The following is a 134,560-nucleotide window of genomic DNA, read 5'->3' on the forward strand; positions in this document are numbered from 1 at the left end:
TAATATATCCTGCTATTTATTCCTTTAATTAAACGGATAAAAATAAAAAAGTAAAAATTGGAGTGGAGATTGAGATAAAAGAGGGCATAACAGCAAAACAGCGCAGATCAAAACATAACCATTTAAGCAGAATAGTGTTTCACCACCAGATAATCCCGACCCAAAAGTAGTTACCATATTGTTTCTTTCCTTGAAATCCTTGAGTACAACTTCGTATACTGTAGCATTAAGTATATCAAAACAATGTAAAACCATTTAAGAGAATGACAGCATTACAGAGTATTTAGAATCGACTAACAGAAAATGAACAATGGTTTCTGTATAATCTCCTTGTCTTTAAAAGGTTTTTGCTTATTCTATCATACATAATAAAATCCAATAAGATACAACCTATTTAGACCATTGGAGACAGAAGAACAAAAGCTAGATGAGACTTCAAAACAAGATGATACTAAATCAGTATTACCTATTAAGATGTCATTTTCTCCAAAATAGCTATTCCTATCATCCAATCTTCTCTGCCTCATTTCTGTTAAGCTCTTTTTCTGTCATTAGCTGTCTGTTTGTCTTCTTCATTTTGTTCTCTGCTCCATTCGTTGTGGCCTCCCTGCCACTATTTCTGGATTCTTTGTATTTTTCTCTTTTTAGAATATCCTGCAATACTCTCTGTAGAGTTGAATTGGTGGTTGCAAATTCCCCTAGTTCCTCTTTATCCTGGAAGCACCTTGTTTTTCCATCAATTCCCAGGGACAGTTGTGCAGCATATCTCAATCTTGGCTGGAGATTATTATCTTTCAAAGCTTGAATTATTTCCCCCCATGCTCTTCATGATGTGATGGTTTGTACAGAGAAATCTGCTGTAATTCTGATGGGTGTTCCCTTGTAAGTGGTCTGTTTCTTGTCTCTGACAGCTTTTAATATTCTGTTCTTGTATTGAATTTCTGGGATTTTTATTATTATATGCCTGGGTGTTGCTCTGTTTGGGTTGTAGGTAGCTGGGGTCCTGTATGCCTCATACATCTGAGTATCTTTACCTTTTGCTAAATTAGGAAAATTCTCCTGGATTATTTCTGTGAGTAGCTTTTGTAGTTCACTTGTTTGTGTCCCTACTTCTTCTTTTATGTTCTTAATCCTTAAGTTATGGATCCTCTTATCATCTTCTTGTCTTTGTATTATTGCTGTTTGTTTCTTTGTTATTTTAAAGAAGTTTTTCATTTCATTCTCCCATATTACAAGTCTGTCCTCCAGTTCAGATAGTGTGTCCTTAGTTTCTTTCAAGCTGTTATGCCAGTCTTTGATAGACTTCTTAGTTTCTTGGTAGTCCCTCTGAACCTGCTTCTTATTCTATGCTTTCTCTGTTTTCTCCATCAAACAATTCTCCCCTCTTTTTCTGTTCTTCTATTCCACCATCTGTTTTTTCTTGGGTGGTGCTTAGCATTTCTCTAACTATTCTGCATACTTCTAACTTCAGGTCGTTGATAACTTCATTCCTGAATTGGTCTATGAGGCTCTCTATATGGCACTTTATGTCTATTGGTGCGGTGTCCGCTATTGCCTGTTTCTCAGAACTGGGGGCCGAGGAGACTTTCTTGTTGCTGCCTCTTCCCATATTCTCTGTTCCTTATATATGCAAGCTTATATAGGAGACCCAGCTTCTCTCCCTGTCAGCCACAGCCTGATTGAATTGCGCTGGTTAGGTGTTCCTGCCCACCGCAGCGCACCAGGGAGTTACGGACCAGGCAGCCTACGTGGGTGTTGCCCCTCCCGGCCACTGTCAGGCTCTGGGATCTGGGTTGGGCTAGCCTACCGGGTCCGACAGCAGCGTCACGCAGGCCAGGCACTTTTCACCAATCCCGCCCGAGAGGGGGATGTGTGGCTGGAGTCGCCACCACGCCCTGCTCCCGCAGGACTGCCAGGGCCCAGAAAGTCCTCCGCTGGAGTCAACCTGTGGTAGAGTGTCAGTTTCTTTCACTTACCTCACCACAAGACAGTGCACGCCTCCCTGCCCATCTTGTTTTCAACTCCATTCACAGACTCCCATTCTCAGAGCTTCCGCGCGTCTCTCTCCTTGCCGAGCTGCTGTAGAGGCAGTCGCCACGCAGCGGGAAACCCAAATCACGGCTTCCAATGGTGCAGGGTCCAGCCTCCACACTGAGGCTTTTCTATTCCTGTTTTAGCACCAGGACTGCATTCCAAGTTGGTTTCTCTCAGCCCAGTTCGTTCCTGAGTCAGCAGAGCATATCTCCACCTGCTTATGTCTCCTTAGTCCGCACCGTTCCTGGCTTCTGAGCCGAGTCTTTCAGAGAGCCTCCGGTAGTTGCTGTTATCTGTCTGCCATGTTCTCCTGGAAGCAATTTTCCATTGTTGATTTAGGCAAGTAAAAACCGGTGGCCCAGAGAAAAGGCCATTGTCACTGATTCTGTGGTGCCATGCGGCGGGACTAAGGTTCCAAAATTCGTATATTTCAGTTGTTACTGAGAAATGTACGAGTGGAGTTTGTACAGGTCAGTAGCAGCTTTGCCAACGAAAGCACGAGGCTTTTAAGGAAAGTGAGGTATTTTTCATGTGGGCTGTCCAAAAACTTCTGCTTTAGGCTATAAGAACCCAAAGAACATGAGAAATTTTAGTGTGGACACAGGCTAGCCCAGAAAAAAACCTGCTCAGGTCTGTCTTAGGGACGTGAAAACGCAAACGGGGGAGACCAGTCCACTGGGGCCTGGCCCAGTGCCATGAGTCTTCCGGAGCATGCTCACCTGAAATCAATCTGGTTGGTGGTGTGTGGTGACGGCCGGCGAGAGGTGAAATGCATCTCGGCAGAAGGAAAAGTGCAGAATCAAACCAGGATGTTACCGGTTCATGAATTGGCCGGGGACCCAACTGGGCACGTGTGTCCCAAGAGTCAATCACCTGCCGATTGAGTCACACAGCACCAAATGATAGGATTATTTCCAGAAGATGAAAAATATTCCCAAAAGATGAGGAGTATAAATCAAAAGAGGCCTTTATTCTGGGAACACAGAGAGAGGACTGGCACGCTGGCCACTGAAATCTGGTGATCTCTCTCACATGGACATGTGGCGTGGGGGAAAAGTAGCCTAAGCTTATGGCAGTGCCCTAAGGCCATTAGAGATGCACAGGTATTTCATTGGCACACGTTTTTGCCAGGGGCAGATTCCGAAAGACTGGGGGCGGGGGGATAGGGTTACAGGTAAATCTCTAAGGGCTGGGGAGACAGGAGCTCTCTAATTCCGGCTGAGGCTTGATGGCTAGTGTCTGGTCTGAGTCAACAACACTTTCAACCTCAAGATAGGGCCCCTTGGTTCCGCCTTCTAGCCTCCCACTGCTGTGGGGTCCCATTCAGGCCAAAATCCTTTCATTCCCATCTTTTTATTATTAAGAAAAAGGAAGAAGTGTTTCTTTCTTTTACTGTTTCCTGCTGAAAGTTGGCACTGTACTGGGGTTTAGGAGGGTCGACAGGATGACAATTGATCCCCAAGTAGAAGCTGGTGCCAGGTGTTTTATCCAGGACAACTTTATCATTGATGAATGCTCACACATTAGACTGGAAAAACAAAGAGACAGGTGTTATGAAGAGGTGGGCCACTATCATTTTTAAGGAACCAGGTGAAGTAGAAGGAAAGGTTCCTTTGATTTAGATATATCATTTTATCAGGACCATGTTGAGGTAGAATCATTGCCACAATGAGGTAGAATTCTGAAAATTAAGTGTGGGGTTAGGAGGAGGGAAGTTATGAGAGGTAATTATTCCCCCATCTGAAAGGGTAAAAATTAAGATGGTAGGTAGGTAAGACTTGTCTCTGGTATGCATGATGTGGGAGTCTTTAGGAAAGACTGTTGAGAGTCCTGCTGTAAAAAAGATAATTAATAGAATGTAAGAAATTGGAATCAAATTGGATAACAAAATATGACAGCCTGAGAGTTATGGCTGTGAGGCCTTGGTGAGGCGGAGATGAGTGGGAAAAAGAATGGTTAGGTATAGGGCTGGGAGGGCACCACTTAGTATGAGTGATGTGAAACCAGGATGGCAGTCTAGCAGCTTTGACTGCTGTTAGGTTGCCAAGAAGACCAGGTATTGGCTGCTCTACCTTGGTTGTAGTCCTTGCAATGATTTCATGTAGCAAGATGTTAGTAAGTATATCAGCAGTCTCCCTGGTTGTGGGAAAGGATTTTATTCATCCTGAAAAAGTACAAACAAAGGTGAGAATATATTTGAGAGTTTTGTGGCAAGGCATATGTTTAAAATTTATCTGTCAGTCTTGATCAGGTGTGTGTCTGAGAAATTAGTGAATAGGAAAGGAAGGGGGTGATATGTATTACTAAGGAGAGGTTTTACTAGAGAGATAACAGGTGTAAGCTGTTGAGACCTCAGTGTATGGGTCAGTCTGCATAAACATAAAGGAATAAAAAGGCATTTTTAAGATCTAGGATTGTAAAGTGAGTGGTGGAGGAAGGGATATGAGAGAGCATGGTATAAGGGTTTGGCACCACTGGGTGGGTTGGGGTAACAGAACTATTGAGTATCCTAGGGTCTTGCACTAGAGGGTAAGACCCATCCAGCTTGAGTACCAGGAGAATGAGAGTATTTTACGGTGAATGAGTAGGTTTAAGAAAACCATTGTCTAAAAGGTGCTTAATTATAGGTTTAAGACCCTGTAAATGTTTGGAAGATATAGGATATTGGGGAACACAAGGAAAAATGGAGGGATCCTGAGATTACTTAAAATAGGCATGGCATGGTCAGCACAGGTGGGATTAGAGATATCTCAAACAATGGGATATATCAGAGAAGAAGCAAGTCTGGAACCTGCATGAAATAGGCCCTGTCTGTAAATGCTGCATAGGTTGACCATCAATACCCCTATAGAGACTGAGGACTTAATATAGTGGCCTGAAAACTCAGGAAGAACCCTACACATGGCCTTTGTGTCCACAAGTATAGAGAATGTCTTACCTGAGACCTCTAGTGGGACTTGGGGCTCTGAGAAGAACACCTTAATGGAGGCTATGGACCTCGAGCCCCACCAGACTTCAGCAGCAAGTCCAAGCAGATATGTCAGCAATGAATCTGGCAATGTTGGCATTTCCTGTGAGGCTAGAAGTTAGGAGGATGGCTTACCCACTCTCTGGTGGCTAGGACAGTCCAGTAGCCCTGGGGCAAGACCCCAAAGGAATCCCAGGATGGCGCACTGTCTTGCAGTGTCCTTCTGCTGCATCTGAAGCATGGTCCAGGACGGGCTCAGGCAGCTCCACCTTGTGTCAGTTTACCTGTCTCAGAGATCCAAGTGTCACTGCTAAATGATCAAATTGTTATTTTATCTCTATTGTTGAAAACATGAAAAGCCATATTAAGAAAGTCTCACTGTGGAGTTTGAGGGCCAAGTTTAGCCTTTTGTCTTGGGATCTGGTCCACAGTTGAAGGTATCTGTAGAATCAATTAGGTATGCAGGAGTCAAATAATACAATCAACAGGGTATTTGTGATTATAACTTTTGTAATGGCTTCCCTTAAGGAGGATAAGGTCCAGAGAATTTTAGGGACTGGCATGTCATTTATTTGTCATATGTAAGTATCTATTTATGTTATTAGAGTGTCTAATGCCTTCTGATTTTTGGAGGATGGCCTGTTTTATTAATTTTATCTTTTTATTTAGGAGAGATATCAGCTATGATGTCATTTAATGCCAGTTGAGTATAGTTAATAATGGCTCTGTGGAGGGCAGAGCCAGGGCAGGCAGATGGGCTGGTAAAGGCTCAAACCTGGCCTCTGCCCCAGTGCTGGTATTGTGTTTTGCATGCATCATATAACTTTTTTTCTTTTGGAAAAGATCTGATGGATCCCAGTAAAAGGAATTTATAATTATCTCTTAATTTTAGTTGTTGAACATCCAGAAGATTGATAAAAGTACAGTGCAGTATGGGCAGTAAGCTTAACATAGAACAATAAATGGTTATTAACTATGAGTGTTTTAACATTTGAACACTGAAGAAATTTGTGAAGCATCTCTAAGCATATGTCTGGATCTGAAAGAAAACACTTGTCATCATAAATTATATAATTTAAAAAAATTTATTTGACTGGTTTCCTAATGTTGGTCTGATTTGTATCTCAGGTAAAATTATAATACCCTGAAAAAGAAATTGAAGAAGACCTCAGAAAATGGAAACACACCCCTTGTTCATGGATAAGAAGAACAAACATTGTGAAAATGGCCATTCTCCCAAAATTGTTATAAAGATTTAATGCAATACCAATCAAAATGCCACTAGCATATCTCACAGATCTAGAGAAATCACTCCAATAATTCATGTGGACCCAAAAGAGACTTAGAATAGCAAAGACAATTCTAAGCAACAAAGGCAAGGCAGGAGACATCACAATACCTGACCTGATGTTATACTACAAAGCTACCTAATAAAATCAGTATGGTACTGGAATAAAAAAAGACATAAAGATCAATGGAATAGCATAAAGTGAAATATATAGGACAGTTGTGATTATTTTACTCATTTTCCAGATGAAATAATCTTTTCTAGGAAATGGCACACTTGTTACTAGAGCCAAACTATTTCTCTTTCATTATATATGCTTCCTATTTATCCCTAAGTTGAAGGGATCCTGAGGACAGTGCAAAGAATGAGCACATAAGTAAGTGTGACAGGCAGACATGAGGAGCAAAATAATATCCTATAGTTTTTATGTATCTCAAGGTGATAATATAAAGTACTTTAAGAAAGTAACAATTGCTGTGAGTGTTGAAGGCATATGTCTTGGTTACTTTTCACTCATTGCTGAGACAAAATACTTGAAGCCGAAATCTGGGAAAGGAAAGATTTATTTCTTACAGTTTTTGGAGGTTTCAGTCCATACTCATTTGGCCCCAAGGCAGGCTGGCATGGCTGGGCTGCAGTTCATGGCAGCTGCAAACAGCAAGGCAGAAGAGACACACCTTTTCCTGACATTACATCACATCCTGGCTCCACCCCTATGTGGGTGTAGCACTGACATCATCAATCCAAGCACTAGACAATGAACCAATCACAAATGCAAACGCATGAGGCCTGGGGGCCACAGAAATAAACCATGACAGCATGAAATAATAAAATGGCTTAATGTGTAGATAATTTTGTTTTACTTCATTATACATCACCATGATTTTTGTGGGTATAAATAAATACACTTTCCACTGCAACTATGTTTATTTCAGACCAAAATTAAGTGTTTTCATAGCAATTTCTAACTTGTCTTTGACAGTTGGAAGAGGCAAAGCATAAAATACAGATTATAAATAGTTTTAGAGATAACCCACAAGACTATGAACTCTACCTTATAAGTGCCTTTGATTCTTCTGCTCTCTTTGACCTCTCTAGACACTCATTCCTTCATAATCAAGCATAAGCATTATATAATCTTTCTTTTCTCAACTATCAACACTTTTTCCCTTGCAATTTCCCTTTCTCATCTGTACCTGCACCTTCTTACCTGTAAGCAATCATCTCCCAGTGAGAAAGTTTAGTACTGTTCTAGTCTCTTGCCAGAGAATACAGGGACAGTGTCCAAATCTTAGCTCCTTCATGAGATGTTTCACTGTAACCCTCCCTCATATCCAACTGTGGGATGAGGCTTACTTATTTTCAAACAAGTTGAAGAATTTTATTTTACTTTCTCTGAAAAGCAGTTTCTCAGGAAATTTGGACTGCTTTTCCCATGTTCTTTCCACCTTCCAAAATATAAGATCTTAAAAAGTTCTGTTTGTTATGTCTAAGGCATTGTCAAAACAATATCAATAGTGTACTTCCTTCACCAAGGAATTAAATTTCTTGAGTCTTTAAGATCATTTTACAATAAAGGCTGACTATATATATCCCAGAACTAAAGGTAACAGAGCATATCAAAGGGAAAAGTAGACTATAACTCAAAATTGGAAGCTAATTTTTGTTGTCCTTGGGAGTAGGGGAAACCCATGATATTTTTAACATATAACATGCAGAAAATCTGATTTTGTAAAGCTTATATAACCTTTTCATGACTAGACTACAAATTGTGTTCAAAACAGTTATTAAATACAAGAATTTTGTATGACAATTTTGAAGGTGATAAGAATCATAAATTCCAAAAGAAATCTTTCCTAACCAAATACTGATTTAATTAACTGGCTAAGGATTTACTTGGTGAATAATCAGCAGTATAGTATGGCCGCCAAAATCTCTCTATACTTCTGGCATATTCTAAAGGAATGTGTGAAAGAGAATTAAGATACCATGCCTTTCCCCAATTCACGTTAGAACATGTCCTTAAATCTGTTTCTGTAAAATTTAATTTGCAATGTAGACCCATTGACAAAAGAAGTTCCGGACTTTCCAAAGACAAAAAGAAATAAGGAGGTGGATAAAATACGTAATTTTTATACCAAGAATTTTTTTTGTTTTTTGTAGTGAAAATTACGAGAAAAGGAAAAGTATCAAACCATTTACAATAGTTTCCTACCGTGTGCCTTTTATATACAGCTCCAAAACCAACTCACTTTCATTATTCTTCCAAAAGGCAATCTTCACATTGTTGTTGGAAGCATATTTTGGTTTTCACTCAAATGAGGTGTAAATAGACACTGTAAAAATCTCGATTATATGGGTCTGTACTTTTAATTTTATCGCTGCTTGTTTAGTGACCTTCGAGAAGTCTGTGTCTTCTGAATTTGAGTTTTCCCAGCTGCAAAGTGAGGGAGGGCTATGAGTTTGTGTCAACTCCGACTGTTGGCACTAGAGTTCTGGGACACATGTTGTGAAGCCAGGTCAAATGTGCTGTGATCGCAACTCCCAACCTTGAAATTGCAACGGGAGTCTTCCTCTCTAGCAGTGTAGAGATATTGTCTGATTATAACCATCACTTATTTTTCCTCAGCTTTAGAGGTTTGATTCTGCTTAGGAGAACCCAGGGGATTCCTCTCATCTTCCATCAGAGGGAGCAGAAAACTTTCTTATTCAGCTTTGTAGTTTATTCTCATTATAGTTCTTTTGTGTGTTGTGTAACTTATAAAACTCTTCTGGAAATCTCTGAAGATTGGTAGAAGAGGCCCTCTGTTACTCTCTATGTTTTGTTTGGTCAGGAAAGCAGAATTTAAGTCTCAATCTCCGGGATCATTCATTCTCTCATTGACAGATTGTTTCCTTGAAAGAATCTGACTGGTTTTGTGTGTGATGTCAAAGAAACCTCAAAATAAAACAATCCTTAAATTATATCACAGAATAACTCCACTCCTGCTTTTCTATGTCTCCTTCCCATTTATGCTTTGACCATGGACTTAGTATACCTGTTAATCAGTTTAGGGGCATTTTCCTGCCCTCTATATCTGATCACCTCAATGTCTAATAAATTCTTTTTTCACCACTGTCTTCCAAGTAATACCTATGTTGATCTGTCTTCTATAGGAACTATGTTAGCTCAGTATAGCAAGAATTCCTCCCAACCCTCACTCTTTCCTCTAAGCTACTTTTTATCCTAGAAACCACCCCCTCATGCACATGTACACACACACACAAACTTCCTGTTTCATGGCTATAAATTCATGACTATAAATTCCTACCCTGTTCAAATGTGAAACTACTGCTAAATTGAAATTTCCTTTCTTCTGTGACATTTTGTGAGTAAATGTCTATTTTGCTACTTTAAGTATTGTATAACTTTGATTTTTCTTTGACATCTCACACAAAACAAATCAGTCTTTCTGTCTAAACACAGACTTTGCCTGAGTATTTAAGAAGTGTCTACATTGTGCTAAAATTGCACTAGGCAAGGTGGTAGAAGACATAAGCACACAAAAAAATGGTGTCTTACAATAACTGTATGTTTCTATGGAGGCGGAAAAGATTATGGATGAAAATTGAAATATACAGCATCATAGTATGTCTAAAAATTTACCTAGATGAGGTGGGGGGAAAACCAGACCAAGCAGGTAGTGTGGAGCAGGAGTTTAGGTGAGGGTTTGTGAAGTAAGCAGGACTGGAAATGCGGATTCTATAATGTTGTAATATTTATAGCACCACAGTTCCTCCAATCACACAATGACTACCTAAAAGAGACATATTAATAACACTTAAAAAGTGTCAGTCAGATATGTGTTATCATAACACAATTGAAAAGCATAGATGAACAATAAATAACGTCTTGAAAATATGCTGTGCATGATCATTTTTGAGGAAATACAAGTTCAAAATACAATGCAATTCTACTACACAATCATTTGAATGCCAGGAAATATTTACTATAGTAACTTTGATGAGAATTTGAAAATTTGTAAATGATTTATTGCTCTGGGGTACTCTATAGACTAAGTTATTTGAAATTTAAAAAAATAGTTTGTCAGTCTTTTGAAAAGTTTAATGTATTCAGGTTTCTGGGAAAATTGGTATATGTTGACACTTCCCTGTTCCTCCCCTCTAAATACAGCTATAGGATCTAGAATGAATTCAAGCACCATCACAAGATATTCCAAAAGTTGAAAAAGAAAGTTATGATATACTGGACCAGGAATCTCAGAAAGTGAAGGAAACCCTGGTGAACTGTTGGGACTGGCAGGTACATGGGGTGTCCTGCACCCCACCACCTAGAACTGTTACAGGCACAGGCAAAACAAAGGCAGATACCTTGTCTGTCATGGCATTGTCACCAGGAAGGCAGAATTGGGCAATCTATTCCCTGTCTTACATAGCTAGTGCCAGGATGGAGAGCACTACCAACTCCCAGGAGGACTAGCCTCTCTCTTGTCTTTGGTGCTGAGAGATGATGGGCTCCTTCTTCACACACCCCACAATCTTGGTCTTTATCTCAGATTTAGAATTATGCTCTAAATCTAACTAAGGTCATCCTTTCTAAGCCTGGGTAACTTAACAACTTCAAGTGTCCTAACATGATGTCAAAAATATTCAAGATACATTGCAACCAGAAAAGTCCCAAGTGGGAAAAGATGATCATTTGATTCCAGTATCAAGTAAGGGAAGAGTACAATACTCTGCAAAACATTTCAAAGTGATTACCATAATGTGTGTGTGTGTGTGTGTGTGTGTGTGTGTGTGTGTGTGTGTGTATATATATATATATATATATATATATTACTTTTATTAGTACACGTTTGCAGTACATAATGGTTACATTCACTGTAAAGGATTGGTACATGTACATAAGTATTTCAATTTTTATTTTTCCTTTCTTTTATCAAACTGCATTTTTCCAACCTCAGATTCATTTATTGATAAGACCTCACAAAATAAATCATTATATATAGAGACTACCATACTATTGATCCAGTAATTTCAAATTCCAATGAAATGTTTGAGAAACCTCATCAAAAAATTATAGAATTACAAGAAAATTAAAAATCACTGAATTAAAAATGCAATAATCAAAATAGATTCTTGGTAGACATGTTCCAGTTGAGTGGTTATAACAGATGATTGAACCAGTGAAAATGAAAACATATTAGAATATAATCAGAACAGATAACACTGAAACCATATACTGAGAAACAGCAATCTTGAGGGACTTGTGGGATGTTAACAGAAGATCTAGTGTTTGAATCAAAAGCCTTTCAGTTGGAAATGTCAGAGACTATGACGTTAGGAAAATACTCAAAGAATGAAAAGAGAAATAAAATTTAAATTTGACAGCTGTATAGGTGGTGCATGCCTGTAATCCCAGTTCTAAACTGAGGCAGGAGGGTCACCACACATTCAAAGCCAGCATGGGCTACACAGTGAGTTCAAGGTTAGCCTAAGTTACATAGCAGGAATATTTCAAGGAGGAAAGAAAGAAATAGAGAAAGAGAGAGAGAGAGAGAGAGAGAGAGAGAGAGAGAGAGAGAGAGACAGAGAGAGACAGAGAGAGACAGAGAAAGAGAGACAGAGAGACAGAGAGAAAGAAACAAAGAAAGAAAGAGACCAAATCTGACAAAAATATCAGCCTAATATTTCAAGAAATTATCTAGTCCTAAATGTTGTAATCACAAAAATTTAACTCCAGTGATTTTTAAATTTCCAAAAGTCAACTACTAAGAAAACTGAAGAAAAACAAAACATATGAGACATAGTGGGTCTCTTATAAGGACTATCAATGTGAGTGAATCAGTTTAATCACTTGAAACTACTCATATCAGAAGGAGGGGCCACATTGTTTTTGCAAGTGTTTGAGGAAAACAGCTGGCAGAATTCAGAAAAAAGGTCACTCATGAATAAGTGAGAAAACAGCTATGTTCTCATACGAACTGAAACTAAGGAACTCTTGCAGTAATTAAAAGCTTGTCTGCAAAAAATTAACTGAAAATACAATGTTTATACTAGTAACCGGGGTAAAAGTTTTGATTGTTAGCAATAATTAAAAAGCCAAAGCATCTATATTAATATCAGTTAAGGCAGACCTAATTGTAAGAACAGGAATGACACTGTTAATTTTGTTCTTGCATGCTGCTCACCAATGAGTTTTGAAACTTTTAGTTTTCATAGTTTGATTTGTTAATTTCTTATTTTTTTATATTTTGCTAAGAAAATTCTAACCTCAGATAATAAAGACATTCTCCTGTGTTTTACCTCAATTGCTCTATATTGGTTTTGCATTTAGATTTGTTTCCCACTGTATATAATTTATATATACAGAATGAAATGGTGATTAAGCTTAAATTGGTTCAATATAAGTTTTTATTTCTTTTCTTTTTTTCTTCCTACAGTAGAATGTAGTTATTTTAGTATGATTGGCTGGCAAGATTCTCCTTTCTTCATTGAATTGCATATGAACCTCTGTGGAAGTTAAATTTACTCTATATCAAAGTTTCTATTTCTAAACTTTATTTTCCTTTAATCTGTTTTTCTGCCTTTTGCCAATGACATATTATTTATATTACTGTTGCTTTGTACTAATTTTGAAAACAGGAGCTAAATCCTGTGAGTTTCTTTGGTCAAGATTTCTTAGGTCTTTGCATTTCACACCACATACAGTGCTATCAACAAAGCCTCATGAAATTTTGATACAGGATAATTCTGTATGTAGTAGTACACACTGTAGGTAGTTTTTTAGAATTTACATATTGACAGTAGTGAGTCTTTTCATTCATAAATATTACATGTGTTTGTGTATCTACATAGTGTTCTGATTAAATCACAATAATCTCTACATTCATTTCTATGTCATTATCATTACTTTATAGCTGGAGTCCTTTCATTTTCTGTTTTCTCCATCTTCATAAAATATATAATACACTGTTGCAAACTGTAGTCACACTACTGTTCTGTAGAGAGTAGAACTACTTCTCTCTTACTCTGTTCTGATATCCATTACCCAACCTCATTCTCTCCCCATTCTCTCTACCTTTCCCATCTCACTTGAATCACTATCCTGCCATTTCTTCTTTGAGGTCAACTTTTGTAATTTTTCCATGAGAGTAATACCCCCTAATATTTGTCTTTCTGTTTATTTCACATTGATAGAAATCATGAAAAACATTTACATTGTTCCATTTACAGCACAGCATTTCAGCTGAATAGTTTTTGCTATAAGATCTTTCTGATTTGTATAACTGAACCAAGTCTATAGTTCTTCAAAGTAAAGCATAATGACTTAGTAAATCATTGTTTGAAATTTTTAAATCCAGAAATAAACATATGGCTTCACTAAAAACATCCTATGACTTTAGTCTATTACTAATTACTTCTATGACCAACTAGCACCATAAACGTGCATTCTTAACATTGTTTTGGTAAGTTGAAATACAGCAGAAAAATTAACATAGTTCAGAAATACTAAGCATACATTTTGCTACATTTTAAACTGTATGGTAACTATACTGTATTTATAGAGTTCTGATTAAACTTTATTACCCATATTTTCAAATAGTTTGTATTATTAATCTGAAATTTTGACTATTTAAAATCAAATGATTGCCATTTTTGTGTTTGTACCAAAGACTAATTTTTAAAAATAATTTGAAGTAAAAATTTCAAGTAAGATCCCTGGAGGATAAAAATAAAACAATTTTATTTAATGGATCATTCATTTTCTACAGTAGTTGGTTTCAAACATATGTATGGAAAAAGTAAACTTAGCATAACAAAGAGGCCTGATTATTTTAGAAATCAGTTTTTGAAAACAGTCTTAAATATTTCTGTACATAGCAAAATATGATCTAATTATCCATTCAGTTGCTTATAGAAAATAATGTTTTATTATCAGAACTGAAGATTCTAAATAAGTCTAAATTTTAACTACAAGTATAATGATTTGAAATATATAATGTAAGAAGTTTAAGTAATGTTTGGTTTCCTTTAAAGTGTATCTAGATTTTAAATATAATACATCTGTAATTCAGAATATCACACTACAGTACATACTGACAGTAAGATATCAATGGCAGGGAGGCAATATATTTAGTCTGCTATGAAAAAATGAAGAAAGAAAACATTTTTTCCTTGAAAAGATAAAATGTAGAATAATATCAATGAAAAGAAAAATGTGGTCCCTCCAATAAAGGGACCATTAAATGAAGAGAGCAATGTTACTCTTTACAGACAAAAGTATTTACCCCTATTGTCAAGAATAATGTAATATCTAATTCTTACATATTACAGTTATTATTTATAACAAACACTTGTACAAAACTACAGACACTGCATGGTGACTAATTATTTTTGGAATAAATCTGTTTTGCACAGTCATAATGTGCATAAATCATTTATATCACAACTGTTCATTTTACCTGAATAAATTTTCATTAGTGTACTGGTAATTGCCATACGATGTAATAAAATATTCTAGTTGCAACTATTAATTATCTTGCTGAATTATATTTAAGAAAAAGAATCTGGCTGCCTCAGCTATTCTAATACTAGTATATTACACATTATACAGATGTGATCCAGAAACTTAAAAGATCATAAATTTACTACAAAGAAACATTATTTATTATGTATCATTGATGTGTACTTACAAAACATTGTAACGCTGTGTCTTACTTTTTACTCATTGCTGAGATAAAATACCTGATGACCAAATTTGGGAAAGGAAAGGTTTATTTCTTATAGTTTTTGGAGGTTTCAGTCCATACTCAGCTGACTCCAAGGCAGGCTGGCATGGTGGGGCCACAGTTCATGGTGGCTGCAAACAGCAAGGCAGAAACCTGCAAAAGAGCGAGACAAACCATCTTCCCGCCATTACATTACTTCCTGGCTCCACCCCTAGGCCAGTATGGCACTCACACTCCCAATCCAAGCACTAGACAATGAACCAATCACAAATGCACATTACAAATGCATTAGGCCTAGGGGCCACCAACAAAAACCATGACACATTGCAAACATTAGAAGTTTTAAGACTGGGCCTGGGAAAAAGTTTATACTCTACTATAATGTTGCTGGTGTACTTCTCCACAAGTGACATCAATCAATTGGAGGTAGGAGTTTATCAATGAATCTCTTGACATCCATCATTTCTTCATGAACTATGCATTATGCAGCATAGGTTTTGCAGGTTAGGTGGGCTGAATTTAACAACATTTTAGTTTTAGTTTTCAGCACTAAGGGAATCAAACATCAGGGGAGCTAAAGTGCCGCACTCTCCGTGGCACAGGAGAATAGGAATACCTTTGTTAACACCACTGATAGTACCCTGTGGAAATGAAGCTCAAAGTGGAAGCCAGGAATTAATTAAGTGCGGTGACATCCACGAGTTTCTGCTGAGTGGTTAGAGCAGTGTACAAAGATAAAGCTCCGGACTTCCGGGAGAACATGGCAGACAGATAAGAGCAGCTACAGAGGCTCTCTGAAAGACTCGGCTCAGAAGTCAGGAATGGTGCGGAGTAAGGAGACATAAGCCAGGGGAGATATGCTCTTCTGACTCAGGAACGAACTGGGCTGGGAGAAACCAACTTGGAATGCAGTCCTGGTGCTAGAACAGGAATAGAAAAGCCTCAGTGTGGAGGCTGGAGCCCGTGCCATTGGAAGCCGCGATTTGGGTTTCCTGCCGCGTGGCGGCTGCGTCTACATCTGCTCGGCAGGGAGAGAGACGCATGAAAGCTCTGAGAACGGAAATCTGGGAATGGAGTCGAAAACAGGACGGGCAGGGAGGCGTGCACTGACTTGTGGAGAGGTGAGTGAGAGAAACTGACACTCTACCACAGTTTGATTCCAGCAGAGGACATTCTGGGACTGGGCAGACTTGAGGGAGCAGGGCGTGGTGGCCACTTCAGCCACACATCCCCCTCTCAGGCGGGATTGGTGAGAAATGCCTAGCCTATGTGACGCTGCTGGTGGACCCAGTACGCTAGCCCAACCCAGACCCCAGAGCCTGAGGGTGGCCTGGAGGGGTGGCCCCACGTAGGCTGCCTGATCTGCAACTTCCTGGTGTGCTGCGGTGGACGGGAACACATAACCAGCGCAATTCGTTCAGGCTGTGGCTGACAGGAAGGGAAGCTGGGCCTCTTATATAAGCTTGCATATATAAGGAACAAAGAATATGGGAAGAGGCAGCAACAAGAAAGGCTCCTCGGCCCCCAATCCTGAGAAACAGGTAATAGCGGACACTGCACCAATAGACATAAAGCGCCATCTAGAGAACCTCATAGATCAGTTCAGGAATGAAGTTATCAATGACCTGAAGCTAGAAGTAAGCAGAATAGTTAGAGAAATGCTAAGCATCACCCAAGAAAAAACAGATGGTGGAATGGAAGAACAGAAAAAGGGGGGGAGAATTGTTTGATGGAGAAAATAGAGAAAGAATAGAATACGTGAAGCAGGTTCAAAGGGACTACCAGGAAACTAAAAAGTCTATTGAAAACTGGCATAACAGCTTGAAAGAAACTAAGGACAGACTATCTGAACTGGAGGGCAGATTTGTAATATGGGAGAATGAAATGAAAATCTTCTTAAAAATAACAAAGAAACAAACAGCAATAATACAAAGACAAGAAGATGATAAGAGGATCCATAACTTAAGAATTAAGAACATAAAAGAAGAAGTAGGGACACAAACAAATGAACTTCAAAAGCTACTCACAGAAAAAATCCAGGAGAATTTTCCTAATTTAGCAAAAGGTAAAGATACTCAGATGTATGAGGCATACAGGACCCCAGCCACCTACAACCCAAACAGAGCAACACCCAGGCATATAATAATAAAAATTCCAGAAATTCAATACAAGAAGAGAATATTAAAAGCTGTCAGAGACAAGAAACAGACCACTTACAAGGGAACACCCATCAGAATTACAGCAGATTTCTCTGCACAAACCATCAAATCACGAAGAGCGTGGGGGAAAATAATTCAAGCTTTGAAAGATAATAATCTCCAGCCAAGATTGAGATATCCTGCACAACTGTCCCTGGAAATTGATGGAAAAACAAGGTGCTTCCAGGATAAAGAGGAACTGGGGGAATTTGCAACCACCAATTCAACTCTACAGAGAGTATTGCAGGATATTCTAAAAAAAGAAAAATACAAAGAATCCAGAAATAGTGGCAGGGAGGCCACAACGAATGGAGCAGAGAACAAAATCAAGAAGACAAACTGACAGCTAATGACAGAAAAAGAGCTCAACAGAATTGAGGCAGAGAAGATTGGATGATAGGAACAGCTATTTTGGAGAAAATGACATCTTAATAGGTAATACTGATTTAGTAACATCTTGTTTTGAAGTCTCATCAAGCTTTTTTTCTTCTGTCTCTGTTGGTCTAAACAGGTTGTATCTTATTGGATTTTATTATGTACGATAGTATAAGCAAAAACTTTTAAAGACAAGGAGATTATACAGAAACCATTGTTCATTTTCTGTTAGTCGATTCTAAATACCCTGTAATGCTGTCATTCTCTTAAATGGTTTTACATTGTTTTGATATATTTAATGTTACAGTATACAAAGTTGTACTCAAGGATTTCAAGGAAAGAGACAATATGGTAACTACTTTTATGTCAGGATTACCTTGTGGTGAAACACTATTCTGCTTAAATGGTTATGTTTTGATCTGCGCTGTTTTGCTGTTATGCCTCTTTTATCTCAATCTCCACTCCATTATTTACTTTTTTATTTTTATCCTTTTAATTAAGGGAAAAATAAATAAAAATAGCAGGATATATTATAGTAACCCACTTTGACTTTCCATTATCTTGATTTGAAGCCCTGTATTACTCTCACCATCTTGTTTTTGACTGATGTCCCCCTATTCTGTTTTGCTGGATAGTACCAGGTTCGAAAGTTTAGGCAACAGCTGTGAAGATAGTGAGATTCATTATGACGCCCATTCTCAATGACTTTTATCTACTTTTGAAGACCTACAATGTCTCCAATGTTTTGGTTTTGTCGGTTTTGTTCTTTACTGTTTTGCTCAATTTTATTATAACTGATGGTATAGGCAATCCTATTAGAAATAGTGGGAGGCATTATGGTAATCATTGTTGATCACCTTGTATTATGTTTTTACATTATCTATTATGTCCACCCTTTTGATTTGACCGACTCTGTTCTGTTATGTCACATTTGGTTTTACTCTCTTCCAAAAAAGTAATAAGAACTGTGGGAGCAATGAAACCCAAAATGTGTAATAGTCATTGTACAAAAGAGAGGAAAAGAAAGCACTCTAAATGATATAACTGCATGTATATTTAAGTGTATAAGATAGAAAATGATATCAGTGAGTTTTATTGGATCATTGAACAGAACTGTTTGCAGTATCATTGTTGGAATGTCCACTTTACAAGCTTTAATTTTGTGACTTGAACAATTATTTCTAAGATGACAATATTTAATCCATTAACTAGTGATTTCCTACTGTTTATATTTTTCTGTAAATCTGTATAACTTGTACCCTTTCTCTGCTTTTTTTCTCCTTAAATAAAATTAAAAAAGGAAAAAAAAAAAAACAAAGATAAAGCTCCTCCCTGAAAAAACCCTCCCAAAATAATTCTGTCAGAAGGAATGCTATCCTGCATCTCTTGATCTTTTAAAGATTTTACATCCACCATCTCTGTGGACAGCACATAGAAGCAGAGAGGAGAGCAGGCGCTCAGCTCCTGCCCAAGGACCTGTGCAGTGAGTCCAGGCCGGCACACTGGGATGTGTCTGGATAATTTCTATCAACGTACTGTCTCCCTGTGGTTCCATTTGTCAAAAGTTGCATCAGTAATTGAGCCACGTTCCAGAATCTGGCCAGACAGTCAAATAGCAAACAGATAAACAAAATTTAGCACATGATAGCATTCAGTCATAAGAAAGAATGAAATATGGTCACTGGTGGCCAAATGGATGGATGCATTTCTTGGGAATTCTGTTGATGGAGGTTGATTTGTTAAAACAAATGTTGAACTATTCATTTTTTGTTTATTTTCGCCACATTTGTTTTTCAGTATATACTCTACTTGCATGTAGAATCTGGCAATAAATATTTCCTCTTTTAATTCTGTTATTTTTTATAATTACTTTCTCTTTATTTCTGATCAGTTCTGTTAAGGATCTGTCAATTTCCTACGAACATGAAAGTCACAGATTTTGGTACTGCCGATTCTCTTTTATCTCTGTTTTTACTACTCTTAGCTTCATTATTTTCTTTCTTCTTCTTCTTGCATTTGGGTTAATTTGGCTTTTTCTCTTGCATTCTTATCCACAGATCATGGTTTTGTCATCAGCCAGTTGAGGGTTCTTTGTTTGATTCAGCGAGAAGTCATTAACTGGAAAAGTGCAGCTCTGCTAGCTACCCTGATGCCCCTGGCCCAGGCTACTTAGTGACTCATGTCATTGCTTAATGGTCAGATTCTGCTGCTGATCTCCACCACCTGCTGGTTGTGGAGCTCTTTCAGGCTAATAGTCCCTGGAGTTTATAGTTTTTTCTTTTTTTTTTCCTTTAAAGCAACTGCTCTGTCCACAGGACTCAAAATTCAAGTTTTGAATAGATTCATAAATCATCCAGGCCTATGTCATCCAAGCCATTATCCATGAAATAAATTCCAAGCAGGTTTATAAAACCATAGGAGTAAGATTCATTTGATTGAAGTCTGTGCTACATCACAGACATTTCAGAGCTATCTAAGAAATATGAAGGAAATGTTCAAATAGCAAGGGTGGGATTGTGATTGGTTCACATTTGGGCCTGCTGATTTGTACAAACTGATCTAAACTAAAGCCTTCTGATAAAAATCTAATTGACCTAAGTTCAATTGTACTGTTTAGGTCAAATTCAAACCAGAAAACTACCTCTCTGAGTGTGTTCCAGGTGTCCCAGATAGTCACAGTTGTCATGGTACTGTTCCACAAATGTTGCAGAGATGTGAGTTGCTTCATTGAAAGCTGTCAAACTTTGACCATGAGCCATGTGTGGTGGTGCACTTTTGTAATCTCAGCACTCAGGAGGCTGAGGCTCAGGAGAACCCTTGCAAATTCAAGGCCAGACTGGGCTACAAAGTGAGCTGGAGACCAGCCTGTACTTCATAACAAGATCCTGTCTCACAGAAGAAAACAATAACCAAAACAAACAAACAAACAAACTTCACCATAAATGGCCATAGGCTATTGAATGGGGCTAGCTATATTAATCACAGCTCATTAAGGTTTGGGAGGGTCATAATGGGCCTATATTATTCCCTCTGTAGTCTGAACTATATTAAGATGGTTTCTTCACAGCTTTTTAAAAGAGGCATCTGTAGCCTCTGGGCACCAATAAGGGTGGGAGGAATCTTAGCTGAGCTACAATACCTTTTACCACAGTGTCCCAGAGCAGAGTGGTCACTAAGTAACCAAGGAAGACACCTAGGCAAGTTGTTCCAGTCCATTATTGGGTTGGGAGTGAAGGAGACAAAGGGAAAAATAGGGAAGGGCATTGCAGACATTGACCAAACCATCTTTCTCCAGTGTCATAGTAGAAAAGGAGGGGAGACACTTCTCATTTATCTCTTATTCAGTATTTTCTTCTTTTATTGCATAACAATTAAAAATGATAACTGTGTCATTAATAATCTAATAAATATTAGCGCTTTTTATTTTTCTTACTGAGGTAGATATAGTGTCTTATTGAGTTTATTACCCTAGTTTTGGAAAAGACAAAGAGACATTTGTTGGTCTGACTTTATTCATCTACATTCCATTAGTTCCAACTAAAGATATGCAGTACAGGTCTGCTCTCTGATTGGCCTAGTTAATAACACATCTTGGAATTAAGAATGAGTTGAGTGGGGAAGATATTTTGTAACAATCTCTCCAACCCCATAAGCGACCAGACTGTGATGATGGCTATTGAGATAAAATGCAGTTGGATGCCTGTGGTGCTTTAGTGTTTCTCTTTTTCATTTACCTTTCCTGGATCAGTGTTCTCAGGATTGGGGACTGAGGACCCTTTCTTGTTGCTCCCTTTCCCATACTTTTTGTTCCTTCCATACAACTGCCTGTAGGAGGCCCTTTTTTTTTTTTTTTTTTTTTTTTTTTTTTTTTTTTCTCTTTGTCTGTTACAGTTTGTTTGAATCTGTGGGCTAGGTGTTCCTGCCCACTGCAGTGTACTAGGGAGACACAGATCTGGGCAGCCTCTGCTTGGCCCATCCCTCCAGATCAACCTAGTGAAGGCTTCACTGCTAGGGTGCATCGCCAGGCGCAGGGACCTGATTTGGGCTAGCCTACTGGATCTTAGTCCACTGCGTCACCAGGCCAAGCGCTCCCCACCAATCCCACTTGAGAGGGGAATATGCATTGCTGGTCTGTGGCCAGTGGTCTGATCAGAGGTCCAGAGGATATCAGTGCACAGTGTAGCATCTAGGTGGATCTTCTTATGAGAATTGTAGCCATTGTTGATTCCCTATGGTCTTGTTTTCAGGTTCTATATTGTTTCTACTTTTTTGTTGGATGGATTTTATTCTCTTTTATTTTGTTTGATTATGCTAAATCTTATGGTAGGAGCAGGTATTTCAAAGATAGCAAGAAATATTATTGCATCATTTTTGGATTTACTATGAGCTTGTTTTGAAATTCTTTATTACATCCATTGTTTTGTTTTTATTGTTTCTATTCTATTCTGTTCAGTTTAATATTTACTATGTCCAAAGTTATCTGCAGCTATTTTGAAGACATCAAAAGGCATTATGGTAACCATTGTTGGTTTCACAATGTTTTGAAGTCCTGTATCTTTTACACTGGTTTGTTTTAATTGATTTTATTCTGTTTTATCATCTTTAAAATTAAAAAAAAAATAGAAAATAGAAGTCAGGCAAAATTAAGAGGGTGATAGTCTAGCAGTTAAGCTACATGGCACTGGGGTAGTTTCCCAACTCAGAGTGCAAAGGTGAGCAAATCAGTCTCCCTGTGTCTGTTTCCTCAAGTGCAAAAGCCAGCCGATAACAATGGTATTCATCATGTAAGTTGATTACCAAGTACTCGAAACTATCTATGCCCAGAGTGGGCAACCAATGAACAGTAATTGCCATTACTTTACCTTCTTTCCAGTTTCCATCCAAACATTCAAGTTTAGTAATTTTATAGAATTTTTTAAAAACCTACAATGGTCTGATTCATTTCACTTATGAGTATAGTTTCAAGTTGCCTCAATTCACTTATAAAAGCTGCACGATTAGCCTTTGTTATAGCTGAGCAATATTCCATTTTATAAAAATACCACATCTGTTTTATTCATTCTGTGATTGATGGGCATTTTGGTTGTTTCCAAAGTTTAACTATTACAAATTGTACTGTCTCCCCAGTGTAAAAAATAAATAATAATAAAAAAACTGAAAAAGTAATAAGATGCAAAATATACAATAGATATTGTAATAATGAAAGGGAAATAAAGTGTTCAGAAGGAAAGAATTACTGAGATAAGACAAAGGAGAAATGGAAGAAAGGAAAAGATTTATGTATGTAGGTACACATATAATATTATGTATGTATATGTGTGCAAGATAGACAACTATACTACTAATTCTGTTAGTTCATGAAAAGAACAGTTTGTGTTGCTATTGTTTCACTGTTTGATCAGTTTTATGCCTAGATCTTGTAACTTGAGCATCTATTTCTAGGACAACAATATGCAATATATTAATTTGTGTTGATTTCTTGCTGTTTTTTTTTAAATTCTATATGATTTCTTTTCTATGTTTTGCTTTTTTGAGATAAAAAAATTAAAAAATGAGATTTCACCAATAAAGGGTGCTGTTTATGCTGAGCATAAAATCTGTTAAAGTGGTGTGAAGAGACCGAGAGTCTCCTTCCAAAGGTAAAACATCATTAAACATGGACAAAAACCCTCAAGTCACTGGGAAATAATCAAAGGAATTAAGAAATGTGAGAAGCAGTTAATTATAAAATATTACCATTTTTTGCACCAAATAAGAGCTGTAAATTTGAAGATTTCTTGTCCAGAAGTCCTCAGCATACTCCACCCAGCCTACAGTGGAAAAACAGTAGCATTCAGAGCAAAAGCAAAATTGCAAGTTTGAAAGGGAAATGCAAATGAAAGGTAGAGAAGAACTACAATATCAAATCTATGACAATCTTGTTTAAATTCCTGACTTTCAAAATGCACTTCAGTATAGTGGGGAAGGGAGAAAAAGAGTAGGAGAAGAAGGGAGAAGAACAAAAAGAAGAGAAGGAGGAAGAAGGAGAGAAGCAGGGGGAAGGGAGGGGAAAATGGAACTGGATAAAAAAGAAAAGAACTGATTGGAAACACAAAATTTAAAAGTGTAACAGCTGAATTGGAAAATTCAGAAACGGCCTCAACAAAGGTTGGAAATAGTAGAAGAAAGAGAAGTGATTTTGAGGCTATTATCTGATCTGAAAAAACAGAGACAGAAGTCAAGATGAAGTGGATAAATTTAGAGTTTTAGAGAGTAGGAAGATGTTTAACACAGGTACCATTAAAATCTAAGAAATGAAAAAGAAAAAAAAATGAAGAAGCAATGCAAAGTCCACCAAAAATGTATACACATTTCAGGAAAGAAAAATGGTATGCTGCTTTTTCAACAGATAAGCTTATGTTTTTATGAGGGGCCCAAAAGGAGGTTGTACATCACACAAAACACACTGCACTGCTGGCTCTTAGAGAAAAAACTGAAATGTGTCCTCAGCAATCTCAGTGACCAGGGTTGCCATAGCAGCAGTTCGCTGTACCAACAAATATCTGGAAGCTGGAGGCCAACACTTTGAGCATCTCTTGTAATTGTGAGATTGAAGGTTACCTGTATTCTTTCATGATGTTGCAATAAATTTAGTATTATATATTTATAGGAGTTTTTCTTTTCCTGAATTGTGTATATATTTTTTGTTGACTCTAACTGAAAACTTTCCACTTTTGATGGAAAACATGCTATTTATAACTTATCATATTCAACAAACCAAAATAAGACAAAGATGTAAGTACACCAAATATTTTATGGTCAAATTACCTTATGGGCATTATGTTGAAATGCATGTTGTAAATCTTAGACTAAAGAGAAAGTGTTCAAAGAAGAGAAAAATTTAGTAACTTGGCTATACTTAAAAGAATGAAGAACGCTGGAAATAATAAATATAAAAAGGTTATGCATACCCAGAAATCCTTTCTTTTATTTTTCATTCATTTTTAATGTGTTATACATGTTAGGGATATATAATGAGTATGCACTTTTCTTATGAATATTTTGTACCTGTACATAATACACCGTATTTAATTTTATGGATCCTTCATCCTTCCTCACCACCTCCCACCATCTCTTGGCCTTCTTTCCATTCGCAGTAGATCTATCTTCTTATTTCATAGCCCTATTATTTTGCTTTTATTTAATATGAAAGAAGGCATTCAACTTTATCTCACTTAACATTATGTTTATAATGTGCATGATTTTATTACAACCCATATGAATATTCCCTTCTTTATGGCAAAGAAGTAAAAAATATGTTAAGCGTATAATAGATACACAAATTACAGCTTGGGTCACAATCTTTCTCTGTGCACATTCCCTTTTCTTGTTTCCCCAAAAGGATATTCCCAACTAATGACAAGAAGCACGATTAAATATGCTTCCAATGGGACAGGGAGTCCTCAGAGAGACATTGTTTGGATAGAAGCAGATGGGATTCATCGCTTGGGACTAGGGCTTTTTGAAAGACACTTCTTGGTTTCATTTGAAGTCCATTACTCAGAATAGGAGTTTCTGATGTACATGTCAGGTCTCTCACCTGCTGGAAGACAGCAAGGGGCTAAAGGGTGGATTTAACTCTGACTGTGGGCTTCTTGGGATGAGTAGAGAAAATTCCCTTGCCTGATTTCTCCCACAGTCTGGTTTTTCCTTCATAGCAAATTTTTCGTGGGTGCAGCAGAATGTAACAGCTGACCTTTGGGCTAAATGACACCTGATAGAAGACCCCTCTGGAGCCCCGTTATTTATCAGTGCTCAGCCTGGTTGCACATGAGTTACAGCCCTCAAGGAATTAGGAAAGGGTAAAATGGCTTATGAAGAGTTGTGTAGATAAAAATGATTAATGTTGAACAAGATGTTCCTTAATCTATCTTCGTAGGGGTCAGTTTATTGTAGGATCTAAGACCAGTAATCGCAGTATGGGTAAAATAATGTTAGCTTAGAACTTGCCATTCTTTTCTCCAGTGATGCTTCTGTGTGATTTCAAGAATGATATTTTACCTTTCTTGGTTTTTGTTACCTGACTGATAGAATTATGATCATCAAAGCCCTCAGACTCAACTGAAGATTCTAATAGAAAATGTGTATGTGTCTAACTGTATATTCTTATGTGGCAGTACATGTATAGTAAATAGGAAATTGTATGTGGAATCTGCAGATTATCTGAGTATCTATGTATCTTATGTAAAGACATGAGTTTTATATTTATAGATATATTATTAATAGTCAATGTGCAGTGCATAATTTCAAATGTGTGAAATATGTATAAATTGACTGTATACATTTTCTATGTGCCTTGTATATATATATATGTGTGTGCGTGTGTGTGTGTGTGTGTGTGTGTGTGTGTGTGTGTGTGTGTGTTATTGTGAGTATGGGCGCATGAATATATATGATGATTATGTTGTACATGCTCTGTGTACATGAGCATGTACAAACCTGACTCTAAATCAAATCAGATCTTCCTCATTTGTTTACAACAGGCACAAAGAAGAGTCTCCCCTGCCTGTTAAAGAAGCCAGACATCTACTGGTATGGTGAAAGGAATCAGCAGGCCTGTCAGCAATGTCATTCAGCATGGTACAGCAAAATGTAACGAGCTGGAGTGGCTTTGTCTTTGTAGGATTCTCCAGCTTTGGGGAGATGCAACGTTTTCTTTTTGCCTTGTTCTTCTCTCTGTATCTCATTACGCTGACCAGCAATGTCTTCATTATTGTAGTCATCAGGCTGGATAGCCACCTGCACACCCCCATGTATCTTTTTCTTTCCTTCTTGTCTTTCTCTGAGACATGCTACACTTTGGGTATCATCCCTAAGATGCTCTGTGGCCTGGTTATGGGTAGCCATGCTATCTCCTACACAGGCTGTGCTGCCCAGATGTTCTTTTCTGCCTCGTGGGCCTGCTCAAACTGTTTCCTTCTGGCTGTTATGGGCTTTGACAGATATGTGGCCATCTGTGCTCCACTGCACTATGCCAGCCATCTGAATCCCACCTTCTGTTCCCAGCTAGTCTTTGCCTCCTTTCTGAGTGGATACCTGTTTGGCCTGGGAATGACACTGGTCATTTTCCGCCTCTCCTTTTGCAGCTCCCATAAGATCCAGCACTTTTTTTGTGACACACCTCCAATGCTGAGCCTTGCCTGTGGGGACACAGCACTAAGTGAGCTGGGGATCCTCATCCTCAGTTTGGTGGTCCTCTTGATCTCTTTTGTCTTCATCACTATCTCCTATATTTGCATCCTGGCTGCTATCTTGAGGATCCCCTCTACTGAGGGGCGCAAGAAGGCTTTTTCCACCTGTGCCTCTCACTTCATAGTGGTCATTTTTCACTATGGCTGTGCCTCTTTCATGTATTTGAGGCCGAAATCTAGCTACTCTCTTGAGCGGGATCAACTTATTGCTGTCACCTACACTGTGGTAACCCCTCTCCTCAATCCCATTGTTTATAGTCTAAGAAATCGGGCTGTGCAGACAGCTTTGAAAAATGTTTTCTGGGGAAGTTTACTGAGTAAGGGATGAAAGATAGCCCAAAGGAACACTGGCCTCTGCGCAGTCTGGTCAAAGACTGGGAACCTAAGCTGATGGGCCAGGTAGTCCAAGCCTCAGGCCAAAGTTGCACTTCCTGCCAGGGCCTGAAGAGCCCACTCCGCCTCTGCCTGCTCTTCTTCCCAGCTGCTTGGTATGCAGAGACTGGACTCCCATCTACCTGTGGTGATCACAGCAGGCACAAAAATTTATTTTCCTTTAAGCCTCATAGATGGCACCACTCATTACTAAAGCTCATAATGTAGTAAGACTTTGCTTAATTTACTAAGATCATTACAAATTTTCTAATCAAGTGAACAAATGAGAGGATGCTGAAAAGTCCACACTCAGGGCTGGCAGGAGCTCTATCATAAACACTGGAGAGATTTCTACTATCATTACACAATTAGTGTATGCAACCTATAATGTTTCTCAAAATCTAGAATTCAGTGTGTGACAATCTGAGTGAGAGATTCATTTAATGCCTTGCTAATGGAGAGATGGGCTATTCTTTCTCTCCTACTGAGTGCTTTTTCTTCTTCTTCTTCTTTTTTTTCCGGTACCAGGTATCGAACTCATGACTCCCTGCTTGCTAAGCAGGTGGTTATGTCATTGAGCTAAATCCCCAGCCTTAGCCCCCATGCTTTTCATGTTATACAGTTGATCTCTCTATCTATGATTTATTATTATTTCTTCTTCTTTACTTTATTTTATTACCTAAAATGAGAAGATTGTATTTAAGCAATTGCATTTCTTTTCTTTATTAGTTGCTGGTGGTCCCTGGTGTCAATGACACTTTTCCGTCCTCAAGTGGTGCATTCTATTCTAAATCTGTTGTAGAATTTGCTGTTCTATCTAATCTGCTTTTCACCTACAATGATTCATGCATGGTTCACACATTGTCCATGATAAGTAAAAGTATAGTGAATTCTAGCAGCTGTCAGGGAGGAGATTGAATGCAAGGTCTACAGTTTAGCAGCTTTGCAACCCTGAGTAATTTGCTTCATTTTTTCAGCTTTCATATTCTCCAGTGTGTTTAGTTTCATAATTTTCATTAACAATTAAACGTTGTATAAGGAATGTCAGACAATGCCAGGGCCATAGTGTTCTTCCACTGAATTTTAATTGCTGCCAGTAGTGCAGCAAGGAAAATAATAATTGCTTTCAGTTTAGGGAACATTTATTCTAGAAGAAGGATCAGAGAAAGCTACATGTCTAAGCTGGTACTTGTTTTTGTTCCCAAGGAATGAGTCTCAAGTGTGCCGACTGGAGATAGTCAGGAGAGACAACAGAATAAACAAAGCTGGGTGGTAAGAAATATACCCTGTTTCTGAGCTCAGAGAATTGTTCAGACAGTTTGGGAATGCCTCACAAATTCTCTTGAAAAGTTTTCTTGAGTGAGAATTTTGGTGGTGGTGGGCAGCAGGTAAATATTTTGGTCCAGATATGAACTTTTGTGCGTGGGAGACAGGACACAGTAAACATTTGAGCAGAAATTTAAGAAGCATCCCAGAACAGACTTAAGGAAATGGATCAATTAGCAGAGAGGACAACGAATTTCAGCAGGGGCAAAACAGAAACAAAGAGAAAGTCAGAAATTTAGTGCCGTCATTCTAAAGAGAGACAGAAAATAAGGGTAATAATAGAAACAGAAAGACATTACAACACATTTAAAACAGTAGGATCCAAACCCACAGTATTTGTGAATGAGACAGAAGATGGGAGTGACTTACAAGACTAAGGAGGGATTAGACACCGATGATATTTTTCAGATAGGAAACAATATTTTTTATATTCTGAGAAAAGAAATATATTTTCTACTTAGAATTTGATGAAAAATAAATTTGAGAGGAACTAAACTAAATCTCAGAGAAGAAAGTAGGCCAGAGAAAGGCAGGTGAGTCAGTTAGATGGCAGGAAGTTTCAATGTCAAAGGAGAAAGATCTTTTGCCACGGGGTCTTTTTTACTATAAGTTGGATGTCTTTGCCCATTGAACTGAATGTGTTTGAGCAAATTAATTTTCACATTCTAGTCTAGTCTATTCACTCAGTGTAACAGTGCCCAAATGCACATTGACTGAGGCAGATAAGAATGTTTCAAATAGTGCTAACTATTGATCAAAATTCTATCTAGCTTCCAAACATGATAGTCTTACATGCAGAAAGATATAACACTCCTTGGAGGCATTTTTGAAGTAAAAATTCCTGGAATTCATCTCTGTTTATTTCCATAACTGATCTGGAGTGGGAGCAACAGAAACAGTATATAAAACTTCCCTTCATGATCTCTTAATTAAGGAGCTGAACATGTACAGGATTTAGTTTAGTGGTGTAAGCACCTGCCTGACAAGCACAAGGTCATCAGTTCAATAACTGGTACAAGAAAAAAAGACAAATTATTCTAGTAGTTGTGACAGATATACTTCTGATGAGACAATAATCTCTTATACAATGCTCTTTTAAAGGAGCTATGTTTTAAGTGTGGATATTATTAATTTTTTATATGTAATCTACCAAAAGTGTCTTAAACATGCTGTGTTTGGATTTTTTCAATTGGCAAATAGAATGATAATAATATCTGTTAGATAGTATTGTTTTGGTGAAGATTAATGTAAAGATTTTAGGACAAAACCTGCTAAATATTAAGTACAAAATACAATCAATTTTTGAAATGTCTAGACTGTATCACTTTGCGGGTGTTTTGCCTACCTGATGCTGGTGGAAATCAGAGAATGGAGTGTGGATTATTTTATATTCTATGTTATATCTGGGGAAAGAAGGTGGGAGGAGAGGCCAGGAAGGAGGATCTAGATTCCAGAAACCTGAAAGTATTAAACAGCAGAAATTAGATCATATCTATGAATCAGGCATGAAATGGATGGCATTAGTTCCTTAAGACGTAAATCTGTTAGAGGTGAAATAATTTTAGAGAGCCAGACAAGGAATAGAAATCAAGAAAGAAAAACAAAGTTGTCACCATAAGCTGGGCTCAGGGACAGAGAGTAATCTTTGAATTATAGAGAAGAAAATTAGCAAAAATTTAAAAACAGGATTCTAGTTCAAAGTGAGTAGGCAGTAGTCAATAGATGGGATTCAGTTAGGAAAAAATTAACACCAGAATCAAAAACTTCCAATTGTTACAATATTATACTTTACATACTTATAATCTCTTATATAAAATATGTATGCTGTTTCTAAAACCATTATTTTTGCTTGATGTGTAGGTGCTAAGAATCTAATGTCAGAAGGAATTGCATGCAATTGTGATACTTCCAAATGTTTTTCAGATACTGTCTAGTCTTTATATTATTCAATCTCTGGTATAAAATGTTATAGAACACTTTGCTTTAAAGTTTTTTAATCCATCAAATACCTACTACTCTAATTTGGCCTTGATAATTGTTGGTAACAGTGAAACTAGGGAGAAATGACTCATAAGACCCCTTTGCGTTGATTATTTCTAGCACACATTTTATTGGATATTCCCCTATTTGGTAACTGGGATATTAAATAACACTTATTATCAATTGCTTATTGGGCTGAATAATTTCATATGTAAAGTATCAGGTTATTTGTAATCAGATAGTGTAGTCTTCATTTTCAAACATGAGAACTGAAATACATTTTAAAGTGAAACAGAAATTTGTGAATAATAACTTTAGGATAGTTTCTGATTGTCATTTTCCATAGGATTTGGTTGCTTATGTAAAAATAAAGTGCTTATATATTACTAATGACAAAGAGTTTCTGAGTTTTAAACAAATTTGTATTAAGTAGTTCTTCTAGTAGAATTTCCTCCTACAATAATGAGAGTTACTTTTGTGTGGAGACAGGATTTAGTCTCAAAATGCCAGTCACGTGACAGTACTCATGGACTGGATAATGTTGGTTGTTTTTGCATGACACTAGCAATTATACACAAGGCCAAAAAAAGACTTGGGAACTCTCACCAGAAAAACAGACCATTTTCTTAAATAGATCAAATCAGACTGTCCCTATTAAATCTGTTTAGATCAAAATTGTCCGGAAAATTCCTAGAGATAGCATTACTTATTCTTGTTTTTCCCTTTATTTGTAATTTTATAAACAATTCTATTCTCTTATTTCAATACTTGATGAATGTAAATAAACCCAGCTGTCCTTTTTAGCACATTAAACCGTAAGGGGGAATTAGGAAAATAGAGGATGATAGGGGCCCACGCTATGCTGGAATTTTATTGTTCTGAAAATAATAACATATAAATTCAGTGTTTGGGTGTAAGAAAAGGACAAGTCCAGCCACATGTGGTATTGCATGCCTGTAATCTCAGCACTGAGGAAGCTAAGGCAGAAAGATTGTGTGCCTGAGGCTAGCTTGGGCTTTATAAGAGTTCCAGTCCAGTATTATTATGCATTGAAAACTCGTCTCAAACGGAAAAGAAAAGAGAATGGAAAAAAACAGAAAGAGAAGAAAAGAGAGCAAGTTAAGAAGAAAACAGATTCTCAATTTATTTCTGTGCAGTTGAAGTTCATAGACTAAAATATTACACCCTCCCCAGATAAACATCTTCATTTTCAATATAAGAATTTAAATATATTTTACAATAAAAAGGAACTATAAATCAATTGGGTTATGTCTCTTCTGCAATGGTTTCTTTTACAATATAATTAGCTGTTCAAAATGAGATAATAGTAAAGAAATACAGAAGCTCAGTTGGATAAGAAATAGTTTATTTTATTTTTAAAAAATAAACACTTTCTTCTATACTCACAGCACAAAAAATTGATAAAGATAAGCAGAACACAAGAAAACAGTTAAAGAGTAAAAACATTCACGCTTCCAAATTTTGACTATTTGCTTATGAAATAACTCCCTGGCCTTTACACCTCCAACGTGATTAACATCTATCCATTCCAAGTTTGATTATTCTTTTTGGATCTTGAAACAACTGTAATACACACACACAACCAATCTTTACACTCCCACATGTGTCTGCCTCCCCATCCCCCAGTACTTTGCAACCAGGAGAATTTTCCACAATCCTGAAGATTCTATTTATCAGTTACCAAAGTAGGAATTGGTGAAGCCAACATAATCATAGCCAGCAGGCTGGCTTCGACCCCGTGGGTCCACATACTGCTGCATATGTATGGTACAGAATGACACTTGCTCTGGGGTTAGCGCCTGAAAAGCATAAAAAAAGAAAGACATAGTAGAGAGGCAGAAAATACTTCTAGAGGATGATAGCCCACGCTATGCTGGAATTTTATTGTTCTGAAAATAATAACATATAAATTCAGAAATCCTTGGGATTTCTCTTATACCCTAAATGCAGAAGTTAGAGCCAGATTTCAGAAGGATGGGGAAGCCCGATTTCCATCATACTCTTTTCTCTAAAATGTATGATTTCTAATCCATAAGATCAATTCAAACTTCTAGCTTATCTCTTTTCTGAAAAAAAGATCTAATTCCTATATTTCTCATTCTCTAAATTTTGCTGAGTAAGTAAAAGGAATAAAATAAAAAGTTAAAAATAAAAATTAAAAACCTGTCAAATGTTTTGAACCGACTTTGATAGTCAAGGAAGAGTTACTATAGGTTTCTGAGCAGGATCCAAACAAAAAAGATTAATCAAAACATATGACATCCTGGAAAGAGAAAGTCTCAAAAAGAGAAAAATAGGGAAGTGGGTGAGAGGTTTCAAAACAGACAAACAAAAGTGAGCTGACCCAGATCAAGATTATGAGAGCATAGCAACTAGAATCTTACCTGCTTCAGATCATCTTTGGTAATATAAGACTTTCCCTCTGCCAGGGCCTGGAAAGCACTCTCTATGTCATCACTGGTCTTGATATTTTCTGACTCCTTGTCAATCAAGAATGATGTGTAGTCTTCCAGGGAGACATAGCCCTTCCTGTGTGAGAAATACAGAAGCTGTGCTTTCCAAAGACAAGAAGAAATCCCATCCCCATCTTATACAGTGTTTTAGAGGCTGAGGGGTGATGGATTCCCTGTGGTCTCTTTTAAATAATCTCTTTGAGACTGTGGGTTACACCTGCATTCCGACTTATCCTCTCTGTTTTACACCCAAATAAACCCTTATTCTCAAAATTCATATTCAGCTTCCAGTTTGGTTCTTTTAAGAGTTTTGGAATTTCTCATCAACCTAAGTCCCCAGACACCTAAATTACTAGCATTCTTGTGTCTGGTGTTAGAAAAGAATTTGTACCTGAACATCAATTTGATCTTTCTAAAACTCTTTCACACCCCCCACAAACACAAACAACACCACCCTCAACATAATGGCTTTTTTGTTGTCCATATCTACTTAAAATCCCACATCTATGAACAGATTTCTTCTCTCAATTTTTATTTTCAGAACCAGCTAAAATCCATAGATCAAAGATACATCATGAATGCATCAACTATTATAACTGTGCTAAGAATCTGTTTTGAAATTGGCTTTATTGTTACATTTATATTTTTGTCTTTAAAATTAAAAAAAAAAGATAAAGTATGAATTGGATAGCTTTTAGGGTTAGGTCCAGTTACAGTTAGTGCCATTTACTTCTGAAATAAGCTTGAAAACATACTAAGAGCTTGCCAATTCACTTATGACTGTATTGACATATTTTTCAATTCAGTGAGTTTCTTCTTTTATGGACCACTATACACTTTAGCATTCTCGCTCCAAGCCCCTATCTTCTGTTGGTCTGGCTTTTGGTCTTCTTACCTCCCTGGATCCACAGCATCCAAGAACCTCTGGAATCTAGGTTCAGGTTCATCTTCCTCTACCATGGGCAAATAGTAATTGAGTCCTCTCAGGCAGGACCGGAATTCTTTGTGTGTCAAACGCCCTGTCAAATTCTCATCAAAATGTCTAAGAATAAAACATGTTATTAATCTCAAGAAAGAATCAAAGTATAATAGAAATAAGTAAGCCTTATTGTATCAACTAGAAGTTTAGTAACACATAATAATATCAGAGAGCTGAGAAGTGACCTTGTCTGTATCTCTGTATCTTCTGAAATTTTTAAATAATGGATAGAAAAAAACACAATTACTAACCACTGAAAGATATACATTTTTAAACTTCAACAATTTCATAGGAATTATATTAATATATTTCATAGGAATTATATTAATGTATTTTAATATATTTTTATATTATAATTACATTAATATATTATTGAAATACTATGATGTAATTTGTAATTATAATAAATTATAACTAAAGCTAGTTCACATATGTAGATTTTAAGAACCCATAAGGTGGAGTTAGCATTATTCACAGACTGCAGGTGAGGAGAACAAGAAGTCAACAAGAAGCTAAGACTTCCTGTGAGACAGTGCCATGTTCAGGCTGACTAGGGGAGAGTGAGGGGCCAGACTCTTCTGGCACATGGGTAGGGAGACAAGAAGAGCTAACATCTCCACTGCCATAAAGTGATGGAGAGAAACACAGGCTGTGATGACAGCTAACGAGGGAAAATACAGCTTCAGGTTTGTAATGTTTAGTGAAGTGTTTCACTGACTTTGCAAGCCAAAATCCAGTAGTCTAACTATCTATTAAGAGGATAGCAATATGCAGTGCAGCATATATAGGGGATCTCCTTTTGAAAGTGGTAGCCATTGTTAACTCTCTATTACCTTGTTTTGAAATCCTGTATCATTCCCATTGTTTTGTTTGGTTGTGTTTTATTGTTTTATCTAGTTTGATTTTATTATATCTGACATCATGGGTGGCTATTTCAAAAAAATAAGATATACTATGCCAGCCACTTTGGATTCACTATTACCTTGTTTTGAAGTCTTGTATTGTATTCATTATTTTGTTTTTATTGGTTTGATTCTGTTCTGTTTCATTTGATTTGACTATGTCTGAAGGTATGGACAGCTATTTTAGACAAAAGGCATTATGGTAATTGTTACTTTCCTACTATCTTGCTTTGAAATCCTGTGTCTCTGACACTGTCTTGTTTTGATTGGTTTTATTCTGGTTGGTTTTATTCTCTTTGAAATAAAGTTTTAAAAAGAGAAAAATATTCCATTAAATCAAACATAGGAAAAAAAGTATTTGGTGCGTACAGACTTATTCTGAAAGGCCTAGAAAATGGAGTACCAATTAACTATGAAGTTATACTCACTTATAGGTGGTGCTAAACTCCTTCAGTGTGTCCTCACTGACACCTATGGTATCCCTGAAAGGAAAAACATGAATTACCCATGAGATGAAACAGCAGACTACCAAAAGATATGCATGGGAATGACAGGGACCATCTAGACAGCTAATATGCTACTTGATCATCTTGTTCAGAAGTTGACAACCTATACACTATTGCTCGCATCCAACTTGTAATCTGTTACTATGTAGCTCATGAATCGAAAATGGCTATTAACTGTTTAATTTTGTTAAAAATAATCAAAAGGAGACTGTTAAGAAGTGTAAGAATAACGTTCAAATTTTAACATCGACAAGTTGTTTTTATCATAGCAGCCATGCTTATCCACTTACAAATTATTTATGGCTTGTTTTTCCATTGTCAGCAGAAATGAAAAGTCAGAATAAGTCTTATGACTCATGACGAATAAATTATTTAAGATAAGGCACTTTATAGACAAAAGTCCCGATTCCTGATCTAGATAAAAAATACTGCCTCAAGCTTGTTGAAATCTAAAGCTGCTTTGCTACAATTAACTTAGCTAGGAAAAATTAATTTCTGCTTTTTTTTGTCTGTTAAGCCATATTTTTTTCCATTCTAGATATGATATCCTTAATGGAATTTTACGCATAAGAGGTCTATTCTGAAAAGACCACACAAAGTGGTAAAACAAGTCTGAGAACTACATAGCGGAACCTGCTGTTCAGACTGATGATGAACAGAATCACAGAAAGACACCTCTCTTATCTCATTACAGACCTCAGTACAAAGAGCAATAGTTCCTCTTTAGAGTAATGAAGGGAGAAAAAGTTGGCTTTGGAGGTAAGTATATGATCTCTCTAGCATCCCTCTAATCTAGTACCCCATGTACTAGCTCTTAGTTATGTTCCAGCTGCCCCCATCACCCTTCCCACCCTGGCTGTGGACCCTCAGTACTTGGCTTGGATCTGCTGTTCCAGATTGTGTTGCATTCGCATTCCCAGCTCATGGAGCTGGTCCCACTGCTGGGCCAGTCCAATGGTGCTGTATTTTATGTCAAGGATCAGAGCCTCCTCCATGCTATCCCCTAGGTCAACAATCTTGTCTAGCTGACGCTTCATTGCTTGGATCTCCTTCTGCTTCCTCTGGCAAAAGACAGAGAAGAGGGTCAAACATTCAGGCCACTTGTCCCAACTGTAGAGATTAGAGAGAAGAACAAAAGCTGATGAGTTTGAGTTTCCTTTTCAGTTCTCTTTGGAGGTCTTCTTGTTCTCTATGAGAAATGGAAAACAAGAAAACCATTTCATTTATGTTTTCTTCACTTATAAAACAGTGAGAGATTTAGGTGCAAGGATCCCTGAAATTCTCATATGTTTTGCAAAATTAATTCTGATGAAAAGATGAAGAACAGTAGAGCTCTGGAGTCTCATGAATCATTATGTTTTATTAGTTTTCTATGATCTGCACTATGAATTATCTGCATCATCAATAGTGCCTGAGTTCTAAGGTTCATCTAAGTGCTCCAGTGTTCACTCATGGGACTCCTTTGTACATTCAGGCATATATGTATAGTCTGCTTCTGCCAATCAAGCACACTGTATACAAAATTTCTTCATTCTGTCTATGAGGTCTCGCCAGGAGATATTGTTTCCCAAGGATATCAGGGGTAAATTGGTGCTCTGACAGAAAGATACAGGTATGTGTGAAAAAGCTAAAATGTTATAAAACTTGCGACCCTCCAAAGATCAACTTTACCTGGTATAATGTGGAAATTAATTTTAATTAGTTATTTTTTTTCTTTGGAAAGGAGGTAATATTGAAAACATGATTGAGAAACACTGTTAAGTAAACTGCCACACTAAACTGCTGGGAGAGAATCTAGATTTTATGGTATCATCTTATTATTGCAGATAAAAAATCATTGATGTTTCTCACTGCTGCCTAGAAACTTTTGTATCTGCTGTCTTACAAAATTAATGCAGCAGTTCTGTAATATGATTTATCTCTATTTTGTGCAGAAATAGAAGTTCAGAAATTTTAAATAAATGGATAAAGTTCACATTCATGAAGTGATGTGTGGTGCAGCATGCAAATGGATGCAGGTTAGCACTACAGCCTCAGCTTTTTAACTGCAGCTGATATTGACCTAAGGACATCACCAAGTTGCCCCAAGTAGTTTTTCTTGAATTTTCTGTAATTCTAGCAATGTATTTAGCTAATGAGCAAACTTTACTTACTTTATTGGCCTCCAGTTGAGATTCCAGGGTTCCTGTTTCTTTGAGCAAAGATCTAATTAAGAAACAAAATGAAACATTATTCCTAATATTGGAGGTCATTGTGTCATACATATATGCCAAATGAAAACTCCTACTTTTGTTTCTACAAGTACTATGGTCTTCAGTTTTATTATTTTAACTTATTAGCACACTTGTATAATATAGAATGTTTACTTTCCTGTGGGAAGCTGGTCCATGCTCATGGCACATCTTAATTCCTTAATTCCCTTCTCCCTGTCCTTCCTTCCTTCCTTCTTTTGTTTGTTTGTTTGTTTCTTTCTTTCTTGGCACACATTTGTAGTATATAATGCTTACATTCATTATGTGGAGTTCTCAAAGAGGGAAGAGGATAAAGCTCTGGATGGAGGAGGGAGGGAAGGATAAGAGACTCCAAATTGGACCTGGGATGTGTTATGTAGATGGTCTTTATGAAATGTTATTTCAGAATGACAAATTTCTAGAATCAAACCTTTCGTCTTCAGCATCTTTCTAGATTTACAAAAGGGAAGTAAAACCTGTTCCATTCTTTTTCTGTCTAGAAGATGGCTTGTAGGTCTCTTGAAACTCTACTGTCCATAGTAGTCCTACTTAGAATCTATGGTTGAATTGCTCTATTAATCTTGCAAATACCAAAATAGAGGATACTCAAGTTCCTTATATAAAATGACATAGTATTTGCATAAAACCTATACACATTCCCTGTATATTTATAATAATTTCAAGGTTACTTATCTATAATATCTAATACAATGTAAATGGTAAATAAATCCTTGTCATGTATTTTTTACAATGTAAATGGTAAATAAATCCTTGTCATGTATTTTTTTAGAAAATAAAATAAATTTGTAGCGTTCCAATGCAGACATTTTTCTGAATATTCTCAATCTGTTTCTGATGGAATTCAAAGATTCAGATGCCATGGTAGCAAAAGGACAACTCTCCACACATAAGTGATGCAGGCAAACTTCCACTGACTGGAGCTTAAGGACAGACATAAATGTAACTTTCTTCTGGCAGTATCATATCGAAATGGCATAAAGATACCTCAGTAATAAGACCTCATTAACTTACGATTCTATAAAAATATAAGAAAATGAAATAATGATAGAATACTGACCCATCCAGAAAATAAGACCTGGACATGGAGAACAGGAACATGAATCAGGAAAGAGAAAAAAAAATAATTCATTAACATGGAATACTTCAATGGACCTTCCTTCATCAGATTTAAGCCCTCTGTAGTCATAAAACCATGTCCACAAATCTCAAAGTCTCACCTGCTCTGAGAAGCTCAGAGCCTTCCATGAAGCTTCAGAGAAAAGAGCATAGACTGCAAAGGATGTGTTCTTCACTAGGGGCTCCAGGACAGATATGATAAAAAGCCCACAACCACAGGCAGAAGAAGACATATTATTTATGATAATATGTTCTTTAGTTCTTTTAAAGACAAGATGCAAGGTTTCTTTTTATTCAGTCTTGCTTCTCATTAACAATGAGTTCACAACAAGAAAATATATCATGGATCATGCAGTAACCTCTATTATACTTAAAATGCCACAATTCTGATCAACTCAATGGATACACAGTCTGTTCAGCTTCTGCATCTGTCCTAATGCTTACTGTGTTCCTCCCTATATTCTTTTCCAGATCATGTACCAGTTGATGTGACAAAGGTTACCTTCGTGTACAGAATATTGTGCACCTAATAAAAGAAAATGACCTACATTATCTCACTTGATTTTTACTACAGCTTCCCTAGGTAGACTACATAATCACTTCATGTTAATTGTTGCCAGTATTTTCTGTTTCTGTAAACACATATGTGAGCAACTCAATTTATCTTCTGTTTTTTTCTGCATTTGGATGCAGAGGAAATAAGATCTGTTCTGTGCAATTTTCAGGGTTTTTCTCTGAAAATAATAAAATGAGTATGGAAGTGCTTTTGAAGTGCAATGTAGCATCAAACATAAAGGTTATTATAATTTTGAATTATAATCATAGGCAACAGAAGAAAAATTGAGAATGTGGTAAAATGGATAACAGGATGAAATTTCCACTTCCTGACTGTGGAAAGATTGATTCAGATAGACGTCTGGTCCAAATGTAAAGCACAATAAAGGTGTGGTGGATTGGAGACAGAGAATAAGCTGTGAAAGTCTCTCCACTCCCCTTCAGATATGTATGTCATTCCTGTGTCAAATGGTGCCTATGGCACAAGAGTCATGGCAGTGGAGGGTACTCAGCAAACCTGGTCTCCTGGACCCACTGAAGAAAGGCACCGGCATTCTGTTCAAACTCTTGGCACATCTCAAAATTCTTGACTTGCCTTTCCTCTTCCTTTTGCAGCTCCTGCTCTCGTTCCTAAAACCCCAAAACCACAGGGAATAAGACTCACAATGAAGGCTCTTCTTTGTCATCATGAAATTAACCTGTAGTCTCAGCTAAAAACCTTCTTAGATATGTCTTGTATTCATCATGCATGTGTCTAAGTGTTCATATTTCTTCTAGCACATCAATTCTTACTTCACAGTTGTGAGGACAGCCATGTCAACACCTGTAAGTACTTATGGGAGTATCTGAGGCCAAGTACAGAAACAAATAAACTGGTAATAAAAGAAAACATCTATTTTCTCAAGCTTGTTCCTCTGATTGGAGGAGAGGGTAGCATTTAACCTAAATGAACACATAAGCTGACCTAAGGGGAAAAGTAGTAATAATAAGGTTTGTTTTAAAAAATGGCAATATTCCAAGTTTTTTTTTATTTTTATCCTTTCACTAATCTTTGCGGGATGTTTCAAGTTTTAAATATTTAATCTGGTAGAAAGAAATTAAAGATAAACTCATAAAAGGAACTTGGGAGGAGCATCCAAAGCAACAAACATCTTGGATGGAGAGATAGACAGGGTTTGTGAATTTTTTTGTCATTACTGAACCCACGTAGTGAGCTTTTATTTAGTTCCTTGAACCATAGAAATATGGTCCTATCTACTCTGTGGGGAATGAGGTGTACATATTGACAGAGGATTATGCAGTTTTCAGTTTTTCCTAGAGAGTGTCATTTTATGACTATTTTTTGTCACAGTATAATTATGAATAGTTTTCCTTTCTATCTTAAAAGTTCCCCAACTTGGACAATGAATTAAATAGTCAGACAGCTTTAGACCACAGTCTCTGTTGCACCCACACTAATTACCTGGATGACCTCAGACAAGTGTTTCCAGACCCTTTCCAGCACCTCTACAGTTAGCCAGGTATAAGGGCTCGAAGGCACATTTAAAGCCTTAATCTTCTTGTCAAGCTGTAGCAAATATTTAAAGTCTTCTTGGCGCCTAACCATGGAGGCCACAAAGACTTCGTGGTCCTTCTGCAGCTGCCGAATCTCATTGAGGGAGACGCAGTGCACAGGCTCTGACAAGTCCTCCTCAGCATTCTCACACCAGTTGTTGAAAGCCGATGCCTTGTGTGCAAACTCCATGAACAGCTCCTCAGCCTTGAGAGAAAATAAGAAAGCATTGTTATTTTTTCTGGTAAAGCCACTCAGTAGAAGAAAAGCTTGAGCATAAAATCATAATTATATTGAAATATTTGGATGGTTAGCATTCTAAAGTGGTACAGCTAAAACCTGTGGGGACCATGGATGGACCTTAAAGTTAGAGGTACAGTTCCAATCTTAGCATTTCCTCATTATGTGAAATTAGCAAAGGATCCCATGATTCACAAAAGAAATGAGTCACTGATTTCAAAATTTATTTTGCCTGTAAGTTCTAAGAGTCTCAGGGGTTCTTTTCAATTATGTAATGTGTTATTCTAAAGTCTTCCCTCCAGTTCTATGTTGCTTATAATAAGCACGCAGAAATAGGTTTGATTATGATGTGCATCCAAAATGATTCCCACAAGACTCGTAGGTTCAGAGGTGTGGAATTTGGAAGGTGATTGGCTCATGAGGTGATGTACTGATCTGTGGATTAATCCATAGATGCTTGCAAAGCTAACTGCGCTCTTAGGAGGTGGGCTTGTCTGAAGGTTGGTCACAGGGACAAAACCTACAAGGATGTATCCTCCTCCTCAGTGTCTCCATTCTCTCTATGATTCCTGCCTGCCATGGCATAAGTATCTTTATTCTGTCAGGCCTTTATTCTGTCAGGCACTGTGTCTGTATTGGAACTAGCCAATCAGATACTATAACCATGAGTCAAAATAACATTCTCATTCTTTAATTTGTGGGTGTCCCATGTTTTTCCCTGAGACAAGAAAGTCATTAAGACAGGTATTCAATAAATACATGGAAAATGATTGAGTAAACTAGTGAGGTAGGTCTGTTTTATCCTTAATTCACTTCTTCTTTCTCTTGTCCAAATTTCTGCAGACCAAAGCCTGCTGGCATCTCTTGAGCTACACTATGTTATTTTCCTGACTTCCTTTTGAATCTTGTTCAGATCTCATTTTATGCCTGAAGCTTTTCAAACCACTCCTTTAATCTGTTTCCTTCATGATTACAACATCCATAGCATGAATCCACGTAACTCTCACTGCCTGGACCTATCCACACACTCTGAAGCACTCTACTGTGTCTACTGCAAGAGAGTAAAATCTTGGGTCATTTCAGATAACCAGAAAATGTTTTAGATTAAAAATTTATCATAGATTTTGGATCAGCAGATTGAATTTTTAGGAAGATTTGTTTGGAAAGAATTAAATAAAGGATTTTCTTCTTCCCATCAAAGGGAGATGAAAAGAAAAAAAATATTATCTACATGAAAGGAGAGTAACAAAGCTTCACAATATTATCCCTCACCTTAAGCTAATTTCACTGATATGTATGTTAAAATAAACAAATACAGAGAAAATTAACATGGTCCTCCCTTACACAGGAAGAATACAAAAGCCTACAAATAATTTCATATTACTTTCATAATATTATGGATTGATTGAATTTTTACAAATATTTTATAATCAAAAAACAAAATAACACAACCCCTTAGTAGTTTAAAAACTAAGGAAATATATAGAAAATAGAAGCAAGTTCCTCTATAGAACATAAGCATGTGTAGGTCAACTTGCCATTTTGATGGTTTTATTTTTGTTTTAAGATTTAGATTGGCACTTTATTAAAGATCCAGAATGACTGACATTTACTTGTTCATTTGTTTGTTTTCAGAATTCTCTAACTCCCTGCTTTAGCATACTACCAAAAGTTCCTTCTGCTCTGGTGTGTTCAGTAAATTCACAGGAATCCTGATTTCTTTTAACTGTTAATGTACTCTGACCAACATCCAGTACCTTAGCAGCCATCCTTAAAAAGAATATTTGATTCACCTATGTCTACATAGAACTTAGTTATTTATACTGCAATTTTAGAAGTTAATTGTTTATACTACAAACAGTTTTAGATCCATTATCTTTTAATATCAATAACACAAAAAAGCAGGTGAATGTGGCAATACTGTTCTACTTCTTAAATAGAAGCAAGGTTCAACGTTCTAAGTGACACACGCAAGGTTCCTCACCCAGGAAAGTCAATCCAAGGAAATATTAAACCAAACTTTCTGGTTATCTGTAGAGGTCTCCTTTTATGTTGCTTAGATTTAAGTACAAGACAGAATTAAACCCTTCCCGCCCTCACTGTGTCATATGCAAGGGCCTTTGACTGTCTTGTTCCATCCCCCTTTTCCACAAACATGTCTTGAATGTATTTCAATTTTTTAAAAAATTCTTCCTAACCAGACGTAGTGTTGAATCCCTGTGATCCCAGGTATTTGGGAGGGAAGTCTGAGGAGAATATTTCAAGTTTAAGACCAGCCTGGGCAAGTTATCTCTTTTAAATTAAAAAAAAAATAATAATAATAAGGTTGTGAATGAAATTTATTTGTAGAGTGGTTATTCAGCACATATAAAATCCTAATTTCAAAAGTCAAATAGTGCAAATATCAAACAAAAGAAACCTTATGAACATAAAACACATGAACTGCTTTTTGCCCAATGAGAACGCTGTCTTGACTCTTTTCAATGTCCCAGACTATCTGTAGACTTTCCGCCAAAGTTTCTAGCATCTATCTCTAAATTCCATGTCTAATATCTAGAAAACAGAGGCCACATTGTGTCTCATCATTTTCTTTCTTTCTTTCTTTCTTTTTTTCTTTCTTTCTTTCTACCTGCTGTAGAGGCAGCTGCTTCTCCAGCAGTTTCTGTCTGTGGGCTTCAGCAGCTTCCAGTAACTGCTCCCAGCGCTTCATCAGGGCAGCATGGCGCTCCTCAATGGCCTTGGCCTGGCTGTGTTGACCAGCTACCAGTTGGTCCTTGAGGTCAGTGATCTTAGAAAGTTGTTCTTGCTGGAATCTCTGAAGACTGGCATCTAGCGTGTCCTAAAAAAACAAAACAAACGGGTACAAACAAACAAACAAACAAACAAAAAAAAAACACAGAGTCTATGAACAGCAAACTAGTACAGGTCTTAAGAGTTTATTCCTAACCAGAATATGGTTCCACCATGTTTCTATCATGGGCAAGATAATGGCTAGATAAGAATTAGGATGACAACTGAGGGAAAAAAATGTAACTAAGAGACATAAGTGACTATTTGGAGTTGAATTATGCTTACTTTCTATTTTATGCATATTTTGCAACTGCAGCTTAAATTACATAGAAAATTTATATTATGGGAATATTAGAGCATGATATAATGTTCCAAAGTTTCTCAATCAAAAATGAGCTACTGTAGTAGCTCCCTTGTAGTGTAATACTTCATAAGACTTTCTTTTTTTTTACTATTCTTCATTCTAACTAGTACAGTTGCACTATTAGTATACAAAATAACAAGAACTCCTACCCACTAAAGATACTCAAATACAGTCTTTGTAAAAAAAAAAAATCAATACCATAATCACAAAACTGAGGAAGTTCCACTTAACAGTTTTAGTAGATAGGATGAATTATTCCTTTGAGATTTACTTTGACAGCTGCATAAAAGTACAAATAGAAAGTAAGAAAGGTTTGAAAGGAATCAGAATGCAACTCTAGCAGGGTTAACATTTGTGGCTTGTGTGATGCTGAGATTAAGGGTATATGATTATTTCATCAATTCGCTGATTCTTGTCAGTGTCCTAAACACAGCAATCTGAATAAGATAAAAGGGCAGAAAGATGCTGTTGAATTCACTTGTGGCTTTTGCTGTCTCTGCTGCCATGAAGGGTTTCCCGTCTGCCATGTGCTAGCCCACCTTTGAGCCAATTGATTACAGACTGAAGGCTTCATATTGTGTGAGCTAAATAAATCTTCCTGTCCTTAACTCGTGAGTTTTGATGTTTTGTCTCAGCAACAAAAGAAAAGTAACTAAGACAGGAAGCTGAAGAGCCCAAAATTTCAGGGTGTGGGACCCCGCAAGAGCCTCATTCTCTCTGCTTTTCCCATGGAAGTAAAAGCTGTGCAGGGTAAGTGGCAGAAAAGAATGTGTCCATCAGAGTCTGAGAATCCCATGGAGTTAAAGAAATAAAAATAGGCACAGTAGAGTGCTGGAGAAGCCAGTAGACACCATAAAAGGGAAATGTGAAACTTTAGGTTCAATACTGTTTTGTCTTTTCCCCTTAAGGAATTTTAGATTCCTAAACAGCCTAGGCCACAATTCTAGGAAGATATAGCAGCTGAGATTCTAAAATGCTAAGTTGGCTTTTGGTGACATCAGAGTGGCAACTTCAACTCTCATCAAATTGAAACAGCTCTGGTTGCAAGGCTATAGCTAAACCTCAGAGAGCTTTGGGGAGTATGAATAAACTTATTGCACACAAGTACATAAACAAAACAAAACAAAGTAAAATGAGCCTGAAACTGTCTTGGGTCATTGCAATCTCTGCACAGAAAGTAGGCGAGGAGAAGAGGGAAACAGGGTTAAATATAGCTTTAAAATTAAATTCATACATTAATTTCTTTTAATATTAATGGACTCATGTTTTTCCAGTAAAAATCACTAAAATAGAAAAATAAATACCCAATTTTATACACTACACAATATTTACATAAGACACATCTAACTTAAATACACAAAAGTGTAGAAATAAATCCTAAGGCATGAAATAGATATACACTACAACTATTAAAAACAAATGTTGATATGTTAATATCTGAAAAAGCAGAATTCCATGATGCAATGTTATTAGAGAAAACGAGAAACATTCTCTAAGTAAGGATATCAACTCTCAAGATGATGCTATAGATTGAAACATTTTAGACTATATCAAACTATTTAAAAATAACTATATATTTTTAAAAACATAGTTAACAAAATTTGATCAATATAAATTAGTGATAAATACATATTCTTTTAAGATGCATGCTGAATATTTATGAGAGCATATTTTCAAATCACAGAGGAATTAAACCAAATAAAACTGTGAAAAAATGAGAAAACTTTTATGTCTTTGTCAAATAGTTAACAGACTAAAAGAAATTAAACTAGGAATGTCAGAAAAAGTTAGATTAAAAATTTTATAACAAGCAGCTGCATCTTCATTTGGATGGAAACATAATTAATGTTTACATCCTTGTATATATAAGAATCACTGAATTTTGATAATTTTTCATCTTTAAAATATTAAAGACAAAAAGTAAGAACAAGTTAGTCTCAAAAGAGTAAAAGAATGAAAAAGACACAGAAATATATTGCTGTGCTTTGAATATGAGTTAAAGGTGCGCTCCAAAGATTCATGCATTTTTGTCCTCAGCATGGTGATGATGGGATGGAATCTTTAAGCTGTTAGGTCTAAGGGAAGCTCTTTGGTCCATTAGGAGATGCCCATTAGGAGAGACCAGAATCTGAGTCTCTCTCTGACTTCCTACTTGTTCTCTTCCTTCTATCCTAGTTCCTGCTATTTTCTATGGAGCCCTCATCATGCTCTAGACTTCCACCTTCAACATGTGAGCTAAATAAATATCTTTTCTTTACAAAATTGACTTCCGTCTGGTATCTGATTATTAAAAAATGGACCAACACAGACATTAATGGAACACAAATATAAACAGAAAAACCAAAAAGCAAATATTGCTTTTTAAAAACAGGAAAGCCCTTGGGGATGGAGGAAATGGGGTGGGAAAGGGGAGCAAAAAGGATCAAGATATAGCATACACTTGTACCAAATCCCTATGATGGATATATCCACTATGCATGTCAAGCACATACAGCACTATTAAAAAGACAAAAAAGGTTGGTTCTCCAAGGAAATAACAAACACTTAACAGCAATACTCATGTGAGGACACACACACACACACACACACACACACACACACACACACAGAAAGAGAGAGAGAGAGAGAGAGAGAGAGAGAGAGAGAGAGAGAAAGAGAGAGAGAGAGAGAGAGAGAGAGAGAGAGAGAGAGAGAGATGGATGGAGAGACGGAATTATAAATACTGAGAAGGGAAAAATACTAAAGACGCTTCAGGCAATAAAATCACAAAATTTAAAATGAAACAATCCTAGGGAGACCCAACATCCTTGTCTGGCACCTGAGCCATCGCAGCCTGCTCTCACCTGTTTTGCCAATGGCATGAGAAAGGCAGTGAGGTCTGCACCATTGGCTTTGGGCTTCAAACCTGCTTCTTTGTCACCTAAAAAGCAAAGAAGAGTAATGAACAGAGGAAGATACCTGGGCTTATGGGCCATGATAAATGGTAATTTACATTAGACAATTTAAAAGCCTCCTGATTCTCTCAGACTGAGAAGTAAGTGTTAGAGGCAATTCATTGGAACATGGAAGCATGCAGAAACACTGGATTGATTTTGTATCCTTATACAGGATAGAACTGACAGAAACAGATTTAGAGCCAAGACAATTTTTCACTCCATTAAAAAACAAAAGGAAAATTTCATATCAAACATAAACTGTGAGTAAATCACACACTGTAAGTTAATTCTTAGAATGATTTGTGATAGTTTTACCTTTGCAAATATTTTGCTAAATCATCAGTTCCCCCCTTCCAACATGTGTTCTGTGGAATCAGGACACTGCTAGTTCCTCTAGCAGATATTTGTGTGTGTGTGTGTGTGTGTGTGAGAGAGAGAGAGAGAGAGAGAGAGAGAGAGAGAGAGAGAGACAGAGAGACAGAGAGAGAGAGAGAGAGACAGAGAGAGAGACAGAGAGAGAGAGAGAGAGAGAGAGAGAGAGAGAGCAATTGTGTGCAGAAGGATAAGAGTAGGGAGAGTGGTTAGTAAAGAGAAAACATCTTCTCCCACTGTAAGAGAAAAAGCCTCGGGGAATGTTTTGTAAATGCAATTTGTTTACATTTCTTAATTTCAATGGCTGCTGGTCCTGACATATCTTACCTATCCAGGACTCTGCCACATCAGCTTTCCAGTTGAATTCCTGGAAGGCAAGTTCATCTTGTAATTGCAACTTCCAAGAGACTAGTGCTTTGTCCAGAGAAGGAGTCATTTCATTTAGAGTTGCAATCTTAGCAGAAATTCTCTCCTTGTTCTGACTTTCCTCCTGGAATGCCCATATTGAGGGGGAAGAAAAAAGGTAAATATACTAATGGATGCATATCCAGAGCTAGAAATCTTAATTTCCTAAGTACCATTAAGAAACTATCATCTCTTTGATCTTAAATATATAATTATTTTCTCTAGCTCTAGTGTAATTATTCTATTATCCATTCATCTCTAAAGATGTGATTTCTGTTCGAGCATTTAAAGGATCTTATGTTTGTCACATAAATGGGATTTTAGTTGGTGTAAGCTTTTCACATTTATGGTGCTACCTCTGCTTAGGAGTTTTTGTATAGCACCCAGATAAATGAGACTTTATAAGAATAACATTTAAGCAAAATAATGATTCTCAAGTCACAATAAGATTGCTCTGGAGTCTTACTTCTTGAAGACTTATGAAGAAATTTCTTCAGATTCTGATACTTCAATTTTTTTTTTTTTTTTTTTTTGGTACTGAGAATCAAACTCAAAACTTCATGCTTGCAGGTAGGCCCTGTGCTGCTGAGCTGGCTCAGATTCTTAGAATATTTCACTCCACTTTTTTTTTCCAAAGTCAGTGATAAGATATATGGCAACAAAGATGTAGACAAAGGATTTAAGGAAATTTAAATGCAACATGTTTAGAACTTTAAAAAATATACTTTCTATCAATGAACAGTTGTGTAGATATTGCATTCCTGGCAACAACAGCAACAATAAGATGCGATTTAGAAGAGCTTGTTGAAGCTCTGTATATGGTTTTAGCAGTACTCAAGAACACGACACAATATTTCAACTATGATTTTCTTTTTAATCTTTGAGCCACTGCTTTTGAAATGGAAGTGTGACCAGAAGGCCTGATGAGCTCACCTTATTCAGGATGTCTTCTCCCTGTTCACACACAGTTTGCACTCGAGTCTTGTGTACAGCAAAGTCACTAGCCAAAGCTTCGTGCTTCTTTAGTAGGTTCTGCAAAAATGAGTCAGTAAAAATCAGAAAGTCCAAGGCTGAAAACTCTGTTTCTACCCACATTCAAGCTCACTGTGATGTTATTCATAAGGGTTAGATCAGCTAAATTGGCAGACCACACGAATGTCCACTTCTTCTAGAATTTTACTAACTTCATCTCCCAAAGCTCCCTCCTTATTAAAGAGGATAACCTTACTGGAAAGAAAAAAAAAAAGGTCAAAAGATTTAAAATATGGCTATATTTAAATTACTACGTGATCTTAAGTTTTTTTTTTCAACTTTGGAAGGACAATGCTGATCCAATGGATATAAAATATTTTAAAATATAGACATTTATGTGGTTCTACATAAATCCAACATGTATTATAGTAATATGTATCAAACACATCCTAAACTAATAAGGAAGAGGAGGTAAAATGGAGCAAGAGATAAGGGGAGGGTGGAGCTGGTTTTAAATATCACTCCACATCTTATTTGCTTTTGACTACTGTCAGGAAGCACGGTGTTTGCATCAGAAAGATTGGAAAGAGAATAATGAAGCATGAGGTGCAGAGCTTCTCCATCCTTTGCTGCATGTTCTGCACAGATTTCTACAGGTGCCCTCACTGCCATCCTTATCCACTGTTGACTTTAGGCCTCTCTCTTTTCATGCAGGTGTCTCACTAATGTTTCTCCCTTATAATTTAGAAACCCAGTCTAAAGAAAGAAACAGAATTTCTGTGACTAACACACCTTTTCAAAATCACTACTTGTAAATAAAAGAATTTGTGATACATGATGCTTGGGGCATTAAGATATGACAATTACTTCTTTTAAAGCAAGATAGACTACATTATATTTAATGTTCCATTATCTTTCATACAATATAAATGGAGATTAGAAAAGTAAACTACATTAAAAGAATGAATACATGAATTAACTGTGTTTTGGGGCAGATGGCCTACACTCAATAATTTTTTTTTAATATTTTCACCTTTATCTTCTGTTTCCAAATAATATAATATGTATTACTTGCAATATAATTTTGTATTATAAGTATTGAAATATATTACATAATAATTGCAAATACTGTGTAGTATATAGCATATATTAAGAAGTAAAAGAAGAGACATTAAACTGATGCTACAAAAATAAGATCGTAAGAAAAGTATCACAACATGTATATGGCAACAAAATAAATAAACTAGAAAAATGTACAAATTCCTATGAACATGCAACCTACAAAAAAATAAGTCAAGAAAAATGTCCAAATATTTCGATAAATTGTAGATAGAACTGGAAAAAAAATCCCTCTCAATAAAGAATCCCTCAGGATCAGATGGCTTCACCAATGAAATCAAACATATATTTAAGGATTAATACGAGTTCTCATGAAACTATTTCAAAGCATTTAAAGGAAGGAACACTGCTCTATTTCATTTACAGGATTGTATTAACAATACCAAAAAAGGGAAAATCAAGGCAAGTATCCTTGATAAATATAAATGCAAAAATCCTCAACAAAATACCAACAAACGGCTTCCAATATCTTACTAAAATAAAATATAACATGATAAAAGGAGATTCATTCCTAGGATACAAGGATAGTTCAACATATACAAATCAATAAATGTGATATACTGTATTAACAGAACAAAAGACAAAACAAGTCACACATTCAACTCAACTGCTAGAAAGAAAGTGAGAAACTTTAGCTCCCTTTTGTGATAAAATATTCCTAACAAATTAGAAAGCAGATAATACCCAGTATGATGCAGTACACTGTGTATTAAAAATGAATAATTAACATCACACTCAACCGTAAAAAATTGAAAGCTTTTCCTTTATGGTAAAAATAAGGTAAAAGTATGTACCCTTCTACTTCTATTCAACGTTGTACTGGAAACCTTAGCCAGAGCAATAAATAATCTAAATCATGAAGGAAGAAATGAAATTCTTCCTATTTTCAAGTGATGTGATATTTTCCTATGAAAAATAGAACTAGTACACCAATCAGGAAAGTTATAGACAAAAATCAATTCAAAGAAGTCAACTGCATTTCTATACTACTTGAAATATTTGAAGAGGAAATTAAGAAAAGTTATTTTTATAGTTGGATTTATAATACTTGAAAATAGGCTTTTCCAGGGAGGTTAAAACTTGTACACTAACAACCACATAGCATTGATGTAAGAAATTAAAGATACAAACAAACAGAAAGATGTCTTGCATTCATGGATTAGAAGAATCAATATTATTAAAACATCCATATGACAAAAGTTCTAGATTCAATACAATCATAAAAATTCTGATGACATTTTTAACGTCTTTAATTTCATAATTTTTTTTTAAATTTTAAAATAAAAAGAATGAAAACAATTATATAGAATTACAAAACAGAGTAATAGGAGACTGATAATAGTTATTATATTGTACAATGTTATCTTTGAAGTAGTTGCTCTGATCATGAATTATATTTAGGAAAATGATCAAAGTAAGCACAAACTTCTTTTTTGATGAACTAACAGAACTAGTAATACAATACATAGTATAGATTATACTACTAATACCTAATCTTCTTCTCACCTTCCACCTATCCCAGTTGTTCTTTCTTTTTGAGTAGTTTCTTCCCCTTTCACTTTCACAACAGCTTTTGGAAATTTTGGATCTCATTTACTCTTTCACCTTGTTATACTAGGGAGACAATATGCTGCTTACACTTGTGAATCTGATTAACTTCACTTATAAGTATGGTTTCAAGTTGCATCCATTTACCCGTCAAGTTTAACACTGTCAAGTTTATTCCTTATTATAGCTGAATAATATTTCCTTCCTTTTTATCACATCCTTTTTTATCCTTTCCACAGTTGATGGGCATTTGGGTTTTTTCCAAGAGTTAGCTACTACAAATTATGCTGCTGTAAACATGGGAGCATATATATCGCTATAGTATGTAGTTTCAATTCTTCTGGAAAAACACCCAGATGGGAAATATTGTATTAAATGGGACTTCCAATCCTATTTTTTTGGCCAAATCTTTACAGTGATTTCCACAGTGATGGTACCAGTAGACAGTTTCACTAACAGGGGAAGTGCTCCTTTTTCCCCACAACCAACCAGTATTTGTTACTGTTTGATTTGTTGATAATAACCATTCTCTGGGATGAGACAGAATCTTGGTGTGGAATTAATTTGCATTTCTCAAATGTTCAGTGACGTTGAACAGTTTTTCATATATTTATTGGCCATTTGTGTTTCTTCAACTGAGAAGTGCTTATTCATCTCAGATGTCCTGTTTTGGATTTGGTCTTTGAATTTGGGGGCCTAATGTTTTTTAATGCTTTATATACTTCATATAAAAGGGGCAACTGAATAAAAATTTTCCCACTCTCTGGGTTGTCTGTTCACTCTGTTGATGATTTCTTTTGATGTGCAATCTTTTTTAATAAGATGAGATTCCAGTTGTTGATTCTTTGATGTACTTCCTGTGCAGCTTGGATTTTGTTCATTAACTTTCTGCCAATTCCTATGCATTGAAGATTTCCATCGAGCTTGTCTTCCAGTAAATTTAGTGTTTCTGTTTTAATATTTAAATCTTCGATCCATTTTGACTTTAGTTTAGTTCATGATGATAGACATGGGTCTAGCTTTAGTATTCATCATGTGAAGAGTCAAATTTTTCCAGCACCATTTATTAATCTTTCTTCCAGTGAACATGTTTGGCCCTTTTGTCAAACATAAGGTGACTGAAAGTCTTTGTAGTTGTGTCTGTTCCATTGATTTGCAGGCCTATTTTTTTTTTTTTTTTTTGCCAGTGCCATGCTTTCTTTATACAGTAGCTTTGCAGTATAATTTCCATTGAGGGATTCTGATACTTCCTTCCTTGCCTTCATTGCCATGGTCTGTCTTTGTTTTTCTATGTCTCTTCTACTACCAAGTGAGTTGTAGGAATATTTTCTCTATATCTGTGAGGTTTGCTAATGATAATATAATAAGTATTGCTTTAAATCTGTATAACAGTGTCAGTTTCTCTTAACCAAGAACAAAAGATATCCTTCCATTTTCAGAAGTACTCTTCAATCTCCTTTTTTAGGATACAATAGTTTTCAATATATAGATCATTTATTCCCTTTGTTAGATTGATTCCTTAATATTACTTTATTTGATACTATTATGAAAGGTGTTACTTCCCTAATTTCTCTCTCAGTGAGTTTGTTGTTTGTGTATAGTAATATTATTAATTTTTGAGTGCTGACTTTGTATTCAGCTATACTGCTAAATTTACTTATCAATTCTAGTAATCTTCAGGGAGTTTTGGGGGTATTCTATGTAGCATATAATGTCATCTGCAAATAATGATAATTTAACTTCTCTTCCTATATTCATTCCTTTTATTTCGCTCTCTTGTCTAATTCTTCTGTATCACATTTCCAGAACTATACTGAAGAGGAATGGTGATAGTCCACATCCTTGTCTTGTTCTTGATTGGAGTGAAAGCTTTCAGTTTTTGTCCATTTTGTTATAAAATTGGCTGTTTGTCACAGATGGCTGATCGAGATAAAGAGCATCTCTTCTGATTTTCTGTGGAGTTTTTATAATGAATGACTTGGATTTCATTAAAAGCTTTTTCTACATTAGATGATCGTGTGATTTTCTTCGGCTTTGTTGATAATGTGTACTCGGTTTATTTTTTTGCATATGTTGAATCATCTCTTCTTCCTGGAATGAATCCCATTTGGTCATGGTGTATTGTTTTCTTAATGATTTGCTGAATTCTGTTTGCTAGTAACTTATTGGGAATTTTTTCATCAATGTTCATTCGGGAGACTGTCCTGTAGTTCTTTACTTGGTTGCGTCTTTCTGTGGTTTCAATATCAGAGTAATACTTGCCTCCAGAAACAAGTCAGGGAGAATTGCTTCCCTTAACAGATACAGAAAAATCAGTTTCAAAATCCAAATAGGGTGACTGAGGTGAGTCAAAATGGAAGCTGTACTGACAGGCTGGTCGGCTGGGCAGAGAACAGCCCCTCCCTGCACTGTGAGCTGCCAGCTAAGGCCAAAGAACTCTATCGTTTGATTGACTTTGCAAGCCTTAGCGGAGTGGCTATGTAGAAGCCAACAGCAGGCAATGTAGTAACTATTCTAGATTTCCTCCTGTCTTATCACTATTTTGATTCATTTTATTGCTTTGTTTTATTCCCTTTAAAATTACAGAGAAAAAAATGAAAAAGTTAGTGGGATCCAAAATGTTCAATCAATATTGTGAAGGTCAAAAAGAAGAAAAATGTCTAAAAAGGGAAGTCATTCTTCACTTCTTATTACCTTGTTTTGAAGTCCTGTATCATTTTCATTTTTTGGTTTGGTTCAGTTTAATTCTGCTTTGTTTTGTTAGACTGTATTATATCTGATGTTATAGGCAGTTGTTTTGAAGATAAAATGAGCCATTATGATAGCCATTGTTGATTTTCTATTATCTTGTCTTCAAATCCTGTATAATTTTCATTGTTTTATTTTGATTCACTTTACTTTGTTTCATTTTGTTTGCTTTTATCCTCTTTAAAATAGAATTTAAAAAAGTAAAATCTATATGGATCCAGAAAATACTATGAATAGCCAAATTGATCCTGATAATACTAAACAAAGCAGGAAGAATCCAATCTCATGATTTAAAAACATATTGAAAAGTTGCAGCAATAAAAACAATACAGGATAGCCATAAAGATATACCACCTATTGAGCAGAAGAAATAGCTCATAAGTAAAACCATGCATATACATTCAACTAATCTTTTGAAAGTGTTAAAAATAACTAATGAAAAAAGGACAATCTCTCTAACAAACAGCTCTTTGAAAATTAAATTTTCTCTTATAAGAGAATGAAGTTGGACTCTTGTTATGGTTTAAGAACTGGTGGTAACTTAATGCTAGCTGCATTACATCAGTATGGCATTGAGTGAAGATGCTCCACCTGAGGAAAGTTGCCAGGATAAATAGGTGGAGAAGGGAGGTGTTAGAGGGTTGAGGCGTTAAGGAGGTATTGTGGGTTCTCCTACGAGTTGCTGTCTGAGCTGTTCGTTCTCCTGGAGAAGCTTGGGTCCTCACATCGAGCATTGCTTCCTGGCTCCGGAGGGGAAGACATGTACTTCTTGGTATCCAGAATGAACTCGTCACCCTGATTTCTGCCATGTACCCGACTGTGCTTGTTGTCAGAGGATTTTTCCAAATAAGAGAAGTTGGTAATTTGAAACATATGCCATTTGCATATTAAGCTTTCATTCACAAATTTAAGTCTTTCCTTGTGTCATCAAATAAAAGTAAATTAATAGCCATAGGAGTTCATGGTAACTGCTCAGCTTTTCAGGCTCTTTTACACAGTTCGGAAATTCTTAAGAACATTTTTTTTTTTTGTAGTCACACTTTCAAAAGTTGTCAAAATCTGTATTAACTCAAGATCATACTACAAACTTGTTCATTTCTTTAATGGGAAATCCAATACTCTTTTAAAAGAGTGAGACACACTAAAATTATTCTTCTTCTACGAAAGTTATACTCTGGAAACAACTGCAATCAGTGTTTATATATAAGAGGCCTCTTTCTCAAATAAATATATTATTGGGATTGGAGCAAATTTAGAAAATCTATATCCTATAAAGACTCTAGTTCCTAAGAAAAGAATTAAACCATCCTGTCTTCGGTTTATGAGACATAGATCATGAATTAAGATTTAAGTTTTGCCTTGCTTTCTGATTGTTCCTATGACTTTGTGCAAGTCAGTTATATTGCCAGACTTTGGGTTTTTTACTTTAAATATTGGCAAAATTGTCCGTATTGCATTTGTCTCTTTTTCCTACCCAGGAGAGTTATAATTTTACAGGTAAATATATTAACTGCTTAGGAAAAGATTCAAATTAAAGAGAGAAAAATGGACCCCTCCTTGCTGTACTTCACCTGAGTAGCGGTCAATGTGTCTCCAGAATCCCCTCGGGCAGCCACAGCTTCCTTTTCCCTGATCCACACTTCCTCTTCCTCCGCATCCTCCATGAACTGCAGGTATTGCTGAGATTCTTCCAGTCGAAGGCCTCTTCAGGAGGGTGGTTAGACAGGCAAGGTTAAGAAGGTGCTTATACGCAGTGGGGCTATAGCAGGACGGTTCGGTCCAAACCAAGCCCCCAATCGTTCTCACAAGGCAGCCACAGATGAACTGGGTCAGAGAATAATCTGTTATGTGCCTACTGCTGGTCAGTGATACAGATCTCCTGTGAAGCAGTTGAGATTCCTATCTTAGGAATTCAATTTGGAGCATCACTTACTCACTAAGAAATTCAATTTGGAGTATCATTTACTCACTAAGATCTCAGAGTTGGAGATTATTTGCAGTGATGTCACATGGTGTCTACATAGAGCACTGCCTTCCTTATTATATGATAAAGGTAACACAAAGCTAAAGGCGTTTTTTTTTGTTTGTTTGTTTGTTTTTTTTTTTGTTTTTTTTTTGGTACTGGAAATTGAACTCATGACCTCAAGCTTGCCAGGCAGGCGCTTGTGCTACTGAGCTAAATCCCCAGCTCCTAAAGGTTCTTTTTTCTCCCCAGGAAGAATTATCTTCCTCCTTCCAACAGATGTGGGATTCTAGAGACAAATTATCTTATATGCCATATGGATGTGTGTTTCAAATTATCCTTGTGGCTGCAAGAAAGAACAGTATGCCTCCAACTGTTTCATTACAAAGAGGTGCGTGTAACATAAAAACTGGGGCAATGGCAAAAAACCATCAGTGGATGATAATCTGGTACGCAGGACAACACATGTAAGATATAATGGTGAAAGACAGCTGCAGTTAAATGCAGGAGAAAAGCATTTCAGAATAGAGGCTGTAATCATGTCTGCCTAAGAAAAATGGGAAGCGTCATGGAGGTTTAAGTTTTGAAGCAGGGATGTGTAAGATTCAGAGGCACTTGGGGAAGGCAGATAATGCTGAAGCAGTCTCAGAAGTATCCTCCCAACAGTGGACAATCCAAAACCCAGGAAGATAACGGGGCCTTTTATCCCCTACTCACCGAGCCTTAGCCAACTCTTTAAGCTTCTCCCAGTGTTCAACAAACCGATCCATTCGCTCCTGGATCTCCTCTTGTCCCACACTGACTTTGTCTTTCAAGTTTTCTGCCATATCCAGAACATTCTGAAGAACAAATGCCCTTTGTGTCTCATTACTCCACTCTCTCTCCCCATTCAACTACAGTGCCTGGCACAGTATCTAGTGTTCCCTACTCTTTAGATCATGTCCATGGAACTTTAGATCATGTCCAGGAAACTCTGAGAGGAGAAAGAAAACGGCAGCAAGATCTATCATGCTAAACTCTCCCAGGTATGTTGGCAAATATCTCTGCACCTATATACTAGGTTATCCTTCATGATCTACTTTATAAATTACTCATGATCACATTGGGACTGCTGGTGGATCAGACTGAGACACACTTTCACCCCACAAGGCTAATACAGCTTTCTCAGTTATCCCATCCCACATTCCAATCATTACTGACTGTCCAGTCATATTAGAAGTGCTCCTTCCAGGGATAGCATGGTTTCCTGTCTAGAACCTCCTATTTAGAGCATAAAAAACAAAATATGATCAATGAACACGTGAGGTTGTGGGTAGTTCAGTCTACTTGACATGCTACTTTTCCCAATTTGTGGCGTCATCTATTTAACTAAAATACAAGGAATTTCTACTGGGTTATTTATATCTCCTCAAATCCGATATTTTATTTCTACCTGAACAGCAGGTTCATGTGCCACCAGCTCCCCCTCTAGGCGTTTGTGCTTCCTTGTTAAGTTCCGAACATTCTGGAGATCCTTGCCATAATCCTGGGAGCTCACTCTTAACAACTTCTCCCTGGAACCAAGAGGAAAAAAAAAGAGGAGACTTGGAGTCTAGACATTCGAGATCATTAGAAAGCAGCAATATTCTAAGGATATATATATATATATATATATATATATATATATATATATATGGAGAGATAGTAAGTTCTGGAACACTGTTGGCAAAACTAGAAATATAAATAGTGGCATAAACTTTCAGAAAAAAGTTCTATATTCTGCTAGTATAAGTGAAAATAACAAGCTTTTATCTACCACTGTGAAACTGTAACCATGTTCCCATTAATCCGTATAACCTATATATCTTATCTTCTTTGCTCAAGAACACAGAAATACACAGGAATTTCAAGGAATGTGAAAATTAAATGACTTCATGGCTTTTATTATTTTGTCTATTAAAATCAATAATGTCCAGCTAGAACAGATTGGAATTACTGTCATTGGAGTCATGGCAGCTTGGATGGCTCCAAGTATACAATGTTTGAATAGGGCTGAGGATTTAGCTCAGCAGCTCAGCACATGCCTGGCAAGTGCAATATCCTCAGTTCGATTTCCAGAGCAAAAAAAGAAAAAATAATAAAAATATTTGAATATTACTAAGAAGACAAAAACCAAAGAGACAATGTTTTGCTATTTTATGACTTCTGGGGACCTGAAAATGTCCTGAGTATTGCTATCTCAACTATGATTCCCTCTAACCTCCCTCATTGCTCGTAAAAATCAGTTTATTCGTAGAAGAGAAATGTGACGAGTCAGGTTAAATGAGAAGTGGGAAAACATTTTGATGTGCTAAAATTTTCCCATATTTTTGCAACAAAATAGGATTTACATAAAAACATGAGTGACACTGTAAAACATTTTCTATCTGGTGTCCACATCAGTGTCATATCAGATACACTGGAGATGGCAATAATGACAATATTCCTGACATCTGGGTAAGCTATGAGTGCCGAGCTGTCTCTGTATCACACATTCCATGAATAATGTAGGCCAGACATCTACAGCTTCTCTCCGGCAGGAGTGTGAATTGCTCCCTAGTCCATACACACTTGTCTTCCTCTTTACATCCAGTGAGGAAATTTGAAAACAAAACATTTTTTTCTTTAGACCGAGCCAAGTATAATTTAAAAGTTATATGAACTTCAAGAGATGACATTTCATTTTAGCATATATTGAAACACACCTGATTTATTTTATCTAATCTCTTGGATTATCCATTTATTGTAAGTGGGTGATACATACTCTATCCACGACTCCTCATCATCTAGGTCCCGGAAAAACTGAAACAAAGCGTAGTCCACTTTCAGTTTCTCATGGTGTGCAGCTGCCAACTCTTGGACATCCAGGAAGCGCTCATTGACATTCTTTTTTTCCTCTTCTATCTTGTCAATGTTGAAAGTTCCACTGGAGACCAGATCTTGAGCCAAATTATTCAGGGCCTCAAGTTCATCCTAGAAAGATACAGCATTCTTAGTGTATCATATACTATAAGTAATACACAAACACAAGACTTTAATCACTACTGGTTTATGTTCAAAACTCAGGCCAGGTAGATTGTTTCTGAAGATACTGAATGTGAAGATATATAGTGTTATGTGTTTATGCAGTATAATGTGTTCAGACTGGGTTAAAAATAGTAAGCAAGTTAGAGAGCATGAATACACTATTCAAACCATACATTAGTCTTATGTTTTTACCTGTATTTTCTTGATGAGCAATCAAGTTCCCAAAAAAGACAGCCTTGCTTCATGGTACTGAATTTTATAGTCACTGAATGATCAAAGTATTCAACAAGAACTATTCTATTCATACAATTTCTAGGCTGACCACTAAAAACACCCAGCCTCTTCTATGCCTATTTGCATTCAAAGCAGCCCTCCCACCTCAGTTATGTAACAGGAAGTAGCACCAAGTCATGAGGCCTTATACCTAGAAACCTTTGACTTCTTACCCTTTTGCATGTAACTGTAATAGCAAATAAAAATAGACTCTATACAAGTATGCAGTATGAATTTAACACCCAATGATATTTTTGTCATTGATCCCAAGATAAACTTTTGGTAGACATTTGGTTTCAACTGGCCCTTCAGAGATTTTCCAGAATGCATATTTACGTATTACACATATCCCAAGATAAATTTATTTTTTCCTCTAATTTTTTAAAATTAAACTTCTATTTTCTTCAAGATGCCATATCAAATATAAGCTTTGGAAAATAGTAAGTTCATAAAAGAGTAAACTTATATACATGTATCAGTAAAAAGATAAACAAGATAGCTTTCAGGGTGAACTCACCTTTCGAGTCAACATTTCTTTTTCCAGCAGCTGGTGCTTCCTGAGAAGATTTTCTGCTGAAGCCAAATCCTTGGCCTGATCTTTCATGGCCAGCAATGTCTCTGCCTGGAGATAGAGAAAGGCAATAAAATTGATAGACGAGACAATATACAGGGAGAATTACATTCAACAGCTATGACCCCAGTGATTCTCCATGACAGGTCAAGGAAATCACTCATGGATAAATTCATTTATTTTATAAGTATCTCTAAAATCCTGTGCTCCCGCCATTTCTTGGTAAACTTACCTCTGAGAGCCAGAATTGGAAGTCCTGGATGGCTGAGGTGAACCTCTGCTGGCGACTCGCTTCTTCAAGCTTCTTCCCTTTATCATCTGTTGTCTCCCGGAGAAATTTCCAGTCTTTCTCTAGGTGATCCAACTGATTCTAATTTTAAAGAAATTAGTCTCATTATGATCTTTGGGATCCTAAAATCTGTGGATAACTTAAGAAGATAATGTAAGAAATTTCTGCATATAGAAATTATGCAACCTTTCTGATATGAGGTGTGATCACAAATATGACATATATATATATATATATATATATATATATATTAAAATAATTATTGTGGTAAAAGGCACATTGCCATTACTCTTCCTCAAAATATTCTCCTTCACTTCAAATACACTTAACCCATCCTTCTAGTCAGTTTCCAAAGCAGTTCTGGAAGCCCTCTTTCATAAAGATTTTAAATTGTACAATTATATTTTAATGTTGTAAATTCATTCGAATCATTTACCTTTTAGGGTAATTTTTACTTTGGGGAAGAGACAGAAGTCCCATGGCCTAATGAATAAGGTGGATGAGGATACATTGTAATATTTTTACAAGCCACTTTTATATTGGATGGTACTCTGCAGAAGCATTCACTATGTATTTTTTAAATCACAGCTTATAAAGATACTTAACAATGAGTACTCCCAGAGCTGCTTCAGAAAGTAGCAAGTATGATAGGCAATGCGTCATTTACTGTAGCGAGCACTTAAATTGAAATATTTATCATATTTTACATTTGGAATCAGTTACATTTAATCTAGGAAGATACACAAATTTTGGATTAAAGGGAAATTTCAAAAAATTTCTGAGTGAATTACAAATTCTGTAACAAAGAACTAGGTGTGGTGGCACATGCTTGTAATCCCAGCACCCAGGAGGCTAAGACTGGTGTATTGTTGCAAGTTCGAGACCAGTGTGGGCTACAAAGTGAATTTAAGGCCAGCCTGAACTGCATAGTGAGACTCTGTCTCAAAAAGACAAAAAAAAAAAAATTTCTGGTATATAAATGCCAAAAGATTCCTAACAGAAGTAAAACAAGCAGGAGAAGCCTTGGAAATGAAGGTGACAGCTTGGGTGAAGCTCCAGAACCTCATTACCAGGGCTGTTATGTGATCTGAGCACCTTTGCTTTCTTTCTCCTTTATGAAACAACTATGGAGAAGGCTATGGACCACAGAGCATTGCTATGTTGCCTTATGACCCGTAAAGGATTTCACTTCATGCACCTTAAAATATAAACTCATTCTGAGCAGAACCTTTACCTGTACGGTCTCTTCATTGCCATCGCATGCCTTTCGCTCAATGAGGGACTTGCCAAGTTTCACAGCTTCTTCTACTTCTTCGGCTCGACCATAGACTTCATTTTCAAAGGCCTGGTGTTTCCTATATTTCCTCTGAAAGCCAAACAAAAACTACGTTACCTTTCAGTTTAGGAAAGCAAGATAAGCTTAATAATATTTCAAAGGCAGGATTAATTGTATTATCATAATCAAGATATTTATGCCTTCTGTAGGACCTGCTTGCTTCCACACTAGATTCAGAGGTCCTGAAGGTAGACACAATGACCTTAATAATAATGGTCTGGTTATATAGGAGGAGAGCATTCAACCAATACACTGGAAACAGTAAAAATTTCCAAGATTTCTATTTTGAACCTGCCTGTATGTTGCTGGGGTCTTTGTAGGATTCATCACAGGCTACGGGCACCTTCTCTTCAATCCATTCTTTCAGTTCCTCAAGATCACGATAGAATTGTCTTAGGTCAGCCAGATCCTCAAGCTTTGCTGACTCAGCGTTCAGCTGTTCTTTAAGAGCATTCCATCTGTAAGAGGGAGTCAAATCAGTATCTGTCTTCCACATTGCCTGTTGCTCTAGTAAACATACAGTTTTGTATTTCTATTTTCCAACCCACCCCATTGCTTCCATATAGTCTGTTTTCAGATATAAAGTACAAATAATTTCTAAAGCACCATGTGTGTATTTTACTCTATAACTCTAGATCAGAAAGTTTCCTAAAATTTCAAGGTAAAGAATCTATAAAAGATAAGAACTCATAGGGTCACCCACATCATACCAGCAAAGAGCCCATGTTTTCACATTTTCCTCTAACAGCAAGCCTGACCTGTCTAGCACTTTTTGGAGACGGGCGTCAATCTCTCGCTTGGCATAGTGGCCATCAGCTATAAGCTGATCAGCAAACTGCTTTAGGTTGGTGATCTTTTCTTCCTGGAGAAATTAAAACAAAACTCTCAAATGAATGGAAATTAGTCCATTGGTACAATTCCAAACACCTTCCTAAAGAAGAACAGAGATACTCTTTGAGGTTTGAGGGGAAGATCAAGGAACAAAGATTAAGTGTCTAGCAGGGAAGTGAATTTAATTCAATTTAATGTGAATGGAAACACTTAACAATTATACTGAGATGAGCTACTTGCCTGGTACTGAGCTTCCTAAAGAAGAGTTTCTTCTCATACTTATTGTAGAAGGTGAATCCAGCATTGAGTAAGCTATTATAATACACTGTATATAAAATAACTTTAATCCTAAAATTTGGACTTTAGAATGCTAGATTTAAGAAAGTCCTATTGCCACGTATGATTTAGATAAACCAGTGTCAACTGTCAATCTACTTTTCCTGCTTCAAATATGTCTATAAGAAGCAAGTGTGAATCATAATACTAATAAGTTACAAAGTCAGAAAAATGTATAAGATTTCTGTTATTATTACTAATAGCTACTTGTATTAATTATTACCTGGCTAGAGATTGCTGTTCTCAAGTCATCACGTTTCTTCTTCAAGGCCTCTAAACTGTTCAAGGAATCCTTGTCATCTGACCTCAGGGAATTCTCACGTGCCACCATCCAGCTCTCCACCTGCTCACAGTCCCCTTGGAAAAACTGGCAGATAAAATCAAAGGTAGACGATATATTTCTTCCAGGTGGACAGAGACAATAGTCCTACCCTTTCACAACACACTACAAAGGATCCTGCAAAGGGTGCTTATATCCTTCCAAGAAACATTCCTGCAATGAATCTTAGATATACTGAAACATTTTTTTCCTGAACACATATTTTATATTTTATATAAATTATACTCAATTTTAGAATCCTATTTTCCATAGCCTACAACTTTTAGATGTCTTGGCCTCTTTTTTCTCATTGCTAAGACAAAATAACTGATGTCCAAACTTAGGGAAAGAAAGATTTATTTAGCTTACAGATTTGGAAAGTTTCAGTCCATATTCATTTGGATCCAAAGGGCAACCATTCATGGTGGCCACAAGGAACAAGAGCAAACAGGGCAAGGGGAAAAAGCATGTCTCCTTCCCTCTCTTACATTTTATACAGGTCATCAAACCCTCAGCAGGTACAGAACTCACATCACCAATCCCAGCCCTAGACAATGAATCAATCACAAATGGAAGACTCTGCTTTCCTACAAAGCCCCACAGACCCCAACACCAATGACTGCATGAGGCTTTCGGGGACATCTAAACAAACCACAGTAAATGTGGACTGGGAATTTTCTTAAGCTTATGGTAAGCATTATCCATAAGGAACATAGTGACATTCCCACACTCTTTCTTCAAAAGCTGAAACCATTCCTTTCCTTCTTAGCCTGAAAGCATTTAAACATTTGTTGTACTAACAACCATTTCCTGTATTAGAAATATTTTTATTCCATGTCTAATTTCACAGCTACCATGCACAAGGCCCTAAATTCAATCCCAAGTACCATTTTAAAAAAGTAAATGATAAGTTATTATTTTATTAATCTTTTTTTGGTGTCAGGACCTGTACACAGTAGGTTCCCAAAGAAAATCAATCAGTCTCATAGTCATTCAATAAAAATTAACAATCCCCATGACCAGGACTAACCACCATCAAATTCGCCTCTTCTAAAAGTGAAAAGCATAGCAGTAGTCAGTTTAGAAGTTAAGATACATGCCAAATAATCAAGAGACATCCCTTTGTTTACAACACAGAAATTCTAGTACACTAAGCACCTGCAATAACTATATAAAAGTTCATACAAAGAAGAGACTGAGGCTAAGTTTGCTTAATTATTGGAATTTTTCTGTACCTGTAACTGTAGGCATTGGTCTAGAATCCTTTTGCGGTCTTCCCAAGCCTTCTCTAAATTATCTCTGCTTTGTTGGACAGCTTGAAGAGTTTTCTCAACTTCAAGGCTTTTCCTGTGCCCACTGTCAATAAGTTCTCTGCCAAACTCCTCTAAAGCCCAGAAGGAGGGTGCCTCTGCCTCCATTTCACTATGAAGTTCCTGTGAAGTAATATAGAAAGAGATGAGTGAGGAAAATTCTACTGAAAATGTTTAACGAAGGGATCAGTGGCTGTGGAGTTTGTAGCCATACATACCTGGTGTCGCTCCAGCAAGATTTCAGCACCAGTTAAGTCACTGGCCAGCTCCTGTGATAACACCATACTATGGATGTGCTCCATCCAGTCTTCCAGGTTGCTAGAGAAACACACATACTGGAGTTGGTAAGAAGATCTGGCAACTAGCGAGAGGGCTTCCTATAGATTTCCCCACCACAAAATATTTTCAATATAAAATTTTCTATCTAGTTTTATATAGTTTACATGTTATATTATATTTGTTGTTTTTACTGCATTACTTAATAATAGTTATCCCTTGCATTTGAAAATCTCTTCATATATGTTAACTTGCTTAATTTCTAAGGTAATTATATTGAGAATTCTGTAAGTACTTTGACTTCAATTTTTTAGATGAAGATGCTATCTCAGAGAAAGGGAGTAATATACATATAGCAATAATGATATATATATATCATTATTGCTATAGTCCTGTTCCTTTAAGTGGTCTTGGAAATTTAAAGATATATCTTATTATGGATTCTCAGGGAAGGTATATCTTTCTTTTTACTTTTATCCTCAGCACAGTCCACTACAACATTCTTTGCCTAAACAGAAACACACACACACACACACACACACACACACACACACACACACACACTACACATACTATTTGTTAAATCAGATTATGCTTCTTCATCTTTCCTTAGTAGTCAAGAAGTTAAACAAGACAAAACTAAGATCTATTCTTCCTTCCAGAGGACAGATGTTAACCATTTGTTAATTTAAAACTTATATATGATGATAAAATTAAGCACTGCATAACAATATACCTAATCTTGTTTTCTATCAAGAAATCCTAAGCTCTGGGGAAGTGATGTCTCTTTTATATACTAATTAGTTTGGTGTATTCAAGCAAGTCACATTGGGTGCCTACTAAATATAAAGCTCGTACAGAACATAGACACTAGTGGCTGTTTAAAATTTCAAAGCAAAAGCATCATAAGATAAGGTGATAGTATTCCTCAAGGTTGGGAATATTTCTGTAGTTCTATAACATTGAGAAATAAGATTTCATAAGGAGAAGGAGTCATCCTACTGGAGAATTCTGGAGTTACTGAACTGCTGGAAGAACTGTGAACAAATAAAATAATTTTGTTTATTTATTAAATTACTATTGCTTAGACATGTAATTCTAGGTGGTTCTCCAAGCAGACTGATAAGAAGGGAAGTCCAGAAAATGTGTATTTGAAAGGCAAGTCTCTGGGTTTAATATCTAGATTGGTAATAGCATGACACTGAAAATTCTGCAGGACTTGATATCAACATTTTAAACTTATTTCTTGCTGTTATTTCTACCACCCTTTATATAGAAATTCAAGCTCTAGTTCTCTCATTTCATGAACATTCTCTACTTTTCTTATCCCTGTGTTTTTGCACAGTTGCATTGCATCAGGTGTTTTAGCATCTGAACAAAAAGTATAATTTGTTCCTCTCTCCCTGGATTCCCACTATTGTTGATGTGTGTTTTTCATGTTTCTCCATCATTATCTGTATCCTTTTCTGACTCTCAGCAGAAAGAAATCCCTATGCCCAATAAATTCTGACACAGTTTCTTACATATAACATGCACTTTACAGCTTACTTAATTGGACTATGCAGCCTCATATTCCTTAAACTGTCAAGATTTTATGACTTTAAGTGTTGAACCTGACATCTACTAGTCTTACCAGAGGTAAGGCATTAACATACCAAACCCAGCAGTGAACAGCCTCTGAACCCAAAATGTTCCTAGCAGCTCTACTCCTGCCATCTGCCTGGCAGGAATCTCCGTTTCGAGCTTTACCTGGTCTTGCTGAGAAACAGGTAGAATTTATGGGCCTCATTCAGGCTCTCTTTGCGATCCTTTGTAAGCTCTTGAAGCTCATCCCAGGCCTTGTTCAGCTCTGTTCGCTGTCTCTGCAGGTCCTCAGTGGCATCTGGGTGGGACTCACTGAGCCGCTCTGATGTCTCCTCCAACAAGGTAACCTGTTAAGGGACAAGACATCTGATAGGTAGTCCCAGCACCTAAATCTCAGCAAACAAAAAGTCCACAGTCCTGGGAGTCATCTCTCCAAAGAGACACCAGTAATGTTTAATCATGCCTTCTTAATACTTCATAAAATGCTAGCAGTCTTTATTTCACATGGTAATGCTCAAGTATTCAAGGCTGAGTCAATTATTCTTTTAAGAAAAAGGAGCTGTGCTTGAAGAATGGTTAAGTAACTATGCTTGTTACTGGCAACTTCAGTTAGAAAACCCAGGCATCCTGGTTTTTCATGTGAAGTTCTTCATTTGTCTTTCACATGTAGACAAATTTTGTTCTTCTTTTTTGTTCTGCGTGACAATGTCAAATTGTATCTTCTGAGGTGTCTAGAAGGCTCCAAACTTTATTTTGGGGTTTGTTATTATCAAACTGATTTAGTTTCTGTCAGGAAACATCCATATGCTGTTTGGGCACAGGCTGGACTGTTCGGGATATGGGTAGTTCCTTTTTCTCCTAAACACTGAACTCTAACCACCTGCCCAAGTCTGACAGCTTGATTGTCATTAAACTGACAAAAGGACACAGTTTTCTCACTCAGAAGTCCAAGAGTTTAGTGGTCATGGGAGTTATACCCTTTTAGTGGTCTTGCTTCAGGGTTACAGATAAGAAAAAAATATGGTACAATATAAAGTAATACATAAAAATGAGGAGACTGGCAAAGAGAAGAGGTGCTGGTGTGGTATAACAGTGAAGAGGAAGGTACTAATGCAGCTTGGAAATACATGTCTCACCTTCTCCCCAAGGGGGATGAGGTCTCTCTCAAAGACCTCATGCTGGCGAAGAAGGGCCTGGACACTGAGCAGGTCTGAACCAGGGTCAGCAACCTTGAGGGCCTGGCATTTCTTCTCAATCTGCTCTTTTGTGTCATCTGCTTCTCTGATGAGAGAATACAAAGCTTAGTGGTAGTGATGTGTATCAGAGGCAGACCAGCTGGGCTCACAAGGAACTCACTGCCACTTCCACCTCTATACCACTCTCACTATCTTTTATTACTCTGAGACACCTTTAATCTTTAAAATTTACCATGTCCATTATACATTTCAGAATACTGGAGCTCAAAGAAGGTAAATATTTCTCTAGGTGATTCCTCTTCCAAAGAGTAGAAAGAAACTTTAATCCAAGTGACCCAACATCAGTGTTACATGTTTAAGCATCGCCTTATGGAACTTTCTATTTTCAGCTTGTTCAAGTACTGCAACTCATCTATTTTCCTCCCTACATCTTTAAAATTTAAGCAAGGAAACTTTTAAGTTTCCGTTTTTATATTTTTGCTTGTTTACTTATTTGCATGCATATTTCTGTTTCTTAGTGTAGGCATCAGTTTTTGAATGATATCTAGAAAGATATAAAATGAACAGCCAGACTCTCTGTGATATGTGTTACTTTTTATTGACTGGTTTTAGTTCAGAAATATAATGAATTACAATTCCTATTTATAATTCAAGCTTGATTCACTTAATTACATCCATTGCTTGAGCCAGGCATTAGAATGCTGAAGTTTGTTGTCAGTGTGTGTACAATGTGCAAGTGAGGGGTTGTTGCTGAAAAAGTTGATCTTCATGAGCATAATTGTCACTGAGTTCAGAAGAAGGGTTAAACTTAGAGTTGTGGTTCTGCCATAGTAGCTAGACTTGTGAATTCTGTGTGTGAGTACTAGACTAGCACCAATTTTTGCCCTTGAATCCTTACCTGTGGAACACCTGGACAGCATGGGCGCTGCTGAGCAGTTGCTGCTGTTCATCTGCAAGCCTCTGCAAGGAATTCCAGCGGGTATTCAACTCCTGAAAGAAACAGATGCATTTTAGACAGAAAGCCAGATTGGATGGCCCAATTGTACCTATGACTATCTGGAATTTAAATGATTTCTTTCGTGTCATTTTCTTGAGACATTGGTTAACCTTTCTTTCTTGGACAGCCTGATCTGGGACAACTTTTATGCAAAAAGAGGTTTATTTTCTTCCTTAAATGATGTTCCAGAGTAGAATCAAATCATTTGCCTTGGGGCAATAAACAGCATTTACCATATCAGCTTTATTAATTTAACAGAAAGACCATTACTCTGAAAATGTTAAGAAGTATTTCTTTCCAAGTTACGAGCTGGCACATTCCTCTAGGGAAAGCACAGTAACTTTCCACATTCTGAATTGAATGGAAGTAGTGCTCTCTTACAGCCTGACTTGCTATAGGGAGTAAGTACATTGTTTTCATGCGTATTCCTCCCCTTTCCTGTCCAGGGACAATCACCAAAGAAAGACAAAGGAACTCTTCCTCATTTACTTATGAAAATTGACAAGAGGACTTTTCTTTTCATTAAAGTCTATTTTATAAAATAGCATCATAGCTCCAGATAAAAGTAAAGTGAAGGATTCCCTCTCTCCAATTCTTGTTATTTCTTATTTTTAGTTCTCCTCATTATGCTTATTAGAACCTATCTCTTTTAGCATCTAGATTAAGCTCTTCCTGCTGTCATAATTGTTTGATTGGCATTTCTTCACTTCTTTATTTTTCCGCATTTCAAGCATTTGAGCACTGGATAGTGTGGTGGTGATAAGGACACGAGTACATGTTGTAATGAAAATATTTCAGGTCATTTCAAGTTTATGGGTTCTAAATTTATAAACCAAGTGCTTTGGAGGAAGGCCTTCCCCCTCACAAAAATACCTATGTGAGAACATAGAGTATGCTCCATAAATGTTAATAAATAATCCTGCTTCTCATTTAGACAATAAAGTAGAATTAATTTAAATCTGAATTATGTTTATTTAGGCAATAAAAATCGCTCTACTATTTGGACTACTGTTCTTGACCATTTCTATAGTCAGCTTCAAACTGCCGTTACCTTATGCATATCCCAATGAATATGAGCATACAAAACTGAGTGTATCAAAGCAAAAGAAGGACTCCGAAGTTCCCCTGGTATTGAGAAGACATGTAGGACCCTTCATTACCTGCCGAATGTGAGCACCTTCTGGTGTCAGAAGTTTTTCAAACAGCAGCTCATCAGCTACCTTGTTGATTTCATTTAGCCGAGGCTTATTGGTCTTCAAATCCTGGATAAAAAACATCATTCAAAGTACAATAAATCCTGTTCTCAAAAATCTTCCGTATTTATCTGTCATCTTAGTTTGCATTTAACTAATTATTATTAAAACATATTGCTAGCCTCACTTGCAGTATGCAAGCAGTTTTCTTATTTGCCAATGGAAAAGTACATTTAACCACAATACTTAGTGGCCACCTAAAATCTTCCAAGAAAACTGTTATATATCTGGAGTATGTAGCATGTTCATCTTCTTGGGTTTCTTAAAATCTTGCCCTGAATTAATTTATACTATCAGAGGGGTCTATGCCTGAGCTGATCATTTTAACTCACTACAAAGTTCACTGACTGATTATAACTTGTCTACATTACCAGATGTTGGAAGAAAAGTCCCTCTGTCTCTGAAGAGTAAGAGAGATGGAACTCCTTAAATCAAGAGATTATATATAAAAGAGAGTGAGATTGTATATGTAAATATAATTTTAAGTATAATATTTGTATATATAACGTTGCATGTAACTATATATAATTTTATACATTATATATATATATATATATATATATATATAATTCCATATAGAGAATGTAATAAAATAAAGAAAGAAAGAAATTTACCCTGTGCTAATTAAGATAATGGCATAGTTGTCAAAGAAGAAAGGATGATGAAAGTTTTTATATAGAAAAAACAGATGGTAAAGTGGTATTGTTTCCACCACAACCTCTATTTCTAAATTCTGAAATACAATCCCAGAACTTTCCATGCCAACCTGGACATTAGGTACAGGGCATCTTACAGGTCAAGCTTTGGGGCATCTGGGTAGACTAGGATTTTGGAGCAACAGGGACTGCAGGCAGACAAGTTAGGGTCCTAATTTCCTCTGCATTTGTTTTCCAGGTATTGACAGCCACAGTCCCCAGAGAAAGATCTTGGCTGTGAAGCTGTCAGTAGTTTTTTGGAAAGATAATTAATGACTAAAAGCTAAACTGTAAATATCACACTGGAGGAGACATGCTATAAAAGAAGACAATGACAACACTCAAAATATTTTGTAGAAAAGTTTTCCCTTTCTCACCCTGTGAAACTCATCGCATTTTTTCTGCAGCTCCCAGACATCATCTAGTTGAATGCCTGTGTTTTCTGCCTTTTTCTCTTGGATCCACTCCAGCATATCTCCTGCCTCATAAGCTAGCCGAAACTCATTGTAACGTTGCAGTAGTCGACGTCTGCGCTCTTCTGCTCGATCAAGGAGGGAGCGGTACCTGGGCAGAAATAGGAAGCATAGGTTAGAAAATAGAGAAAATACAGAGCATGGGTAAGGTAAAAGAAGTGGAGGGAGACAAAAAGGAAAGGAAGAAAAATGTTTAAAAGAAATGTAAAGGAGAGGGAGAAATGAATTGTAAGTAAAAGCTCATTAGGAGCAGAAAGGCATAGTAGTACATTTAAAAATAATAAAAATTTCAATGCTTTAACAATATGGCTGGAACCACGTTTGTCCATTGAGTAAAGTTTTTCTGTAATCTGACAGTGAAGGAAGTTCTTAGGGATGGCAGAAGATGTTCTGATACCCTTGAAAGAAGGCAGGGCAGGGGAATCAGAAAGATAGTATCTCAAGAAACTAGCTTCATGGCTATGCAGTTCCCTTTCTTCACATCAAACTTTAATGTTTGAAAATCCTAAGTTTGCTTCCACTCCTTAAAATCTGTGAATTTTCAGCCCTAATTGACAGGGACAGAGTCATGAATAGGAACCCTCAATCAATAGGAAATATTTGGTGGAATACAGTCCAGTTCTCAGCCCCTAGAGCTTACAGGTGTTCAATCTGCTCCTGGCGCTGGGCAATGTGGCCGGGCTCTTCTCGTCGCCTCTGTGGGAGCATCGGGAGCTCATCGGGGGCCAGTTTCCTTACATGGTTCGATGGGATAAAGCCCTGGTGATCATCAGCTTCAACCTTCCACCAGTCCTGAAATGAAAGCAGGTTCCCTAATTTCTGGAAAATTCACAAGCAGGAAGATTTTTTTTTTCCTTTTTTTTTTTTAAACTAATCTAAATCCCTAGGCACAGACACACTAGTCGCCACAAAAGTTAACCATTGCTTACAGAGTCAGTGAATCCCACATAAAGCTTGAGTTGTGGGGATTGTAGAGGCAAGACCTTGAAATCGACTAGTTTGATGTCAGATATGTAAATATAGAGGAGGGATTTTAAACCTCAAAGACAGTTATCCTAAAGATACCCTTTGCTTACCTACAACTCAACTGGGTTTCTTGCAGGTAGGACATCCGTGCATGGCAATACTGGACAATTTTCCCTCCATACCTTACTTGAAGAGATGCTAAACACTTAACTGCTCTGAAATTCATTACTGTAAATACTTTTTTTTGGAGTGCTATTTGGGTAAGCATTTTACAGTTAATTTCTTTAAGGGATTGTGAGATAAAGCAAGAGGACTGGACAAAAAGAAAGAGGAGTATCACACAACAGATTTGGTAAAGTGACAATGTGCTTCTCTAAAGCAATCAGTTACCTTCAGAGAAACTGTATCCCAAATTCTTTACTTCCTAAGAAATCTGTAGAGACTAAGTTGGTGTTACAAAGAAAAAATATTATTTTTATGAAAAACGCATTAAAAACTCTAAGCAGTATTTTGTTATAGTTTTCTTGGGTATAAAACCTAAAGAAAGCCAATTTGATAAAAGATTGGCCTCTTAGCAGGCTCCTTCTACTCTGGTCATTGTCATTCCATCACTGGGAGGAGTGCCACAAAGCAGAAACAAGCGGTGGTGAGAAGTAAGGAGCAATCATACCTTACTTCTTTGACTCATTTCTTTAACTGTAAAATCAGGATTATAATTCCAAAAGGTATGCAAAGATCATGTGTAATAGCTGGAGAAAATATCCTACTTAACAAATTATAATCCATTAAGAGATTAAAGACATGAAAAATGATACATAGTCAAAGGATGACTACCTAGCAGGTCAGGGGAGACAGCTGTGGAAGAATCATTTTTCTGATGAAAGCACAGTTAGAGAAGTCACCTTATTGATGGAACTAAGCAGAGTTAAGATGTCATTCTTTTTCATGGTGACTTCTCGCGGGCTACGGGCCTGGAAATCATATAAAGCCAGAACTCTCACTTCTTGAGCAGCATCCCCCACTGGTGCAGCCTGTTGTTGCTGAAAAACAAAATCAAACAAAAAGCAGATGAAAATTACCCACTGGAAATAGTTCCGCAAGGATCCTGCCCATGGTGGGCAGCCCTAGAGCCTCTGGAGAGGGAGAAGCCTCTGAGGGAACCTCTATCATGGCTGACAGAGGAAAATAAATTAGAAACACAAGCTTCAGTATCTCATGATTTCTCTCATACACAAAACACAGAATATAAATAAAAAACAAATAAAAGATAAGAAGGGAGAACGGTTTCAAATGAGAAGAGGATCAAGAGATGGAAGGTGAAGGGAAAGGAAAGAAATGGGATAAAAAATATTTGAAAGATAATGGAAAAGAATTTCTGCAAAGAGGTGGGGGATCAAAAATTGGAAAAAACAGGGAGGGACAGGAGGAGTGAGGAGAAAAGGGATCATCAGGATGTGTCATGTAGATCAACTCCCTATGGTAAGTGTAATCACTACATACTGCAAATATGGACAAATAAATAAATAAATATCTACAGGCCAAAAATAAAAAGTGGTGACAATAAGTGGTTTTCAGTGGTACTGATGTACTGTCACATGTATCATGGGTACTGGCAGTTAGGAGATATGAACACAGAGTGAACAAGCAAATATGCAGTTTGCCAGAAATGTTAAATGCTCTAAGCCAGTCTACTTGAGGTGCCAGGAGTAATGTTTCTCTAAGAAGGTCGGAAGAGATTATACATATCAGAATTTCAGAAAACTGTTACAGTGAAAGGTTCGCTGTGGTCCCTACCTTCCCATTCCCCTGGGCCTCTACTAATATTCTTCCATCCTGGCTGGTTTTTAAGTTGTTCTTGCAAAGAACTGTGTACCTCATATGGTATTTTAGGGATCGATAATCTACAGCAAAGCCTAAGGGTAAGCCCTAAAAATTTTAAAACTGAGAACATAAACTATATTAATAACATCTTTTGTCTCACTTTTAATAATCAACCTTCTGTCCAAGGGAGAGTTTTCTCTGAGTTTTATTTTCTGCAAATATCCTATCTCTGGATGAATGAGCAAACCATAACCCTTTTTTCCTTAAGCAATCACCCACACTACTTTTTAGATTGGCACTGAAGATAGACCTTACCTTATACATCCTTAGATTTAACATCTTTCAATCACTGCTTTCTTTCCAATATGTAAAACATAAGTCTGCCTGTTTTCCTATCTACCCACTGTGGATAGCCTGTCAAAGGATGCAGAGTCGTAGCCAGGAGCACTATAAATGCATGTTGGCTTGACATACTGAGCCTATATTTTCTCTTTAGTTCACATTACATAAATTCTGTCCTTCTCTTTAGAAAGAATCCTTGAATGTAAGATCTCATCTCTTTTTTCTTTTCCCTTTACGTACAGTAAACAATTTTATATGATTCATTTGATTCCAGTTTCATCACTCTTAATAACACTCCCTTCTACGCTGTGGTCTAGATGACTCCACATTCTAAAGAACTTAATTTCCAATTTCCCAAATATACTTGCTTGTTTTATGCTTCACATGCATCATGGACTAGAAAAAGTTTTCCTTTGCATCCACACAGAAGGACTTAAGCAAAAAAGAACTCAAGACAAAATCATTTCTCTTAGTTATGGAATATTTTGTTTTCCAACATTATTACTTCAAGGAAACAGAAGATTCCTTCTATGGTAATTTTTTGTTATTGTTCAAACATGTATTATATACACTAACTGTTTAAATTTCTGGTTCCTGAATTAAGTGCAATTTTCATGCAAGTCAAAATTATTTTTAATCATGCCTGCATATGGTAGACAATTCATAAGCGTTAGTAAGCATTAAAAGACTAAACAATGAAGGAAGAAAATAAAAAGATTAAAAAGAAACCAGAATACAGGAAGAAAGGGAAAGAGACTGAGAAGGAAGGAGGGGAGACAAGATATAAAAGAACAAAGAGAAAACCCAAAACAGACATCAATGTTAATGATAATGTTAACAGAATGTTTCTTTTGAATTAAATCTCTGTTGACGCGATAAAGATGTTGTAGTTCCTGACTAAAAGATTATAAATCTTAGTATTTTCCCAGCAACGATTATCTGGCTTTCAAGAAGTAACAATTAGTCAATAAAGAAAATTCCTTTTCTTCTGTGGCAAAGAATGGAATTCCTGTCACTGTTAGATCCTTATTACCTGGCAGGCTTCTGCTTGATCCTTTAACGCCCTCATACTGTCTCCAAACACATTGAGATCCGTCAGGAAGGCCTCATGCTTCTTGAGAAGAGCCTGCATTTATGGATAAGAAGGTAATCAGAAAAAATGCAGCAGGAATAACCAACACACCAGCTGGATGCTTCAACCACTATTATTTTGGTTTATACTGATTGTCTTAATTCTGCTGAAAGCTACTTTCCTTACATTTTTTTCTTTAATCCTATAATTGCAACATTCTCAAAATTCAAGTTAATAAACAAACAACATTTCAATATACCTGCTGAAGTCTAGATTAGCTCAAATTTGAACACATTTAACCAATACACATCATACCTAAAAGAAGATCCTATTGGTAATGTTACATTGTAGGATAAATATTAACATAACTTTAAATGAACAAACCCATTACTTCTAGTGCCTAAAGTTTCTAAAATACTGTACATAGTACCCATATGACAATGAACAGAATAAAGAAATGGATATAAAATGTAATTGTGATATTTGAGGTTCTCCTTGCCCCAACATATCTATCTGGTAATATGTCCATTAAAATTTAAAATGTCTATATATTAAAATGATGGCTGCTTTATGAAAGTCCACATTTACTCTGAGAAGTCCAGAATGGGATGCAGATAACCATGGATTTTGGTCATGCCTTTTGGGTTTAGATTCTAGAGAATAAAGGTATTTTTTGGTATTAAAAATGCAGTACACTTTTGGGACTCCCTGTTAACTCTGAGCATATTCCAGAAGATGAAAGCCAGGGGCAATCACTGTAGAATCCCTAAATAACCCGGAGGAAGATGTAGCTATCTCATAATCTGCACAAATTTCAATAATTTAGAAGCTTTTGGTGCGTATTCACTAGAAATAGTACATCACCCCAGCTGCTTCTTCATCAGCCCCATAGTTAGTGTTGTCCACAATTGGCTCCTTCTCTCGAATCCATGATTCTGCTTCATGCAGGTCAGCCAGGTACTGCTGGAAATTGACATTAGCCTCAAGGTTATCTTGCCGCCTCTTAGCTCGAGCACAGAGAGACGCCATGTTCTTGTTCAGACTCTCGACCCTTGAGGCTATGTCCTCTGCAGCAAAATGTCCTGTACCATAGATGAAAAACAAATGAGTTGTATAGAAATAACTTGACCATCTCGACCTTTTGTTTTTCCAGGACAGCTAAAGGGGGTGTGCTTCTACCAACAGCCATCACTCCCCCACTTCCCTTCCCTTTACCCGCCCCCCCCAAGGTCTCCTGAGGATAGACTGGGATACCTTGCCCCAGTGGCCTCCTACAACTCCTAAGGTTACTTCTCAGCTACCCTGAAAAATGTAACTTGCTTGACATCCAGTTCCTGCCAATTCCGTTGCTGATGCCACTTCTATGAGGAGTATCTGGGAAACTGCCTCTAATGAAGTAGATATCAAGGATGGATCTGGGCTCAGGATTAGCATCCCTAAAACCCCAAACCCCAATAAGCTGTAACTGACATGGTAGCTCTCTTTCAGACTCCTTCAAAGTGGAAGTGGTCTGAGTTTAAGTTCTCCAGTTTACAGAGACAGGATGGTGGTCGTACTGCTGTTTTTCCTGATACACCCCAAAACTGTAGCAAGGAGAGATGCAGCTCTCTATGTTCCTACACCAGCTTCAGGAGGTGTCCACCCTCACTGCAGTAGATGAGTCTGCCTCTTCTGTTGCTTAAAAAGTAAGGAGCAAAAAAACACCAAGAATTGCTATTCCTGAAGAGCTCCAGAAACAGACAGCAAATACTAGTAGCCAACAGAGATCAATGGAGATAAGTAGCAGATACCAGGAGTTGCTATGGGCTTGCACAATTAGTGTTGACCATAGTGATCGGCAACAGAGATCAATGGAACCCTGCTAAGTGGGGTTATGGATAGCCCTCTAAGGTTAGCTCAGCTACTATGGAGCTCACAAGGGGTGACCTAGAGCTCAGAATTAAGACACTAAGGATCCACAATTACAAGAATTCTGTTCCCTAGAGGGCTGAGGACCATTGTAACTCTGGATTGTACGCTATTAGCAGAGTTATATTTTCTTCAGTTTGTGATTTTTATTAAAATTGAGCAAACGAACTGTTTACTAACTGGAAAGAAGTTGAATATGATCCTCATTAATGCCCTGTAGGATATATATATATATATATATATATATATATATATATATTTTTTTTTTTTTGTAACCTGGGAAAAGAAAGGGAACTCTTGGAATGGTGTTACATTTAGCTAAAGTCACAATTTGCTTTCATTTTTGAAAGAAAAAAAACTTTGGTGCATTTTAGGTACACATAATGATCACATTCATCATAGGAATTTTGTACTTGTACATGATATAAAGAGATTCTTTTTTTCCTATTCCCCTACTCTCTCTTCAACTCTTTTTCCCCTCTTCATTTACAAAAGTTTTGTAACATTCTCTCTCTCTCTGTCTGTCTTTCTCTCTCTTTCTTTCTGTTTTTACTTCTGCCAGCCTTCCTTCTCCTCAACTCTCCCTTGTTCCCCTTCCCATTTGAACATTTTCTTAACTTCTCTGAGAATTAGAATTTTCTACCTGAGAACAAACAGCAACAGGTGTTAATGTGGGGCAAACGAGTATATGTGATGGTGCGTGGGTTAGTGTAGTCTAAGAAATGCAGACCAGAAAATGAGACTAGTGTGGCTTATGCTCAGGTATCAAAGGCATGTATTCTCTAGAATAAATCATAAAATCGGTAGATTTCTGATATTTAGAAATTTATTAAAATAATTGATATTCCATCCTAAACAGCTAGATAAGAGGACAGACACTAAGATATAATTGACTTCAGAAAAGTAAAAAGTAGGAATGACATAAGTAATATCTTATAATCGCTATAGGGCATGTCCTGCACAGTTTTTGGATGCAGTGCTAGAAGTGTTAACTCAAAAAGTATGCAGTCTTCTCAACTCAAGCTTTGAGCTGAGGAGACAAAGATCAGAGCTTGAGAAACACAAGACAACTAGAATTTGGGAGGTGAGGTACTAAATGGGAGGGTGCCACACTGATGGAGAGTCAAGAGCTACACCCAAAAATCCCCTGGGATATCTGATTCATTACTCATACCTAAGGAAACTCATAGATGATGAGGAAAGGACACCTTGAGGACAATGGCCAGGGAATTCTCGGGCTCACAATAAACTGGAAATCATTAAAACACTCACACAAAAAGTTAGAGGGATACTGTAACACATGAAGCAGCGTCTTTGGAAAGGTCATATCTTAGGATTTTGACAGTCTCTAAATCATTCCCATAATAAACTCAGCTCTGGAAGTACCATGACTGAGTAGAACCAAGAATTTCAAAGATTGCCATGCCAAAAAAATAAAGAAACCACCTTCAGGGGCTGGAAAGAGAAACAAGAGGCCAATCCATCCCTCCCATGAGTCATCTGGGACAGAGAAAGGTGATTTGAATCATACATTCCATACCTTCCTCTACCATTGCGTTTCCCCTGTCTGTTATCACTCTGATGCGTGGCTCATGGTTGGCAATGTCTGCCAGGATGACTTGATGCCTGTTCAGAAGTTTCTTGGCTACAACCAAGTCCTTGCCTACAGAGAAAGAATTTCAAGATTTGAGATTATTTTAAGGGATAGAAGTAGCTTACAAAAGTGTTTCATCTGTTGCCTAACATTAATATTAGTCAGTGAGTAAGACTACTGTGAATTTCTCAAGCATCTAAAATCTCCAGTTCTTTGTGCCTGCCTTACCCTGCCTATTTTCTAACCATGCTTTTCCTCACTTCCATTGAAACCTTCTTTCCCCATATTTGCCATTCAAAGTACCTTTCAAGGAATTCTCTGTTTTTCTAATAAAAGGCATTGAAATTACTTGTATTTACTACAAGATTTTCTGCAAAGTTTCTACAGACTAGCCCCTTATTCTTACTGTACAGTCCTACAAATAGTCCCCAATAAATGGGCACAGTACTGCACTATATTGATTACCACTTTCTTTGGGTTACTTCAATATAAGTGTCCTGGTGTTGACATTTGCAAACTAATAGTTTCCAAAGATTAAACAATAGTATTATATCTGCTACTTCCTCTTTGTGATAGCTCATATAGTTATAAATGGGACGGCTAATAAGTTAGATGAGAATACTTAGTGTGAATACACTTGGGGAGGAACCATGGCTGTTCAATTAAGAAGTCTCACAATAATTTAGGTTTCAAGAAAAGCAGAAAAAATTAAACCCTAGATATTCTAAGAAACAACAAATTCATACCATTGTTCATATTCAGTTTTAAGAGATGAATTTGTTGGCAAGATTAAAACTATATAAAAATGTATAGCTGTCTGGACAAATTTTCATGCATATTCTGGAGAAAAGTTGGGAGTGAACTTTTAACTCCCTTCACTGCTCAAGCACCGATCTCTCAAACATTTATCTGCAGACTTTGATCTTCTCCTTGTGGATCAGCCCACTCAGACTGCACTGACCAAGCTGGGTGGAAGCCGCTGAGGGTTCAGTCTCTTGGATCCAGGCCTCCTCATCCTCTGAGTCTCTGCATATCTGCTGCAGACGGAGTAAATCAATGAGCTTCTTCTTCCGGGTAGCCAGTGGCTCCTTTAGAGCTTCAAACCGGGACAGCAAGGACTCCTGCTTTGCTCGCATGTCTGCAGAATCAGGATGGCTTATTTCTTCAAAATGAGCAACTGTGTCTTTTAGGGTGTCCACTTGATCCTGATGGAAAAACAGAAATTGTGTCAGGAAATACTATCATTTAGTAGAAAGAGCCTGGAATTTTGGGGGATGTAAGGTGGTAATATTGGCACCACTGCCTGCTATCATGCTGGGGTAGCAAATTAGAGAAATAGAGCGGGTGACGTTGTTATACAACGCTCACATCATCAAGGTAAGAACTTTTCTATTAAAAAACAAAAGCTGTAGAATGACTTTCAGAAAGGACAAAATGCTCCAAGGAAATCAGAGGCAGACCAGAACGACTGTGTATGTTGTAGGTGTTGATAAACTATAGACCCAAGGAAGACAGTGAGAGGTTTTTTCCACCTGTGTTAACATATTCTTTTTCTCTTGAATGAAGTATACTTGCAAGTGAAAACCAAACCTTCTGAAGGTTAAGTTTGTTGTGTAAAAATAACAAAGACTACAAGACAAAATGTGCTGCTACATAAACAAAAGTTAGAATCTTAGAGAGATGCAGTGACATTTCCTTAGCCACAGGACAGCTGTCCCCATTTGGGTCATGTCTGAAATAGGAGAGGCACTGAAATAGGGTGTTGATCTTGCCATAAATACAAAATTCTAATGCTATTCTTTATTAAAATAGATAAGAAAGGAATTCCAGCTTTATTAGTGAGATCAGCAATACATATAGTCTAGTGAAAACATAGTAACCAGCACTACTGTTTTTCCATTTTTTTTTTTTTTGGTTTGCTTGTTTGTTTTTGAGGAGGAGGATATCATTCATAAAGAAAGTCTTCAAGAAATAGAGGAAGATCAGCTATTAGTTTTATTTTTCTATCCTGTCATCCAGTATTCAAAGTATAAATAATTTGAGCTCTGCCTCTTCACTTTGAAACAAAAACATTAGCCATCGATGATTCTTAAATCCTACACTCATTTCTATATAAGAATTAAAGGCTACTGAAAAAACTGAAATTAAGATCTCCCACTAGCTAAGTTTCGTCATTTCTTAGGACCTGGACAACATCCAAAGAGAGCAATTTTCAAACATCGACATCACTATGTACTCACAGTGTACTCTTTGAAAACCCCTAATGCCATGCAAGATGCCCCAGGATAGGTAGAGAGGAGATTTGGCATTTATTTTTGGATTCTAACCAATCAAAATTTGATTTTGGGAAAGATTGTCCATTTATTTTGTTCTTAGTTTACCACTAATATAATAAAGACATTAGAATAAAATTACTAAATATATTTTTCAACTTTAGTATTCCACATCTATAATTTACTTTGCCAGTGGCATTTCTTAGCCTCTACGATTCGTTGGAAAAGCAATTCCTGGTGATAAGCCACTCTAAGTTTCCCAGTGGGGTTGCATACACTTATCTTAAGTATTAAAAAGCAAAAACTTTTTGTAAAGAAAGTGAAAAGAAACAAACCCTCTTCTCTCTTGAAACTCGATTTCAAAGTAACTCTATGTAGATTTCAAAGTCATTTGTATGATTACCCAATCTCTAGCTTTTTACTTTATTTAAAACCTCACTGAGCCATTTTTAAAGCTACATAGCAGAGTTTTAATTTTATGCTTTCTAAAATACCCTGTCTTTCCTATTTAATTTAGAGTAACCAAAGATCAGACATTTTAAATAATGTATTCTAAAAGTGAAGATCTAGAAATAGCAGAATCAAATTTTAAAAACCCAACTTCCTTAAGATAGGAAATCAAGACACCTGAAAGTGGATTTCATTGAAATCTTCTCAAACTTTCCACATCCATGCTATGGATACTTGCTGAATATGTTTATTTTAAATAGAAGTCTGGAGGAATATTTGGAGCAATAATCCAGAAACTAGCAACTCAGAAATCTGTATCATATTCCTGGCCCCATAGTCAATTTTCCACATGACACAAAAAATCACTTTATATCTATGAATTTAATTTTCTAACTAAAAAGTTTTGATGGCATAGACTAAAGTTTCAGACTTTGAATACTAGAATCAAAATGGGAAAAATGTCATTCAATATGCTTGCTTTATAGATGGTGATATTTAAACAACTGGAAGTGAAATAATCTCTCAAAGATCACACAACTAGTAAGTGTTTGACTGTCTATCAAACAACTGGAAAGAGGAGTAATGGAAAAAAGGTAGACATGACCAAAGTATGTTATATGCATGTAAAAATATGCTAAAATGAAATCTAGCATTTTATATAATATGCAATAATAAAAATTGTTTTAAAAATCTGGGTTTCTGGAGGTGAGAGCAGTATTTTTGTTTAGAAGAGTCAATAAAGTCTCACACCAAGAATTCTAAGGAAAGTCTAGAAAGAATAGAAAGTGGGAGGAAGAAGCTGACATTTAATTCCTTCCTGTCTTGTTTTCTTAACAGTGCCTCCTATTCTGGAAGTCCTCATAGTGTATAGCCAATTGCCTACAGTTGACCAAAGAATTAACACCAGACCTGACGAGCAGTGACAGCCGACTCTAGGAGACCATGTTTCCTGAGTAGATTCTGCACATCAGCCAGGCCTCTGCCATAGTCCTCAGAGGTGACCTGACTCTTCACCTCATCCAGCCAGCGCCTCAGGTCTTCTGCACTATTTTCAAATAGTAGCTGCTGATTTGCTTCATGCAACTGGGTCCCTGGGGAAACACGTTAGGTGTAAGACAGATACACTTTCCTTCAGTTTAAGGGAAGTAGAATCTTTTGATATTTGGAAGAGAAGATAACTGCCTCCTTGTCTTCATACACAAGAAGTCATTTTAAATTTGGAAATTTTTGATGGGTTTGACTTTAAATATTTCAATATTCTCAAAAAATGAAAGCAGTAAATTATATTCCCTGATGAAATACAGTTTTGATTTTATTTTTAAAGTTGTGTTAAATACTTTCACATGTCATTTGTTACTCTACTCAGATCTTCCTTTATAAAGGATTCAACTCAAACATCATATCTTCCAGGTGAAGCATAGAATGTTGGGTTGATTCAATCTAAAATTTGAAGTTTCTTTGACCTTCATTCTCCTCTTTATTAGTTCCTATTCATCACAAACCACGGCCAAGAGTTTTCTTTTCCATGAAGTATCTTGATTATTTATACTAGATTAGGCTAAATTATTTATTCTATGAACTTACAGCAATTATTTGTATTATTTCTGCAAAGCAATAACTTCATCTACTGATGGTGGGAAATATCAATGACACTGTTACGATTATGGTAGATTCACCCACCCCCCAAAACCACAAAAATTAGAGTAACAACCAAAGTTATCAAGATAACGTCTCTTCTATAACCAAAGCAGAGTCACGTCTACACAAGATATTTCCAACAAGAAGGGTACTAACAGAAAAACTAATCATTCATGCAAATTTTCAAAAAGTCTTTTTCAAAGTTAAAAGAGAAGTAAAATATAAGTAAAGGAGAGGTAGAATCATACAAGCATACAAAAATATTTTATATGAGTGAATAAGGCAACAAAGTGAATAAAGTTACCAAAGTCTGTAACAAGGTCTCACTAGCTACACGTGGTGGGCTGTAATCCCAGCACTCTGAAAGACTGAGGCAAAAAGATTCCAAGTTTGAGCCAAGTTGAACTATTTGCTGTGCCTCAAAATATGAAATTAAAAAGTGACTGACAATATAGCTCAGTGCAAAGGCCCTGGGTTCAATCTTCAGGACAAAAAACATATATGAAGAGAGAAGAGAGGGAGGATAAAACACTATGGCATACCATATTTAATAAAAATATTTTCATATCTGATTTATTGATGCCCATTTTAATGGCTATTTTTATGACTTATTCATAGTAGGTCTATTTTATAGACTAAAGTATGTAAAATCTAATTAATACAATCAAACAATAATATTAATAATAATACACATAGTGGCAGAGAGGCCACAATGAATGGAACAGAAAACGAAATGAAGAAGACAAACTGACAACTAATGACAGAAGAAGAGCTCAACAGAAATGAGGCAGAGAAGGTTGAACGGTAGGAACAGCTATTTTGGAGAAAACAAGACATCATAATAGCAAGTGCTGATTTAATATCATCTTGTTTTGAAGTCCCATTGGCTTTTGTTCTTCTGTCTACATTGGTTTTAACATGTTGTATCTTATTGGATTTTATTATATGTGATGATATAAACAAAAACTTTTATAGACAAGGAGATTATACAGAAAGCATTGTTCATTTTCTGTTAGTTGATTCTAAATACCCTGTAATACTGTCAGTCTCTTGAATGGTTTTACATTGTCTTGATATGTTTGATGCTATAGTATACGAAGTTATACTCAAAGATTTCAAGGAAAGAGACACTATGGTAACTACTTTTATGTCGGGATATCTTGTGGGGAAACACTATTTTGCTTAAATGGTTATGTTTTGACCTGCACTATTTTATTGTTAAGCCCTCTTTTATCTCAATCTCCTTATTTTATTATTTACTTTTTTATTTTTATTTTTTTAATTAAGGGAAAAATAAATAAAAAATAGCAGGATATATTATAGTAACCCACTTTGATTTCCTATTAACTTCAATGACACCCATTCTGGTTAACTATCATCTTCTTATGAAGTCCTGTAATGTCTCCAATGTTTTGGTTTTATTGGTTTTGTTCTTTACTGTTTTGTTCAATTTTGTTATAACTGATGATATAGGCAATTCTTTTTAAGATAGCAAGAGGCAGCATGGTAAACATTGTTGATCACCTTGTATTTTGTTTTTACATTATCTATTATGTCCATCCTTTTGATTTGACTGACTCTGTTCTGTTATGTCACATTTGGCTTTACTCTCTTTTAAAATAAAGTGATAAGAACTGTGGGAGTAGTAAAATCCAAAATGTGTAATTGTCCTTGTATAAAACAGAGGAAAAGAAAGTGCTCTAAAGGATATAACTGCATGTATACTTAAGTGTATAAGATAGATAACCATATTACTGAGTTTTTGTTGGATCATTGATCAGAACTGTGTGCAGTCTCACTGTTTGAAAGTCCACTTTATATGCTTTAATTTTGTAACTTGAACAACTATTTCTAAGATGAAAATATGTAATCTATTAACTAGTGATTTCCTACTGTTTATTTTTTTCTGAAATTCTGTATAACTTGTACTCTTTTTATGTTTTTTCTTTTTATCCTTAAATAAATTTAAAAAAAAATAATAATATACATGATCTGTGGATATTTATTCTATAAAAGAAAAATTGAATAGTGAAGAAAACAAAAAGCAGTTTCTGCATGAAGAAAAGTTGTGTTGCTGTATTGAGTGATAATTTAGGTTGGATTTTAAAGCCCTGGTCAGCAGAAGAAAACAAATGGCAGCATCCCTTCCTACATGGTTCATCAGGTAAATTGGCAATGGTAAAATGTAGGCGGTATGTTTGAAAATTAGGAGTTAGTTCATCATCAAAACTTTTGGATCTAACCTTTTTGTTCTGTGGCCTCGATCAACTCCTTCCAGAGTCTCACAACCTCACTGACACGGGCCGTCACCTCCTCAGAAGCATAGTGGCCATCATCCACCATCTCCTGACCAGCTTTTTCAAGGTTATGGAGCATGATCTTATTGGATTCCAATTCCTTTTCAAACTCTTCCTGCTTCAGAACCCGACTTTTCAAGTTCTGTGTATCCTAAGATGACAAACAAAAATAATTTTAAAAAAAAATTTTATTTAAAGAGAAAAAGAAAAAAAAAACAGGAAAGGGTACAAGTAATACATAATTTCAAAAAAATGAACAATAAGAAATCACTAGTTAATAGATTACATATTGTCATCTTAGAAATAGTTGTTCAAATTATAAAATTAAAGCACACAAAGTGGATGGTCAAACAGTGAGACTACAAACAGTTATGTTCAATGGAAACCAAATAATTAAGCCAAGAATGAAGGACAGGCAAAGTTTTTGGGGACAAAGGATTACTTTCACTATAAATCTAGTTGTACTAAGAAGATACAAAGAAGTAGAATTTTGGGGGCTGGGGATTTAGCTCAGCGGCATAAGCACCTGCCTTGCAAGCAGGCGATCGTGAGTTCGATCCCTGGTACTGATAAACAAAACAAACAAACAAAAAAAGTAGAAGTTTTTCCAAATGCTTGGAAAACTCATATGACTAATGCCTTCTACATATATTAAAGAGTGACGAGTCACTCCTGCATTTATTTGTATCCAATCTCAATGTGGTTTGGGGATCATTTTGAATATAACAACCCATGTTATCACCAACAGTCAATCACAGCTATCATGAGAGTTGAAGATTATTTTGCATTCTTTTCTTTGTACACAAGTTGTCCATGGGTCAGAAACGTAACTGCTGTACAGAATGCAAACACATGCTGCCTAGTTTCACAGAATGGATTGAACAGCTTGCTTCTACCACTGCTTACACAATGTGGTTTCTGCCTGGGGCCAGCTAAAGTGTCAGCCAAAATAAACTCCTCCTTTGAGTTCTGAATGTCAGGTTATTTTGTCCCATCAACAGGAAATGAAGACCCTCCTGATGAGTACTGTGGGACCTGGAACTATGCCTACCTTGTAATCTTCATCATCTGCCAACTTTTTTTTCTTGTTGATCCAGTTTTTTAGGTAGTCTGAGTCTTGATACAGACGTTGCAAAAACAAGGAATCTGACAGTAGTTTCCGTCTAATGGCAGCCTTTTCACGTAGAGCATCTCGCCTATTCAAAAGCTGCAAAACCAGGAGAAAACTTACTGTCAGCAGAACCAAACATGGATACATGAGACTCACTGCCCACCCTGGCTGATGTTCCCAACATTCTCCCTGATCTCAGTGCATAAACAGGAAGGTAGAGGCTCTGGTTGACGTACCCCGTCCCGGATAGCAGCAATGTTGTCTGAATCATAATGACCTTTATCAATCAGTCTGGTGGCAGTCTCATTTAAGGTCTAAAACAAAACAAAATAACAACCACAATAAGAACAACAAAAAACAAATAGAGTAGTATTCCCTCCAGTGACAACTGAGTAAGTTCACCTAGCTGTTTAAAGATAAAGCATACCAATAAAGAAAATGACAAATTTCAGCGTGAAAGATTTAGGTCCCAGTTATGATTTCTTTATCAACTGCTCCTAAAAGTATAGGCCATACACATGTCACTTATTTCTCTGTGTCACAATATTTTTCAATCCATTTACATGTCACTATAAGATAAATACTTTATTCTTAAATCTTTTAAGAGGAAGCAGTATCAATGACACCCATATGCAGTGGTCACTTTATCCAGCATATCTCTCTTATTTGTGTATCACATAGGTGGAAAGATGGATAAACAGACAGACAAATAGATAGATAGACAGACAGACAGGTAGGGCTATACATTTATATCTCTGAGGGACATGAATCAGAAATTAGAGAAATGTGGTTTTACTCAAATTCATTCATAAATTTCCCAAATTGTGACAGCTCAGAATGGATTGATTGAAATAGAAAGAAAATCTAAAATAAATAACAGTACAAAATAATCACGCTCTTAGTATTTACCAATCAGAACCACCAGATTAAGCTATGGCTTAATAAGGGAACACATTATGCACTGCATTCCTGGACTTTGTCATTTCTGATACTGGTGATGGTGTGTATGCATGTGTGTGTGTGTGTGTGTGTGTGTGTGTGTGTGCGCGCGCGCGCGCACGTACGCATGTGTGTATTTAAAGTTGACATCATCTTAAGAGGCAGACAAAGACACATGGAGGATTCCTCAAATTTCTTTGAATCCTGCCTATATGTTGTTCAGTTTTCTAGGAAGTTATAACTCAAGTAGACAGTAAACAAATCTTAATAGCATTAAATGAGAACACAAAGATGAAGACATTATAAAGGAATGAATACCATAAAGGAAAAAATAGATATTACTTAGATATCTAGACATTATGAGATAAAACTATATTAAGATGATACTAGAAAGGAAAAGTCAAAAATAGATAACAAATAGATTTGTTAATAATTATTTATAAATTATAAAGCCTATAACTTTATTTGTATTTTGGAAAAAACACATGCTAGAACTCCTTAAAAGAAGCAATATCTTACCACCTTGAAAAAGTTTACTAAGATGCTTTGGAGAAAAAAGAAATGTATTGATAAAAATGGTTATGTTTATTATTCCATATGTCTTATTCTAAAGATCAATATTTATTAAGTTTTGGTTTTCAAAACATTTAGGTCTATAAAATTAAGTCAGAGAAATTCTAAAATCTGCAAGGAAACATTACCACCAAAAAAACACGGATAGAACTTTATCAAGGATATTTCTCATGCTATAGTATTTATTCTACTTACAGATGTATAAGATTAAGTAATATATACAAACAGGAAGCATATGCCCCAACCCACTGGATCCTATTTCTTACTATGATCTTCTCTTCCTGGGCAGTAAAGGCATCCTCGAAGTCATCATGCTTCTGAAGTAAGGCTTCTACAGCCCCCACTGAGTTCCCCAAGTCCTCGTTTTCCAGGAAAGCCTGTCAAAGATGAAAAGATATCCAGATGTCTCTGCTGGTAAGAAACACTTATTTTAGAATAGCACCGAGACAAGAACTAAAGATTGTAGGCAAGAGAGCTGTGGGGCAAGGAGGAATTAGCTTACATTAAGATACTATACAGAAATTAACTTCAAACAACACAATCTTCACACCTCCTTGGCAGTGTTCTAGCACGATTTTCTCTCCTATATTTTAAATCTATCTGCATGAAAGCAGTATTGAGTTCTCAAAACTGCCTCCAGAGAATCACACACCTTCTCCAGGAAATCTCTGATTAATCCTGCCTGACTCATCACATTGTTTTTCTTTCTTACTCTTTACCAATTTAACATCCAGTTGCCTCATATTCAGTTGAGATATAATCCTATTGCTATGTATTTTGATAATCTCTCAGTGCCTTTTTGCCCATGAGACAATTATAGGAGCCTTACAGAGCAGGTTATCTTCTTTGTGTAATGAATCGTTCCCCAACTCCTGGAGACTTTAGCTAAGGTCTGGTTGGGAAGGTAAATGAGGGATGGGAGAAGAGATCTCTAAACTCTGGCTGGATGCCTCTGTTACCTCCTGTCTACTCATCCAGCTGTCCACTTGCTCACGGTCTCGGCAGAAGAGGTGAAAGTCCAGGCACTGCTGGTATTGCTGCTGACGCTCCTTCCACAGTTCCCGCAGGGTGGCCCAGTTGTTGGTAAGTGTTGTCATCTTTGGAAAGATGACACTTAATTAATTTATTGGACCCTATTCTTACTGAGCATTTAATAAAGTCAAAGCCTTTGAAGAATAGGAAAATTAATAGGAATAATGCTTGGGGCTGGGGATTTAGCTCAGCGGCATAAGCGCCTGCCTTGCAAGCAGTTGTGAGTTCGATCCCTGGTACCGATAAAAATGAAAAAGACCAAAAAAAAAAAATAGGAATAATGCTTTTCTTTTATTGTTCCGATATCTAAGCAAATAGTTTTAGTATAGCAAATCGCAATCCATGAAACAGACATAGCATACTTTGTATATGTGAAAAGGAAGATACAGAGTAATTTGGATGAGAAGAACCAGGAATAAAAATGTAGGAAACTACAAAAAGTTTCATATTAAACAGAAATTTAAAGAAAGAAATATCAGGGTTGTAGGAGAACATACTACCATGAGCAAATTTGTATTTTGGGGATACCAAGTAATTGTTAGATTTTATAGTATATTTCAGAGGGGAAAAAATGAAATGTCTTAAAAAGGATAGATATTTCATTAGGGTCAATTTCTTGGAGCGTTTAAAATGTCAGACTAAGAAGTTAGAACTTTATTATGAAAAAAAAATAACTATCAAGGAAAGAGGGGAAAAAAAGTATTCTTACACACACCAAAAGAGTCCTGTATTTGAACAAGACTTTGCCCAAGAAATTCAAGCATATTATAACTGTTTCAGTTAATGCTATCAAAAAAGCAATGCAAATTCTCAGAATCCTGGAATAATAATAATAGCTAATTTTTCAGAAATGAATTTTTTGACAAAAAGAAAATCCATATTATAATGTTGTCACAGAATACTTGAGAAGCTAACATTATGGTCTTGGCAACTTCACCTATTGCACTAAGTTGAAGGCTGTGTTTGGAATCTAGTGAGATGAAAAACAGATAAAAATCTCTATGTGATTATCATTCCTAAGAGTGCCTGAATGCCGTGAATAGTGCAAAATCTCTCTGTGTCTAGGGGTGAAGGTAGGGCTCCTGTGATCCAGGAGCTTGGAATTACCTCACTTAGTAGAAGTTCAAAGTTTAAAGTTTAAGAAACATAGACTCAGAAAGATAAACCAGGTTAATAGTGTTATAGGAGGAAAGAAGAACAGATAAAGGTAGGTATCAGGCATGAGTCATGCATTGTACTAAACACTATGAGAAACTCAAAGATTATTCTTAATAAGGCAGAGTCCATTGAATTTACCATCTGAAGATAAGCATGGATACGCATCAGAATAGCATACACAGCAAAATGGCATGGGCATTTCAAATTAGGTGGAAGTCAGAGAGTTAGAGACATAAAGCTCAAAGGTGACCAAGCACTTGTTTTAGATCCCTCAGTTTAGCTAAAGCCTATATGAACAGAAGCAGTATGAAAATGGGATTCACAGCAGTGGTAGATTTAAATTGTTTCCATCCACTTGCTGTTCTAAGAGGATGATTAAATGAATACTAAATATTTAGCACAAATATCTCAAGCCCTGTTTAATTAGATTACCTTTTCCTGAATTTCATCAGAAGCTTCATGCTTGCTCTCCAGTAGCTCCCGACCAATCTCATCAGCGGATTGAAATCGGTCCTCATAAGAGTCAATCTCATGCTATGACCGACAGGAAAAAAAAAAAATATTTCAAATACAGCAAGCAATCTGGCATTCTGGGCACATCTCCCCCTTGCTCCTACCCTTCTTTCTTCTCCTCCTGAAAAGGCCTTCGTTTACTACCTTGTGCTGCTGATGCCTGTCCAGTAGGGCTTCTCCACCAGCCACATCCTCTGGCAGCTTATCAGCATTGATCAGAGCTGTCTTTTCATTCATCCAGCCTGAGAGCTCATCATAGTCTGATAAGAACCGATAGTACCTGTGGAAATGTAGAGGCAAAAGACAGAAGAGAAAATGTGCTTCGAAAGGAATTTGAACAAAGAATTAGAAGGGAGCTGACCTAAGATATACGAGGTCCTCCATGCATTAATCTGAACACTTGCCTTCTCCCTATGTACTCCCTGTTACTAAACAGTCAGATTTGTTTTCTCAGTGTAGGCCACAAGTCTTCTACACCAGGGTGTACATCCCAGGGTAGGCACATGTGTCATTGTGTGACACTCTTCTCTTTATGGATGTTAAATCCCTACAAGTCCTTGTCTACTAAAAGATATTCGAAAGAAGTAAAATATTCACAATGCAAACAACAAATACATACATGTTATGCAAGTAACAGAAAGCACCTTGTAGAAAGAGTAGCAAAAATTAGCATTACAATTCTTATATATTTTCACGCTATGTATCTATTAATAAAACACGAGAACTTTTAAAACTGCTTTCCTATACAAAATAAATGTTTGCTACTTGATTTTAATTGTAATAATAAGATAAATACTATCTTTTGCTGAATTGGCTACTAGTCACAGAATTAACTAAAATGATACTTGGCTATCACAAATTTTGTAAGCTTTTAACCTACAGTCAGGAGATAATTCTACAGTTATTTTAATATTACTCCTTTAAAAAATATTTTAGCTCCTTAGCCAGTGCCAGAAGTTTTCCCACTTTATAGGATACTTTATAATATCCTAGAAATGATAAAACAGGGGGATATGAATGAGCAGAACTTGGAAGCAGAGTCTTACATTGATTTAAAATTTTCCCTCAGAAAATTAAAACTTCGTTTTCTTCTACTGATGAAGCAGGAGAGTCAAGCTCCTTTCTGTACATTACCCCTTGCACGTGTGTCATTGTGTGTTCTGCATTTGACAGCATGTGCAGGCTCTGTAGAGGCAGAAAGAATAATAGCAGGGAGAAATTTCCTACCCATATGCAGCCTGCAGCTTTGCATATCTGGCAGTAGCCAAAGCACGAATGTGCTCCCAGCTGGAGATCAAGTCTTCTTTCATTTCTTCGATCTGACTTTCATCAGGATGTGAGATCATCAACTTGTCTGCTTTGGAACACAGCTCCTTTACCTTTGGAAGGGAACAAAAACTTAATGGAAAAAACCCAAGCACTCTGATTCCTGGCAAAGTTCAAATAAAAGCAATAATATGACTAATAATTTAGAAATACATTTGACATATTTTATTACTCTATTAATCCATTATATCAATAAAAGTTTATTGAGTACATTTTATTTGTCATGGTGTTCAATAATTATATCTATTTGCTCATTTTATATTATTCATTAAATAATATATTAAAGTAGAAACTATATTCTTCCTATTCAGCTATTATTAGAAGTAAGGTCTTGACCTAATTCTGTCCCTCACCATTGTTCTGTATCCCTAATGGGTATTAGAAACACACATCTTCCCCAAAGGTTAAAAGTGCAGTAATGATAGACTTTTTTAGGCACAATTCTTCAATAGCTGGGCTCTTGTGGCAAAATATAGATATGATGACCTGTTACAGTTTGAATAAAGTATCTATACAAGTTTGGAGAAACCGCCTAGCGTCAGCTTGTAATTAAAGCACAGCAAGTCTGGATCTTTCTACCGCTGGCTCTTCTGCCACACTCAGCAGTAACTGTTTTAAATTGTGGCTAAAGTTGAAAGATGAATAGAGATTTAAAGTAAAAAGATGCTTAGTAATCCTTTTGCCTTGCTCTGAGTTCTACTATACTTAATTCTGATTCTTTAACAACAGGGACTAAGGATTTTCAGATTCAGAAGAGCCTAATGAAAGCTTTACCATAAGTGTATCAGAGTTTATTATAAAAGGAAGAAGAAAATGTGTAATTTTTTCTGATCTACAGAGTGAATCATAAAATAACAGGATTCAGCTTCAATAGGAAAAAAGTAGCAAAAAGAAAGACTGTGGCTATCCAGAAATTATAAAGTCATCTTGGAGGTATTTTTTTTTTATTTTTACATATGAGTATAATACAAAACTCAAGAGAATGTAAAGCATATATGTATATTTCAATGAAAGCAATTTAAATAAAAGTAGGAGCTTTCCGGTATCTATGATCAAGTATGAATTAAATTAAGTAAATATATTCAATTATCACAGAATTTCTCCTTAATTGTAAAATGAGTTTATTGTGTCTCTATTGATAGTGGTGGTAGGACAAAGTAAGATACTGACTAAATACCTTTTTATTTTTTGAGCTCCAGAGGCCAGGTATTCCTCAGTGGCTTACCTTGTCCTCCATGACTGCAAGGTTCCTCTCCAGTCCCTTGTGACTGTGAAACAGGGCCTCAGAACTAAAAAGATCGTTGCCATAGTCCTCAGAGATGAGAAGAGGCTCTTTCTCTTTGATCCACTGGATTGCTTCAGTAACATCCCTAAGATATTAACATAAGCTCCCATAAAATGAATGATAATATTGCAAGACAAACAAAACCACAGAACAAACTGCATGCATCTACCTAGTTCACCCAGGCAGCAAGTTTCCTGCCTTCCTCCAGACCAGCAAAAGTAACTTTAAAAGTTCCTGCTTATAAGTTGTTTCTGCTGAGATATCAGGGACCACGGTCCCTTGATGTTTGAGCTCTCAGATATGTTCCCTTACTTGAGTCAACTATTTATGAATTCCTTTACACCAAATCTTCCTCCTCTAACTCTTGCTCATTTTTCTCTTTTCTACAGAGTTTCTATCACTGATACATCAGTGCTATTTTTTTTATTGCTTTGGGATCTAATCTCCTATAATTGGCTACTGAGTAATACTCAGTTTTAATGTTCTTGCTATTTCAAAGGCAAAGGCATGATGAAGTTTGATTTAAGGTATTGGCCGTAAATTACAAACTAGAATAGGTCATTAGAGTTTAGATTAACAATGGTCCCAAATGTCTCATGCATTTGGAATGTGATTGCTTCACAGGGTTGCTATTCTTATCAGTGGATCTATCCAGTGTCCACATGTGCTGTTAGGAGGTAAAATCAGAAGAGCTAGATCACTGCAAAAATTTTGCAAGGATTTATCTCCCCCACTCCCAGCTCTTGCTTATGCTCTGCACTTCCTTGTTGCCATGACATGGGCAGTTGTCCACCACCAAGTCCCTCTGCCATGCTGCTTCTGCCTTAAAATCAGCTGACCATATATTATACCCATGAGCTAAATAAACTTCTACTTTAAGTTGCAAGGGTCAGGTATTTTGTCCCACAAAAGGGTAAAAGACTAAGACAGAGACAAATACAAGTAAACATGACATTATCTGAAGCTGGTTACAGTTATACCTTTTGAACCGCTGGAGGTCTGCAGCACTGGACAAAGTTTCCCTTCTTTGTAAAGCCAGATTACAGAGTTCCTCCCAGGCAGCATTTACCTGATCCTGCTTAGACTTTATTATGGGCAGATCAGGATGGTTCTCCTGCGAAAGATATCAGCAGTGAACTTATGTAAAGAAGAAATTACACCAAAAATCATTTCCACACTTTACACTGTTCATATTTGGTCAGAAGTAGTAAGTGGCCACTGTAACAAGACCTTCACCATAACCCTGTTTCCTAACTTACCTGGTCCACTTAATTAAAACCTAGGAACACCAATCTACCAGACGGCACTCTTTGTACATGGCATTGGACAAGCCTGTTAACACAGGTTTATTTTATATGATAGGATTATTTTTACCCACCTTCATTCTGTGTATGCTCAGTTTGCCAGATTTTATAAGCACTTTCTTAAGTAAATGAGGTAAATCTGTCTCCTTCCCTTCCCAAGTCCCAAGACAATAATGTATAAGAATACTGCATGTGTATATCTAGCCAGATTGATGAACAAACATTACATTATCCACTATTTTGTTTTCTTTGTTTCTTTTCACAAAGCACATGAGTAATCAGTCTGTTACCTGGTACAGACAATTGTTTGTAGTGTATATAATTCCTACACACACACACACACACACACACACACACACACACACCCTATTACCTCATTTCCATGGGCTAACAAAAGATGGTTGCAGTGAGAAGAAGAAACTTGCCAGGTTATGTGGCCTCAGGAATTTACATTCCTCTGTTTTCTCACAAGGTTTCATTTCCCTCCTATCCCATCGGCTGTTGGGCAGAGAACCTTTTCCCTGGAATGACTCTTCTGCCCCCATCTCACCTCAGCACATTCATTGGCATATTTGTTCACTGCATCCACTCTTCCCTTTCGAGCTGACAGCTCTTCTTGGAACTCTTCAAACTTCTTATGCAAAAATTCTGTGCGCTCCCAGGCCTCACCCAGTTCTGTAGATGTCACTATAGATTTCTGTAAACACAGAAAATTTTGCCAAGTCACCAGAAACACCAAGGAGTTCCAGCAGGTCAACAGTACAAACCCAAGTTTGTAATCTGGGATAACTCATATAGTTAAACTGAGGAATCTTTCATGTTTTGAGTGATGAATAAGCAATTATAGTACCCTTTAAAAAACTATTTACCAAAAAAAAAAAATACATATAAATCTCTCTAGCTGGATCAAATGGAACCGCTAGTCCTAGTTTTTTGAAGAATCTCCACACTGATTTCCACAGTGGTTGCAACAATCTGTATTCTCACCAACAATGAAGAAGGATTGCTTTTTCTCCACACCCATGCCAGTATTTGTTATAGGTTGATTTCTCCATACTAAAAATTCTTCTGGGGTGAGATGGAATGTCAGCATTGTTTAAATTTGTTTGTCTTGAATTAGCAGTGATGTTAAAAAAGAAAAATAAATAAATAAATAAATAAATAAACCTCTCTATAGGCAGTGAGAGGCAAGAAATTTGGGAAAGAGTTCGAAATATTCTCAGCCAGGCCCTGAAAATGAGCAGAAAGCTGGGAGAAGGTGTTAAAGATCGTGAAAGATGTAAGGAAGATGAGCATAGACGATATTCTAAGGCAAGATTTTTTTGTGTAAGTCTTGTCTTCTCCGTATCAGATCCACAGGTTTACACTTATTCTCTAACATTTACACTCCACAGTATCCTAGATTCTTAACCAAAATTCCTCTTGTTTCAAGGAACATTGTTCAGAAAGAAGCCTGAAACATTCTGGCTTCTTTGCAAATAGTCTGTAGTAAATTGCTGTGGAGTTGCTGGGCCAGTGGAATGGGAGGGCCTATTCACATGCTGTCTATACCTTCTCTTCGATCCATTCCAAGATGTCATCACACTCCAGGAAGTACTGATAGAACTTCAGGGCCTGCAGGAGCCAGTCACTCTTCTCCTTGGTCAGCTCCAGCAGTAGGTCCCACAGGCGGCGTAGTTCTACCAGATGGGTCTTTAGGGAAGAGAGCAGAAATACTGAGGCACAGAGGCTATGGAGGAGGTACAGACTCAGAGACTTGTGCAGAAAAGTGCTTTGGTTAGGGTGGGGGATATAGATCAGTGTTAGAGTACTTGCCTAGCATGTACAAGTTCCCAGATTCAATCCCCAGTACCACAAAAAAAGAAAAAAGAAAAAGAAAAAAAAAAAAAAAACCTTGGGTTAAAAATTCTTACTTCCGTCAATTATGCACCATTTAAACACTGGATATAGATTCAAATTTTGTTATAGTGAACCAAATATGATCTTTGCTAAAATGATTTGAAGTTTTAGAGGATAGATTAACTACAGCAATAACATAGATAAAAGGAAGGATCCAAGGAGCCTATGCATACGAACAGTGTTTAGAAACAGAAAGGTGAGTGAATGTCAGACAGTGAGCGTTCAAAATTCAAAAGCAGTCATGGAGAAAGAAAGCATAAAAATTAAATTTCACTGATTTATTAGCAATTTGTGGTACCAAAAGAGTTGGAATATTTGGGAAGTAAGTAGTTCAAGACTATATGTAGGGTTTTGGTTGCCAGGTTAGCTAAGAACATGACTGATTGCATATCTTATAAAACTAAAGTTGCCAACTGTATCGTGCCTTCAAGAATCAGGCTTTTCAGCTACTCTGCTCTTCAAGGTAACATGTGGAGCCCATGTCTCTCTGAACTTTGTCATGACTCTGTCTAATATGCTTCTAATTTTTATGATGGTTGGGAGATGTTTTAAAAATTTCCCAAATGTTTTAATTGATGTACAGATTTAATTACATAAAAGTCTAAATAATGCAAAATTGTTCATATTTTATACGAACACGTCACACATAATAATACAAAACTATTTATATTTCATATAAACAAATAAATTTGGAGATTTTCTTTTTATGATTTTTTAAAAAAATTATTTTCTGGTTAAAGCCTACGTTGCTTAGCCAAGCAACATATTTTGCTGATGGATGGGAAGTAATTTTTATGTTACATAAAAATATACCAGCCCAAGTTTTTAAAAAATGACAGAAATATTTTTGACAACCTAAAAATATGTAAAGTAAAATGTTCAGTCCCACAAAAAGATCATGAATTCACTATTTAACTACATGTATTTGAAAGAACTGCATGAGCTAAGAAAGCAAATGGCTTATATACTAATATTGGGAACAGCAATAAATGCTGTTGAAATGGTAGTTACTTTTAGATTTTTGTTCAAAGCAGATTCTTTGAAGACTAGAGATTTTAAGGAATATTTGAAGTAAGTGGAAAAGAGAGTTCAGAAAGGTGTAAAAATAGTTACAGGATGTAGTGTGTGAAAAGAAAGAGCCTTCACAGGAAAAACAGAAACTCAGAAAAGACTCAAATGGGAAAACATAGCATATCTGAAGAGACAGACAGTTGAACAATGAAGTGAAAAAATAATAATAATAATTAGAGAAAAACATTTGGAAAAGCCAGTTCATGTAAGAAATAAAAAGCAGGTGGAGCCAGATTATCCCAGTTGGCATAAGGAAAAAAGGATTACCATCCAGTGACATGTTCCCCATTCTGATTCCTTTCCCCACCCCACTGAACACAGCGACATCCTAGTCTCTCCTGCCTTCAATGCCTTGAGAACATAATAAGCAGGAATCTTTATTAAGCCAGGTATATCTGGTATAAGCGGTGGAAGCTCTCAGAATACAATGAACAAATAGGAATTTCTTGTTGAGATCTCTACTATACATTCACCTTGGTATCTTCATGAGCAAAATGTTCTTCATGTGATCGGGCTGCCCTGATTTCTTCCAGTTCAGCAAGGGCATTGGATTTTGCTTGTACTTCTGCTTCAAATGTTTCATGCTTCTGATGTTTTCCCTGAAGTTTAGAAATCAGAAGTCATGAATTATTAAGTACACTGATTCTGGAATATAAAGTGGACTATGTGGTCTTCTTACTTTTAAGCAGAACTACACACTTCAAAACTTGTATTTAACAGTGATCTATGGCTATAGATACAATTGCCTTATCCTAGAAGCAGTGGTCATTCTAGGCAGAATTACTGAACATAGGTTGGCAAAGAGTCACAAAGGCCACAGAGAGGGTCTTTTCCTGTCTCCAATTGCTTTGAGGATTTTAATTCCACTATTATTTCAATAACATGCTAACTTTTTAAAGATGTCATTAGTTTCTTTGGAATGAAAGTCTGAAGCATAAAAAGGAAGAGCTGAGTTCTATTCAAAGTAGAAAATAATGACAAACACAGTAGTTATAATACTGGCTCTGTACACATGCATTTTAGGCTCTGTTCTTGTCTTGTGTAAATCAATCCATTATGTTAATCTTGCTCTGGGTGCGCCCTCTCCAATATTCATCAACTCGGTAGCCTGTATACCCTTTTCTTCTGATGATAACTGTGCTACATATTCTCATAAGAGACTGAGTTTCCACAAAACTTCTTCTTGGAACTTTCAATGGAAATTAACAGGAGTCAAGAATTACCATTTTGGGAAAACCTAAGAAAATCTGTGGCTCTAAAGAAGGTGGAGAATGATTGCATTGGAGATATCAATGACTTTGTTTTAAACCATGATTCCTTTCTTAATATAACAAAACATTGAAATCAAGTGTTATGTCAGAGATCCTTTAAACTTTTAGTCACAGTTTTGTCAATAGCCTCACTTCATTTGAAAGGAAGAGACCAAAGGATAGACAGAGGATGGAGGGAGAAAGGAAAGAAAAAAAAAAATTAGGATGTATTATTTATATGTACCAACTCTACACAATTAGGGTAATTAATTTATACTCCAAATATGTACTAATAAGAACTTAAAAATTAAAATTTTTAAAAATTTAAAAATTAAATTAAGTTACCATAGGATATTATCTAGAAAGAAAGAATTCTCTGAAAATCAAATGTGGAAGATAAAACCTTAATCATTCTATTTAAAGATAGAATTATCCCTTGTAGATAGTCTAATCTTTCATTCCCTTCATGTTTACTAGATACCCATTGTTTTAGAAGAATATGAACACAGATGTATGAAAGTTAGCGTGACCTCTTTGTCAGAAGTATAATAGTTAACTTTTTTTTTTTTAGTTACTAGAAGTCAGTGACATCAAACCAGTAACACTTTTGTGGAGATATATTAGTAAACCTGTAGTCACTATCTGTGTCATATTCTCAAGATCATGGTTTTCGATTATTTTGTTTATTGGAGTAGCATGTACCAGATTTAACTCCAAACACTGCCATGATGCTGTCTGACACAGCCCAAGTGATTTCAATTTATGGAACATATTTTAAATATTTCTCAAAAGTTTTAATTATTCTAGGGGATTCATTACACACAAACTAAATAATTTTTAAAAGTACATAGTTTACATAAGTGAATATCTTTTGAGATTTTTCTTGTTATGAATTTCTAAATTTTTTTCTGGTGTAGTCTGTGTTTGGTGATCATATTTTGCTGACAGTAAAATGGAAAAGAATTTTCTTGCTATTTTTAGAAACTCCCAATGTAGTCATGAATTAAAACTAATGAATAAACCTTCACTTACACAGCGAGGTTCTGAATTCACTGCGTCAATACATACATTTGGAAAGTGCATGACTTTAGTGAGAAATAGCTAATACTTTAGCAAAGGATAACATGGAAAAAATATTGCTTGAGTAGTGGTTATCACTACTTTATAGATTTTCAGGGAATTTTCTCAGGGCACATGTTTTAGAAAATTTTTCACAAAAGGAAAGAGTATAGATAAGTAGAATAACAGTCAAAGGATGTGATGTGCTTAGATAAAAAAAGAGCCTTAATAGACAAAGGGAAACAACAGTAGGGGAAATATTATAGTACTCAATGATTTAAAGAGACAAGGAGATTGAAGTCAAAGAAATTATTAAAAACAACTTAGAAAATAAAAATTCATCTTAGAAATATGCAAACATAATTGTACTACTAATTTCTTTCAGTTCATTGAAAAGGTTGAATGGTGCTTATATTGGTTGATGAATTAGTGTGGCTAGATATTTTTCTTATTTTTTTATTTTAAAAAAGCAAGAGAAAAAGGATAGAAATGACACAGAATTTTGAAAAATGGTAGGAAATTAACAGTAATTAAAATATTACATATTGTTATATTAGAAGTAGTTGTTCAGGTTACAAGATTTAGGCACAAAAACTCATCAGTCAATGAAAGCACAAACTATTCTTTTGGATGAACTAACATAGAAATTGGTAGTTTAGCTATCATATAGCTACACTATATATGTATATTTTTTTTCTTTTCTTCCTTCTCTTTTTTCCCTTAGTTCTTTCCTTTCAAGCACTTGCTTCTCCTTTCATTACCATGATATCTATTGTATATTTTGGATCTTATTACTCCTTCAGTTTTTTTTTTTTTTTTCATACTAGGGAGTCAGTACAATGTGATTTTGATTGTAATGTGATTTTGATTTATTTCACTTATGAGTATGGTTTCAAGTTGACTCCATTTACATATAAAAGCCTCAAATTATCCTTCTTTATAGCAGCACAATTTGTAGTAGCTAAATTTTGTAAATAACCCGAACCCATCAACCACAGAATGGATAAAAAAGATTTTTACACAATGGAATACTGCTCAGTTATGAAGTATGCCTATATCTTGCATTCTGAGCAACTACTTTGAAGGCAATGATATGCAATCCACATGTACTTATCATTTCTGCTTTGAAACTGCTTTGAAACTCTGCCTGCTTTGAAACTCTGTATCGTTTTTATTTTTGTTTACTTTTCTTTATTTATAATTTTAAAAAATAAGTTAAAATATTTTAAATCCAAATGTGGAGCAGGTTTAAGGTGGTTGAATTTAAGTCAGTTTACTCTACAGTAGCATAAGTAGATAAGTACTACCACCCAACAGTATCTTCTAGGCCTGACGAACAGGCTCCTAGGCCATGTCAGTATACAATGGGATATGCTACAGTTTCTTCTGCCTCAACCCGGTAGAACACTAAAGGCAGGGACCCATTTTTTAAACCATTTGCAACAAGGTTTCTATCTGATATAACCAATTAAAATTCTGATAACAAAAAGTAATTAGAAATATAACATGGAGACCTCTATCATATGTTTACCTTAACATCTTGATAGACCAATTGATATTCGGCAAGATGGGTGCTCATTTTCTTTGCGACCTCTGAGTCTGCTGGTACCTTTTCCTTTAGGTGTGCAGGTTCCTGAGATATAGAAAAACAGAGATATGGAAAATTAAGCATAGTATCTCTGGACCATAAAGTGGACCTTGTTTTCCTCCTGTTACCTTTAGGCAGAACTACTTGTTCCCCTACCTGGATTAGATGCATCTGTACCCACATTTGAAATGATCATATACTAAAGCAAAGGCCACTCTAGGGAGAGACACTAAACCTAGATTGTCAGAATGTTTCAGGCTCAATGTCAGAGGGCAGAGAGACTCTTTCTTTTGCCCCCTTGCCTTTACAAAATTTTCAGGAAATACCTTATTATTTAAAAGGGCTTCTAGATCTCTAAGAGGATAAAAGAGTATGTCACCCACAGTGCTTTAGAAAACAATCTACCTGAGTTCTTTAGAACATTGCACACAATGAAGAAGTTGGTAGTTTTAATAATGGCTTCATACACATGGATAACGAGTGCTTTCCTGTCATGTGTAAATTAATTCATTTGAGATATATGACTTTGATTTTGTTCCACATGCTCCCTTCCTAATGTCAGTTATGCTTTTTGCATGGCTACACCTTTCTTTTGACGATGGCAGTGCTACATACTATGATATGAGGTCCAAAGGCAGATTTAGAATCTTTCACCAAACTTCTCATAGGACCTTTCAGCTAAAATTAATAAGAATGAATGACAGCAACTTCAGAAAAACCTAGCAAAATCTCTATTCTGAAGAGAAGGGAGAGTACTTGCTATAGAAGCATTGATGGTTCTTTACCACTAGACTGTATTAATGTCACAAAATATTGAAATCATATGATAATGGTAGAAATTCCTTAAATATTTACTTAATCTTTTTTCATAAGCTTGTTAATTTCAAATTATTTGAAGCTATTATGGAATACAATCTAGAGTTTTCTTGGCAAATAAAATTCTGATTTAAAAACTAGAAGATGTGTCATTTGGAAAAAGAATTAGCATCCTTAAGAGCCTAATCTTTCATTCTTTTATAGCTAACAAGCCTTACATTTTCTTTGAAAGAGTTGTTCAATATAATCATTTATAAGAAACAGTTCAGTGTTTCAACTATTACCATTTTTTTCCTTGTGTTTTGTTTTCTCAATCTCATCCTTCCAGTTTTATAAGGAGATACACCTTTAGATTTTCTCTTAATTCCAAGTTGAAGGTTTTTCCTGTACTTATTTGTTTTGTTTGGTGTCTATTTTTTCCAAGTAGAATGAGACTTTATTCTTACCCATCTGCCCTTATGATCATAAAGACAAACCTGTTTCTCTTCTTAGAGGTTTAGATATGGGCTAGGGAAGTGTCTGGCACTGACCTCTATAGAAGGTATTTCTTTATAGCTCTTATCCTCTACGGTCTTGATCTTCTCCAAGATCCACTTCTCCAGGTCATCTACATCTCTCCTGAAAACTTGGTAGTGATAGGACTCCTCAAGCTTCTGACCCCGCTCAGCAACCCGTTCCTTGAATCTCTGGTACCGATTCAACACTTCCTGACGCCTCTGCTGGATTTCTTCTGCTGTCTCCAAAACCTTTGGCCCACTGCTATCCATGATCTGAAACTTTAAAATCCTCTATGTACTCTGAAATATCACACTGTGTCTCATAAATCTGTGTAAATATTATGCATCAGTCGAAATTTTTAAAATATTTAAACCCATATAAAATTAAAAAGCTATCTATTGGTACTTTCCATATATCCCAAGGCATTTACTTATGTTAAATCTACATTTAAGAATCTTTAAGCCTTTAAATGTTTATTGTTAGAAGGTCTATGTATATTTAGATAAATTTAACAACATATAGCTACTATTTAGACCAGCAACTATTAACAATTTGGAAGACTTTCTACCTTCTCCTATAAATGTGTGCCAACATTTATTCTTCTCATGATGGAATAAGTTTAAGTTAGGAATTCAGAAAAAAGTAGCTCAAAAGAAATGTAATTTTATGGCTCTCATATATTGAAAAACTTTGCAAAGTGCTGATCATCTTGAACTTAAGTTACCGAGTACTTAGAAGTGTTTTAAAAGTCACTTAATGAATCATTCAAAAATTTTTGAAAAATTTACTTTATGTTTAGAAATATGGCTAATATATCCTTTATTCTATGTATTACTTTATCCAAAAACAATACAAACCCAAACTTAGCACTCTTCTGATAACAAATTTCAAATTATTAATTCAGTAATTGTTTTTTAAAGACTTACATAGTCAAATAATGAAAAATAATCCTCTCTTTAGAGGAGTCAAACCTGTGTGTGGCAGTATTCAACAAAATTTCCAAAGGTCCATTGCATTCATGATGATTTGAGCACGGTTTCTGTAGTTTACTTTCTCCTGAATTCTCACTGCACAGTTTGAATTTTACTCAAATTTTTTCTCTATTGTTTCCCATGGGCACCATTTTCTACTGTGCTCATCACATGAAATTATTCCATAAAGACCCAGATCTTTATCAAGTTTATTTTGTTCCAAATTGTTTAATTGTTCTATATGTGAACTAACATATAATTGCTAGGTTTTGATTACTATATAGACATAAGTTCTAGGTTATGTTTAAATACAAACATACACCAAAGAAGAATTACAATTTTCTACTTGTCAAAAACATTAACAATTTTGATGACCTTGCAAACAGTACAAACAGTTCAAGTGAGACAGTTTTCCTAATAATATCAGTGAAAACTTCCACTGAAGAGAACCGAATTTGTACTTACGATTTCCTTTGCAGATTGTACCACTTTTCTTAAAGGACTAGAATTTGCCAAGATGAAATGTATCTAACAGAGATAAAGAGAAAGAATCCACACTGAATTCTGTAACTGAATTCATAAAAGTCTAACAGACATATGAATTTGATAAAGACCAAAAAAAAAAAAAAAAAAAAAAAAAAAAAGGCTCAGAATCATCCCGCCAACCCTAGACAATCAACTTTATCTGCAGGAGCCACATTCAGCTGAAGCAGCTGCTAACGTTCACCACAGGCACAAGATGACTCAGCACTTTGGGCAGGGGTGGATTATTATACTCATTTGCTCAGCAGGACTTCAAAAAACAAATGAATGCAAAGTTCTCAACCAAAATGTAGGAAGAAAAACGTTGCAGATGTAACACAAACAGCTATGCTAAGATTATGTCTTGTGTCTTTGATTGATTTTAGATGCTATAATCTCTGAACCTCATTACTGAGAAGAACTAGGGCTGCTCACTCTCTTGACTCCTTGTAGTGCAGAACTACAAGAACTCAGGCTACCCACAGCTTGCTGTCTTGATCTTTTTCTAGGAAGCAGGACTCAACAACTTGATCAAGATCTAATTGCAGATTTGCAAGACCCTTCAAGTCAACCAACTACCCAATACTTGCTTTAGGGTATTTTTTAAAACAAAGAAAAAAATTTATTACTGGACTCATAGATCAGATTTTTTAAAATATGATTTAGCTGTTCTTGTAGTCTTTCAAATAGAAGGGATGAAAATTAAGATATATGAATATGTTTGTTTTATATTTCATGAAACAAAAATTAGGATACCTCATTAGATAAGCTAATGATATCACAAAACATTTGAAACTAAGACATACTTTTGATATATGGTATAAGTATCATAGTAAATTTATATATTCTTCTATTGGAGAAAAAAGAATAAGGTAGAAATTATTCTCAAAGGTAAAGTTATTTTAAGCAAACTTACTAAAGTGAAAAAAAACAAGCAAGAAGAAAATAATAACATGATTTTGCTTTTTCCTACAAAACCCTGGGGCTAGCCATGCCAAACTTGATGGCATATGTTTTTGTTCTAATACCCAGAAATTATTGCCATGGCCAATATCATGCTTTTTTCCAGTAAATGTTTTAAATTTAAGTCTTTAGACTAATTTGACTTGATTTTTGGGTATGGTGTAAGATAAGTACCTAATTTCGTTCGTTCCCATGGTGATACGCAATCTACTTAACTCATATATTGAAGAGACACTTATTTTTTCACGTGGAACAGGTCTACTGATTAAGCTATACTATAGATTAGATCACAAGATTAATTATATGATTACTAGTCTCAGTAAGGTGATCCTGGAATACAGGGAAAGGAACTAGAAATGTTGATGCATAAATTGCAAAGTGGTATAAGGTTATGTTGATATTGGATTTGATTCTTTATGGAATTTTTGTAAGTCAAACAACAATAGAATGATACTTTGGCTTTCAGAGAATTTTTCTGTACAGAAATAGAGTTGATGATATCTTATACAAATATATACAAAAATTGCTCCAGATCAATAGCAAACAGAACATTAATTACAGAACTAAACCTGAAAATGAACAAAGCATTTAAATAGATATTTCTCTAAAGAAGGTATACATATCAGCAACAGATTTATAAAAAATACTCAAATCACTATTATGGTAATAAAAATAAAAAATTTCAGTGAGACATAACACTTCTGTTAGAATGCTATAATAAAAAAACTAAGAAGATAATAAGTATTGACAAGGATAGGGACAAATTGGAACCCTTGTATACTTTTGGTGGGAATGCAAAATTGTGCAACTGTTACGGAAAACAGTGTGAGATTTCTGAAGATTAAACATAAAATTACCAGATGATCCAGCAACATCACCTTTGGTGCATGTCCAAAGAATGAAAATCAGTATCTCAAAGAGATGCATTCTAAGACCTGGACATGGTGGTGCATTCTGGTAATCCCAGCATTTGGGAGGATGGGCTAGGTGGTTTGCTGTGTATTGTAGGCCTAGGCTACATAATGAGTTCAAGACATTGTGAGACCCTGTTTTTAAAATTTTAAAAAAGGAGAGATTGTATATATTCCAATGTTTATTACAGCACTATTCAAGATATAAAAGCAATAAAAACTTACATTACAAATGAATAAAGAATGTGTTGTGCATAAATGCAATGGATAATATTCAATCTTTGAAAAGGAGGAAATCCTGCCATTTGGGGCAACACTGATGGATATTTAGAGAGTTATGCTAACTGAAATAAGCCAGACCGAGAAAGACAAATGAAAACACTCATAAAGTAAGCTAAAAAAAAAAAAAAAAAATCAAACCCATAAAAATAGAAAGTAAAATAGTGATCTTCGGTGACTGATAGAGAGTAAACTGGAGAATTATTTTAATGGAAGCAAATTGTCAGTTATAAAAACTTATTAAGTTCTGGAGATCTAGTATGCAAACTTGTACTTTTACATAATACTGTATTAATTACAGCGATATAGTATCATACTCTTAAAACTTCTTAAATGGGTAGATCTCATATGGTGTTCTTATTGCATTTTTAAAAATAGCTAAGAGTCATAGTTTTTAGAGCAAAGAAACAATGTTGAAGTCCACAGAAGACACTCAGGGAAGAGATCTGATAAGTCAAAACAAATGCATTCTTTAAGGTTTCAGTTACTGCAGCCAAAAGTGAGTGACTATAGGAGTTGCTCTGACAGTTCTCTGGCTGTTATTCTGACAGTTGCTGACTTGAAATTCAGTCTTACCCTGAATTTCCACTCTCTTGAAACAGAAAGTTTCTCATGTCTGAACATTGTTTACCATCATTAGTTCCAGGATGGAGGCTCTTTCTTGAAACAGATCGAAGAACATAATAACAAAACTTTATGCCTTAAAAATTTAACACTTTCTTATTTTTTCTTGTACTTTTATCTCTGTCTATAACTGCTGATTGATTCTGGTTACAAAAAAGATCTTGACTATAAAAGACTCAGATAAAGCATGCACAGTACAGCTTAGAGTAAAAATGTACACAATCTATAAAACTGGTGTGCAGTACAATACTTACATGAGCATTGAGGGTGTACAGGAAGCACTAATGTTAGTCACAGACAGATTAATGTAAAAAGAAGAGAAAAGGAAAACGGAAAAGAAGGGAAAGAAAGTTTTTTTTTTTTAGAGATTTGCAAATTTGAGTTTCAAACAGAGCTAAAGAAATACAGTTTCAAACAGAGCTAAAGGAAAAATAACATTAGAAGACTCCAAGTTGAGAAAGTTAAAATTAGATACAGTTAATGACAAAATCACCTCTTACTTTTTCAAATGTTATCTAATATTGACCTGACTCATTTTGGAATTTAAAAAATGGAAGCATTTAAAATAAGAACTATTTCTGAGACCTTTTTTTTTTTTTTTTTTTTTTTTTTTTTTTTTTTTTTTTAAACAACTGATGTCTTTTCAGTGGTTCTGCCTGGGCGGGGTGATTTGGAAACCTCTAATTTTTGGCTCTGGTAATCAGCTCGGGGCACGTTTGTTCTTCATACTGCAGGATAATCAGCACAGAGCAGCTTGCATCAGCCCAGTCCAGGACTCCGAGCAGAGTGAAGTGTTGACCTTTTCCTCCTGGGCTTAGACCTCCCAAGCTTCTTTGCCTAACACTTTACTGTGGAGTTTTTGAAGTTTGACTTTCTCCATTTGTTTAGCAACAAGATAGATATGTGAATTGTAATGCAAAACCAAATTATTTCCTCAGTGGAACATAGGTCATCATTAATCTATTATTTTTATATTTTTTCCAGTTTTTTTTATTACTGAATGGATCATGACAATAGAAGCTATTTAAAAAATAAACAACTCTTTTTATAGTTAACTACCATCTTCACCTCAGGGCTCTGAGGTTATTTGCTCCTTAAATGTGGTTAAAATTTTATATATTTTTCCAGTTTGCAATTCTTTAATCAAATAGTAGAAATTTTTCCTTTTCCTAACTTCAGCACCTTTCACTCTCCTCTTTACCTTATTAATTTTTCTGTTCATTTGTTTGTTTTTGTTGCATTAAAAAATCGTGATGTTTCTCTTATACAATAAAGTATAAAATTGAAATTGAAAGTCAGTTTAAGCTAAGGGAAAGTGCGCTGGATATAGGATCCAAAACTGAAGCATCTCACTTAAATGCTAGGTTTCACTATTTAGTAAGAGTATTATGACTGCTAACGTATGTAAACAATGCCAATCACATTTATTTTAATCATTTCTGACCATTCATGTCATTCTGAATCATCAGGTTTTAAAATCAGAATATAAAGAGCAAGATCTGATGTTGGATATTGTTTTAGTCAGTGTTCTCAAGACAAGGGATTTAATTCAGGACTCAGAAATTAACAAAATTAGTTTACAGATGTAGAAGGGTGCAGGAGACCTGAGATCTAATCCTAACCCTGAGTCTGAGAATGTTAAACATCCGATTGAACATTTAAATATATGTCAATCACACAAATTTAAGTGGGTTTTCTGTTCTGGGTGTCATTTTATTATTAAAAGTAATACTGATGCACAACTGTATCTTTTCTTTACCTATTTGATCCAAACCCTCTGCCATTCTATGTTCAAGATGGGATTAGAATTATCTGAGATTTTCTTCTCATAACTTCAAAAGATAACGATTGCTGCTAATAATTGATTTAACCTTTCAGCAAATCATTGTGAAGTGTTTTGGTAGATAAAGCATTTACCAGACAGAGAGAATACAGAGATGAACCAGATAATATATCTAAATTTAAATAGCCTTATTTAAATACTGTTAGAGAAATGCACAAACCAAGGAAACTATAAGAGAATAAAAGTATCCTAAATGTAGGTCGAAATATGTTAGAGAAATATGTAAAAGTAGATTTACTTATGTTTTAGTAGGTTATAGAGATTATCAAGACATAGATTGTATCGTATGTGATATCCTTTCATTGAAAAGATAGGAATGAGGGACTTCATTACGTCTTATACTATTTTTGTTGGAGTTTATGATTAGTCAACCTCTTAAGACATTAAAAAGTTCACAAAGGCAACAGAATAGGTAAACATCCCATTTATTATGTCTGCGCAGAAAACACAGTGATAACAAATACACTGAAACCATTAATATAGATATTTGCTTAGCAGTAATTAATAGGTGGATTTTGTCTTGTTTGGTACAAGGAATGAATCAAATAGATATGCATGGGCATTTTATGGCTTTCTAGATTCCTTTTTTCTTTACACTATAGATAATTTGGTTGATCAGTAGTGATCATACTATGAACACTAGGATAATGGCTGTGTCTTGCATAAAGGAGTACTGGCCAGAGAAATGCAGGTGCGTTAGGGCCATATTTCCAAACAATAGTTAAGAAAGCAACATGATGGGAAGGAGGCAATCTTTTACTCATTGACAAAGGTTAATACTTTCTTGAAGATGGGGTAGTGGTAGAGAAAAATCTCACAGGAGTAGACACTGATGAAATTTACAGATGGGAATCCAGTTTGATGGCAAAGAATACCATGAGATTTCCAGGGATAATGATCAGCAAAATGAGGAGCCACAAGCTAAAAACAAAAGCCTATCTTCCTGCTAGAAGATAAAGCCAGTGAATACAAATTCTGGTATTGCTATGTGAGTCTCAGTTATCATCCTAGTTGTGCCCTCCCCCCCAAAAAAGTGTGTCATGCATGCATGCCAAATGTTGGAAGTGATTATATACTCAATTTGTTTTGTTTATTATATTTCTCATCTATTTATGCAAAGATTTGACAAATACTTCCCGTATTACATGTACTATGTGAAAAACTATGATTAGAAGAATCTCTATAAAGGAGTCAGTATTCTAAATACCTGAATTGTTGTATTTCCTCAAGTCAGCTACACCATGAGATCCATGTTTAGTGGTCAATTGTCTCAGGTACCCAAGAGCACACTGTAATAACTAGCAAATTATTTACATTTATATCTCCTTCATGTTTAGAAAGCTTGCATACGTTTCACCTTCCTCCTTCCATATCAGTACTTCTGCTCAGAAAAAAATAGATCAAAGTCCAGCTCTAATATTATCCGCTGCCCATTAAGGACTGAATTGCTAACACCACCACCACCCCATAATTCATAATATGAAACCCTAATGACCAATTCATCTCTATAGGAAACAGAGCCTGAGTACATGATGGAAATTAATTTATAAGAGTGTAGTTCCCTACCCTTATAAGGTTAATACCTAATAAGGGGAAGAGATAACATCTCTTGCTCTCTCCACCCTATGAGCACACAGTAAGAAGTTGGCCATCTACAAGTCAGAAAGAGAGCCTTCACCAGCAACCAAATCACCTGCCACACTAATCTTTAACTCCTAACATCCAATCTGTGAGAAAATAAGTTTTCATTCTTCATGCAACCTGCTCTGTCATATTTTGTTTGGAAATCTGAAAAGACTAATACTTCTCTAGAAATGATTCTTCTGGAATTACATTTTTCTCTGAAAGAGATCATCAGTTGTGTTACTGAGTTTACTGTACAGTGTAATAGTTTATCGTTATGCAGTGCTCAATCAGAGTCCAGGCTGTCTGAAACCAAGAGGAAAAGCACTGGTGATGTGCAGAGGACTGCCAGGAAGTGCAAAGCAAACTGCCTTGCATACTGGTGTCAAAGGTATAATGGTCCTCACTTTGTGGGACTCACAGATGAATCTGACTTACAAGAACAGAGTTGGTTCATAAGCTGGGCACTTGCTGTACTTCTGTTGAATTTAGGTTTTCCAATTGAGTTTTTGTGTTCTTCCCTACAGCCTGGTACACAAAGAGTGCTCATGACATTCTTCAAGGATGCTGGGGAATCCCTTCACAAATTTATTCCCCAAATTTTAGAGAAAAGTATACTTTTTGAACGCTCATTATATTGTTAAGTAGATCTCAACTTGTAAACCTACAGTAACATTCCAATCTCTCTACATGAATTCCATTCTCTACATTGAACAAAGGGAGTTCAGGTGTTTCTAATTTGTTTAATGTGGCTCATCTTTCCATCCATGTTTCAATAATCAAGCAGCCAACCAAACTGTTACTTGGCATTCCCAGACAACACACAAGACATTATGGCAAATAGAAACTCTCAAATGTCACCCAGAAATTGGAGACAAATTTATTTACATTGATAGCACTGATCTCCAGAAAAAATGTCTGGCCCCAGAGGCACAGGTAGGAAAGTTTTTGTAGGCTTGCAAGTAAGAAAGGAGAGTACTTGGCTGTCTTCGATTAGTTCTTACAGTATGCATCATAGAGATCAGCTCTTTCTAAGAAACAGAAGTAACAGGAACTGTAACAGAAAATATTACCTGGTCAACTAACAGAACCTGAACTATACTGACTTGGGGTGGGGGCATTTTCTGATATACTTTAACTCCAAGTTTATATTGATTTTTGTCTGTGTTACTTAGTTACTCCACGTAGACCGTGACCATCAAGAACTAAATTTATCATACGCATCTCCAGGTGAAAGGGAAATGTCCAATTCTTTCTTAGTTTTCAGAGTCCAGATAGAAGTTGCCATAGTAATGAAAGCAGCCTGTTTAGCATATATTGCTTGTCTTCCTACTTTCAGTGACATTCACTTCTGTCCATATTTACTGAGTGCCTGCTAGTAAAAACATTAAGTTAAAGACAGTATAAAAGTCACTTGGGAAGCAGACATGCTGCTGTGAAGTTAGCCATAATATTGGGATGAAAAGTCAATTGCCATAATACCTGGCATCCTTGAAGAATGCCGTGAGCACTCTTCTCTGTATACCAGGCTGTGGGGAAGAACACAAAAACTCAATTGGAAAACCTAAATTCAACAGAAGTACAGCAAGTGCCCAGTTTATGAACCAACTCTGTTCTTGTAAGTCAGATTCATCTGTGAGTCCCACAAAGTGAGTACCATTATACCTTTGACACCAGTATGCAAGGCAGTTTGCTTTGCACTTCCTGGCAGTCCTCTGCACATCACCAGTGATTTTCCTTTTGCTTTCAGACAGCCTGGACTCTGATTGAGCACTGCATAACAATAAACTATTACACTGTACAGTAAACTCAGTAACACAACTGATGATCTCTTTCAGACACATGAGCCACTGTGTGACTTGTTCTTATCTATGAATGGTTCTAATGGCTTTTTGAGTGGGGTCTATTATGAGGGAAAAGCCAAATTAAGGCCATTGGAACTACTTGCATTAGGGAAAATAGTAAAGTTATGTTTATTTATTTATTTATGTATTCATTTATTCAAACTTACAACCTCACACTTGCCAGTCAGGCACTTATGCCACTGAGCTAAACCCCAGCCTGAAAATAGTAAATTTAAAGCAATACTGCAATCTTGGAAAGATTTCAGAGGTGGTGGCACCACCAAGGGTTTAAAAGTTACAAGAATGATGTTGTCTATCCCCTACATATTGAATTATTCTATTTTCCCAAAGCAAAAAACAGTTGGATGATGCAGAATAAATATGGATTATCATAAACTTAACCAAGTAGTGTTTCTAGTTAAATCAATTGTACCAGTTATTGTTTCATTGTTTGGGCAAATTAGCACATCTTCTGGTGCCTGGTACATACTATTGATGAGAAAACTATCTTTCTTTTCGTAAGTGTTATAAAACCAACTAGAAGCAATTTTCTTTTAGTTGGCAAGACCAGCAGACTACTCTTAAAGTCCTACTGAAGAATATATTGATTTGGTAGGAATCTCAATCATCTTTTCCTTCACAAAAAGTCACACTCATACATTATATTGACAACTGTGTGGAGATTGGACCTACTGAGCAAGAAGTATGAATACTCTAGATGTATTTGTCATACATTTACATTTCAGAGGATGGCAAGGAAATCTGACAGATAATCAGGAGTTTCCTATCTTAGCAATATTTCTAGGTGCCCAATGGCATAGAGTATATTGAGATGTCCCTCCAAAAATTCAGGAAAAGATTTGCTTCTGTTTTTTTTTTTTTTTTTTCCTAACATGAAAAAGCCCAATGCACAGTGAGCCTTTTGGATTTAAAGTACCATATTCCTCATTTGTTACTTTTACTTGATTACCCCAAAAAGCTACTAATTTTGAGGTTTTCCAAGAACAAAAGAAAGTTTTTAAAAATGCTAGGCTGTTGTTCAAGTTCCTCTGCCACAGGAGTCATTATTATCCTGCAGATCCAAGCGTGTCTGAAATTTCAGTAGCAGGTTGAAATATCTGTGGCACTTGGACAGTGCTGTGAGCCACAACACAAGCCTTAAGGACTCTACCATCATCTTAAGAACAAGCAAAGGACTCTACCACCATCTATAGACAGCTAGCTGCATACCTAACTCCTGGCCTGATATTTCACCTTACTAGAAACTGAAGGCTTATACATAGCCCACCAATTTAGAGTGTGGACCTGAGCCACTCATCATAAACTGACTGTAACCTAATCCATGAACTCATGAGGTTGGGCATGTACAACAGCAAGTGATCATCAGACGGAAATCTATGTGTATGTGGTACTGGGCTACTGGGCCCAAGAAAGCATGAATAATTTACACAAAGAAGTAACCTAAATGCTTATTCTTTTCACTCCTGCTACTCTGATTCTCTTCCCAGCCTGCACCTATTTTTACATGGGGAGTTCACTATTTTCAGCTGACAGAGGCCAGGTTTACAGATGTTTCTGCATTATATGTATCAATAACAAAGAATAAACTATATATTCCCTTCTTAGGGTATCCCTAAAAATCAGTGGTGAAGAGAAATCCTCCCAGTGGGTAGAATTCGAGGTAGTGCACTTCATTGCATATTTTCTCTTGTATATGAAATAGTCAGACAATATTACATACCACTGTATGGGCAGCAGTGAGTGATTTTGCTGGATTATCAGTGAATTATAAGAAATATTATTGACTGGTGTCAAAGAAACTGAGGAAAATATAGATACATACCCCAAAATGTTCTGACAACAAGATATTTGTGTCCCATATAAATGCCCACCAAAGAATGAGTTTGTGAGATGAGGATGTTTTAATAACTAAATGAACTGCAGTTCTACAGAATTCAAGTTCCGTTCTGCTGATACCAGTCAATTCTTTTCCCAGCCACTCCTTTCACCACCCATAGATTTATGGCCAAAGTGGCCATGGTAGCAGAGATAGAAATGATATCTGAGCTTAGAATATGTGCTTTCACTAACTAAAGTAGACCTGGAACTGATGAATATCCTATCTGCTAGTAGCAGAGACAACAGTGAGCCCCTGATACCATTCCCTGTAAGTCACTTACACTGGATAATTTTTTGCAAAATAAATAGTATCTTGTACTCATCAGAACAAATACTTTGAGTATGGATTTATCTTACCTGAAAATGAAACTCTGTAAAATCTCTATCTGTAAACAGACAGAGTGTCTTATCTGGCATCATGGCATTCCATGTAGTATTTTTTTAAACCAAAAAACTCAATTCTACTAAACAAAAAATAAGTTTTACAATGAAAATATGCTTATGGAATTCACTAATTTTGCTATATTCTTCACCATCTTGTGGCAGCTGTCAAAGTAGAATGGATTTTTGAAAACAGCTAAAGTGTCAGCTAGATAGAAATAATTTTCAAAGCTGTGGCAAGTTTCTATACTGGTCCGTTCATGCTCTGAATTGACATCCATAATATGATGCTGTTTTTCCAGTAGCTAACACTCGTAAGTTGAGAAATGAGGTAGAAATGGATATGGTACTTCTCACCATTCACCTGTCTCTCATCATAATGACACCTCACATACTAGGAGACTTTTTGCTCTTTCCTTCTGTTATTTTATTCTCTGGTAATTTAGATCTTTTAGTTTCAGAAGACACAACAATGATTGCGTTTAACTAGAAGTGGGATGGGGGAAGCAGAAAAAAAAATAAGGGAAAACAAGATTTTATATATATATATATATATATATATATATATATATATATGTACATGTGTATGTAAGATGGATAACTATACTACTAATCTCTGTTCAACAAAAATAACAGTTATATTTTCATTGTCTGTTGTTTGATCATTTTTTTTTCATGCCTAAATCTTGTAATCTGAACAACTTCTTTTAAGATAACCATATGTAATATGTTAAATAGTGATAATGTTCTATTTTTTAATATGTATCATTTTAATCCTTTTTTAAAAAATAAAAACAAAACATTTCCACTTGGACCCATTAAGTCTCGTGTCTCTGTGGTAATGGGGAAACAAAGAAGTTACAGTGATTGATTCAAATTACCAAGAATAATTTTACTTTAGTGGATATAAGGAAAAATATATCTGGTATACAATAGATAACTTGGGGTATCTCTCAATGCACCATGTGATAAATTTCAGTGGAAAAATCACAATTGTCCAATTCTGATGGGACTGTTAATGGCCTGGGATGAAAGTCTGGGTCACAGTAACAGATAAAAGCCATGACTAGTCTTATTTGCTGAGGGTCAAGGGAATACACAGAGAGTAGCAGGAAAAGGTTGTGATACACACTAGCAATGACCAGATGGTCATTTATACAAATAATGATTATAATTATCATGGGTATTTTCCTTACTTTGTTATGGATATACATCTATATCAAATATTTTTAAGTTTTTTTTCTTTTATTCTGTTTTCACATCAGGTTTGTTTTTTAACTTTAAATTGACATTAGTATTAACTTTACATTACACTATTTCAGTTATTATAAAAAATGTTGGCAAGGATGTGGGAAAAAAGAAGTCTACTATTGGTGGGAGTGCAGACCAGAATAATCACTGTGGAAATCAGTATGGAGATTCCTAAAAAAATTAGGATTAGAGACCCCTTCAATCTAGGTATTACCCTTATGGGTGCTTTCCCAGAAGAATTGAAAACATCATGCCATATATATATATATATATATATATATATATATATATATGCACCCATGTAATAGCTAGATCTTAGAAACAACTCAAATGCCCATCAACGCAGAATAGATAAAATAGATGCAGTATTTTTATACAGTGAAGTACTACAGCTATAAAGAAGGATAAACTCAAGGCTTTTATAGGCAAATGGATGTAACTTGAGGCCATACTCATTAGTGAAATAAATCAGACTAGCATGTGTAAACATCATAGTCTAGCAAGTGTAAAAACCTGAAAGAGTAAATAATATTCAAAATGTACAATAGATGTTGTGAAAGTGAAAGGCAAAGAAACTTCTCAAAAGGAAAGAACAACTGGAATGGAGGAAAGGAGAAAAGAAAGGAGGGGAAAGCATATATATATATACACACACACATAATACATTATTAATCTCTGTTAGGTGATCAAAAATGGTTCGTGCTTTTATTGTTTGATCATTTTTTCATGCCTATGTCTTATAATCTGAGCAACTACTTTGAAGATAACAATATGAAATATATCATCCATTGTTAATCTCCTATTATTTTGTTTTGAAATTCTGTATCATCATTTTTATTCTTTTTTCATTTTAAATTTTAAAAAATATTTTAAGTAGGAGACATCAGGAAGGAAGTAAATATCAATAAAGGCAGTATATGTGTCTGTTCAACTAAGGAAGCAATAAATACTTTTCAGGTTGCACAAAGGGCAGTTGCATCATTCTATGCAGAATTTTGAACCTTCTTATTATTTTTATTTTGAAATTAAATGTCATTTGAAGAAATGCCAAATTAACAAAGAGTGAACTTGTGACAATCGGTGGTACATGTTAACTTGAATCAAAGTGTTCTCATACAGCTGATTAAGTCTTATTTCTGCATGTGTCTATGAAAATGTTTAAGAAATAAATTTACTGAATTGGTAGATTCAGTAAAGATTACCCTCTCTAATGTGGTCAGCCATCATTGAATCCACTAAACACCTGAGTGAACAAATAGATTGGAGAAAGAGTGAATTTGCTTCTGTTTTGAGCATGAACAGCCATCTAATGGCTCTTGAACATCATATTCCTCTGGTTTTCAGGCCTTTGGACTTAAGCTAGGATTTACATCACCGGTTATACAAAAGACTCATGCTCATGGAATTCCTAGTTCTCAGACCTCCAGACTCAGACTAAATTATGGGACTTGTTTTCCTACTACTACAAATCACAGATACAAATAACAAGGTTATTGGTGTCCATAGTAACATAAGTCAATTCCTATCAAAGATGTTTTCTAGATAGATGAATATATAGCCCATTGGTTCTGATCCACTAGAAACTTTACTAATATAATGTCTATTTCCTCAAGAATATAGCCACAATATTAGGAAATATAGCATAGCTGTTAACAGCAAAAAGTAGACCTAGGATTAAATAGCAATTTAGCCCTTACTGAATGCATGTCCTAGGACTAATATTTTAACCCGTATAAAGCACATTTTCCTCCCTTTTAAAGTATAAATAACAAGATAAGAAGAAGCACCTTATGAAAGGCAGTAAAAGGGAGCCAAGAAGAAAGTGGCTGATTCATTTTCTAAAAAGCCTGGTATGATGTCAAGGCACTGGATATGTTCAACACACAAGAAATACTTCTCTTATTTTTCTTCATGCTTAGAATATTATTCAACATACACACATTTGCTAGTAAAACTACTTAAGTTCATCAATTATAGTGCAGTTGGATTAAATCATGGAAGGTATTTTTAGACAAAGTAGTAAAGTGAACATTTTTGTATTATAAAATAACCCAGAGTTCAAGGAGAAAGGGCTTGAATATGGTAAACTATGGGGATAAGAGAGGTGTCATGAGATTTAATGTGAGGGTCAGAGATGGACTGTGACATAGAAGTGAGGGCATTAGGCTGACAGCTACAAGATTTGTGTTAGTGGTCTCAGGAATGGTGAAAACCTACCAAAATTTTCAAAATAATGAGTTTCATCCCATTCAGACTATATGTGGACTTGAATAAATCAAATTTTATGAAGTAAATACCACAAGAAAATTCATCAAAAATCTTCAATAAGATAGGATAGAAAAAGCATCCAGAATCCCGAATGCCTTGGGAGGAGTGCATCCAAAATAGAATTATTGTTCAAGATAGTGGATTAATTGACCACAAGGTCAAAATTTAATGTGGTAATACATTGAATATTCAATAGACATTTATTATGTCTATTATTTAATATGTACAATATATTCGATCACAGTTAAAGCAATAATGATTTTTTTCATTTATCGTGAAAATCTATTTGATGTAAACTTACTTAGATTGCATATTGATAAATAGTTCAATTCTCAACTTACAAATTGGCTCATTCTTCAAATGTATATGCTGGTAGTACGATGGTAAGAAATTTGCCTTGTGAAAATAATTCTCAATACTGTTATACAAACAAACATTTTGATTGTGTTAAAAGTCTTTTCTGAGATCATTTTAGTGAAATATATTTACTTCAAGTAACTTGAGTGTCACAAATTTCAATTAACAAAATTATGATTAAATTATTTTTGAATAAACTGAACTGAATAAAGATAAAAAATCCACATATTAGTGATGTTCATTTATTAGAAGCTTTTAAGAGATGAATTTCAGTAAAAGGTTGGTGGAAAAATATATTTGATGATGAAGAGGAACTAGCAAATACAGATTCTCCCAACTAAGATTCTTACTTGAGGTTCTGGTATTAGGAAAACAAGGTTTTAGCCTGACTGATGTGCTTTTTTATAGCTCCTTTTATCTCTTTATTCCTCAGGCTGTAGATAATAGGATTGAAAAAGGGGGACAAAACTGCAAAGGCCAGAGCAATGACTGTATCCCAGAATAAAGAGTATGTGGCAGAGAAGCGTAAGTACATGAGAGCCACACTGCCAAAGAAGAGCACAAAAACTGTGAGGTGAGAGACACATGTGGAAAATGCTTTGCGGCGGCCTTCAGCTGAACGAATACGGAGGATCACAGCCACAATACCAACATAGGACATGAAAATGAGCATCACCGCGGTGATAATCTCTACTGCATGGACAACATCCACTACCTGAATCATGATGATGGCCTGTGTATCTGTGCAGGCCAGACGCAGCACTGGGAGGAAGTCACAGAAGATATGCTCCAGGTGATTAGAACCACAAAATGGCAGTGTGGAGATCCAGGCAATCTCAGGGAAGGGTGTGACAAAGCCACAAAGACAGCAACCTAAAGTCAGTTGAGCACAGAGCTTGGAGGTCATGATAGTGGGATAACGAAGAGGGTTGCAGATGGCCAGGTAGCGATCGAAGGCCATGGCTGTCAGAAGACAAACTTCACTGATGCCTGTGGAATGGAAGAAGTACATCTGCAGGAGACAGCCATTTAAGGAAATATTCCTCCTCTCACTGAGCAGGCTGGAGAGCATCTTTGGGATGGTGGCTGTGGTGTACCAAATCTCCAGGAAAGAAAGGGCACAGATGAAGAGGTACATGGGAGTGTGAAGATGGATATTCAGCTTCACCACTGTGATGATAACTAAGTTTCCAAAAATAATGAAAGTATAGATGAGGAGCAGTGGAATGAAGCAGATGACAGAATCTCCCCAGGAAGAAGGGAAAGCAGAGAAGATAAACTCCTGAGCAGTGGTCCAATTGGAGTTGCCCATCTGTAAGTGGGAAGTTGGGATTTCAACTCCTATTTAACTTAAGCCTTCTAGAAAATGTCGACAGTTGGTTTGAAAGAAAATCCATTTACCAAAAGCCAGCCCCTGGGTATATTTCTGTCCTAAAGATGTGGAGGAAGAAAAATGAAAAATAATGTACGCTTTACAAAATATTGTATGCTTACGACTAAATTTGTGGTAGGTTAAAAGATACGGTCTGAAAACACAACCAATATTTTAAACCAGTGACAATCAAGTAGTACCATCATGATTGATTGGAGGCTTGTTAAAACTCAGAGTGCAGATATTCATACTAAAAGTCTTTATTTCATTAGGTCTATGACAGATCCCAAGTATTTGCAGTCATGTTGATCCTGTGGTCAGATGATGTTTTAAAACTATTGTGTAAGGCATTGAAGTAATAGTAAACTATTCAGGTGGTTAACGTTCTCATACTCAAATCTTACTGAATCCTTAACAATCTCCCTGCAACTTTTCAAATTTCTTTCCTTAAACTTCCAGTTCATATGATTCTTAGAATATGATTTGATTAATTTAATGATAAAGGTAAAGGAATCACTGATGAAATCCATCTATCTTCCCTCTTCTTTTTCTTGTATATAAATTTACCCTGTATTTTCACATTATTAACAATGATTCAGAGGATAAAGAAATGCTTATGTTTTTTAATCTCTTAAAAGATGGAGAGTTCTACCTCTTTCCATCCTTTCTATGTCTTCTATATCTCAATGGTGATTTGTACCAGAAACCTTTGGACAAATGAAGAAATTCATGGCAAAGGAATATAAGTAAGTTATAGGAATATATGTAAGTTATAAATGCAGGACTGAGCTAGAAGAATTGTACTGAGTGGTTTAGTATAAGAGTAGAACAATAGAGTTCTGGGTAATACAATTTAAACATCACACATTAAAGGATGTCATTCTAACAACTTATATTGATTTCTCAGATATTCCCATTTTCTTGACAGGTACATCTCTATTCAGCTAAGTTATTCATCAGCATTTTCCTAATGTGAAACACATTTAGTCCCTGTCGCTTACCCTTAATCTTTTAAATAAATTGCCTAACCCCAGTTTCCATGTTAATTGTCACTAACCTCAAAAAATCGATCATCCTGTTCTCAAAAGTCTGTCTTTCCTTTGTCTATTTGACTCCACACTAGTTTGGTTTCTCTCATTGGTGATTTGATTTTTACTAGCTAAGCACAAAAATAGCCCAACATTTTTTTCTTTGTTTTTATGTATTCATTCTATGTTTCCTTCCACACAGAATAATCATCTATTTCAGGTTCCCATTTACTCAAGATTATCAACATTTGTGGACTTCTAATCTCCTTAGTCATTGCAATGACTCCAGAATTCCTTGTTTGGAAATAATTTCTTCATCTCCTTAGCCTCATGTTTCCTACAGTATTCCCCTACTTGACCCAGATTTTTCTATTACCATCGACGATGGGCTCAATTATGTCAAATGTTAGTGTCTCAAAATGTGATTGTATTTAGACATAGCTTTCAATGATGTGACTAGATTAAAATAAGGTCATTAGGGTGGCTCTTCTCCCAACATGACTGGTGTCCTTATGAGAAGAGATTGTTTGGACACAGCTTCAAAGGGAAAGTCATAGGAAGACCCTTAATTCCCAAACCAAATTAATCATCAAAATTGGTTTAACTTACTTTTTCTTGCTATATCAACCAGCTCTTTTATTTGACATGTGAATGTCACTTGTTAAAACCATCAAAGGGTGCACATTACATTCACTACCTTTATCCTATTCCAATGCCTAGCAATGCTTGCACTCTTGTAAGGCACTTCCAAGGGTCTCTACTTCCAACCTTGCTTAAGGAACCGTTTTCTAAAGGTTTGTCATTCCAGAGCAGCAGTTTCCCACGTGAGTCCCCTGGTAGACCTGCATTATGTTTTATTTTCTTATAATTATTTTTCTTAAACTATCCCTTCTTTTACAAAGGAGCAATTTCAGATTACACAGGATCATTCTTTGCTAATCACTGAGTCGATAATGAAAAAATTAATTTATTGCTATGTATTCTTTGTATATGCCTTAAGAAAGGGTATTTTATTAATAGTTTTTATTCATATTACCTCTCAGCATCTAGATGTCAACTTTATATATACATTTAGCTATAAATATTTGTGTACTTATATAAAGCTTTTTATATTATTTGTATGATACATAGTTCCTTTAGTTCCCAAATTAAATTAATCAATCTCAGTTTAACCTACTTCTTTTTACTATATCAATAACATTTTTATCATATATTTGCTTTTTAACTATATTACTGTTTCGCATCAAATTGTTAACTACTATTTACATACAATTGCAAGTTTTCATTTTTCTTTGTTACTATACTAAATTTATTTTTCTGTAGAAAACAAAGTAAATTTCTCTTCTGTTGTCATGGAAACTTGTTACCTACCAATTCAGCTTAGCAAATCTGTTACAATTCCACACATATCACTTAAATATCTTCTGGTTTCTAAACTTCCCTAAGACCACTCTTTCATCTCCATTGCAACTGTTGTATCTTTGCTTTCTAACCAAGTCCTACGGTAATATGCATCCTACGGAAGTTCTAATAAATGAAGATCACACGTCAAAACTCACTGTTTATGTTCATAGAGAGATGACTTCATGTAGGTGTCTATAGCTATACCTGTACATATATTCTTTCTAAAATGAGCTTTCTTTAGTCTTTGCACACATACCTGATCTCTTCCATAAATGTTGATATATCCGAAGTCATCAGCACATCTAATACCTATAGCCCTTCCAAAAAGATTCTAAAAACTAAACCAGGCAGTAGTTCAAGAATCTACCTTCTCCTCAGAGGCAAGTCTAATTCTTTAGTCTCCTAAAGAGATGTGCTTAACCTAAAGAAAGGACATAAAAGATTTAAATAAAGGGGAAAACCATTTGATTTTTTTCACTGAACCCTGTTTTATTTGTATCTAGGATTGAGCATAATGAGTATAGGGTTAAATATCAGTGGCTTTAACTGCACAATAGTCAACTAGAAATCTCAGCTAATTCCTTAAACACGCCTTCCTAAAATGTCTCAGAAATTAATCACAACATTCATTTGTATGTTTAAAGCAATTCTTTTATATTGGATATATGTACAACTCACCCATTTCTGGGGCAAGTAGTTAGAATCTGCCCTGAGCTTGGCATGGAGGCACATAATTCTTATTTCAGCATTCTGGGAACCTGAGACAAGATCACAAGTTTGAGTTCAGCCTGGGCAATTTAATGACTTAGTTGATACCGTCTCTCAAAATCAAGATAAAATAAAGACTGTGCATATAATCCCAGGATTATATTTATTTCTCAGTACCAACAAATTATATTTATTTTTGAGTACCAACAAATAAATAAATAAACTGCTCAGTAACACTTTCCTGCTTCTTTCTTGATGAAAAGCTTCCTAAGAAGTAGTCACAATATCTGTAGGCCATCAGAAACAGATGTGTTTTTCTGTCTCTGCATTTCTGCCATGCCCCAATTAATCAACCCACTGACCTTGCTGCTGCTGAGATTCAGCAATATGGATGAAGACTCCTTCTCTGAATGGTCTGTTGTTTCTTTTGTTTCTACCCTGAGTCATTTAGTTTAACTGAATTTCCTCATCAGTCAGTGACATACAGCTCTTTCTCCTTGTATATCCCCCTCTCTTCTTCCTCATTTCCCTCTACAGATGTGGTTTTTCTTAAACATAACTAGATGCTTGAAGTAGAAGACAGACACTCTTGGGAATTCTAGATTACTCTAAGTAGAAAAACAGTAATCTCTATCATGGCTCCAATTAGAGAAAACAGCTCAGGCTACTAATTAGGAGACTCCCAACCCCAGTCCATTACAAATGAGACACCTTGAGAGCTCTAGGCATTAAAACGAAAGTACATTTTTATTTTTTTAAGTGGTATTTGATTAATGAATCAAAATGCTAAAAAACTGAGTGAAATTTGAGAGATATTGATAAAACAGATGAGAAAAGTCAATGGAGCAATGAAAGAAGGGAGCTGGACTTAAATCCTGCTCTTTTCTAGCCCATTTAATTTAATTTAAAGCCTCCTACAACTTTAAAAAAATCATATAACAGTAATACATACATACTGTGTTTCAGAACACAGTTCATAATAGCTGACATTGAAAGCAGCCTATATGCGTGTCAACAGATGAACGGATGAAGAACATGTGCTATTTGTATACAACAGAGTACTATTCACGCATAAGAAAACCTTGTGTGATTTGTAGGAAAATGATTACACTTTGTGGTGGATTGACAGCTGGTGATCAACTTGTAACACCCAGCTGAACTGAGTTAGTGTGCTGCTGAGTGTAAAGGGCCCACCTGAAGATTGTTGCCAAAATAAAAAGAAAACCTGGAGAGGAAGGAGTGGTGCTTCTGGTTTTCCTGCTGCTATTGGTTATCCTGAAGGAGCTTGTTGAGCTTCTGTCCTGATAACAGTTTTGCTGTCCTCATCATCAGAAGGACTTGTCACTGAGAATGGCTGTAGTTCACTTTGGAGTGTTTTGGAATTCCTAACAAATTTACCCACAGGACACTGAGTTCCAGAAACAAGTGAGGTTAGGGTTATGGTAACCCAAATTATAAATGAAGAACAAAACAAAAGGTAGTAGGAAGTAAGGACATAAATCTTTCTCAAACAGGAAGGTGATTAAGAGATGGAGGAAGGAGAGAAATGAATGAATAAACAATTCAGATGTATCATGTACATTTTCTGACTCTACAAGGGATGTAACCAATAGGTACTGCAAATATGTACTAATAAAAAGAAGATGTAGTAATAAATGAAAGAAAGAGAGAGAGAGAAAGAAAACAAAAAGCATTCTGTGGTTTTTGCCTACTAATTTTATACTGAAGTTCAGGGCTGATAGTTTAACTAATAATATTAATTTTTTCCTCCCTCTTTGTGAGTAGGGGTTAGTCTTCTCAGAAAGAGAAATGATATATAGGGAGCTCTCCTAAAATGAAACAAATTAAAAATGATGTCTGCCATTCTTAGTAGCATTGTTTCAATTCTACTCTCAATTTTCATCTATAGTTGACTTATGAGTTTTATTTTTCTGAAATAAGTCAAATTGCATATATTAATTACTTTAAGATAACATTTAAATAGGAGTGTTTTACTTTTGATGTGCTTATCGGTATACAGATTTTATAAGTTCATTTATAGTTGTAAATTCATTTTTAGTTAACATGATTTTAAAATTTTCATGTATTGTTTTATGTTTTACTCTAGAATTTTTGAAAATAACCTTGCTTCCCAAGCATAAAGATGTTCCATCCTCCCCTTGAATTTCTCTTGCTTTTTGTCTTAGTTCATTTTCTTATGGCTGAGACAAAAATGTCCGACACTAAACTTAAAGGTAAAAAGTTTTATTTAGCTCACAGTTTCTAGAAGTTTCAATCAACAATATTTGGCTCCAAGGCAGGGTAGCTTAGTAAAAGACCATCATAGAGAGCAGTTCATGGCCACCACAGGTAGCAAAAGCAACAAGGGAGGAGACAAAGCTTTTCTGTTCCTTGTATTAAATGTGGGCTCTCCACCCTAAGGTGGGTACAACATTCACACCTTAATCCTATCCAAACAAGGTGAAACCTAGTAGTGGTTGATTTAATCCCAGAATCACACACCCTAGATTCAGCCCCCTCTGGAAAAGCCCTATTACTGCATGAACATTTGAACATTGGGGCGGGGGATCTAGACACAAACCATAACACTTTGTGATATGGAATATTATTTTTCCTCAGAGAGTTCTAGTTCCTTTGTAGAAAATAACAAATTGAATATTCTTGCTTATATCTCAGTAATAATAACCCGTCAACAGAGATGGGCAAGGAATAATGAGTTTTGAATTGAACAGGTGAGACAAGAATATCTACCCTATACCTTATTACTCTGAAAATTAAATTTGACTTCAAAAGATGATTTTGAAAATTAAATTTGATTGTAAGTATTGCATTTTATGTGACTATAAAATGCCTTGTTTATCTTTATAAAAAATGTAGTTGAAAACCCATGGTTATATTTAATTCTATTATAATAAATTATAAAGTTGGATAACAATAACAGTTATTTAGTATATAAATGCATATTTAGAAAATTTATTAGTTGTAATCATCATAAATTCATTCAAAAAGTTCAATATTTCCATAAATTTTAATATCCCACATCTACATTTTAAAGGTTTTACATTTTCCAATATTATAACAAAATGAAAGATGTAGTTATCTTTAGTGAGTTAATTTTTAGACTCAACAGAAAAATTGGCGACAACAACAACAAAAACCACTACAATTGGCTAAAATACAAGGAGTGATAGACACTATCAGCTGAGGTTCTGAAGTAGAATATCTCAAACTGCTGGGTGTTTGCATTTTAACAATGCTTAGAAAGCCATTTGGCTTTGCCTATTCAATTTTTAAATCCTGGGAACTATTGTTTACTGGAATATTACTTCTCAGAATTAATCTCACCACAAAACTGCACATTTCACATTTATACAAAGAGTTTCACTGTGAACTGGATTATGATTAGAAATAATTTTAAAATTTTTAAAAATCTAAATTTTCAAAAATAGAGAATAAAAAAATCACAATGTATGACGATAAAGGAATATTATGGTACACTTATTTTATTTGAAAATAATAAATCTCTATGCAGTTATGAGAAATACAAGGCAATAAAAATATTATAAATACATAAGGCAACTATTAGCAACTTGGATGACAAATTTCAGAGTGCCCGTTGCATGTAATATTTTTTAGGAAAAATACATATTTTTATGTATAAAAAGTTGATATTGAAACTTATTTAATTCAATTCTGTTCATTTTCCTTCTTGTTTCTCTATACACAACAATTTTATTTGACAGATATTTTCTCTATGTATACATTTATATAGTCCATGTATTTTTGTTTTATGTGAATTCCTATCAATTTATACAATTGTAAGGAATTGGTTTCATTTCATTGCTGATTTTTTTCTTTCAGTATTTTTTAGGAATTATTTTTCTAAGTATTCATTAGTCTTACTGCATCTAATATTTTTATGATCTTCTAAATTTTCTACAACAGATGAGCACCTACTTCTCCATAAGTCTCAACTGATTCAAATCCTGCACCTCTCAAACATCTACATGGATGTCTACTTAAAAACATGTATAGAAACATCGTGGGAAAGTCTTCCACAAAATTCCTAGAAAACAATATACTTTCACATTTGATTTATCTATATCAGATTTTCTCTAGAATGGTTACATCAGTTAGCTTGCATCATGAATAAAGAATGCTTTATCTTTATATTCTGTAATATGTGGCCTTGATAAAGAATCTAATCAACTCTTTACACAATTATAAGTATTTTACATGTATCTTCTGTTAAATTATTCATGTCTCTGTGAGTTGTTGCTTGTGTACAGTAAGGCTATTGATTTGTGAGTGTAGACTTTTTATCCAGCTGTGCTACTAAATTTGGATATTAAATCTAGCAGTTTTTTTTTTTCTTAGTGATGCTTTCCAGGTCTTCTATGTAAAATATCATGTCATCTGTGAATAATGATAATTTAATTTCTTTTCTATTGTTATTTTTTTCTTTCTTTCTGTCTACTAACTCTTCTATCTAATATTTTCAGGACTGTAGTATAAGATTGGACACACTGGCTATTCTTGTGTTGCTTCTAATTTTAGAGTAAAAGTTTTCAGTTTTTGACCATTTAATATGATACTAGCTGATAAAGACCATTTATTCCAATTTTCTGTAGATTTTTTATAATGAATGGATGTTGGATTTTGTCAAATATTTTTCTGCATCTACTGAAATGATAATGTGATTTTTTTCTTTGGTTATTTTATTATTTTATTTTAAACAGGGTAGAGCTAAACATAAAAAAATAAAGAAGATCAGAAGAAAAAAACGTGACACAGATTTCAAAGCAAGACAACAGGAGAACATCACTGTCTATCATACTGTCTCTTGTTTTCTTCTAAATAGTTGTTCATATTTTCACACACAATAAATTCATTAAAAATAGTATTAAAATGATCAAAACAGAATGATGAAGGCATTTTAGGCCTTCAAAACCAGACAATAGGGAAATCAACAATGGCTGCCATAATGTCTCTCATTCTCTTCATAATAGCTGCCCATACCTTCATGTATGTTGAAATCAAACAATACAAAACAGACTAACATCATTCTGAACAACGAATAATAGTAATGCTGGATTTCACAGCATGACAATACAAAATCAGCACTGGATACCTTAGTGTCTCTTTTTCTTTAAACTAGCTGTTCATTTCGTTGTGCATTATATAATCGGTTCTCATAAACTGTTTAGAAGTTCTACGCATGCATGAATCTCCACATATATAACTATCCTTTCTGTATTAAAAGAAAAAACAAAACATGAATCAAAAAAGAGAAATAAATAACAAGAACAAAAAGCCCAAAACACTGAGAATATAGGCCTTCAAAACAAAGTGGTAGGAGCATAACTAGGGTTGTTATTTTACATAATGATCTTCAAGAATTCCTCAGATCACCATACAATAATATACACAGTTGTTCCAATCCTATGAATGTTAACTATTTTGTTCCAAGAACTTATGGAATTTGTAGCACAATCATCTTAGCTATCCTAAGAGTGTTTATATAATTTTACATATTTTTTTCTTTTGCCTTCCTTTTTCTTTTTCTTCATTTTCCCCCGAGAAATTATTTTTTTCTCCTTTAAGTAGATTCTTATCCTTTCACTATATTGACTGAAGATTTTGTATCTTATGTACTCTTACCATGTCTTACACTAAGGGGACAATATAGTATTTATTCAGGTGAGTTTGATTTATTTCACTTAAGAGTATGGTTTCAAGTTGAATCCACTTATAAACATCTTGATATGATCATTCTTTATAGCTGAGTAGTACTCTATTGCATCTTTTTTATCCATTCCTCAGTCGATGAGCATTTAGGTCGTTTCTAAGATATAGCTGTTACAAACTGTGCTGATATAAACATGGGTGCACATATATCACTCTGGCATGATGTTTTCAGTTCTTCTGGAATATGCCCAGAAGCGGAATAGCTGGGTCAATGGGATTTCCAATCCCAGCTTTTTGAGGAGCTTCAAGACTGACCTCCACAGTAGTTGCACCACCAATAGTGCAGAAGAGTTCCTTTTATCCTATAGGCTCTACATCATTTGTTGTTGGTAGTTTTATTTATCCTGGCCATTCTTTCTGAAATGAGAGAATCTCAGTGTGGTTTTAATTTTCATTTCTCTAATGACCAACAATGCTGAACATTTTTCATGTACTTACTTGCTTTTTGTATTTCTTTACCCAAGAACTGTGTGTTCATCTCAGATGCCCATTTTTGGATTGGATCTTTGATTTTTGGGTCTGAGTTTTTAAAATTATTTATATGTTCTAGATAGATGTCCTTTGTCTGAGGGATCATTCACTATGTATTTTCCCGGTTTGTGTCTTTTCTTTTCATTACGTTGGTGATTTCTTTCAACATGCACAAACTCTTTAATAGGACAGGATCCCAGTTATTATTCTATGAAGCATTTTGCATGCAGTTTGATTCATAAATTATCTACCCACCTCTATGTCTTCAAGTTTTCTACCTGCTTTACACTACAACAGATTTACTGTTTTTGTTTTAATATTTAGATCTTCGATTCATTTAGACTTCAGTTTAGCACATGGTGATAGTCATGGGTGTAATTATTTTAATATGGTATATTATAGTTATTGATTTGCATGTATTTAACCATTCATGCATCCTCTGGATGACTTCTACTTGGTCATGATGTACAATCTTCTTCATGATTTACTGCATTCTGTGTGCCAGCATCATATTAAACACTTTTGCATCAGTGTTCTTAGGGAGATTGGTCTGTAGTTCTCTTTTTTAGTTAGGTTCTTCTCAGGTTTTAGAAACAGGATAATACTTGCTTCCAAGAATAACTTAGTAAGTACTGCTTCTCTTTGAGCCTCTTTAAAGATTTTCAGCATTAGTTCTTTAAATTTCTTACAGAAGTCCGTTAGTGCTTGGGCTTTTTATTTTGTTGGTAAAGTTTTAATTACATTTTCAACTTCAATGGCTGATACTGCTTTTTTTAGAACTTTTGTAACTTCTTGATTTAGTTTTGGCAATTTGATTGGGTCTAGGAAATTGTCCATTTCTTTTGTGTTTTCTGCCTTATTATAATCTAGTTTCTCATAAGCGATATTGATGATCCCCTGGATTTTTTGTGGGATCCATTGTAATTTCCCCCCTTTCATTCCTAATTGCTTGAATTTTTCTTTCCTCTCTTTGATTTGTTTGGTTAATGGTTCATCAACTGTATTTATTCCTTCAAAGAATGAACTTTTGATTCATTGACTCTCTGTATTATTCTCTTAGTGACTTTTGCATTAATTTCTGTTCTTAACTTTATAATTTCTTCCTCATAAGAGCTTTAGTTTTGATTCTCTTTTTATAGAAGTTTGAAGTTTAACATTAGGTTATTTTTCTGAATTTGTTCTGTGCTCCCGATGGGCAAGTTCATTGCTATAAATTTCCTTTGTAAGACTAATTTCCTTTTATCCCAAGTTTCAATATGTTATATAGGCATTTTCATTTCACTGGATATAGTTTTATTTCATCTTTAATTTCCTCTGTGATCTATTGGTTGTTCAGAAGAGTATTACACACGTTAACATAGATTTTTTTTATTTCCTTGGTCATTGATTTCCTATTTCATCATGCTAGGGCCAGTTAGTATGCATGGGAAGATTTCAGTTCCTCTATATTTACTGAAACATGTTTTGTCAGCTAATATGTAATCTACTTTGGAGAACATTTCATGTGAAGTTGAGAACAATGTGTATTCTGATGTTTTGGGGTGGAATATTCTATAGACATCTACCAAGTCCATTTGTTCTCAGGCTTGGTTTAATTCTAATATTTCTTTTTTATTTTGTTGTTCTAGTTGATGTATCCATATGCAAGAGTAGCATATTAAGATCCCTTACAATAGATGGGTTTGTGCTTTATTGGTTTTTCATATCATATGTTTCATGTAGTTGGGCAAATGTATATTTGGTCCATAAATATTTACGATTATTATTTCTTCTTCTTGGAGTCTTCCCCAAGAATGTGGAGTATGTGGAGATCTTCTGTCCTCATTTGATCAATTTCAGCTTAAAATTTCATTGCCTGAGAATAGAATAACTATCCTTGCTTTTTCTGGATTCCTGAGGCATAAATAATTGTTTTCTGTCCTTTGATTTTTCAGTCTATGAATTTCTTTTTGAGTTAAATATGTTTGTTTAATGCAGTGTATTGTTGAATCTTGCTTCTTAATTCATTCTGTCAGTCTGTTTCTCTTGATTGGTGAGTTGAGACCACTTAGATTGATGGCTATAACTGATATGCATTGACTGTACTTTTTCATGTGGTTTCCCTGTTGTTTCTTCTCTTTTCACTCTGCTTAACTGCTTGCCCTGCCTTGTGGTTTCTTTCTTTTGGTGTTCTTGAGATTGTGGTCTTCACTATCTCTTTCTAACACATCTTTCAGAGATTTCTTTCAAGCTGATTTGATGTTTATAAATTTCTTCAGTTTTTCTTGGTCATGTACTTTATTTCTCCAACAATTTTGAAATATAGTTTTGTGGTGTGTATCAATCTGAGCTGAAGATTTTTTCCTGTAGGACTTCAAATACTTTGTTCTTCTTGATTTTGGGTTTGTGTTGAGAAGTCTGCTGCAATTCTGATAGGCTTTCCTTTATATGTGATATGTTCATTTTCTCTAGCTATATTTAATATTTTGTTATTTTGCTGTATTTTGGAATCTTGATAATTATATTTCTTGGTGTATATTTATTTTGGTTATGGCTACTTGGAGTTTTATTTGTTTCACTTATCTGTATGTCAAATTATTTATCCATGTTTGGGAAGTTTCTGCCATTATTTTTGTGAAGAGAATTTCAGTGGTTTTTGCACTGTCTCCAGTTTTATCACTTATTCTTGTCGCTTAGTTGCATTTCTGTCTTCTACATCTCATAGCCTGTCCTTATCTTCATTTATTCTGCTATGTATACTTTTGGGGGAGTTTCTAATGTCATACCATTCTGCTTGGATCTTTTTCATTGATTGCATCTGTTATCCATGTTTGGCATTCATGTTGTCCATTTTACTAAGCTCCTCCATTTGTTTATCTGTATCTTTTATTTTTAAAGTCTGTGTGTGTGTGTGTGTGTGTGTGTGTGTGTGTGTGTGTGTTTCAGAGATTATTTTTTTCTATGGCCTATTCCATTATTTTTTCACTTCTGCTGCTATTATTTTAGAGAGTTCCTTCCACATGTTGGCTTCTGATTTCCTCTATCTTTTTGTGTTCTGGATTTGTCCTGGGTTGTCTGGATGCCTGGAATTGCATTTTACTTTCGCTCTTATCATATTTTATTTTGTGTTATATTTTGTTTTCTGTGTTGGTGCTGTTAGATTTCTGATATTAAATAGCCTTATCACTAATATAAAGGTTTTCCTAGGAGGTATGTATTCCTCATGATATGTCCTCTAACCAGCAGAGTGTGGATTTATACTCCACTGCCCAGCACTGCTGTTCCACAGCTTATTATTTAATATGCGTATCAGTTTCTATGCAGTTGAAATTATACAGAAAATATTACCTCAATGAATTTTTGTACAGCTATTTATAATAGCTATGTTTTATAAGAGCTATAATCATATTTACACAATTTTTAATAAATCACCTTCAATTTTATCATTAAATATTTTGAATGGAAATAACTTTATGCAAAAACATGATTATTGCCACATGTATAAGAATGATGATAGTGACCCACATCTGGAGTTCTAGAACTGGAAAGCCTAAAGCAGGAGAATTTCCAGGAGTTTTAAGGTCATTAGAATGATATAGCAAGACCCTGCCTCAAAAGAAAATGATGACAGGTATAAAACAATATTAAGTTTCAAAAAAGAGAATTTGTGTATACAGTCATTTAAATATGCCACTATAATTATGATAGTGTCTATAATGCTGTGTGCCACAAAAAGGAATTTTCATATATAATTTTGAGTTTTTAGGAATGCAGTTTATATGCGCATATATGTATAACAACTACTATAATAAAATGTATTTTATTCCTGCAATGGAGGGGAAAAGAGACAAAATACTTCTTCATTGATGGAGTTAGCAGTTAACAACTTTAAATGACTATAGATTTAAATATATGTACTTACATCTTAACTCTTTTGCATTGAAGTTCCGAAAGTAAAAATAAGGCCTATTCATTTGCCTTTTTATAGTTATTAAAATAACATCAAATATAGTCCATGATGTCTTGTTGGTGAAGTATTACATCTAGGCCACACCAGTACATATGCATGTCTTAAATAAAATCAGGAGACTGGAAAGAAAGCAAAGGTAAGAGGATAAAAATCTATGTATGGTCTGACTATAAGGAGTCTTTGTTTCCTCTTAATATCAGGCAATGTTTGAAAAGCCTTAGATCACCTGCCTTAATATATTAGAGTTATTATGTGTACCAACTCTAGCATGTGATTTTTATAAACATTAAGACTACTGTGAAGTAACTTAGACATCAAAGATGGGAATTAATTTTTTAAATTTAATATCTATGGAATGCTACTAATATTTACATGGTTAATCATTTGTAATTAAATAATAAAATCAAAATTACAAATACAGAAAGTATTTCATTGACTCTAGAAATTAATGCAAAGTTTTTATTTTGAAATCATCAGAATTTATTCATGAATCTATTCATCAACTCCTTGGATAGGAAAGTTGAACTAATTGTACAATCCTTTGTGGAATCAATATTTCAAGAAGAGATTTCATTAAGTTAAAGAGAACTTGAATCTAAATTGTCTATCACATACACTTAATAATTTTTGAGAGCAAAAGAAACTGCATCTTTCATATTGTTATTTCTCAGGCTGTAAATAATACGATTAAAAAATGGTGCAAATGCAGAGAATGTCAGAGCATTGGTGTTGTACCAGAATAGTGGATAAGTAGAAGAGAATTGAAGATACATGAGGTCCACACTGCCAAAAAACAAACAAACAAAACAAAACAACAACCACAAAAAAAAACTGCAATGTGGGCAGAGCATGTGGTGAAAACCTTTTTATGGCCTTCCGCTAAAGAAATGTCAGGACAATAATGAAAATTTTAATGTATGCAACAGAAATAATCAAGCTTGTTACTAGAATGGCAAGGTCATGAATCACATCTTGCACTAGGATCACAGAAGCATCTGCACAGGCTAAATTCAACACAGGGGTAAAATCACAGATCTGATGGATTTACTTGGGACCACAGAAAGGTAGTGTAGAAATCCACACCATCTCAGGTAGAAGGAGAAAGCCAAAGATACAAGAGCCTACACAGAGTCGAGCACATAGCTGGGGTGTCGTTATGGTTGGGTAGCGGAGTGGGTTGCAGATGGGCAACATATCTGTCAATTGTCATTACAGTCAGTAAGGTCCGTTCTGTGTTCCCAAGAGAATGAAAGAAATACATCTGAAAAAGGCATCGAATAA

General features: G+C 35.7%; 3 protein-coding genes and 1 pseudogene across 3 annotated transcripts; 1 reads left to right on the plus strand and 3 right to left on the minus strand.

Moving 5' to 3' along the window:
* The first annotated feature begins 26,211 nt into the window (after positions 1-26,211).
* Positions 26,212-27,153, plus strand: LOC100722524 (olfactory receptor 10Z1). The gene has a single exon (XM_003466539.3). It carries the CDS (start codon positions 26,212-26,214, stop codon positions 27,151-27,153), a length of 942 nt encoding a protein of 313 aa, XP_003466587.3.
* Positions 27,154-31,852: 4,699 nt separating this feature from the next.
* Positions 31,853-104,462, minus strand: Spta1 (spectrin alpha, erythrocytic 1). The gene is made up of 53 exons (XM_063253474.1): positions 104,300-104,462; positions 102,896-103,141; positions 101,493-101,594; positions 98,126-98,251; positions 96,234-96,374; positions 95,233-95,379; positions 94,359-94,492; positions 93,319-93,463; positions 91,995-92,146; positions 90,912-91,047; positions 90,687-90,788; positions 89,024-89,161; positions 88,331-88,441; positions 86,789-86,866; positions 86,493-86,648; positions 85,388-85,592; positions 82,416-82,597; positions 79,745-79,988; positions 78,730-78,852; positions 76,146-76,363; positions 75,243-75,335; positions 72,949-73,086; positions 71,721-71,872; positions 70,985-71,171; positions 69,820-69,921; positions 68,561-68,652; positions 67,603-67,747; positions 66,632-66,813; positions 64,825-64,924; positions 64,532-64,729; positions 63,201-63,344; positions 62,569-62,672; positions 62,106-62,268; positions 61,709-61,840; positions 60,418-60,555; positions 60,132-60,236; positions 59,079-59,287; positions 57,729-57,849; positions 57,014-57,135; positions 55,905-56,037; positions 48,880-48,978; positions 47,869-48,031; positions 47,077-47,153; positions 43,709-43,918; positions 40,750-41,046; positions 39,805-39,917; positions 38,674-38,691; positions 37,518-37,569; positions 36,238-36,425; positions 35,287-35,340; positions 33,873-34,019; positions 32,909-33,053; positions 31,853-32,323 (listed from the first exon to the last, which is right to left on the minus strand). Exons 2-53 carry the CDS (start codon positions 103,130-103,132, stop codon positions 32,198-32,200), a joined length of 7,326 nt encoding a protein of 2,441 aa, XP_063109544.1. The 5' UTR covers positions 103,133-103,141; positions 104,300-104,462; the 3' UTR covers positions 31,853-32,197.
* Positions 104,463-118,963: 14,501 nt separating this feature from the next.
* LOC100714836 (olfactory receptor 6K2) lies at positions 118,964-119,911 on the minus strand. The gene has a single exon (XM_003466654.2). The coding sequence runs from the start codon at positions 119,909-119,911 to the stop codon at positions 118,964-118,966; it is 948 nt and encodes a 315-aa protein (XP_003466702.1).
* A 13,985-nt stretch (positions 119,912-133,896) lies between these two features.
* LOC100715120 (olfactory receptor 6K3-like) overlaps positions 133,897-134,560 on the minus strand; it is a 938-nt pseudogene continuing 274 nt past the window's right edge.

This window comes from Cavia porcellus, unplaced genomic scaffold (assembly GCF_034190915.1).
Source record: "Cavia porcellus strain 051 isolate PalLab524CR breed Dunkin Hartley unplaced genomic scaffold, mCavPor4.1 scaffold_7, whole genome shotgun sequence".
In the NCBI taxonomy this organism is placed as follows: Eukaryota; Metazoa; Chordata; class Mammalia; order Rodentia; family Caviidae; genus Cavia; species Cavia porcellus.

Excerpts from the sequence above, each read along its gene's own strand:
- LOC100714836 (XM_003466654.2), bottom strand. The coding sequence starts at position 119,911 with ATGGGCAACTCCAATTGGACCACTGCTCAGGAGTTTATCTTCTCTGCT.
- LOC100722524 (XM_003466539.3), top strand. The coding sequence starts at position 26,212 with ATGGTACAGCAAAATGTAACGAGCTGGAGTGGCTTTGTCTTTGTAGGA.
- Spta1 (XM_063253474.1), bottom strand. The coding sequence starts at position 103,132 with ATGGATAGCAGTGGGCCAAAGGTTTTGGAGACAGCAGAAGAAATCCAG. Across the intron at positions 73,087-75,242 it reads ATCAAGCAGAAGCCTGCCAG|CAACAACAGGCTGCACCAGT; the intron begins GTAATAAGGATC and ends TTTGTTTTTCAG. Across the intron at positions 32,324-32,908 it reads CCAAAGATGATCTGAAGCAG|GCGCTAACCCCAGAGCAAGT; the intron begins GTAAGATTCTAG and ends TATGCTTTTCAG.